This window comes from Castanea sativa, chromosome 4, assembly GCF_040712315.1.
Source record: "Castanea sativa cultivar Marrone di Chiusa Pesio chromosome 4, ASM4071231v1".
In the NCBI taxonomy this organism is placed as follows: Eukaryota; Viridiplantae; Streptophyta; class Magnoliopsida; order Fagales; family Fagaceae; genus Castanea; species Castanea sativa.
In genome coordinates, this window is record NC_134016.1 from 17,715,622 (window position 1) to 17,859,800 (window position 144,179).

Consider the following 144,179-nt stretch of genomic DNA (forward strand, 5'->3'; position numbering starts at 1 on the left):
CCACATGATGCCCCAAGGCCATGGCAAATGAGAGTCATGGTGGGCAGAAACAGATTTTGATGATGGACAGCAGCAAGTGATGCTGACCCTTTGTAATGGTGCATGACATTGGTGGCTTGGCTGATGGTTGCTTTATGTGTGGGCTTGGTGGCTTGAGTTCAAGGTAATGCTGGGCTGCTGTGATGATCATATGTTGTGCAAGGCATTAGGCCAGTTGGTGCTGGCAGAATGCATGGACTTATATGAGTGGGCTGATAGGAGTTACTTGGTGTGTTGCAAATGGGCATGCTGTGTGGGCTGTGTGCTACAATTGTGTGTGGGCTGCTAGAGCATGGGCAGAGGCCCTATGATGATGTGCTGAGACATGGGCTGGCACGTGCAGAGTATGCAGCAGCAGTTATCAGCAGTTACCAAGTAGTTCCTAAACTTGCTGGATATTCAGACATGTTAAGTAGGAGCTGGAAACGTGGAGAGCAGGCCAAGACAGCATCAATTGAAGGTGTCCTAAGTAAGACCACAAGTGACAGCAAGTCTTGGACAAGGGGCAGTTACTTGGCAGTAACTGCCGTGACAGTTATTTATGTGCATTTATCCTAGGCTGTTGGGGCTGTCAACAGCAAAAGTGTATAATTTTGGCCTGGAGAATTTCGTGTGTATTCTCTAGGCTTCCTTTGTACTTGATATTGAGTAATAAAGATTGGGGTTGGTGCCCTATAAATACTATGTGTGTTGTGTATGTGTGTGTGTGTGTGTGAATTCCCTTGATAATTTTGTTCTAAGTGTTGCTATAGTGTGTGTGTGTGGTGTATTGGCTGAGACTAAGTCAAGGGCTTAGTGCCATCACAGGAAGAAAATTTAAAAGAAAAATTTGACCCTGTGACAATTGGTATCAGAGCTTGGATGCCATGTCTTCAGACACCAAAGCAAGGGTGACTATCTTGGAGAACATACTCGAAGTTCCTAAAGAGGGGGAACAACTTTTTGTGTGTGACAGATTGGATGTTGTCTCTGCAAAAACTGCTGTAGTGAGGAATGATCTTGTAGAACGAACGGATATTGTGTTGACTTGTGTTGAAGAGTTGGCTGCTGCACTAGACACCCAAAACCAGGCAGCAAGGGAGACCCAACGTGATGCGAACCTCAATCGACACGCTTTGAGACCCAACAAAAATATTGGAATATTTAACCCAGGAAAGCTAAAAATCAGATTTATGATAGAAACCCTGACCCAACGTTTGACCTTGACCCAATGATTATAAAGAATCACGAACCAAAGGTATAAAGTTTGAACGCCACAAGGAAGAATCCTTGATAAGTTCACAGTTCTTGAAGAACCAAAAGAGAGCAAAGCCTCACCTTTTCTGAATTTTATTCAATAATAATCTATAAAAAACGTTTACAAGCATAAGGCCTATTTAAAGGCTCCATAAAACTTGACAGACAAGAAAATATATTCTAAAATAACTCCTAATTGATACCTTACCATATCTGGAATCAAATTTGACCTAAAAAGCATTAAATGCACCTAAAAACAAGGAATTAAATCACCTAAACCTAAAATAACGTTTTTACATAAAAATACCAAAAATAATAAATTACAATAATTAAACAGTAAATTGTGTCCTCATCAGACCCCTCCACTTGAAACAAACTCGTCCTCGAGTTCATCTTTGAAATCTGAAATCTTCCACTCCAAATAAACAAATACTTCGAATGCTTTAATGACTTGATCCTGTTATGAAACTTGAATCCTTCATAAAGTGTAGCAGAAAATTTCTTCTCATCTACTTTCAATTTATTTGCAACATCAATCAACAAAGGGTTGATAATAAAATTAAAATTTTCTACTCCAAGGAAATCAACAAATTGAATAGTCATCTTCAACAAATCAATTGAGACTAGAGGATTGTGAGTTGTGGACTCATCCTCATAATTAACCTCAATTGAATCTTCCACAATGTTCTCAATAATTACCATCTCTTTTTTTTTTTTTCTTTTTTTTTTCTTTTTGGATGATAACAGGAAATAAAAGATAAAAGGATAGAAAACTGATTTTAGAACCTGTGCTCTGATACCAAATGATGTGAACCTCAATCGACACGCTTTGAGACCCAACAAAAATATTGGAATATTTAACCCAGGAAAGCTAAAAATCAGATTTATGATAGAAACCCTGACCCAACGTTTATAAAAGAAACGCGAACCAAAGGTATAAGTTGACCTTGACCCAATGATTATAAAGAATCACGAACCAAAGGTATAAAGTTTGAACGCCACAAGGAAGAATCCTTGATAAGTTCACAGTTCTTGAAGAACCAAAAGAGAGCAAAGCCTCACCTTTTCTGAATTTTATTCAATAATAATCTATAAAAAAACGTTTACAAGCATAAGGCCTATTTAAAGGCTCCATAAAACTTGACAGACAAGAAAATATATTCTAAAATAACTCCTAATTGATACCTTACCATATCTGGAATCAAATTTGACCTAAAAAGCATTAAATGCACCTAAAAACAAGGAATTAAATCACCTAAACCTAAAATAACGTTTTTACATAAAAATACCAAAAATAATAAATTACAATAATTAAACAGTAAATTGTGTCCTCATCACAACGCCAACTTGAAACAGAAATTGCTCTGTTGAAGAGAGCAATGAGTGGCCTGCCTAGGTAGGGGGAAGTGGCCACCAAAGTGAAGGTGCCTGAACCAAAGCCCTTTAATAGTGCTAGAAATGCCAAGGATTTGGAGAATTTCCTGTGGGATATGGAGCAATATTTCAAGGTTGTCAGGGTGCCTAGTCAAGAGATGGTGACGATTACTAGCATGCATCTTTCAGGGGATGCCAAGTTATGGTGGAGAACCCGTGTGGAAGATGATGCAGATGTTGGTAAAGGGAAAACTAACTCGTGGGAAGCCTTAAAGAAAGAATTGAAGGACTAGTTCTTGCCTACCAACATTGCTTGGGTTGCAAGAAATGCTTTGAAGAAATTGAAACAAACTGGTACAGTGAGAGAATATGTCCCAACGTTTAGCTCTTTGATGCTGGATATCAAGAACATGTCTAAGGAAGACAAACTATTCAATTTCACTGGCTTATAGCCTTGGGCATAGTTGGAGTTAAAGAGGCAGACTGTGCGTGATCTGCCTACTGCTATGTCTGCTACAGATGCCTTCATAGACTACAAGTTCAGTAACCCAGTGGGGAAAAGGAAAAACGTAAGTCGAAGGACAAAGGCAAGGAGAAGCAAAAGAAGGATGGCAAGAAGAAGGATAAGCAAAAGAAAAATTTGGGTAATAAGAGCAAGGGAGAGAGTTCTACCTCTCAACCAAGCAAAGAATAGCCTAAGCTTAATGCTGGCTGCTTCATTTGCAATGGCCCTCATCGTGCAAAAGATTGTCCAAAACGTGAGAAGCTTAATGCCATGGTTGTTAAAGATGGTGGTGGGCAATTCGATGAAGAATTTCCCAGCAGAGTAAACCTCTTGCAATTGATGAATGCACTACGTGCAAGAGGTACTTTTAGGGGTGTGTCTTATGTTCAAGTGGAGATGAATGAGAATGGGGCTGAGGGTATGCTTGATTCTAGTTCTACCCACAATTTTGTTGCTGATCGAATGGTCCAACGGCTTGGTCTGAAAGTGAGCAAGTGTCTAAGTAAGATCAAGGCAGTAAACTTAGAGGAAAAACCTGTGTTGGGAATTGGTTATGGAGTGAAGTTTAAGGTTGGCGAGTGGATAGGAAAAGTGAATTTCCTAGTCGTGGAATTAGATGGCTTTGATGTAATTTTGGGTGATGAGTTCCTAATGGCTGCTAAGGCTGCCTTACTGCCTTTCATTGGAGTGTTGTTAATCCTTAATGAGAAACAACCATGCTATGTTCCTGTTAGGCGTGGGGTAGGAAATAACAAGATTAACAAGGAGAAAGAACCAATGGTTTCAGCCATGCAGGTTAAGCATGGGCCCAAGAAGGGTGAGATGACTTACTTGGCTACATTGATCGAGATGAAGTAGGACAAGTATGTTGAAGTTCCAGATGTTGTAGCTAGATTGTTGGAGGAGTTTGCTGATGTGATGCCTCAAGAATTGCCTAAAACCCTTCTACCAAGGCATGCTGTTAATCATAGGATCGAGTTGATTCTTGGATCAAAGCCTCCTTCAAAAGCCCTATACAGAATGTTCTCAATGGAGTTGGCTGAGATGAGAAAGCAGTTGATAGAATTGCTAGATGCAGGCTACATACAACCCTCTAAGGCTTCTTATGGTGTTCCTGTTCTGTTCCAGAAGAAGCAAGATGGCTTATTGCGGATGTGTGTGGACTATAGAGCCTTGAACAAAGTGACTGTGAAGAACAAGTATCCAGTCCCTTTGATCCAAGACCTCTTTGACAGATTGAGCAAAGCTGTTTACTTCATAAAGCTAGACTTGAGATCAGGTTATTGGCAAGTGAGGACTGTTGAAGGGGATGAGCCTAAGATTACTTGTGTGACTCGGTATGGTTCTCATGAGTTTTTAGTTATGCCTTTTAGTTTAACAAATGCCCCTGTTACATTCTGTAATTTGATGAATGATGTCTTTTATGAGTATGTGGATTGCTTTGTTGTGGTTTACTTAGATGATATAGTGATATATTGTGAATCCTTGAAGGATCACTTGGAACACCTTAGGAAGGTGTTGTCCAAACTGAGAGAACATCAATTGTATGTCAAGAAAGAGAAGTGTGAGTTTGCCCAGTAAGAGATTTTGTTCCTAGGGCATAAGGTCAGCAAAGGTCTAGAGATGGTGGATGAGAGGAAGGTGCAGGCTATTTTTGATAGGCTATTTTTGATTGGCCTCGACCAATTAAGGTTGTTGAGTTGCGGTCTTTCCTTGGATTGGCTAACTATTACAGAAAGTTTATTCAAGGGTATTCGAAGAAGGTGGCTCCTCTCACAAATTTGCTGAAAAAGGACAAGAAATGGGTGTGGACAGATGCATGTCAAGAAGCTTTTGAGAAGCTGAAGGTTGCTGTATTGAGTGAGTCGGTGCTGCGTCTACCAGATTTTGGATTGCCATTTGAAGTCCATACTGATACTTCTGACAAAGCAATTGGTAGTGTGCTAGTATAAGAGAAACATCATATTGTCTATGAGAGCAGGAAGTTAAATAAGGCAGAACAGAATTGTTTAGCTCATGAGAAAGAGATGATCGCAGTGGTGCATTGTTTGCTAGCATGACGTGTTTATCTGCTAGGGCCTAAGTTCAGGGTGAGAACAAACGATGTGGCTAATACCTTCTTTAACACACAAAAGAAGCTGTCACCCAAGCAAGCTAGGTGGCAGGAGTTGCTGCAAGAATATGATTTTGTGTGGGAGCATAAACCAGGCAAGCACAATGATGTGGCAGATGCACATAGCCGCAAACAAGTGCAAGAGTATGTGGCTCCCCTGACTAGAATGGAGTCAAATTTTGTGGACAGGATCAAGGAAAGTGCTAAGCTTGATGCAACCTATCAGAAGCTGGTGCAGGATGTGACTGCAGGCCTTGTGAAGTGTTATTAGCTTGAGGATGGGTTGTTGTGTGCCAAGGGTGGCAAGCTGTTTGTTCCAAATGGGAAGATCTGGAGAGAGTTGCTGAAGGAAACTCATGATCCACAATGGGCAGGACATCCGGGTAAGGATAGAATGTATGCATTACTGTCCAGTTCTTACTATTGGCCTAAGATGGAATTGTATATTGAGTTGTATGTGAAGACTTGTCTAGTTTGCCAGCAAGACAAGGGCTTAACTGAAAAGGAAGCAGGTCTACTACAACCTCTTCCTATACTAGAAAGTCCATGGATTTCGGTGTCAATGGATTTTATTATTGGTATGCCAAAAGTTAAGGGGATAGGTTTAGTATTCGTAGCGGTTGATCAATTCTCAAAGTATGCTGTTTTTATGGCTGCACCAAGCCCATGTACAGCAGAGGTAGCTGTTGATTTGTTCTATAAGAATGTGGTGAAATACTTTGGGCTGCCTGAAGTTATTGTAAGTGATAGGGACTCTCGATTTATTGGTTGATTTTGGACTGTTCTGTTTGGTTTAATGAGTTTAGAGTTGAAGTTTTCTACTGCTAATCACCCACAAACAAATGGAAAAACAGAAAGAATCAATGCTGTGTTAGAGGACTATTTGAGGCATTATGTGACTACCAGCTAGAAGGATTAACTAGACTTGTTGGATTCTGCACAGTTTATCTACAATCTATATAAGTTTTCATCAATTGGGATGAGTCCAATCGAGTTGGCAATGGGGTAGCAGCCTCTCACACCTCATGAGATTGCTAAGCAGCGTTTAGGGGGAAGGTGTCTAGCAGCATACATATTTTCCATCAACAAGCAAGAGTTGATGCAAGAGGCACAAGATAGCTTGTTGAAAGTGCAGAGGAGAATAAAGAAGTATGCTGATAAAGGGAGGAGGCCTCTTGAGTTCTAGGTTGGGGACAAGGTGCTGTTGAAATTGACATCGCAGATTTGAAGAAAATTCAGAAATGAGGCAATTCACAAAGGTTTTATTCCTAAATATGATGGTCTATTCTAGATTGTAAAGAGAGTTGGTGTTGTGGCTTACAAGTTGAAGCTTCCAGAAAGATTGCAAATTCATCCAACAATTCATGTGAGCTTCTTAAAGCCTTATTATAGGGATGCAGAAGATCTTGCAAGGAATGAGGCAAGGCGTGCCCCGCCTACTGTCATGGTTCAGTTTGATCAAGAAGTTGACAAAATTCTTGACAAGAAGGTGAGAGGTAAAAGAAAGGGAGGAAATATGATAACTTACTACTTAGTGAAGTGGAAAGGGGCGGCTGAATTAGAGGCAAGTTGGGAGAAAGCATCTACATTATGGTAGTTTAAGAAAGAGGTGAAGGCATTTGAGGATACCCTACCGACAAAGACGTTGGCTTCTTTTGGTGGGGGTGGTTTGTTAGGAGCTTTACGAGTTGCTGATGATGGCATGAGGAATTGGAGTGCTTGGGCAACATTAGGTCAGTCACTTGGCTATATGTTTTATCAACACACCAATGGCTCCTCATGCCTATCTAGTTAAGCTCCTAACTGCTCTTTGAGGGGGACAAGCCCAATCTTCCTGCTGGATTCAGAATGATGAGCATGGTAAGGGGCAGCATGTGGAGGCACCTTGCTCCACATGATACCCCAAGGCCATGTGGAGCAAGGTACGAGATATAGTGTTCAAGACAACGCTGTTTTGGGTTCAAGTCCATGGTATCCCAGTGCGCTTCATGACGAGGAAGGTAATTGAAGAAATATGTGATGTGCTGTCGCAAGCAACCAAAAATAAAACCTATACTCCTAAAAATATATGTAGTAATGCGAGTAAGGATCGTTCCCACAGAAAGTATCTAGCCTAGTTTTATGCTACGTGAACAAGGATGGGGGGGGGTGTTTGAGTATAATGAAAATTTTTTAAGAAAAACAATTAAGAAACAATTTAAATTAAAATATCGGATTCAATCAAAAAAATAAACCTTGGTCTAAGTCAACATCCACCATCAGAATTTTACAACTAATCATCGATGCAAGTATATATCAATTCACACTTTGAATATTCACTGTTTGAACTATTTTCCTATTTCTCCTTAGTCACAGTTAATTAGAAAACAAGCAATCTAATTAGCCCTAACTACTAAACAACCCAAGACAAGCGCTAAAGGTTTAATCTAGTAGCAGCCTTAAGTATTAGAGAAATCGATGAAACTGAACAGCATAAACACAAGCGGTTGCATTTAATTTAGTCGAGTGTTCTTCCTAAGATCTAATCATTTTTTACGCAGAAAATCATTAAATCTTGGTCACTTCACAAATTAGAGGGATCAAACAATTACGAATTTGATATCTAACCTAGTAGTAGATTGCACCGAATAATAAACTAGTAGGCCTCCTAGTACTTAAATGAGACAATCATGAATATAGGCACAGAAGAACATCAAATATTCAAAGCATAAATTGAACAATAAAAACAAATTAGATTTCACAGTTTTATTAATTCTGAGGCTTCCGTTTCCTTTGACAAAGTATAAAAGTTTTAGCCACACAGAGCCATGACAGAAACTCAAAGGAGAAAATCAGAGAAAAGGGGAGAGAGAGGCGTGTATGTAGTCTGATTTTTTCTCCCCTCTTTTACACGTTAATTCCCCCTTTCCTAAGCCTACAAAATCTCCTAAAAATATTCTAAATAATAATATCCAAATCTGACTAATTAAGGAAAATATTAAAAATAAAACAAAGTCCTAATATAACTAGGAAAGTTGTGTTTTTTCAACTGGAATTTTCGTGCACTAGATATAGAAGCTTCTGAAAATAAACTACATCAAGTATTAGAATTTCGGGCAAAGGAACATTCCAGAACGTCAGCAATGCAGGTGTAGCAACTTCAAGCCTGATTTCAACCTTGATTTAGCCAGTATCTCTCAAAACTCAAAAAATGAAAGTTGTAGAGTTTTTCCTTGTCTTGAATCATCTCAATCGGATCTTTGATGAGAGAGTTATGCCCAAATTACAAAGCATTGTCAAAACTGTCCAGAATCGCCCAATTAGCTTCGTTTTGCACTTTACGCCTCCATTTGCATCCTAAATCAAAATATAAGAATAATGAGTACATTTAGGCACCAAATGAGTGTAGAAGACTAAACATTAAGGGAGAAAAATATGACATTTTGCATTCTCATCAATATGCGACACAATTGGAAAGGTCTAAAAATCGACAGGGGCAGTTGACGAGGAGGGTGGACACTTCATAAGGTCCGAGTCCTTATTGATATTTCCCTCCCACTGCGTTAAGACGAACTAATTACAATGGAGAACGGAGGAAAAATCTGGATTAGTTTCAAATACGAAAGATTACCAAACTTTTGTATCTGGTGTGGATGTCTAAACCACAGTGATAAAAATTGCAAATTGTGGATTGATAGTAAAGGAACTCTTACTCCAGATCAACAACAGTTTAACTTCATTCTGAGGGTAGCCCCTTATACATCAGTAGGGAAGGATGTTATTTTCATTCCAGGTTATTATGAGCATAAGAAACCTAAAGCTCATGTTGCGTTTCCGGGTCTTCACTCACAACCAAGCTCATTAGCAGGGAGAGAAAAGAGTGGCGGTCCAGTGGAGGAGCAACCAACAGAGATGGTAACCGAAAAGTGTATTGATGGTATTGATGGCATTAAAGAGAGTGAGGCGTTGGACAATAATAGCGTGGAAGTGGGGGAAGCGTTACATTCGGACCAGGAAACTCAGCCAATTTCATAATCTATCTCAACAATATCTCCTCCAATTAATGCTCCTAATTTTGAGGAAGTAAATATAGAATTCGAGTCTTTAATTCCAAATTCAGTTTCAATGACAAAGTTATTTGAAATACAAATAAGGGAGATTGATGAGGCAGTAATAACATATGGGAATAACTCAAAATTAAAGGAAATACCAACTATATCAATGAATGCACAGACCCACCTCCCAGCTCAGCAATCCGTTTCAGATGAGAAGGAAAGAACACGACAGTTTGGAAGTAGGGCAACACGGGGGGAAAATAATTAACACAGCCACCACCGAAGGAAAAAAAAAATAGCCTAGGGGTCAAGGGGAGGGCAGCGGATAGGTTGGAAGTGGAAAAAAAATTGTGGGAAGCAAAAAGGGGAGTTTCATCTAGAGTTACCAAGTAAACATAGGCGGGTTTCTAAAGATGAGAGTGAGTCTTTATTCAATGGTGGAGGTTAAGAATTAGCCCCACCAATCACAATGAGTTCCTTAATATGGAACTGTCATGGGCTTGGGAACCCATGTACAAGGAACGAGCTTGTTGAAATTGTGCGGGCAAAAGATCCCTCTGTCATGTTCTTAGCCGCAACATGGGCAGATGAAGCAAGGCTAAAAGATGTGAAAAGGAAAATTCAATTTGAAAATTTGTTTGTATCACCAAAAACTAATAGAGGAGGCGGGTTAGATATGTTGCGGAGGGGGTCAATTGATCTTTCAGTGGAGGGTTTTGATAAGAACCACATCGATACCATCCTCAATAAAAACAAAGAAAATGAGTGGCGATTCACCGGTTTCTATGGTGAACCTGACACACAGAAGCGAATTGAATCTTGGGACCTACTTAGAAGTTTAAACCATAAATTCAGAGTGCCATGGTTATGTGCGGGGGATTTTAATGAGTTGGTTCGAAGTGAAGAAAAATTGGGTGGAAACAGAAGAAGTCATAACCAGATGCAACTCTTCCAGGATGCAATTAATGCATGTGGTTTTATTGATCTTGGGTATTCATGCTCTAAATTCACATAGAGCAAACACTACAATAATGGTTACTCGATATGGGAGAGGCTAGATAGAGCTCTATGCACATCAGAGTGGCTCACTCAATTTGCTGGTATAAAGGTCAGCCACCTTACATGCACTACAGCAGATCATTCTCCTCTCTTGATCACTCTAAGTCATATACCACCCCCTCCCATGTCAAGGCCTTTCCAACTTGAAGAAATGTGGTTGTCAGATAAAGGTATGGACGGGTAGTTGAAGCAGTATGGAGAAATACTTTCTCCAATGAGGCCGAAACTCATGTGATGAAAAAAACTGTAAAGTGTGGAACTAAACTCACCCAAATGAGCCGGAAAAACTTTGGACATGTTAGAAGGGAACTTGTGGAGAAAAGAAAATGGTTGGCTAAGGCAGAATTGGAGGCAAGGCAGATTGGCATTAATTTTCGGGTTAGAGAGCTGAAATTGGAGATAAATGAGTTATTGGTCAAGGAAACTAAAATGTGGAGGCAGTGCGCAAAATCATTCTGGTTGGTGGAGGGAGATATAAACTCAAAATATTTCCATAACCGGGCTACCCAAAGGTATCGACGAAACTGGATTTTGGGAATACAAAACTCTTTAGGGGGATGGGTTAATCACCCTAATGAAATTGCCGAATCTTTCACTAAATTTTATCAACAATTTTTTGCCTCTTCAAATCCAATCTTGGCAGATACAGCCTTGAATCACATGGAAAGGGTGGTTACCGATGATATGAATGCAATGCTGTCACAAGAGTTCATGGAATGGGAGGTAGAAGCAGCACTCAAACAAATGGCTCCTCTAAAAGCTCCTAGCCCCGATGGTATGCTTCCTCTTTTTTATCAAATTTATTGGATTCTTATAGGTGATCATGTCTCTAAAACAATACTGTCCTTGTTAAATTCTGCCACTATATCCCACCCCCTAAATCACACCTTTATAACTCTAATCCCAAACATAAATAACCTTGTTGCAGTCTCTGATTACCGTCCTATTAGCCTTTGCAACGTTCTTTACAAAAAATTGTCAAAGGTACTTGCCAATAGGTTAAAAAAAATTCTACCATCCATTATAACTGAACACCAAAGTGCTTTCACTAAACACTACTTGATTTTGGATAATATTCTCGTTGCTTTTGAAACTTTGCAAAGGATGAATATCCATAAATCTAGCAAATCAGGTTATATGGCGGTAAAATTGGATATGAGTAAGGCCTATGATAGAGTGGAGTGGATTTTTTTGGAGGAAGTGATGAGAAAGATGGACTTTAATGAACAATGGATTGCTCTTATGATGGCTTGTGTCAAAATAGTTTCATATTTGATGCTAGTAAATGGGGAACCAAAGGGATTGATTCATCCTTCAAGGGGAATTCGCCAAGGCGACCCCTTATCCCCCTTTCTATTTTTATTATGCACGGAAAGACTCAATAGTCTTATATTGAAGGCAGAAAATGAAAGCTCTATCCACGGATTTGCCTTAAGCAAAAGAGGTCCAAAACTAATCCATCTGCTCTTTACGGATGATATCTTATTATTTTGCAGGTCTAGCAGAAATGAATGCCAAAAAGTGTTGGACATTTTGGCTTCCTATGAAAGTTTGTCGGGGCAAAAAATAAATTGACGCAAAACTTCCATCTTTTTCAGTAAATCCACCACCGAGGCCATGAGGATAGAAATGAAGGAAGATTTGGGGGTTCCTGAAATTCTGCATTACGACAAATATTTGGGCTTACCCTCACTAGTTGGGAGACACAAAAAGGCGAGTTTTGACTATATTAAAGGGAGGGTTTGGAGAAAGCTACAAGGTTGGGAAGAAAAATTGCTTTCACAAGCAGGGAGAGAATATATAATGTGTTGCTTCAAGCTCCCAATTGGCCTTTGTAATGAAATTGAAAAGCTTATCCGCAATTTTTGGTAGGGACAAAGAGGAGATCATAGGAAAATTCAATGGGTCAAATGGAAGGATATGTGTGAACCAAAATTCAAAGGTGGTATGGGCTTCAAGGAACTAGCTTTGTTCAATGATGCTCTCTTAGCAAAGCAAACTTGGAGGCTGCTACATAACCAAAACTCATTGTTTTATAAAGTGTTTTAATCAAAGTTCTTCCCAAATTGTTCAATTTTAGAAGCCAAGGAAGGACACGGAGGTTCATTCGCTTGGAAGAGTATATTGAAACGAAGGGAGGTTATTCGGTGAGGCTCAAAATGGAGAGTTGGTGATGGAGAAGCAATTAAACTGTGGGGCTACAAATGGCTGCCCTCTCTACATACCCCAACAATCCATCCTCACGGAAGAAATGCAAGGAGCCGCTGTAGGTTCTCTTATAACTCCTGTCACTAGGCAATGGGATATAAGCTTGTTGCAGAACATGTTCAGTGCTGAGGAAGCAAAGTTGATACAAAGAATTCCACTAAGTCGAAACACCTCACAAGATACTCTTTTGTGGCCATTTGTTCAATCCGGTGAGTACACGGTCAGGTATGGGTATTTTTTTTCCTCAAAACTGAAGCACGTTCAGCACTTCCTTTGAGCCAAAACCAAGCGGAGATGCTGAAACCTTTGTGGAAAAAAAATCTAGAAACTGCCCTTGCCGTGTAAAGTTAGAAATTTTCTATGGAGAACTTGCAGGAATGCCATTCCAACGATGACAAACTTGCAGCGTCGCTGTGTGGTTGATGATCCACTATGCTCCCTCTGTTCGCAACACAACGAGAATGTGCTCCATGCACTTTGGTCTTGCCCAAATCTAGCACAAGTATGGGATGAAGACACTCAATGGAGCTTCAAAGACCACATGAACTTTCAAGATTTTCCTCAACTGCTCCTCCATGTCTTTAACTTGGATTGCAGTGTTGAGCTATTTGCAATGCAGGTTTGGACGATTTGGTTTAGAAGAAATAAGGCCAAAACAGCTCCTCCAGGTTTCCCTTTGAATCTTGTATCACAGAGAGCTTATGACACGCTGATGGAGTATAGGTTAGCTCAGCCAAGGTTAACTCCAACAAGCCCCTCGGTCAGACCACGCGCAAGGTGGTTACCTCCTCTTGTGGGCTGGCACAAAGCCAACTTCGATGCCGCAACTTTTCAAGAGGAGGAAAGGGCAGGTATAGGCGTCATACTCCAAGACAGCAAAGGTTTGGTAATGGCGTCTTTATCACAAAACATCCAACTCACAAATTCAGTGGTGGAAAGGAAGCCATGGCAGCCAACCGAACCATTGAACTCTCTTCCGAACTAGGTTTTGATAGGATTATCCTTGAAGGCGACTGCAAGAACGTTATAAGGGCTTTAACGAAGTCCTCACCATCATTAGCAACTTTCAATTTGCTGATTCATGATGCACAAACATTGGCAGATCGGTTTAATGGGGTTAAAATTCCTACATGTTGGTAGGGAAGGTAACAAAGTAGCTCACAACCTTGCTAGACACGCACATCATGTCACAGGTTATTATGTATGGATGGAAGATATTCCAGTCCATTATTTAAATATTTATCAGGCAGACATGCCTTTATCTAAATAAAATTCAAGTCTTCTTTCTCGAAGAAAAAAAAAAAAAAAAAAAAGCAATGTTATACAAATTATATATTTGGGATGGTTCCACTAGTAAATATAATTGATGAGTTTGACCAAAATTAAGATGTATAATAACGGTTATATATGAGTGCACATAGCTCTTATACGGTTAACGTCTACATGCATACTTGGGTCTTGAAAACTTGAACCCATAATCTTATTCTTCAAGTGTTAGTTCACATAGCTTTATGATTCTTATGTGAGTTCCAGCTAGCTCAACTGGTGAAGTCTTTAATGGTTGAATAAGAAATCTGGGGTTCAATCTCCGCCTACACCAAAAACTAATCGATGTCTTGGTCTGATGGTAAAGAACTATCATCAAGAGCAACGCCATAGGTTGAAACTCTCTCTCTCAAAAAAAAAAAGCTTCATGATTCTTCATTTTTTCAAATTCTTGCTTTCTGTTTTAGGACTCATAAATTTCTTGAAACTCTTTTAAGAGTTGCACACTAATTTAAAATCAGTCTTCTCATCCCTCTCCCTGCCTCCATTTTCTTTCCTTATCCACTTTTTCTTTACCTTTGCAAACCAGGTGGCCTACGGTTTGTGAATTGTGAGGGTGAAGTTTGATTTTAAACCAGTGTGAAGCACAGATTAGTGAGAAAAACTAGAGTTAAATTAAAGAAAAAATTTCAATAAATTAATTAAGGTTTGGATGTCTGTAAGGCAAAGATTCAAATAATATTCATTTTATACCGAAATCATGTCTTAAAGAAAAACAATTTCAATTCACATATGAGTTTGGATATCAAATATCCACTTTTAAGGCAAATATTTAATCTTATTCAAGTTATTTAAAAATCTTGTCTTCCAAACAGGATTTCAATTATACATATTGTTGATACCTATTTTGGCGACACATTTTGTACAAGCCCCATTCAACTAAGCCCGACTTCCTTGTGAGTAGGGGTGGCAAAATAAGCCCAAACCCATTTGCCCGCCCAAATCCACCCGCTCTAATTAAACCCAAACCCACCCAATTATTAATTGGGCTAAATGGACATCAACCCAATTAGACCCAGTAATTATTGGGTTTTAACTAAAAACCCATTTAACCCAAAAACAAAACATCCAAATTCAACCCAGCCCTTCCCATAATTTTTATTTAAAAAAAAAAAAAAAAAAAAAACCCAGCCCATTTTAGTGTTTTTTTTCAAACCTAGCGATCATCTTCTTCTCTCTACTCAAACCCTAGCCTCTCTCTTTCCCTCCCTCTCTGTGCTTCTCTTTGAGCACGAAGCTCTTCAATGGAGGCGTTATTCTGTTGGCCGAACTCATCGAAAGAACAAACTGGCGCTGGTAAGAGAAAACCGAAAGCGTCGTCGAGTGGAAAGCTAGGGTTTACGAAATCCACAACATCGTTTTCAGCTTCCGGTCACGGAAAGTCGCTGATGGAGATTTTGACGTGGCAAGTAGCGAGCAAGTGCTTCCTCTAGAGCTAGATGAAGACGACGCCGATTTCTTAGTAGTCGAGAATTCGAGCTTCGGCGATCAGAGAAGACACAGTAGCTTCGTTAGAGAAGAGAGGGAGTGGGTAACGGTGCCAAGAAAAAGCATCGACGTTCTGTCAGTAATGGCCCCGTCGTGAAGGTCGATTTCGACGGTGACTCCGTTTTTTCTTGTATGGCTTTCGTGATTATGGGTTTGGGGTGAAATTTTGTATGGCTTTCGTGATTTTTTAGGGCTTTTATGTTTTTTTTTTTTGGTAGATTTCAACTGTTTGGTAGGTGAGAAAGTGTGGGAAAGTACAAGAAATTTGTTTAATATTTTGGTCATTTTTGAAGATTTTAGAGTACTTTAGTCATTTTCACTTTAATGGCATTTTGGTAATTTTGGTAATTGGGTAATTGGGTGGGTTGGGGTTTACCCATAATAATTGGGTTGGGTTGGATTTGGGTTAGAAGCAATTAGTTAAATGGGTTTTAATGCGTAAATGAGTTTTATATACCCAACCCAATTATGTCCACCCCAAACCCACCCATTTGACACCCCTACTTGTGAGCTCAATTCATGTATCATATTATATTTTATTCTTTTAAACATGGCCCAAGCTCATGTGATTTATTGGAGAAATTGAGGAAGTGTGGTTTGGAAATATGGGTCAGTTCATTTTGAAACTTTTGCATGAGCCTAATGCATGCTTGCTACCAAGTGGACAAGGGATACTAGTAGCACCTTAGACTCATGGAGAAGGTCTTGTACCCGAAATTTCCACCCCAAAAGGAGTAAAGTATGCATTCTTATAATTTATGGGATTTACCTGCATAACACTTACCTTTCTAAACTATAAGAGTACGCCCTTACCCCCATAATCTATTACCCATGTAAGACTTGCCTTCCTAAACTATAAGGGTGCGCCCTTACCCCCATAAACTATTACCCATGTAACACTTGCCCCCATAAACTATGAGAGTGCACAATTACCCTTTCATAGTTTATGGGGTAAGTGTAGAAGTAGTATATTTTAAAGGTGCAAAGTATGCATTCTTATAATTTATGGGACAAGTGTAAAATAAGATATACTTTAAGTGGGTATGTAAGTACGCACTCTCATAATCTGAAGAGGATAAAGGGTAATTTCCTCTATTTTAAACAATAGCAAAATATAAACTAGGAAAGTCAGTTATATTGTGTTCATTGGCTTTTCAAGGAAGGTTATTAACATTGTGTTTTTTGGATTACCAAAACAAGTTGTGTTTTTGAATTTTTTAAGATCACGGTACTTTAAAACATTAAGTATCCTCTCTATTTTAAGTCCTATCCATTTCAAGATTCATATTTTATTTTCTAAATCTAATAGTATACATATTACCATGTAATTTAAAATTTTAAGTGGTGTGACAATATGTAAACCCTTACATTTGGAAAATTTATTTTGAACCATGTAATAGATGAAATGGGCAAGACTTGAAATGGGGGTATCATTTTCTCTTTTAAATATATATCAGGTATGTTTAGTACATAAAAAAAGATCCATGAATAGGATAGTTATTCAATTGTTTGGTTATGTTTCATTAATAGATTATTCTAGCAATAACCTTTTTTTTTAAGAGTAGATATGGATTCAAGGTTATATAATATATATATATATATATATATATATATATATATATATATATATATATATATATATATATATATATATATATATATGAAAACATAGATTCATGTGCTTTCAAAAAATAGCTGAATAAAATTAATTATTTGTTTTTTTAACTTACTGTATTTCTTATAATATCTATTCCTACTCAATGGTAATGTTATTACTTAGGGCATGTTTGATAGACTGTAATAGGCGCTGTAATGTAATAATTATTCATATGTTTTAGTTATTCTTTAGTTTGGTTATATTTTTATTATAAGGAATAATCATTCATTATGAATAGTTATTCTTCAAAATGAGGAATAATTATTCCTCTTTAAAAAGTTGTATTAGCTATTCCTTAGTAAGTGCAATAATTTCAAAACTTAATATATTTCCAAATAAACAAACTTTCCATATACATCTAACAATTATAAAAATAAAAAATCATAAAAAATAACACATATCTCTCTTAAATTTAAAAATAACAATTTTTAAGGAAATATAATTGTATGAGTAAGAAATTTCCTAAAATAAATGTTAAGTTTCATTTTAATGTTATAACTTATAACCAAACTAATGAATATGTTTAGTTATTACATTACAACACATTTTATTCTTAGTAATAAAGATTACAATTCCTATCGTAATTCTCATTCAGTATACCAAACATACCTTTATTACAGTTACCAAACGTTCAAGGGATTGGGAGAGTATTTCACTTTCTTTCTATCTCGTATCCATTTTTCTATTCCCTTTATTTATTGGGAGTAATTATTCAATACACATACAATACACTGACTAGTACTCCACTATTTCATACGAATAGTAAGTTTTACTAATTAAGTTCATAACAGAATCCAAAGTTTATTTGAGAGAAGAGAGTATCACACCATTGTACTATTAAATATTCTTTATTTTATGGATATTGTTTAGTTGTTTTCATATGCTCTCAATATTTTTGTTCTATTTATAAACAGTTTTAAAATACTTTTCATCTGTAAATTTGGTCAAAGTTTGAATATTTTTTCCCAATTACTTTTTGGAAAAAAATTTACACTTTACAAAAAAAAAACATTAAAAAAATTGTCCTTCAATCTCTTTGTCAGTTCACAAGTCAAACTCAAGCTCATCACCCAACAAGATTACATGTTAAAACTTGGTTCAACTTTTCTTCTTCTTTTTTGTTGAACAAGTTCAAGTTTATTCACAAACTAATTGATTAACTTTTTTTCCCATTATTAGTATAGATTTTTTTATCATTCTAAAATCAATACTAATAATTAATAAATAAATTTTAGTTGGAATTTTATTATTTGATTTAATTCGATAGAATGATTTTCATTTTTAATTCCCTAAAAAAAAGAATGGTTTACATTTATGACATTATTAAATAAGGTTCACCAACCTTGTATAGTTAAAACATAAGTAAAATTACCGCACACCCTTAGTGCAGTAGTCACTTCACAAATATAAATGTTTGTGGGGTGTAAGGGGCAAGGGCCAAAGTTCAAGTCTCCAAGAAGAAGTTTCACACACATATACACTTAGATTAAGCTAGAGTAGAAATTCTATCTTGTATAAAAATAAAAAACATAAGTAAATTTTTATTAAGAATGCGCTATTAATATTATCAATAAATTAGAAATTATAATTTGAAATTAAATGAACTTATTTATAAACTTACACAATTTAATATCACATTTATATAAGTTAATTTTGAAATAAGTATACATATAAATGTATAATATTATATACACTTAAATTGAATGTATTCACGAATTTGTTCACGAAAATTTTATTATGTTTGAGCTTGACTCATTAGAGTCTAAATTTAGGCTTAAACATCACTTATTTGCTTTTTTTTTTTATATAGAAAAAACTTATTTTCCAAATAAATGAATATAAACAAGCATTTTCCCAAGTGAAGTTCAAAGTACACACAAACAACTTAATCCATTTACAACATTACATTTGTTCATAAAGCTTAAAACATAAACATGGTTTTGAATAAATTTAATGAAAAGTAGATGGCACAACCCAGCAACAACTACATCTCTGACATGTTTAATATAATTAAGGAGAAATTACACTTTACCACCATAAACTTTCAGAATGTATAGTAAGCAACCTAAACTATAACACATGTTAGACTTTGCTTTCCACCATCAATTTTGCAATTATCTTGGACAACATTATGTGAAAAAACTCAATTGCCCATTTTCCCAACCCCTTAAAAATAAAAGAAAAATTATACTTTACCACTCTAAAATCTACTCTCAATTACAATTTGCACCATAAACTTTGGATTACCATCCAATATGACAACAGAATTGATGGCGGGATGCAAAGTGTAACACATGTTATAGTTTAAGTTGCTAATTGTTCATTTTGAAAGTTTAGAGTGCAAAATGTAATTTGAAAATGTTTGAAAACATATAAAAAAATAGGAATAAAATAGGTTTTTATTTTATTTTTTATTTTGTGGTTAGAACATTATTTTCACTGAGTTTATTACTAACACTATTTTTACAATTATACATCAATCACAATAAATCATGTTAACATGCTCAAACTCTAAGGCCCAAGGCCAATTTAGAGCCCAATCAGATAGGATGTGAAGCAGCCCTATAAAAAAAACTAATGCAACATTTTTATATCTTCAATAAACAAAACTTTTCTACTAAACCTGAAAGAAAGTATAAAGCTTTTAATCACTTGAATATCCATCATCATCATCTTTATGCTCTTTCACAACTTTCTCTATGGGCCTTTTATGCACTCCCGCTTTGGCCATCAAAAAGAATGAGATCTGAATGGCAGAGAACTAATGCAACACCTAATTTCATTTGAACACAGAAGTACATAATAATAAAAATGTTAAGAGTTTCATTTGAATACTTGTGAGTGACAAGCGAGCAGGTTAACCATATACCGAGCTAATCAGCATAGTTATAGGGTATCATAACACAAGGCTGAGAAAAAAAAAAAAAGGTTCAAGAAGAGTATTATCCAAATTAAATAATTCCATATTGTAGACACCATATTTTGTATTCCTTATGAGTCGGACTCCCGTTCCCCAATGATGCTCAAACTCTAATGCCCAAGGCCAATTTAGAGCCCAATCAGATATTAAATTGACTTAAGAGTGTTAAAATAGAAAATATAACCTTTTAAATGAGCAAAAATCTATTTTTGAAAATAAAATGATCAAAGTGACCCTCGGCCTGTTTACATGGGTCTCGACCTGCGTACGCGAGCCAAAGCATGCGTATGCAGGAATGTGCCTGCGTACGCAGCTAGGGTTTCAAAAGCATAAAAAATGCAAGTTCTCTTCAATAATAGCTAAAGTTTAGAATAAACCCCACATCATCTGGGAGCCATTTCAAACCCCATTTTCTCAACTATAAAAAACCTTATATAGTATATTTTCAAAACACACAGAAATCCCACAGGAAAAACCTAAGATTCACTAGAAAATAGTGAATCAAAATGGAGTTTTTCATTAAACATTCTCAAGCCTTTTTTATTTAATTGGGACCTTTTTTGACCCCAATATTTTGAGTTTAAGATTACTAATCACTCTTTCATTGAATTGTAACAGATTTGACTAAGGGGAACGGTATAAAATCAAGCCTAAGAGCTTTTTCTTTGAGGTAGGCCTTAAAGCTTTTCTTTTTTATTTTCTGCTTTAATCCTTGTTTTTAATCTGTTTCTTTATTTATATTATGCTTTATATGCTTGTTTAGGTTAGTTTTAGGTTTTCTTTATGTCTTTAAGCATGCTAGGTTGCTAAGTTTTATGTTTTTGGTCTCTGCTCTATTTCTGTGTTGATTAGGGTTTTTGGGTAAGGATCGGTGTACGCACGATCTAGCTTGCGCGCACAAGCTGGAGTCATGCGTACGCAAACTTGTTCTAGCATGCGTGATGTTGTTACTTAGAAAACCCTAATTTTGTTTGTTTTGTTTCTGCTTTCACATGATTGTCTATGTAGCCTTTTTTTCACATATTTTTAAGCCTCCTAAAATGTTTGCCCATCTTTTAACATGCTTGTTGTTATCCATGTCTAGATTAGGGTTTTGTGTTTGTTTCTTGCTTCGATGCCGTGAACATGTATTCACATGACCATTCATGATGCCATAGGTGTTGTGTTACTGAGAGATAAGTAAAGGGTAAGTCATGTATTAGCAAGCTCATGCATTTATGTTAGGGTTCTTAGATGGTGATTAGGGTTTTTAATGTGTTTTGTTCTTGATACATTTTGATATGCTTGCAGTCATGCTTAAGTTGCTGCTTTGTTAGATGTATGATTAGGGTTTTCTTCAATATGTTTGGCTCTCTTTTTTTTGGATAGATGGATAAGTATATACTTAGGGTTAAAGATGTTGTGTTGTTTGTTAAATGCATGTTAGTGTGTGTGTGTGTGTGTGTGTGTGTGTGTGAGTGTGTGTGTGAGTCTAGAATATAAATATTTAGATAATTTTTAATAGAGTTAAGATATAAGACACAATGATGGGAAGCCAACCTTAAGGTTGGGTGATCTTGGGTGCCTAACACCTTCCCAAGAGCATACCTAAACTCCGAACCCAAACTCTGGTAGTAAGATCAAAAAGCCCCTCCTTGAAAGGACATTATATTCATGGTTCCCAAACCATATAACTAGGTGGTGACTCCATTCATTGCAAACCCTTACTCTTGAACAGTGACGACTCTGCTGGAGATGGTGATTTTAATTCCTATATGTCCTACATCTTAACTTTAATAAAAATTGTTTCAATACTTGTCTTGCACACACATCACTTGTTCTCTTTGTCCCTTAACCTTGGTTGGTGATGAGTGGGAAAATGGAAGGCTCCATTCGAGCACAAATTTTCCGAAGTTCATCCCACCAACTCACAATTGGTGTCATCGCCTATAATGGGTCTTGAGTACATTAAAGATTTGCTACCAATCCACTATGGGGTCCACTTAGGCCCTTGGTTAGAACCATAGCCCACCTAGCTGTGAGTGACCTACTTATCTATCACTTTAGCCTTAGGGAGCCTACCCATACTAGAGAGAACCTAAATCCTACCATGAAGGGTACCTTTTATATATCTCTTGTTTGTCCAACCATATATCATGTGCTCACCTAATCCTAAAGGACAAACAAAGGTATAAAAATGGAAGGGATGACCCTAAAGTTATGGTAAACCCTAAGATGTTGTGGAACAAAAGAAAAGTTCTCACATATAAGAGGCTTGTTTCTAAATCCAAAGGTATATCTTAACTTGAAAGGTTCATAAGACCATAACCTGATTACTATTGTAGGCCCAAGTAGAAAAAGCTCTTTTGAAAAAGAGGATTTTGGGCCTAAGGTAACAAGTATGTTATGGAATTAGCATCCAATATCCTTCAAAGCCAAAATGAAACTCCCAATTTTAGGTCTCTTTGTTGTATGCCTAGGCCCAAAATGATGAGAATTTCATAGAATTTGAAAGGAAGGCCACAAAATATTCTAGTTAGAGGGCTATTTCAAAAAAAATTAATGAATAAAAATGAAAAGCCCAAGGGAGATGAATACATTGTAGGCCCAAGTTTGAGATAGAGGGTGAAAAATTCCTAAAGTACATTCTAATGAAAGCCCCCTCAATCCAAAGCCCAATGAAACAAGGGACAAGGATCCATGAGAGGGAAGGGAGTGATGTTGTAATTGGGCCTCCATTAAAATGAACTTATAGAATTCTCCAAGAACATCTAAAGAGTAAATGGAACTTTTAATTGGGACATGAAGTTAATGAAAATGGGGCTTCTTTTCAGACATCACTCAATCCAAGTCCAATAGAAGGTGAGACAACCAAATTGAAGGCTGCAAGTGAAAAGGTCTTCATGCAAAAAATGCTCAAATGTGTAGAGGCACAAGCTAAGGTCCTCAAAAAGAAAATAGGTCACCTTTCCGAGATTGAAAAGGAGGAAGCTGAGAAGCACAAGGTTGAGCATGAACCAAGTAGGCTAACTCAAGAAGGCATCAATCGCGTGATGACAGAAGGGAAGGTATGCCTGCCTCTACCCAACTTCAAGCCTCAATTAAAGGATGTTTTGAGGCCATGGACTTTCAAGAGGTCCCACATCAACTACTTTGCTGAATTGGGAGACGCGGGATCATGGGAGGATCATAATTGGCCATAACGGACCTCAAAGGTAGGGCCCACCCAAGTCAACCCGGCTCGCTTCATACTTGAACGCAACATAGACCCTTCTTCCGATGACGACCAATACCTCATAAGGAACAAAGAAATGGAAGGAAACGATGAAATGATTAGCTGCTAGAGCTGGGATGATGGTGACTGGTTCCTTGACGAGGCAAGAAGAGACTTCCTCAACAAAGGCAAGGATCTGTATGACATGACCGAAGCTATGCACGTATAGGAACCCTTGAAGAAGGAAGACAGGACGAAGAGGAACAAAAGAAGGAACGGCAAGCCTTAAGGGAGAAAGAAGGAAGGATTCATCATGCCCATCATAGGGCCCATTAATAATTGAACTTGGGTTGGGCTTTCTAAGAACATTGTGAAAAAGTTTTGTAGTGCAAATTCTAGTGTACTTTTCAATATTTTCAATAAGATGAATTCTGATTTGACTTATTTTGATGTGTCCCATAACATTGAAATTTTGCACTTAAATGATTCAAATGAATTTGAAAATGAAATTAATAAACAATTGGAAAAGAAAATTAAACCTATGGAACCAACTCTTGAAACTATTAATTTGAGCAGTGATGAAAATTCACATTTAATTAAAATTGGCTCAACTCTAAATAAAAAAATAAAAGAAAGATCTTCAAGAACTCATCATGGAATTTCAAGAGGTGTTTACATGGTCCTATAAAAAAAATGTCTGGAATTGACCTCGAGATAACTTAACATCACATTGATACCCATGACCACATGGTGACCATCAAGCAAAAATTTTGAAGAATGAGGATGATATGGCTTTTAAAGATCAAAGAAGAAGTCACTAAGCAACTAAAGGTAGGATTCATCAAATCCGTAAACCAAGCCAAATGGATAGCCTATGTCATGCCCGTACCTAAGAAGGACGAAAAAGTAAGGTTGTGTGTGGATTTTAGAGACTTGAATAAGGCATGCCCTAAGGATGACTTTCCCCTCCCCCATATTGATGTCTTAATAGATAACACGGCGAGAAATGCCTTGATGTCCTTCATGTATGGGTTTTCGGGATACAACCACTTTCACTACCGAATGGGGAATCTATTGTTACACGGTAAAGCTGTTTGGCCTTAAAAATGCTGGGGGCAACTTACCAAAGGATGGCTACAGCCTTGCTACTTGCATAATGAGGTGAAGGTGTATGTTGAAGATATGATAGTGAAGTCCAAGGATAGAGGAAACCACACCATAAACTTGAGGAAGTTCTTCGAGAGGATCAAATAATATAGATTAAGGTTAAACCCACAAAAAATACACCTTTGGAGTAACCGCTAGAAAATTGTTAGGGTTCCGAGTGAGTGATAAAGAGATAGAAGCTGACTTATCCAAGATCAAAACCATATTGGAGATGCCCCCACCCAAAAGTAAGAAAGAGATTAGGGTCAACTACAATACATTAGTCAATTCATTGCCAAACTCATATCCACTTGTGAGCCCATCTTTAAACTCCTAAGGAAAAATGAACCACACACATGGAACGATGAGTGTCAAAAAGCCTTTGAACTTATCAAGGAATATCTCCTTCACCCACCTATCCTAGTGCCTCCGCAACATGGGAAACCTTTACTCCAATACCTCTCCATCATAGGGGATGCGGCTAGAAGTATGTTTGCACAAGAAGATGATGAGATTCCATGATTACGAGACTAGGTACACTCCCATAGAAAATTCATGCTTCGCACTTGTTTAGGACGTAAAAAATTGAGGCACATCATTTTACCCTTCCAAATATGGGTGGTGGCAAGAATGAACCCATTAAAATATCTCTTCAAGAAGCCCGCTTTGGTGGAAGATTGTCAAGATGGTTAATCTTATTGATAGAATTCAATTTGAAGTATGTGGCTAGAAAAATTATCAAAAAAAGCGTCGTGTCAAATTTTTGTGCCGAGAATCCCATAAAGGGGGAAGATGGTAAAGAAGATTTGCTAGATGAAGACAGTTTTAATATGGAGTTGAGGACATGGAAGATATAATTTGACGGAGCTGTGAACCAATATGGGAATGAGATAGGAATACTCTTGATCACTCCGAGGGATCTCATATACCTTTGGCAATCAAGTTGAACTTTGAAGCAAATAACAACATGGCTGAATATGAGGCTTGCATCGCCAGAATGGAAGCTCTTGAAGAATTGGGGTTAAAGGCCAAAGCCTTTGGGGATTCAACCTTAGTTATAGCCTAAGCACAAAAGTTGTGGAAAGTGAAGGAAAAACACTTGAAACCATATCAACAATACTTAGAGGACTTGACGAAGACCTTTGACAAGATTGAATACACAATCATCCCTAGGGCTCAAAACCACTTTACAGATGCCTTGGCTACCTTAGCCTCTATGGTTGAAATACCTAAGGGAGTATGGACATAACCCATAGAGATTGAACAAAGTTATGAGGAAGTGCACAGAAAGAAGATCAAAGCTTCAATAATGGCCATAGAAGAAGAGGAAGTTCCGTAGTACCATGACATCATGAAGTTCTTGAAACTAGGGGCATATCCGGATGGTGCCGATAAGAGGGAATGTTGTTCTATTAGAATGATGGCAACTCAATACATCCTATGTCACATTTGATGTTTGAAGAGGGAAGAAGCCTAGAAGGTAATGGAAGAAATTCAACAAGGAATTTTTGGCCCTCATATGAATGGAAGAATGTTAGCCAAGAAGATTCGAAGGATAGGATACTATTGGAATACAATGGAGATTGATTGTATGGACTGTGAAAAGTTGCCATGATTGTTAGACACATGCCAATTTGAACCATGTTCCGCCCAGTGAGTTGTATAGCATGACTTCTCTATGGCCTTTCTCCGTTTGGGGCATAGATGTAATTAGAAGAATAGCTTCAAAGGCTTCAAACGGGCATGAGTACATTTAAGTGGTAGTTGACTATTTCACCAAGTGGGTGAAGGCGGCCTCCTATTCCGTGTTGAAGGCTAAGCATGTGGTTTGATTCTTAGAGAACAACATCATATGTCGATTTGGGGTACCCCAAGAAATCATTTCCGATAATGGTTCCCACTTTGAAGACAAAGTCCGAAGGGTCATGGAAGAATATGGCATTGAAAATCACAAGTCTTCACCATATCGACCACAAGCTAATGGGGTCGTAGAAGAAGCCAATAAGAATGTGAAGAACATCCTAGCCAAGAGGGTAATGACATACAAGGATTGGATCGAGAAGCTCTCATTCTCCTCGTGGGGTTATAGGACTTCTATCCATGCATCGATTGGGGCAACACCTTACTCTTTGGTTTATGGTAGTGAGTCAATACTTCCTATTAAGGTGGAGATACAATCTTTGAGAGTATTGGTGGAAACCAAGGTCCTAGAAGAGGATTGGGCTAAGGCAAGATATGAATAGTTGGCTTTGATAAATGAAAAGAGAATTATGGCACAATACCATGCACAAGGGTACCAAAAAAAGATTGCTAGGGCATTCAACAAAAAAGAGAAACCAAGAAATCTTAAAGAAGGGGATTTGGTCCTAAAGGTGCTTAAAGATGAGACAAGATTAGGGATGAGCTTTGAGATTATCTTAGGTGTCCCTAAAAAGGAAGTAGATCAAATAAACATGTGCTCCCAATGTCTTTTAAAGTTTTGGACCCAATGTTTAATCAACTTTCCTTGTTTACATCAAAATGTGAACTACATGTATGCCCCATTTGTATTCTAATTCTTGTATCATTTTATTATCTAGCACTTAGAAATAGAATGAGCTACATTAATCTTTCAAAATTCATGTTTTCCCCTCTTGCTTAAAGCCCAATTACATCATTCACAGATCTCACACTCTCTCCTTCCCTCATTTGGATCCAAGCCCAACTTCATTTCTTTCTTTTCCTTTTCTTTTTCTTTGATTTTTTTTTTCTTCTTTTTTTCTTTAGGCTTTGAATCCAATTAGATATCACTCATCTCGCCCTCTCATCCTCATTTGGGTTTAAGCATAGGTTGTTTATGAATTTTGCAAGGTTAATCCACATCTTGTGCTCTATTAGACCTTATAAAAATGGTCTCATCAAAGAATTCAATACAAAAATCAATGCTCCATTTATAATGCATGCCTAATATATTTTGGAAAATTTCTTTTCTCATGAAAAACTTATTTGAACTTGTATTTGAAATAAGCCATGACACTTAAAAGTCCACATCTTTTCTTTTCTTTTGTTTTTTTTTTTAATAAAAAAAGTGACCAAGTTTTTATCTCAACACATCAAAGTATTTTATTTGTCTCATTACAAAGCCTATCTTGGGTGTTCACTTTTGAAAGCTCAATTAATGTGAAAACACTAATGCTTGATATTGCTTTTACTCTAACTTATCTAAGTGCGGAACAAAAGTAAAGCACACATAGTAGACCAGAACACTACTCTAAGCCATAAGCAAATATAATAAGCAATAAATATAAAGCTTAAAGAGTAGGGAAGGGAGATGCAAATACAAGATAACACAAAAACGTGTCATCGAAAAGGAAACCAAAGTACTCAACAAAAAAACCTTTCTGCGGCCTTCCAATCCGAAATCGATCCACTAGTGAATAAGTTGGAGTACATGAATATCAAAAGACTCTCCAAGCCTAATCTACCCAATGTACTTTAACTCTCCAAGCTCCTACTACCAACAGACTTCTCGGAGTCTTGTCTTCACTAGTTATTCGGATCCCACTATTCTGCCTGATTGCATCTGCTACACAATGGCTTCTTCCAATACTTTCCAAAGATACCAGAACTTCTCTCAACACTCAAAATGGATGAGGTAAGTGTTTGGGTTAAGAACCTCTCAAGGATGTGTAGATGGAGAGGTGGGAGTAGATGGAAGCTTCAAAGAAATAATGTAGAGGATTGTAGGTAAAACAATCTCTAACTCTCAAGTGTTTGGCTAGGTTTCTCTCTCAAAAGTTTCTTCAGAAAATACTCCTTCTTGTATTTCTTGGGTAATGAAGGTTTATATAGTGTTAGTAAAGAATGGGAAAAGTCACACTCTAAAAAGCAATAGGTTATGGGTTTCGTAGTGTTAGGATATATGCCCTTTAAATCCTATTGTATGTTGCTATATATGACATTATGCTATGATTAATAAAGTTGTTTTATTATTATCTAAAATAATGGAAACATGAATATTTGGACATTATCATATAGTCCATGAGATGCATAGTATGTGATTTAGTCACAGAAGATATAAATCACAAGTTTTTTGTAAACTTAGAATTTTAGTTCGTAGTCGATGATGAAATTGGGTATTTCATCTGCGAAGACTATAACATATCAACTAAGATGATTTGTCCTGATCATGGAAGTGGAGATTTCTAATTGATATGTTGATACGTTTTAAGAGTTAAGACATATTGAATTGGACCGCTATGAGATTTATAATTCTCCTAACGACTGTCAAATGAATAATAAATTTCACGACTTCTATTTACATCAACTCTTAATTCTGAGAGAATAATAAACATGATCATGAAGTGTAGGTTGCTTTGATATATCAAGAGTGAGATCTAAAGTCACGATCAAAACCTTAGTATGTTGGGCAGCCATATTTAATGTTGAAGGAACATATATTCTCAAAATGGAATTCATAATCTCTTAACAGAGATATAAAATATTCCTTTGAGATAAGTTTAATGGGTTTGGTTATTCAGAGTGTTAAGCCTAACCACTTTAGTAAGAAGTTTCTAAAGTATATATTTATGAAATTGGATTTCATAAATATATAATGAACAACTTAAAGGATTAAACCCGGTACTCGAAGATTAAGATGTAGTAATCTTCAAAGTGGCAGTTTACATTCATGACTTTGTATTACTACGAATATTTTAATGAAGAGATTGCATGTATAATAAAGTCTTGGGATATTATTTATTAATAAGGTCCAGAGTGCAATTATATTTATATAGTGGTATTAAATATAATTAAAGGTAACTTTGGGCTTATCAAGAGTTGACAGATAAACCCAAGGCCCATTGAAGCTAGAGTCTTATTGGTTCCATTTTGGTCCCACTCCAAGCCACATACTAAAACCCAATTGGAATGGCCCAAAAGGCTAGTCCAATTAGATAATCAGTTAGATATAAGGAGAGAAATATACAAAATTTTAAGATGAATGAAATGATGTGTATGTGAGTATAAGTCACTCTCTTATTCTCTTTTGAACACATACATATAAACTGATTGAGAGACCACACTTCTTGGGCTTAAGTGGAATTGGAGTAATGATTAAAAGTGTTCCCAAGTACTTCTAATATTTGTTTTTGAATTTCACCACACCAAGGTACGCTCTCATGTTCTTGAATTCTGAAATTTACATAGTACATGTTAACAATTACGAATGAAGTATATCTGTTAATTTTCCGTTGCGTATGTTTTGTATGCAATACAAACATGTGTTTTTCCAACACGTAGGTCACTCGTGACTTGGCCTGAGTCGCAAGTCATTCATGAAAACCAGCCTGTCAATGACTCTTCAAATTCTAACGTGGCTTATTTCGTGAGTCAACAATCACGATTCAGTCGTGAGTCAAGTCGCAAAAACTACTTCTTCACAGAGTCTTTACCAAACTCTCACACACAGCCCTTATATTAAATCCCCCAAAAATACAAGGAAATGATTGAACAGAATTACAATCAAATTTGACACAAAATTAAAGCCAACAAAAAACATAGTTATAAATCACAACTTTACAACTCTCTTCCCTCACGAGGGCCTTGCCCCTAGTTCAAAGGGCTTAGTCAATTAGTTCAAAATTATTTCATCTTTAATCCTCATTGGGCTCTTAGCGGGCCTAAACATGTCTTTAAGGTTTTAGGGTTTCAAAAATTTCCCAAAGAATGGATTGGTTCACAACTTTTCAATAAAATCTATAACATACTCATGATCTTGGGCTCTCTTACTTTTGAAAAAGAATTTTGAATTTTGATCCAAAAGCTAGGGTATGTTATGACTTTATGGCCCAATACCTTTCTCCAAAGTCTATGGTATACTCATGATCTTGAGCTCTCTTGATTTGATTTTTTTTTTCTAAATAGGCCCAAAACTTAGGGTATATCATGGTTTTGTGAATCATCTCTTATCTTCTTTTTGGATTTTTCTTTTTAAAAAATTTTCTTTTTTTCCAAATTTTTCTTTAATTTTTATTTGAAAACTTTTCTCTCTTTTTTTTTTTTTTGAAAATTCCTTTCTTAAAAAAATATTTACAAAAGATTTTTTTTTTTTTGAAAACTTTTCTTCTTTGCAAAAGACTTTCTCCTTTTCTTGAAATTTTTTCTTTTTGAACCTTTTCTTTTTGGTTAAATCAAACAAAGATAAAAAATAAAAATAAAAAACATGCACTTGGGCTTCCATATTAATTGGATCTCGGGCTACACTATGTGTGGGTAAGGTCTTTAATGCTAAATGGATAGATCAATAGATCACTCACAACTAGGTGGGCTATTGTTCCAACCTTGGGCCTAAATGGACCGTAATAGGTTGGTGGCAAACCGTTAATGTACTCAAAGCCTATCATTTGGTGAGATGAACGTCAGAAAGTCTTGGCCTGAATGAAGCCTCAACTTTCCCACTCATCACCAACCATGGCAAAGGGACAAAAGAAATTAAGTGAAACTGTGTACAAAATCATATTGTTGGGTTCTAAGACTTTAGGTTTAAATGTATTAGAACTTCATTTTGTAATGTTGGTAAACCATGATCAAAATGTTTAGTCTTATTTTAGACTTGCTCAAAATATGTTTAAGTTGTAAAGTTGGAATCGAGTGTTCTGCAGGATTTACTGTGTAAATCTGCCTGGCTCGATCGATAGAAAATTAGACTCGATCGATCAAAACCCGTGCAAATTATTTTTCTGCAGAATTTTCCAACTCAGCCCAAGCCCGTTTTACATATAGAGGTTTATGTTTTGCCCTACGTATAAAAGGGAAAACCCTAGCCACACTTTAATGAGGCTTTTTATGCTGTGTGTGTGAATCTTTTGTGAGATCTAGAGGTGTTTGCCTCCACATACACTTAGGGTTATTAAGATCTAGATTTATGTCAAGAGCTTGGTGATCAATTTAGTTACAGATTCAAGATTTTAAAGATATACAAGCGGGAGTGCTTGTGCTTGTTGGGAATTCAAGAAAGAAGTAGTCCGTAGACTCAGAGCTGTCACGTGGTTGTGGTAGCAAGTTTCCTACTCGAGGTAGCAAGTTCCCTACTCGAGGTAGTAATAGGATGTTAGTGGTCTAAGTTGCTATTGTGTAAACTTCAATTCTTTCATAGTGGATTCAGTTTTACCTTGAGGATAGCTAGGTTAAATCCTCCTCAGGTTTTTTATTGGTTTGGTTTTCCTAGGTTATCATATTGTTGTATTCTTTATTTTTCGCACTTTACAATGATATGATTTATATGTGTTAACCTAGATCTGCATAATTTACCTAAGTTAATCACTTGGCTAAATAACTAGGTTAATTTAGTTGTGTTTAAGGGATCTAAAAACGTACACATATTAAGAAAAAACTTTGTTAGGATTAGGAAATGAAACACATTGGAGTCAAACTTTTCTATCTCCAGCGGAATCGCCACTGTGGGCATAAGCGCCCACGACGAGCTTAAGTTTCCCCAAATCCGTGGGAAGTTCTCCTCAGTCTAGGGTGGACCATGGCGAAGGGTATAAATAGAGTTATCACCTAGATTAGGTCTAGGAACCATATATATAGCACTCTTCTGGAAGGACTGATCTTTACCAAAGCATGTGTTCGGAGTTTAGGTATGGGGATGAGAAGGCATTCGGCACCCAACCCCACGCGATCTGTAGGTCAGCCTCCACTCATTATGTTCCAAATCCTAATCTCATCAAAGGGTCCTCTAATATGTTATTCAAAACTCAGACACACACTAACGTGCATCTAACATCTAAACTATTGGGGTTTATACCCTAAAATCCAATTTATTGGCATGTCATAAATAATTAAATTGTTTAATTATATGAGACTATTTATAAATGAACTAATGAGACATTATCTTAGTCTATGAGATACATTGTATGTGATTTATGTGATTTAGTCACAGAAGATGTAAATCACAAGTTCCTTGTAAACTCAAAATGTAGTTCGTAGTAGGTGATGAAATTGGACGTTTCATCTGCGAAGACTATAACATATCAACTAAGATGATTTGTCTTGATCATGGAAATGGAGATTTCTAGTTGGTATATTGATATGTTTTAAGAGTTAAGACATATTGAACTAGATCGCTGTGAGATTTATTATTCTCCTAACGACTGTCAAATGAATAATAGATTTCATGACTTCTATTTACATCAACTCTAAATCCTGAGAGAATAATGGACATGATCATGAGATGTAAGTTGCGTTGATATATCAGGAGTGAGATCTAAAAGTCACGATCAAAACCTCAGTATGTTGGGCAGCCATATTTAGTGTTGATGGAACATATATTTTCAAGATGGAATTCATAATCTCTTAACGGAGATACAAAATATTCTCTTGAGATAAATTTAATGGGTTTGGTTATTCAAAGAGTTGGGCCCAACCACTTAAGTAAGAAGTTACTAAAGTATATATTTATGGAATTAGATTTCATAAATATATGATGAATAACTTAAAGGATTAAACCGGGTATTCAAGGATTAAGATGTAGTAATCTTCAAAGTGGCAGTCTATATTCATGACTTTGTATTACTATGAATATTTTAATGAAGGGGTTACATGTACAATAAAGTCTTGAGATATAATTTATAAATAAGGCCTAGAGTACAACTATATTTATATAGTGGTATTAAATATAGTTAATGGTAACTTTAGACTTGCCAAGAGTTGACAGAAAAGCCCAAGGCCCATTGGAGCTAGTGTCTTATTAGTCTCTTTTAATCCCACTCCAAGCCACACATAAGAGCTCAATTGGATTGGCCTAAAAGGCTAGCCCAATTAGATAATTACTTATATATAAGAAGAGAAACATACAGAATTTCATAAGTCACTTTTCATAAGTGTTTACATTAAGAACATACAAGGAATGAAATAGTTTGTATATGAGTGTTGGACACTCTCCTATTCTCTCCTTGGAAACTGATTGAGAGACCACACTTTTTTGGCATTAAGTAGAATTGGAGTAAAGATTAAAAGTGTTCCCAAGTACTTATAATCTTTGGTTTCGAATTTCACCGCACCAAGGTACGCTTTCTTGTTCTTAAATTCTGAAACTTACATAGTACATGTTATCAATTGCGAGTGAAGTAGATCCGTTAATTTTTCGCTGCGCATATTTTGTATGAGATACAAACACGTATTTTTCATGTGTTTTTCCAACACAAACATGGCAAATGTCCCACACTCATCCATAGCATAAAAATCCTACCATTTATCTAGCAAAATATATATCCAAGGGCAGTAAGCACATCACAAAACAGTAGCATCGACAAGGCATCAACATCAAGCAAATTCCAAACATCTAAGCATAGAATCTTGATATTAACCAAGCATATTCATCATGTTCATCATCCAAATAAAATTCATGTTCATGTAATTATGCATGACTTACCTCGTTGCACCATAACACCCCAACACCTATGCATCAATGCATGTTCAAGTTCTCATGAATGTTCATGTGGTTCATCAAAGCATAAACCCTAATCACCAATTCAACAATCAAAGCATGTGAAACATGTTATTCTACTGACCCGAGACCTAAACATGTGAAAACTAGACTTAACAAAACCTAAACAAGGGATTAAAACAAAGTAAACAAATGAAATTAAAAAGAACCATAAATCTGCATTTCTAGGCACGAGTATGCGTATGCATATATAAAGCATGCACACACATACACACCCAAAAACACAGTTTTAAAGCAAGCAACAAACAACAATCAAACAAAACCCAGGATGCTTCTAATAAATTAATTCAACTCTTCATTCAAAACATGGTGAGACACGACAAATCAAAACCAAGCATGCATAACATATAAATCAATTAAGAATAACAAGAACACAAATTATAAAAATCCAAATTAAGAGCCATGAAGAGAGACTCACCTTGCTAGTGGAACACAACTTGGTTGATATTTAACTGACCCTACAATGCCTACAAAACAAGATTCAATGAGATATCAAGGAAACCAAAGGATTCAATAAATCATAGGTAATCATAACTCAAAATAAAAAGATGTTATTGAAAAGATTTTTGAAGAAATTTTTGAAAAATGTTTCTTGGAATGAGATAGATAGTATCTACCCTAATGAGTAATATAGAGAGGTTTTGAAGAACCATAAATGTGCATAGTGACTATGAGTACAAAAGGTTCAGAGCAAGAAAGAGTTTTGGAAGAGTTTAGGTCAAAAATCAACTTTGTCTAGCTAAGGTTTGAGTTTGGAGGCATAAGGTTATATTTATATGTTAAAACTAGGGTTTTCAGACTCATTTAGAGGGTTTTGGACGTTCCCAAGGGTCTAAAGGTCGGGGCCCATCAAAGAGGGAGGGTTTGAGCCCTAAAAATACATATTCTAAGGTTTTAGAAATGAGTGTGCATACGCATGCTCGGGGCATGCGTACGAATACTTGATTCATGCGTATGCATGCTACCTAAAAAACCCTAATTTTGATTGCTTAGGTTGCCCAACTTCAAATGGTCTTAACTTACTCAATATAAGTCTAAATTAGGTAAAAGTTATATTCAAATTGAAGCCCAAGATGTCTAATTGCCAATGCAATAAACCACACTAAAAAATTATTTGTGTAGCAAAAGTTATGAACAAAACAGTAAGCAAATGTCATTTTTCAGCATCGTTTTCAAAGCGATTTGAGCAATTTTAAGTTATGATTACTTCCAAATTATCAAAATAACTCTAATTACATTTTGTTGACATGTCAAGCTCATCATTAGGACTAAGGACTAAAGTTTATTAATTGGGTACAAAATGGAGATGTCTACAGTAACCCAAACAAGACTACCGCTACTCATATTTTAGTATTAATGCTCAGTTTTTGTTTGTTTAGGTAGAGATTTTTTTCATATGTTTTTTTTTTTTTTGATTTATCAAAAAATGCAAGTCAACACAAAACAAGCCCAAATAAAGTGAAAAAAAGTTTTCCAGCACATTACATATTCAAAGTATTATCACAAATAAACTATACATTTAAAAATAATAATTAAAAAAACTAATTGGTAATTTCTCTCTCTTCACCTCATTTGTCATTAGAGATCAACTGTTGACTTTTTTCTAAAAGACTTTTTTTTCTCAAACTAGTGGCTTTGTTAACTTAATTATTTGCATAAATTTTGAACTTGAGGTTTGTTTTCTCATTTGAAGCTCACAAATGGCCAAAAATAGGGGAAATTTTCCCATTTGAGGTTTATTTATGAATGAAAGTTTTTGTTCATACAATTATTTGAAATTATAAGAATTATTAATGAATTTTCGTATGAATTTTTTTTTTAAAGTTTCATTAGGCATTTTTAAGGTAACAACCAACAACAAAAAACCGACTCATTTTTCTAGGAACACTTTTCGTCAAAACAAACATAACGTATAATAGTGATATGTGAAGCCAATCAATGTGCAGATACAATAACTAAATTAGGAGCTGAACAAATCTATGATTATGTGGTTTTTAATAACCCACCATCTATGGTGAAATTCTGTTGATATTTTATATAATTTAGCTCTTTAGTACTTATCGGTTTGTATATTATATATTTACACCTTGTTTACCAAAAAAAAAAATGTAATTTCCCATTCTAAATTTCTTTTTTAAAAGTTCCATTTTTCTTCTTTGACTCTTCAAACTAAGCCCTTGAAAATAAGTATTGAAACTAGAATTATGTATAAAAAAAAATGCAGGCTTTTTAAGTAATTAAGTAGTTGCTAAGGGATCCAGCTACAATAAACTATTTTACACATCATGTATCAAACTAAATACTTGGCACTCCCACAACGAGGGAAAGAAAGGAGTTAGGTAGAGAGAGAGCGAGAGAGATATTAGAAAACGTGAAAAACTTTCTCTCTCTAAAACTCAAAAGAAAAAAAAAAAAAAAAATTATACACAAAAACCGAAAGAACCGCTCTCTGACTCTCCTCTTCTCTCTTTCTCTCTCTCTCTCTCTCGCTCGCGTCTCTCACGCATTCTCGTTTTCTCACATTCAACAACACAAAGCCAGGCTTTCACTGTAAGTCTCTCTCTTTTAGCTTAATCTTTTTCTACATTATTTACTATGTTTTCTTCAAAAAATTAAAAAGAAAGTCTTCAAGTCCCTTTCGTTTCTGGCGGGAATGAAGGTTTTGCATTGTTTTGTTTGATTTTTTCACTTTTTTTTATTTGATTTTTCTTGTTAATGGGTTTGTGGGTTTGTTTAGTTTAATGGGTATCTTTTGCTTATTGTTAAGTATTGCTAGTGACAGTGCTGTATTGGTTTTGTGCTTGTGTTGTACGTGTGGCCCTTTTGAATGGATCCCCAAAAAATACAACTTTCTAGGGTTTCTGTTTGGTCTTTTGCATATGGGTCTCTTTTTTCTTTCTTGGTTAGCTAAGAAGATTGGTCAAAAACAATGATGATTGGATTTTGAGTACTGGGTTTTGTGTTGTTTCACGTTTTTTATGAGATTTAGAGTACTAGTTTTATGTTGTTGTAGCGAAATTTGACATTATTGGGTTTCTCTGTTTTTTGCTATTGCATTTTCGTAGCTTTTTAGATTGCTTATATTACTGAATTAATGCAATTATGTTTTAAAGTTGTTGTAAAACTCTTTCTGGGTTTGTGTTACTGGAAGTGGTTTAGTTTCTTTCTTTTTTGGTTTTTGAGTTATTCTATTAGCGTAGGCATTACTACATGTGTTTTTTTTAAATCCAACTGACATGAGTCATGGTTGCTTAATGGGTCATAATGAAATTATGTTTTGATGTGTACTATGTAGGAGGTGAAGTTGTCATATTTTGGTTTTTTGTTGAATGCTTTTGGTCTCTTCTTAGTCTTTGCACATGAATAAAAATTGGGGAAAGGAAAATATGATAGGAAATTCAGATCTCATTTAGTATTAATGCTGTTTTCGTTTCTCAAGGTCGTGAGAGAAAAAACTTACCCCAAGTAAATAAACCATGTTTGGTTGGTTTCTGTTTTCTTTTCATACGTTTCGTACGCAACTAAATGCAATGCTTGGATTTATGTGCTGTTACATTTCTTCTAATTGTTAATGTAATTTGAGAATGGTAACAATTATGTTACTTAGGAGGTTGTTCTAAATCTCTATGTATTTGTGATTGACACAGGAATTGAGTATCACACATTCTGGGTCCTTGTGTAGGTTCTTCTTCCTGGTGGTGTACTGAGTTCTCACAATGCCCTTATTGAAAAAGAAGCAATTTTCCTTGGCAGAACCGCCTAAGGATTTAGATCCTTGTGAGCTTGTTTACCAAGTTCGTTTCACAAAAGAGATATTTAGGGATTATCAGTATCCTTTTTTTCCGTAAATCTTGAAATTTATTGCAAGTTTTTTTCCCCCTACACTCCATTTGGTTGTGAACGAAAGCAGCTATAAGAAAAATAATAATAATAACAATTTTGGTTATATTGCTTTCTCCTGATTAGTATTGATTGCATGAAAACCTCAACTCATTGGAGCCTGGTAGTTCTATTAGACTCTGTTGAGAAGAGTTGTTGGGTACTATATTGATAGAAAACTTAAAATAGAAAATTTAAATAATTGCAGCAACCAGATGGTGTCTCAAGGCATTGCCATTTTTTTCTACCTTAACCTATATCAGGGAATATTTGAACCGTATAAATTTGTATCGCCAGAGAGTTTGGGTTTGTAAAGTCACTGGGAAAACTAGCTTGACTTATGAGGAGGCTTTGGTATCAGAAAAGCGGGCAGGGGAGAAGGTTCAACAGTTTCCCAAAGAACTTATGGCACCTGTGCTACGTATCATCCAATACAGTATGTACTTGCTTACCACTGTGATGATTAAAAATTTGTTACCTAAATTGGTGTGTTACCCAGCTTTTTCCTTTTACTGTCATGTTAGTTACTAGTAGTGCCATTTTTTTTTTCAAATAATGTAGCATTTAGTGATTTTCTGTTGTGCTCTAATTGAATGCTTCATAAATCTGGTAACATTTTAAGATTATATATGCTGTGGGTGTATCTATATTAGTTTTTGTGTATGATCTTCAATTGAATTATGAAGTGAATACATATATCATTGCCAACCATAGGGGGCTGTATGTTCACAGAGTTTACGATCTCCATGAAGGATAAAAACACAAGCAACTGATTTTGAGGTCTCTTTACAAGTGGATGACTGTTTTGGGCGGTATCCAATTTTGTTCTTTTCTTCAATTCCTAGACATTTTGAATTTGAGATTGTAATTTTTTAGTAGGACAATGCACATATTGTGTCTTTTGAGTTAAATTATTGTACTGTCTATATGTATATGGTGTGTAGCTGACTGCAATGATGTGCCCTTGTTTAGGTGGCAGCTGGAAATGGGTCTATTGTTAAATTTTTCTATACCAAATAGGGACTCGAGAATATTTTGATTGTTGATGGACAACTTTCATTTATTAAATAAAAAATACAGAAGATTATATATTTCAGACATTTTTTTTATAAATAATAGTGATTTTATTAGGAACTTATAAATACAATCAGTTTAAAAAAAGTACAACTAAAGATTATCTACAAAAATTTAGGAGATGGAAAAACTTTAGAAAGAAGGGACTTGGACACCATCACAAACCAGCCAACGTCCAGTCATACAAATATCTCAATTTTAAAGATTTAAGCTCAAGATTAGAAAGCTCATTATACTATAAATAAATAAATAAGTAGAAAGCTCAAAAACGTTAAAGGTCTGGTTACTCCTCACTCTAAATAATCCACATAAATGTTCTAAAGTTTGGCAATTCATGTCAATTTTCTAAAGTCAGCAAACATAAGGTTTAGTGATCTCTACCTAGAATTTGTATGTTTGAAGGTACATTTATATAACAGTTTTAACAATTTTGTCTTTTTTTTTTTTTTTTTTTGATAAGTAACGATAAAAATATATTAGAGAAGAACACAGCCCCGTACATAGGAAATGTACTAAAGAGGCAAAAACATCAAGAAACCAAATTACAATGATCAAGCAAAATAGGAAGGGAAAGACAAGAAAAAGATGGTAAAACTAAACACCATTCCAGAAGAGTAAAAAAGAAAAAAGACTTAATCTCAAGAATGGACCGATCGCGACCCTCAAAACTTCTAGAATTCCGATCCCGCCAGATACACCACATCAAACAGTGCGGCACCATCCTCCAAATCACTATATTGTGATGATGCCTGAAATTGCAAGCCCAACAATCCAATAGATCCACTACCCTTTGCGGCATCACCCAACAAATACCAAACAAGCAAAAGACCATACTCCACAACTCAAAAGCTATAGGACAGTGAAGGAGGAGATGATCAACAGATTCCCCACACCTTTTACACATATAACACCACTCAAGGACAACAAAGTGCCTTTTCCGAAGATTATCAATAGTAAGAATCTTGCTTAGAGCAGCAGTCAAAAAAAAAAAGCAACCCGGGGGGGAACCTTCGATTGCCATATCATTTTCCAAGGGAAGGGAGTGGCAGTGGGGGGAGGGGAAAGGGAGTGATAATACCCACTCACCACAAAACCACGGCTGCTGGCTAGCTTCCAACAAAACTTGTCAGAACCTACACCCCGCACCTTTGTGGAATAGATTAAAGCCATACACGAATCCAAAGAGTGTGACTCTTGATCATTCACAAAACGGCGAAATTGTAGGTTCCAAAAAATACTCCCATTTGCATAGCACATAACCTCAGAGACTGAAGCATCCCTTGTCCTACTAATATTGTATAAATCTGGAAACGCCTCCTTAAGAGGACTATCCCCACACCACACATCAACCCAAAACTTCACACGAGTACCATCACCCACATCATACCGAAGGAACTTGGAAAAATTCAGCCAACCCCTTCTAATGGACTTCCACAAACAAACACCATAAGCCCCAGACACAGATTTTGTACACCAACCACCCCAATCATTCCCATACTTCGCCCCAATGACCCTTCTCCAAAGGGCATCATTCTCCTCACCATAACGCCACAACCATTTGGCTAGAAGGGTAGAATTAAACCTCCTCAAGCTCCGAATGCCTAGCCCTCCATTCTTCACTGGCCTACAGACCTTAGACCAATTCACTAAATGAAGTTTACGATCGTGTTGAATGTTAATTGTTCATTTTTTTTTTATAGGTAAGATAAACTATCATTTTAAAAAACACTACTTCATGGAAAAAGAACATGAGGTAGCCAAAATATTACTCATTCATCAAACTCAGGAATCTTATTTATTGAGTTTTATTGTGATGGCAAGCTTGATATTTAGTGCTTCTTTTTTTATATGAACTTTCAAGCTTGATGTCTGTTTTCAAATTAATAATTGATTTTCATAACAACTTAAGCTTTTCAATGGATGGAGATGGTACTATTAAGAGAGAAGAATGCAATAAATAGAAATTTTGAGTTGGACATTAGTAGTTCTAGGATGGGTGACCTGGTAAGTCCTTCTATTGCAACCCTTTCTTTTCTTATCAAATAAATATAAAAATTTGGTTCTTTATTTATTCCACAAAATAATATATATATATATATACACTGACACGAGATGTAATTTACCATTCAACAATAACCAAGGTTATTGCTCATTTAACTCTATCACTCATAAAAAATGTAAAATATGTTTGCCTTTATGGTTTGTAGATCTTTTTAAATGGTTCGAATCAATTAATAATTTTACTAAAATATATAAAATTGGTGATGTCTTATCAATCTTGTTCAGGCAGCCACCCTCTCATAATTTATCCCTATTTTATCATGATTTTAAACTCTCGAATTGTCTCAGAGGTTTTCAAAAACATGGATGTATGACTGTAACCCCATTAGTTGAGAAAACTGATTCTTGCACATCTAGCGAGTGAGTTCTAACTTCTAATTGAACGTGTGTTGAACTTTGATATTGCCTATGGTTTGGTCGGTTGAAGTAATTTTTCAATGAGGTTAAATTAAATTGTTTGGTTCGAGGTGTCCAAATATTTGCTTCTAATTGGGTGTCTATGTCTTGATTAAAATCAAAAGTTTTGACGTTCAACAATTTTTTGTAATTTGTAGGAATGTTGCTTCTTTTTTTCTTGCTTGCTTTTCATATATTATAACTGTGAATAATCACATCTAATGAAACATCATCCAATAAGATGTTGATTGTCTGACCATGTTGCTTCATTTCTCTGTGGCAAGAAGAGGAATGGGTTTACTTATCCAAAAAAAAAAAAAAAGAGAGAGGTATGGCTTAGGGAGGTGGTTGATGTATAATTTTTTTTTTTTTGTGGAAAGGTTCTTGTGGAAGAATTAAGAATGGTCTCATTTGGAATGTGGCTTGATGTTTATTTCAAGTTTGTTGTTGGTCATCAGTTAATGTGTTCCTTTCAAGTTGTTGTTTGCCTCATAGAGGCAATTCTGAGGCAGTTCTATATCTCCTGATCTTTTGTTTTTGCAGGTATGCTTTCACTGAAGGATCTAGCCATAACAATAGCTGAAAAGCTGCAGAAACACTTGTTTGTAGGTGCTGAATTGTATGGAAGGAAGGAAAATGATGTATTTGCATGCAAAATAACAAAAGTTCTAGAAGAGGATCCTGAAAAAATCCAATATGAGGTGGCATGGCTTGACAAAAATAAGAAAGTAATGGAACATTCATTAGTAAGTCGAGAAGATTTAATACAGAAGAAGGTGCTCTTTAGTAGAAATGTTTTGAAGTCTTTTATTCGGGACTCTACGTACCGAAGTGCTCCTTGGGTCATTCATGATAAACTGGCACAAAATCATGGAATTTCAACTGACCTTCCAGAGGAGTTAAGAGGCCAAGTTTTCTTCAATGATGGACTACTAGTATGCAATAAGAAGCGAAGAAAAAATGAGGAAGATGGAAAAATTGACAAGGTAATATCTATAACTTGAATTTTTTTTTTTTCTCCTTTTTTTGGATGAAGTTATGAATTGTCATTCTCATATTTATCATATTCACTATTCAGGAAGCTGGAAAAAATAAAAGGAAGAAAATAGAAGGTGAGAGATTTGATGGCTCAACCATACTTTCTCGTGTAACGCTTTTGAGATCACAAAGTCTAACAAAGTTTCATTTTGTCTTGTTTTTACTGCCCTCCTGAATTTGTAGGAAATGATGAGCCAATGAAAGAACCAATTAAGTATCCTATCGATGACCAGTTGGTGCAGCCTGGTGCAGATGATCCAGTTTTTACTGACCGCCCTTCTCCATCAAGGGACTTCAATGTTCCACTTGATTGTGTTGGGGATCTATTAATGGTTTGGGATTTTTGTTCGTCATTTGGTAGGCTGTTGCGCTTGTGGCCATTCTCTCTTGAAGATTTTGAAAATGCAATCTGCCACAAAGACAGAAATGTGATACTCCTTGTGGAAACTCATTCAGCTCTTTTCCGATTGCTCATAAAAGACAATGATGAATATTTATTGGCTGCACGGAAAAGAAATCAAAATCAAAAATTAAGGGTTGGCATCCTATTTATACTTTCATTTTTGTATTTTGCTTTCTTTTCAGCCCCTTTTTTTTGTGTGTCAGGTGGGGTGGGGTTGAACCAAGCTAGAAATTTTTTTTCCCCTTATCTTATCTCGCTATGTGATTGACTTTCCATTTCAGATTACGCTGATCAATTGGACTGAGTATTTGTGTGATTTTTTGGAAATAACCAAACTTCCTGAATCCAATTATAGAGCAACTATTAAGCGGGGGCATTATGGGCTTTTAGATGCTCATGCTAAACTTGGAATCTTAAAAGAATTGGTTAACCTAGCACTTCAAACAGATATTTTTAGGGAGAAGTTGGATAATCTTATTGAAGAGCGGCAGGAAATTGGGGCCACAAAAAGGGGGGAAGCATTAGAAGAAGCCAGAAAGAAAAGGGAGGAAAAGGTACAGTTGAAGGCTGAGGCTGACTCCAATGGAGTAATGGATCAACAATTTTTGGAGAGCGTAGAAAGTGTAGCAGAAAATGATAATCACTGTAATCAGAATGGTCATATGGAAAAGAAAAGAAATGGGAAGATCCTTTCATCTCAGCAGGGCAATGCATCAGAAAATTGGTTTTGATTCTTTCTTATTCTATAAAAAGTATATTTGATAATGACTTCTTTTGATCTGAGGGTCATAATTTTCTTTTTCCTTTTTTCCAGTGAGGACAAGCTTGCCAACACCACATCAAAGAAAAAGGCCAAGAAGCTGAATTTGGATGTGGAAGTCCAAACAGATAATGGCAAGGATTCATCTAGGAAGGAAGGGTTGAAATACCTGAAGGATGATAAAAAGGAAGGAACTGAGAAAAGGGATAAAGAACAGAGGGTTGAATTCATCTCCTTACCCACTTCTTATTGGATACTCCCTTTGCCTCATAGTGTTGGTCCTCTATTCCATTTTGGGATGTCCCAAATATAGTTACACCTTGAAAAGTCAATAGACATAATGCTAATAGTTTTCTAAACTTACCCTTTAATTGATTTGAAAGTCTATATTATTTTTTATTTGAGTTTAAGTTAAAGAAGGAAGTTTTGGAAATCTATACCATTTTATTTGAAAAACAATGCATTAAATGAGGATCTTGTAAAGGTTGGACTCTTTAAACAGGACCAACTATATAGGATGAAGAGAGTATGATTTTTTCTTGTGCTTGTACGTTTTTCTTTGTTCATATTTTCTTGTCATTTTTATGGCAGAGGGAATTTTATGAACGAGAAATGGAGAAACGAGTGATATGCAGAAACCCCTTGGGCAAAGACAGATTTTACAACAGGTATTTGTGGTTTCCTCGTGATGGGAGGATATTTATTGAGAGTTCTGACTCCAAGGAGTGGGGATACTACAGTAGCAAGGAAGAGGTATTAATGCTGTTAAGCTACCTTATATTTATTATTTTCTTCTCTCTCTCTCTCTCTCTCTCTCTCTCTCTCTCTCTCTCTCTCTCTCTCTATTTGGGTAATTACATTCACATTCTTGATCAGCTTGATGCGTTGATGGGTTCGTTGAATATCAAGGGGGAGAGAGAGTGGGCACTTAAAAAACAGCTGGAAAAATTCTATGGCAAAATATGGTCAGTCCTTGACTTCTTCTTGAACAACAAATGGAATCTTAGAATACCTTCTAACTTCATATTTGTAAATCTTCATTTCTTATTTCCTTCTTTACTAAAGATCACTTTGTTTCTTTGTTGTTACTCACTTTTGCATAAGCCGTAGTTATACGCCAACTTATGAATGTGTTTAATTTTTCTTTTTAGTATGCACACTTCCACAGAAATTCCTATGTTGTTGCACATGTTTTCATGCCTATGTGCACACACTTACTCCTGTATATGTCTGTACACGTTGGCCTGTACATAAATACACATGCATCTGTTGGGCTACATCCTTATAATAGACAAGCTTTGTCAAGGGTCCAAACCCAAATTTGACAATGATTTGGGACCAAAGGGCAGTGAAAAAGAGGTTCATGTTGTACATAGGAATACCAAATCTAAGCTTCTATTGCTACATACATGTGAAGGTCCCCAATCAATTGAACTGGTATGGATGGATTAGGCCCATCATATCTAAGATGTTCTGGGGCAGCTCCCCTTCTTAATATGGCTGAAGGCAACTATAGCCTGCTGCTGTATATCTAAATGATTATAAATTCTTCTCTTGAATATTAGACTGGTTGTGATGGAGGGAGGGTCAACTTTTTGTCATTGTTATCAACCTAGAACTGCACTTCTAGTATCATGTTTCCTTGAGGAGGTTTACACGTTTTGCAATATCTTTTTTACTAATACTTCCAAGATTTATCCCTTGCTGCTTTGATTGTTACAATGATTTATATAGTGGTAGAGCAACACATCTGTTGTATATTTTATTACATCTGGTCAAATCTTTGAAGTTCGCCTTCCTATCTGCATTTTCACAGTATGGAACTCCAAAAGAGATCAAAGGAATTGGCTCACAAGATTGCAGCAGAGGAGGCTGTGCTTCGAAGATCTACACGTGTACGGGCTCCACCTAGGGAAAATCCTGCTAATGCTTTCCTTAGGTATGTCAACAAGTGGAAGGAAGATTAATTGGGCTTGAGTTTGGTGTTGGGAAAATTGGTTTCATTTAATTTAGGATAGAAGGTCCTATACTCAGTTACATTACTCATTACAAACAGTAGGATCAATGAGTTAAATTTTTTTAATTACTCCGAGTACATGCTCATTAATTCCTTCAATGGGAATTTGTTAGTAGTACTTACCCCCCAAAAAAGAAGGAAATTTGTTAGTAGGAGGCCAGTGAGTAAGTAGTGGCATAAGGGCATGGAAAGGAAAAGGGATGGAGAAGTTTTTCTTAACCCATTCCTCTGATGAACTAGCATGTAATCATGCTTGACCCTCAAATTTTGTAAATGACTTTTGGGCATTTTTTTATTATAGAGACAGAATGTTATGGAAACATTATTCACTCACTCTTGTGTAATGTTTGCCTTCTTCTTTTAAATGCTCCATTTGGATTTCAAGAAATGACGAATTGGTACACACACACAGATTTTGATTACTTTTTTCAGTCTTACTGGACAAGACATGAAGCTTGATTTTCCACTTTCCTTCAACTTTTTCAAGCCTTTTATTTCCATTGGAAAATAAAACACTATTGTTAAGTTACAGCTAATGACACGAGACCTATTGCATTATCAGTGCAACCTATGTAGCTTGGACGACATAGGTGATAGGACTGACCACGAAGCTGGACCCTGACCCTATGAATATGGCATATGATTATGGACACCTTAGGTTGTGAATGAAATTTTCATTGTAGTAATGCCTTAATAGATTGGTGCCCAATAAAATTGGATAATGTTTGTTCTTTGCATAAGAAAGTTGAGTCCAGCCCTAGATTTCTCATGTTAATACTCAATAGCTTTTAGCTCACTGGTATTTAAATTATGGGTCATGTTAATGGGTGGCATTAGGGCAATGGTTAACAATCTATTTTAGAAAAGTTTTGATACTACTTTTATAGGAAATGAAAAAATCTGTCAAAACATTAATTTTTTTTTTTTTTTTTATCTTTTCTCATAAAACATTTCTTTAAATGTTGTTAACCAATGTTCTAAAAGCATCCGTTAGCATTTCCCTTAAATTATAATTCTCAAAAAAATATCAGGCCACATCAATGTACTTTGGTTTTGATGAAGAACCAACTGCAGCTTGGGCTCATTGCTGGAGTAAAATTGGGTTTTGGAAGTTTGATCAAGCTCAACTATGTATTTTCGCAGTGCTGCCAGGAGTAAACAAAGCTTAATAAACTTAAAAAGGCCAATCCTTTCTATTCTCTGAGTCTGTACTGGTGCCACCAACGCTCTCCCCATGATCACCAAAGTCGTTAAGATTTTACAATGCATGCGTTAGAGCTTGTGAAAATGTTCCTATGTCTCGTGCATGTTGACAATTACACGGAGTAATACTTTTCCCATGTATAGCTTCCAATTGGCCTAGTTAACCAAAACCCCTTGCTCTGCTTTTAAACCTTCTGTTTTCTCAAGTTCAATTGTGGTGTTCTTAATCCGGCTGAAGCTCAGAATCAGAGCAAAATGAAAGAACACCCTGAATATCTGCTACCAAATACCAATCTTGTCAACATATGCATGTCACTTCCATTTTGGATATGATAATCCATGTGTGTGTGTGTGTATATATATATATATATGTATATTTCTCTGTGTGCGTGATCTAACTCAGCCTTACTACTACAAACTAGTTTTGATTTAGCAACAGTAGAATACTAGGAATAAATTTCAAAGTCAAAAGTAGCCCTCTCAATTTGAAATTGATCCATTTCACAGTTGATATTAAATTTTAAAAATTTGAAGGTGTGCGTATTGTCATGTCATTAAAATCTTAAATGAGGTGGTAGTTTGTCACTGTTAATTTAAAAAATAAAATCTTAACCGTAATTTTAGTCATTTATATTAAGCATATTTGATTTACAGTCACGCGAGTTACGTCCATGATAGTCCAATTTCTTTCCAATTGTAAATTAGCTAATGAGGTCCATCACTGCTGATATTCTATAACCGGATAATTTTTTTATGTTAGCACATAACCTTTAGTACAAACATGAGATCAATAACATCCATGACAAAGTTTTTACTTGATAGTTAATACACCTTTTGAGTAAATGGAACCCACCCTGATCTAGTTCTCACTCTTCCTTCGTCTTTTATTCTTTCTTCTTCTTGAATTTTTTTTGCATTTAACATTATTTTTTAAATATTTTAATTAGTTGTCATGTTTGCAAAACTATGTAACAAACTAGCATCTTGAGACTCTAAAACTCGAGTTCAAAGGTTGAACTTGAGTTTCTAAAACTCGAGTTGCATGTGATAGCAGTCTGATGTGGAAAAAAATCCATGTGGAAATTGAGTATTTAAAACTCGAGATCTGAACAGACCACGACCAGACCTAAACCTCTTAGATCTGAACAAACTTGGTCCTCTATTCTTCCTTTCCTCTTCTTCTTCTTCTTCTTCTTCTTCTTCTTCTGGTCCTCTGTTCTGCATTTGATTTGATCTGGTCCTTTGTTCTGGATCTATAGAAATCGAGTCTCATAGACTCGGATATACTTTTTATAAACTCGAGTCTATAAGACTTGAGATCTATGTGGCAAAAAACCTCCAAATCAACAAGTGGAACTCAAGTCTTTGAGACTCAAGTTTTATATTGAACTCGAGCCAATAAAACTTGAGATGCTAATTTACTAAATCGTTTCTAACGCATGCTAACTAACGCTGTCTCCCAAATGCATGCTAGCCTCTTAATTACCTCCTTCTTCTTTTACTAAATTTCTATTTCTTGTATGGTTAAATTTGACATCAACTATATGGACAACTTTATCATTGGCTGGGAGTACTACTTCATGACATCCACATTGTCCTCCATAGGTTTTAATAATTTCCCTTTTTGGTTCTTTTTCTTACTATTATTAATCCCCTACCCTTCCTCCAACCATTCCACTTTGTTTTTTTACTTTTGTTCTCCCCATATTCTTTTCTATAAATTTACTATTACTTTCTTTGCACATTTCTCTTTCATTTAGTTCAAGTTTTGCCAAAAAAAAAAGGTGATCTCTCTCTCTCTCTCTCTCTCTCTCTCTTGTTGCTCTATTTATTTAAATTCTCTTCTTTCTTTCAAAGGACTTTTTTTCTTTCTTTCTTGTAACTTTGCTTTTGGTTGATGAGTATTTGTATTTTATTTTAAACTCCACTTTGAATTGGCAACCCATTTTTGTAGCTAAACTTTGTCCTTTTGCTATTGTGTTTCTTAATTCTCCATCACATATTCCCTCTCTCTCTCTCTCTCTCTCTCTCTCACGACTTTGGCTAAGTGAAATTATAGAGAATAAATTATATTACATTGCAAAATAATTATACATTCTCACACATCGCCTGAGTTTGAGATTAGTTATAGTAAATATAAAAGTAATTTGCTAAACTTATGGACTCAACTTCTCTTTTTTTTTTTCTTTTTTTTTTTTTGAGAAACACACACACACATATAGGGGAAGGGGGATGAGATAAGGGAATAACTCAACTTCTCATTTATGTATGCATCTCAGTATCATTTTCTTGTATTAAACTTCTTTTTTGGCAAGTGTATTAAACAAACAGTTGCTAATATGAATGCTAATGACATTTTAATTAACTCATAGTAATTAACTTCTTATAACAACAAAAGAAGAAGAAGAAGAAGAAGAAGAAGAAGAAGAAGAAGAAAATAATCTATTTTAAGTCATGAACTCAATAAATTGAAGAGTTTAGGCTTAGCTACATAGACGGCCTCAGTAATAGTTGGCCTTACCAGTCAAAGACTCAAGGAATGCAATGAATTCCAATGCTTAACCTTGGAGCCCAACAATACAAGGCCAGTTGTGTATAACACTAGCTACTATGCTATTAATGCTGGCATTGTGATTTGTGAGTAATTCTTAGATACTCTCAGAGCACAAAAAATTGTGCTATTTCCTCTCATATTCATGGTAAGGTTCACTCATTAAATTCATGGTAAAGTTTACCATAAACATGAGAGGAGGGAGCACTATTTATCTATACTCCGAGAGTATTTAATAATCTTCTGTGGCGCAAAGTGCCAAAGTATTAACTAGTACATATCATTGTAGTTGTGGGTAACAAACTTTACAAATTCTTTTTGATAATTCAATTGTTACGATAATTTCAGTGGGAGGATTTGAACCTCTGTTCTCTTCATAAAAGAGGCTGGGCAAAACCATTGAGTTGCAAGCCTCCTGGCAAAGAACTCTACCAATTGATGAAAAAATTGGGTCACACATCAAGATTAACTTTTTCCATAATCTGTAAAGCCAAGATAACATTAAAAAAAATCCATTGCACATTTCAAAAGACTTCAAGTCATGTAACAAGTAATTTGAAGGAAATATGAAAACAAAAAACGAAAAGCTAAAATAAAAAAAAATACAGCAATGTAGCCAAAGCCAGTTATTTGCTATCCACAATCAGAACCTGCTCAAGAGGTGGACCAGGAAGCAAGTAATATAAGTAATCTGGTCCAGTAGCTTGTGGTGTTTATTGATGGAGCTTTCAGGGCATATTATCATATACGTAGCAATGCAGGAAAGGTGCCTAGTACTCTGCCAGCAACGACTGTTACTTGGGGTGAGCCAGAATTACATTATCTCAATCACAGCTCGACCGACAATTTTTCCCTCGTTGAGATCCTGGAATGCTTGGCCTGCCTCCTCAAATTTGTATTTTCTAGAAACAGCATCAGAGAGATTGAAGATACCAGTTTCTGCCAGTCTCACCAACTTGGGGAGATCTTGCCTTGCCCTTCCTCCATAGGAACCAATGACTTGAATCTGTTCTATGAGATCTTCAGTTTTTTTTTTTTTTTTTTGATAAACACACACACACACACACACACATATATATAGGGGAAGGGAGATGAGATAAGAGATCTTCAGTTAGATGTTGGAACATACAAAAATCCCAAATCATGCACGGCATGCAAAGGAAATGTCAATTACTAAAGCTAAAAATTCTTAGTGTATATAGTGCTATAGTTGAACAGAGCTGAACACTTTTTAGTGTTGTTAGGCTCAAGATTGGTGATATGAAAGTTGCATTTACAGTAGCTAGAGGTAAGACGAAGATCTCAAACATGTTCAATATTAGTTGCTGGCTGGGAGTGGATGCTTTGGTTTGGGTCAACTGTCCCCACATGCACAGAGTGAGAGAGGTAGAGAAAAAAATCTAACATTCAAGCCAATTTTGCAATCTTCAAAATGCAAGGAAAATAAATAATTGTGATCATTATTGGGAATTCTGTGAACAACAATTGATAAGGCAAAAAATTTAAAAATGATGCCTGTAAAGAAACACCTCAATTCTTAAAATGACTATGATGCCTTTTCTTCAACCATCAATCAACTCCTTGCCACTTTGTTTCTCTGATTCCTTTATGTTATCTATTGCTGCACTACCCACTCTGAACATGGAGTGAGACGAGGAGTAGAAAAAAAACCGTCATATTAGGATGAGACAAGAAGGGAGTGTCATTTGAATCACCATCCAATGAGCTTCGAACTACAACCATACCATTCAATCCATTATTTTGGAAGGAGTCATTTGAGTTAGAGCTCACTGGCATGTTAACCTTATTATCCTTTTTTTTGTTTCTTTCTCACTCTCTCTTTGATATTCTATCACTATTTGCGGTATTGTCCACATGCATTGTTCACCGTTTGTGGACAAATTCGATTTCCATTTCGTCTTACCTATTTACAACCCTAAATCAACTATTTTTTTCTTCCCCACAAAACCCTGGTCATTCTTGAACCTTAACCCTTCTTTCCAAAGCTTCTAAACCATAAATTCACAAATCCTCCAAGCCCTAAGCCTACCACAAGTACACAAAGACAAATTTCCCAATTTGTCCAATGTCACAACAAGTGTATTGGGACTTCTAGATTTTTTTTTTTCCTTGTTAATCTATGATCTTTTTAGTAAAATTTGCAGCATATTTCCAAATTTAAAATATATTAAGAATATTCCAATAAATATGTCAACAATAGTTTTCTAGAATACCATGTGCTATTGTGGTTTTAGGATTTACCATACGAGGCCCAAGTATTCCTACATATACCTAACATTGGGTTCATTGTAACATTTAGTTCAATATAACAAAGATGTAGTTGGTTGGACTTTCTGTTATGGACTTAAGTCATGCCCAACCACTTAAACTCGCTTACTTTCATTCTCTCTTTCTGAATAATTTTATTTTCTTCTTTATATTTAAGATTGTATCAAAGCTGAGAGTTTTTTCTGTCTAGTTTCCAAAAGATCATCAACTCACACGCCTCACAACATTGTCCTCTATTGATGTCTTCTAGCTCCTTCAACACTTTCTTCTACCAATATCTTTTGGCCAATGTTGTTGCTCTCCTATGGTTGTCAGTATTGTCGTCATGCCACTTTTCATCATCAACAGCTGCTTTCATTGGTGTCTATCTCACGTATGCCACCCTTGAGCCATTTTTCTTCTGCAAAATGCCACCAATGCAGCCATCCTCTAGTCACTGGTGCAACTATCCTCTGGCCACAAGAGCCGTCTTCCAACCTCCATCTGACACCAGCAATTGTCGTTCGCTACTATCTCACACTTTCCAATTCACATCAAGCCCAATCCATTTTACATCCAATTTGGTCATGGTTTCCTACACATTCTTACATTCCAACTCAAGACATCTTCAAGGTTCCACGAAGGGTATATTAGTATATTACCACATATACGCAAACCATGGTTTTGTAGAATATTGTGGCCTGCTGTGGTTTTGTATTACCACGGGCTACTGTGATTTTAGAGTTACCATACTAGGCCTAATGTATTGTCATACATACCTACATTGGCTTCTTTGTAACATAAAATTCAAAATAGAAAAGATGTAGCCATTTGGGGCTTTCCAATGTAGATGTAGGCCATCACGCAAAATCACGTTAATTCTCTCTCTCTCTCTCTCTCTCTCTCTCTCTCTCTCTATATATATATATATACACACACACACCATTTTATTTCTGTCCTATTTTGAGAGAGCAAACTCAAAAAAAGATGGAAACACACTAGAAAGAATTGGTGCACTCAATATTAATTGTACCGTTAGTTCTTGATGCAGTCATTGGTAGCATTATTTTTGGTTTAATTAAGAACTATAATGAACAATAAATAAAATCTATTGGACACAAAGTACGCACCTTTCTACGAACAAGACGGTTTATATCCACCTCCCCTATGGCACCAGATTGTGTTAGTCCTATCATTACAGCTTTTCCTCCATCTCTCACACTATTGAAACACTGGAAAAATGTCTGTGGTTTTCCTAAGGCTTCCACTGCAACGTCCACACCTGCTCCCCCAGTTATTTCCTGTCCAAAACAAGTGAATAAATAAGTTAAAGACCAGCTCATAACTCCAGAAAGAATACAGTGTAACTAAGTTTGGTATGTTTCTATAAATATAGATATGTTTGAATATGTGTACTAATTAAATGGACCATTGAAGGTCTGCATCCATGTTGCAAAGCAATTATAGCACTTTATTATTGACTTAACCCATCGGCCATCACCATGAAGTGGGGAAATTTTCAATTAAAAAATCATAACAATAAATAATGATATTTTGATGGGTCCTAAGGGAGTTTTTCCTTGGAGGAATATATGGTGTGCAAAGGTCCTATGAAAGGCTTCTTTCTTGGTCTGAACAGAAGCTTGGGATAAGATTTTAACGGTGTATAACCTCCAGAAAAGAAACATCTTGATCCTTGATTGGTGTTGCATGTGCAAGAACAATATAGAATCAGTTGATTATCTCCTCCTTCATTCAGTGGCAAGGGATATCTAATCTTTTGTGTTTGCAATATTTGGAGTCGCCTGGGTTATGACAAGGTCAGTATCCCAGATGCTTTCTTGTTAGCAAGGGAACTTCCATACTTATGGTGGCAGCAAAATATGGAAGGTGATTCAGTTATGTGTTATGTGGACAATCTGGCTTGAGCATAATAATGGGACCTTGGATGGGATCAAACATTCTATTCATGTAATTGAAAAGTCTATCCTGAGATGTTTGTTCAAATGCGAATGACTGCTCTTGGCAGTATTCCTTGCCATTTTCTACATAAGACTCCCTAACTATGTGTTTCTAATCCCTTTAGGTGTAGTCTGGTACAGTATATAACAACTACTACCTTTCTTTTTAATGAAATTATTACAATTGTATCAAATAAGCTTTTTACGTCTACAGGTTTATTTTCTGAAACAGTATATAATATCAGAACTTTGATCACACTATCACGACTACTAAGCATTGTTTGTTCTTTATAGTACATGAAACAATAGCACAATTAGTCGTGTAATGCATTGGTTTTAGAATTACAAATTACATGCCAAATAATAATACTCCATATCCAAACTGCTCTCACAATTCAATAGCAATTGGCCCCTAAGGTCATTCATTCAAAGTTTGAAACTGCAAGGAACTCCTATTAAAACAAAATTTTAAAATCTTGTCTTGAACCATAATTGGAGGAACACAAGGGGAAAAAAAAAGCCCACAAGTATTATTACTTAGAAGAAAAAAATCTCTAGGGGGAAAAAGAGGTTTAAAAAAATAAAAGAGAGAGAGCTCCTCCAGCAGAAGAAATTTTATACAGTACCCAAAACTTAAGTTCATGGCTCTCCTCATTCTTGTTGTCATGAGAGACATTAAATAAAGATGAAGATATAAAACTTTCTAGAATGAAAAAACAAATCAACAAGGATATATGGATCTTTCACCGCATTTTCATGACACATGGTAGAAACAAATAGTAACTAGCATTGAAAACATTAGAATTATATTAACAGAAACATTAAACTAGAAGATCTTCCAGTGGCCATTTTCATGTGCAACTCAGCTCATTAAAAAAAAACGTAGTGCAGATATTTACATGAAAAAAATATGAGAGTGCCAGGAAGGGGGGGGGGGGGAGTTGATAAATAATAAAAATACATTTTAGCTGGAACTTTAATCTTTGTAAAAGGTCAAAGAAAAAGATAAAAACACATACCCTTATCTTTTCAATGGCATCTTCTTGTTTTGCATTTATAGTGTGAGTGGCACCAAATAACTTGGCTTTCTGCAGTTTATCATCCTGAACATCCACAGCAATAATATCGGAAGCACCAAAGGCTCTTGCTATCTGCAAACAACTGAAGCAGGTGATCTAGTCATGATAATGTTAAATAGAGCCTGTTCACAAATTTTCAGTTGCAACAGTGCAGTTAATTTTTGATAAGCACCCCAAAGCAGCCATAGAAAAGGGATGCTATTTGCTGTTATGGCATCAATTGACATATGCACTTACTATATTCCCCCCTTCCCCCCCCCCCCCAAAAAAAAAAAAAAGCATCCGTGGTTTACTCCCTAGGGGTGGGTACAAAGGGCCCTTTCTTGGTGAGATTCCACATCATCAAAAAAAAAAATTTATAAAACTGACTGGTCAAACAGGTTATACAAGATACCAAAATGTAATTACCAGGCATTAACATCCCAGAAAAAAAAAAAAAAGGACAGTTTCAGTGGCTTACCTTGAACCAACACCCCCAACTCCAATCACAGCAACAGAATCCCCAGGACGCACCTCAGCTGCGTGAGCCATGGCGCCATAAGCAGTAAAAACTGCACATCCTAAAATTGCAGACTCTGTGTATGGCAATGATTCTGGTAAATTAGTCAATGCATGTACTGGCACAACACAGTATTCGGCAAGGCCTCCCATACTATACATGAAAACTGGTTTCCCTGCAAAATATAGAATTTCTTTTAGTATTCCACAGTGATGCACACATTGCATTAGCATTTGGCAAACAATTTTATCCAAAAGAGGAGATAGATGGAGATATCAGAAGAAACCTTAGATAAGGTTGGAAACTGAAACACCATAGAGAAAGGAAAGAGGAAAAAAAAAAAAAGGGAGTCTCGCCCACAGACTCACGTGTACACACACACACATATATATACACACACTACAGTGATGAAGGTTCCTCATTTGTGCTGGAAATGTGTGTGATAATCAAATAAAGAGGCACCATAGTAAATGGAGAACGACAAACATTAATGTGCCATTAAGTTTAATAATATCAAACATGGGGTTCACTTATTATGACATCTAGAAGTTGAACAAGCCACACAATTTTATGAGTGGATAACAAGACCATTAACATACATATAAAACATATATTTTGTAACTTTACGCATATATATTTAAAAAAAAAAAAACCAAACAAACAAATTAAAGAAGGTTGACATATACCAAAGATGCATGGGCATATAATAATTAAGATATGGTTATTTGAAATTCATGAAATGCACACTTACCACCATCGCGGAGGAACAGCCGAGTTTCACCATCATAAAGAGTTCCTTTAGCTCGGTTATAAGCAAAGAAATCCTCACATAAATCGTCATGGCCCTTTATTCAATTAAGTTGATATTAAATATCAAATTTGTGCTACAAATTTCTCCAGGGGGGATGTTAATAATTAAAGCATTCACAAAAGCAGCTTGGATAGCATCAAAGATTAATAAAATTAAAAATTGGAGAAGGGAAAAATGTAGCATCTCAAAGTAATATATTTGTTACCTTTGAACAATAGGAACAATTACCACAAGGCATGATGAAAGCTCCCACAACGCGGGACCCAATTGGATATCTGAAAGGTCAAGAAGACCAAAATGGGTTTTTTTTTTTTAAAGTGAAGATATTACATTACAATACCACAACACTTCTATACAGAACCAGAAGGCCATTTTAATCCAAAAATATATCTGCACCTTTCTATTAATTTGTGGTCTGTGAGTGGCCCAAGTTCAACAACTTCACCAGTTATCTCATGCCCCACAACACAAGGACTGGAAAATGGAAGTTCACCTTTCATAACATGGAGATCAGAGTGGCAGACTCCACAGGCTGCATTCAAAGATACAATGTCAGATGCCACTGCTGAATCATCATATATAAGTAATTAAATGCATATGCTGGCTTAGACAATAAAACTGAGGATAACCACATCCAATATAAGACGAGCAGAAATCAAAAGGAACTATAAAATATCACACAACAGTCTAGCTTTCAATTTCTGATAACATCACTGAGGGCCTTGGAAATTCTAATTAATAGGACAAGATTCATCAAATTACTAGAGTCTTAGTTCAAGATCTATGGTTAGATGTCTTCTCAAAGTTCAAAAACAATACCAAGCTATATTTCAAAGGAGGCAGCTGGCTTGCAAAAATGTGCTAAATTGTCATCAACTTCATCCATATTGAATTTGAGTGGTCTTAAACAAATAGATGATTCCATTATAATTATATTATTTGCAAATGGTACTTATTAGTATAATCCCCTATAAATGATTTACTTCTTTTCACTCTATAACCAAGCAAAATAATGGAAAAGGGTTTTTATAAAATTAAATTAAATTTAGAAGAACCCTTTTGACCCAGTGGAGCTTCTTGCTTCCTTAGCTCTTTAAATCATTAAATTATTTGACAATTCACTAAATGGTAATCAGTCTCCTTTTCCAACATTTTTTTCAGGAACCAAACAAAGCTAAACAGAAAATCTGATCAATTAACAGAGTGTACACATCATCATTCAATCTAATAAGAAAATATTGATCTTTTTTATAAGAACCTGAAGAATTCATCATAATCGTTCAATTTTACCGTTTGTATCAGTTCAGTAGATCTTTAAAAAAAAAAGTCAAAACTAAAACACTCTTCTTCTTCTTTTTCTTTTTTTGTCAGAGCAACCAAACAACATCACATGCAAAACCCACAAACCAAAAAACTAGCAGAGTTAGGAATATATATATAGGCATCGACCGACCTTTGGTCTTGATGAGAACCTCGCCGGCTTTGGGGCGAGGAATTTGGAACTCTTCAATGGTGAGGGGCTTATTGGGTTCCCGAAACACAGCTGCACGCATGTATGAAGGCAATCCCACTCCTCCAGAACTATAACTACGATTACCATTAACACCAACACTCGTATTTTCGATTGTCTTATCCATGCAGTTTACGTTAGAGATAGTATCTTCAGGGGTCAGGAATCTATTGGCCAAGCACCAACTAGTAGATCTCAGGCTCTTGGTGTGAGAGATGCCTCTGCGGATCATAGTACTTATAAAAGACATTTGGCTTTGCTGGAGAAGCTAAACTTTGTCAAAGCTGATGGTGTTCGGTGCGAACTTCGCGGCCCTTTGAGTTTTGTAAGTGTTGTTGACCTGGTTCTGACTGTATTTTTGTTCTCCTCATCATCATGAAGCTCAAATATCGAGGACTATTATTATTATATTTATAATGCTATGTATCTTCTCTTTCCAATTTTGTCATGTCATGTTACTAATAATATAATACACTAATATTTATCCAAACTAATAATTGGCAATTTAGATAATCATCCGAGTCACATAATTCTTTTTTTTTTTTTTTTGGGCGTCCGTCATTCAAAAATAAAAATAAACAATTTTTGGCCATTTGCGAATGAAAGGAATTCTAATAAACTCTCTCAATGTATATAAAAATATGATAAATATCAAATATGTTTCATATCTTGTAATTAACACTGTATTTGTCTTCTCAAAAAAAAAAAATTTGTGTTTGGTTCAAATGCCCAACCATTGCACACCTTTGGTACAGTAGACCAGGTTCAAGTTTTTAAAATTATTAAGAATATACAATGAGAGAAAAAACCTGAATAGTCTATATATTCTATGTAAATAATAATGTACAATAGAGAGTCTTATATAGGCTATGTATGTGTGCAGTACAAGTAATATGAGTAAACTACAAGTACAGTATACTAGGCTAGGCCCAATGGGCTAATCTAGTCTAAGCTATACACTAACATCCCCCTCAACCTCGAGGTGGCAAGGAGGAAGCCAACTGGAGGGAAATAAGATCTCGAAGACGATCAGGCAGGTGAGTCTTGGTGAAGATATCAGTAGGGTGGTCAGCAAAGGAGATGGAGAACAACTTAAGATTGTCTTTCTTGAGATGCTGGCAAGTGATGTAGTAGTCGATCTTAATGTGCTTGGTGTGTTCATGGAAGACATCATTATAAGCAATGTAGATAGCACTATGATTGTCACAATAAAAAGGAGTGGCAGTGGGCTGTGGAGCATCCATGTCAGCCAAGAGCTAGCGAAGCCAGACAAGCTCGTAGGTGGTGTCGGCAATGGCACGATACTCAGCCTCAGTATTGGAACGAGAAACCACATCCTGCATTTTGCTACGCTACGAGACAAGAGAAGTACCCAATAGGAAACAGAAACTTGTAATAGAGCATCGATCAGTCGGATCACCTGCCCAGTCCACATCTGAATAAGCATGAAGCTCGATAGAAGACCGAGAGGAGTAATGGAGACCATGATAAAGTATGTCCTTGACATATCGAAGAATCTAACGAATGGCAGTATAGTGGACAGAACGAGGGGCGTCCATGAACTTACTAACCATACCCACAGCATGTGAAATATCCGAACGAGTAACAGTGAAATAGATCAGACTACCAACCAATTGACGATAGTGAGTAGCATCAAATATAGTTTCACTATCCAAGGGTGTGAGCTTTGCATTGTATTTCAAGGGAGTGGAAACAGTCTTGTTGTCGGTGATACCGGCTTTGGAAAGAAGATCAAAAGCATATTTAGCTTAGGAAAGATAGTATCCATCAGAGGATGAGGTAACCTTATGGCCAAGAAAATAGCTGAGAGTGTCCAGATCTTTCATCTCAAAATGTTGACTAAGGAAGTGCTAAAAAGAGCGGATACCAGCAGAATCATCTCTAGTAATAATCATATCATCAACATAAAGAAGAATAAGAGTGATACCAGTAGAGGATCTTCGAACAAAGAGAGCAGTGTCATGAGGAATCAAAGTGAAACCTTGTTGAGCAACAACTGAGCTAAACTTTTCAAACCAAGCTCAAGGAGCCTGCTTGAGGCCATAAAGAGCACGGCAAAGGCGACAAGCTTGACTGCCTGAGTGTGGATAGCCAAGGGGTGGTTGCATGTACACTTCTTCTTGGAGGTCTCCATTGAGGAAAGCATTCTTCACATCCATTTGATAAAGAGGCCAACGGTGAACAGCAGCCACAACAATGAGACATCTGACAGATGTAAGGCAAGCAACGGGAGCAAATGTTTCCTCATAGTCAATGTCATACTCCTGAGTAAAGCCCTTGGCAACGAGGCGAGCCTTGTATCGTTCAATAGATCCATTAGCCTAGGTCTTGATCTTGTAAACCCACCTACAACCTACTACAAACTGATCAGGAGGCAAATTAACCATATCCCAAGTGTGATTCTTATGAAGGGCATCTAGTTCTTCGTTCATAGCTTGCTGCCAAAGAGGGTCAATATGGGCCTCACGATATGTGTGACGTTTATAGAGGGTGGCAAGAGCAAAAGAGCAGTGATAATCAATGAGATAAAGGGGAGGAATGCTTACCCAGGTGAAACAACGAAGTTCAGGACCAATGGGAGATTTAGAAGAAGGTGGTGCCACAGGATCCAAGATAAGAGGGTCATATGCTGGGGACAGAACCGGAGATGAGTCTTCTAGAGAGGCAGCCGAAATCGAAGAATCCTCCACAAGTTCAAGATAGAAAGGGAGGAAAAGATCGATAAAAAGGGGAGACTTTGAGGAAGAGGACGCAGAAAACTGCTGAAGACTCGTGAAAGGATGATGTTCCCAAAACTCAACATGACGAGAGACATGAAAACGATAAGAAATGGGATCATAGCAATGAAACCCCTTTTGAGATACACCATAACCAAGAAAATAACAGAGACGAGCACGAGGCTGGAGCTTTGTTCGTTCATGAGGAGGAAGAGAGACAAAGCAAGCACAGCCAAAAACTCGAAGAGAGGAGTAGTCAGGGGCTTGACCATAAAGAAGCTCAAATGGTGATTTGTTGTGTGTAGTTGGTGAAGAATACGATTAATGGTGTACACAACATTGAGTGCTGCCTCACCCTAAAAGTGCTCAGGAAGAGAGGCAGAAATGAGAAAGGTGCGGACAACATCAAGAATGTGACGATGTTTTCATTCTGCACAACCATTTTTTTGAAAAGTGTAAGGACAAAACCGCTGAGGAAGGGTACCATGACTGTCTAAAAAGGATAGGAAAGATTTATCATTATATTCTTGAGCATTATCTAATCGAAAGACTTTGACAGTGCGATTAAACTGTGTTTCAATTATTTTATGAAATGTTTGGTAAATAGACACAAGTTTAAACCTATGGTGAAACAGATAAATCCAACTATATCGAGAAAAATCATTTACAAATATGACAAAATATCTAGATCCCACCTCAGTGGGAATTGGTGTGGGACCCTAAATATTAGAATGTATAAGATCAAAAGGTGCAGAAGAAAATGAGTCACTATTATTAAAGGGTAAATTTGTTTGTTTGCTAAAATGACAGGAAGTACAATCAAATTTTTGAAACTAAACTAAACCTAAATGACCTTGAGAAGCTAACAACTAAAGACGAGATAAGGATGGATGACCAAGACGAGCATGCCATAGATCAAGTTAGGGGGTGGCAATGGTAGCAGCTACAGAAACAATTTGTGAAGGAATCTTCAAGTCATGAACCTCAAACATGCAACCAACCTTACGGCTTGTCCCAAGCACTTGACCTGTCTAGGGATCCTGCACATCCACACCATGATTATTGAATAAAAGATCTATGCCTAATTCACAAAGTTGATCAACAGAAAGCAAATTGAGGGATAACTTTGAAATATGAAAAATGTCACTAAGGGATAAACAAGAAGAAGAGATTGTTCCTTTATGACTAACAAGCATAGGAGTTCCATCAGCAATTTAGGCGATGGGGTGTTCTAAGGGTGCCTTATCAAAAAATTGGGATTCATTAGGAGTCATATGATTACAACATGCAGTATCAAAAAACCAAGGTTGTTTACCTGAGGTGACAGAAAGGGCAGTGGAAGTTTGGGATAAAACCTGTTGAAATACTACCTCAATATCAGCCATAGTAAGTGAGGAAGCCAAAAATGGACATGTAGGAACCGATGGGTCTGAAGGACATACAACAACTGATCGAGGAAAAGAAGCTTTACTCTACTCTTGCATAACTTTCTACAGTTTGCGACAAACTGAGATGTCATGGCTTTGGCACGGTAAAACTCGTAGCGAGTACCTTTGAAAGACTGAGAGGTGGGACGCTCAGAGTTTATTCGTGGAGGAGCAGTGAATGTAGCAATAGGAGGCTGTGGAGATGGTGTAGCCAATACATGATCAGATGATGACATGTGATGAGTAGGCCAACGGTTCTCCTAAAAAATGAGCTTCTTAACTGCAGTATCAAGAGAAGGACTAAGAGACTGGCTAAGTAGAGAAGCCTTAGTAGCCTCAGTAGCCTCAAAATCCTCACGTAAACCCATTATGAAGTGCATAAATTTATGGCGATCCCGATATTTAACAAAGAGCTCAATGCCTTAGAACACACTAGTGGAGGATCTGTAGCAGAGGGTTGTTCCCATATAGTAAAAGGCTGAGAATAAAAATTAGAAATAGACTGACCTGTCTCTTGGCGCATTTGATAAAGCTTTGATTCAATGTGGAACTCTAGGCTTGAATCATTAGTGCAATTATAACAATCAGCCAGAAATTTCCAAGCAGCCTCAGCATTCTCAAAATGAGGAAGAAGATTATGAATGGAGGGAATAGAGGTATTGATAAACCAAGACAAGATCTTACTTTGAATACTCTCCCATTCCTTTAGGCGTTCTTCATAACAACAGTCTTTAAGGCATCTTCAACAGCTGTGGCTTTGGACGTAGGTTTTGGTACTGGCTTAGAAATTGAACCAATCACATATCTCCATAGTTTACGGCCCTTAAGAAAGACAATCATATTCTGAGACCATGCATGATAGCTAGTAGGACCATCCAACATAATGGTGATAGGACGTATGATATCTCGTTCGTTTTGTTGAGCTATAATGAAGAAAATGACCAAAAAAAGGGGATTTAGGGACCTCAAACGAAGAAACTGAACCGAGAAACGGAATCTACGTGAAAAACTGAGCAAGATAGGCAATTTCGAAAAATTTTGACCTCGGTCAACGATAGAGGCAAGGTCAACGGATGTTGACGTCACTAGGGCTGACGTGTGCTAACGTCATTAGGGCTAACGTGGCGAAGCGGTAGTGAAAGGCATGTGATGGCGTGTGAGATTGGGCGGTGGCGCATGGGCGCGTGTTACTGCGAGACCGAACCTTTAGGTGGTGCGTGGAAGCGTTTGCAGTTTCGGATGGATAGAGCTGTAAACGAACCAAAGCGATCATGAACAACTCGGGCTCGGCTTGATAAAAAGCTCGTTCATGTTTGTTTGTTTATAAATAATCCAAGCTTGAGCCTTAGTTTTTAGCTTGTTTGATAAACAAGCCGAGCCGGAGTAAAAAAATTTGTTTGTGAACAAGCTCGTGAACAATCGGGCTCGATACAACACAAGCCAAGCTTAAGCTTGTATATAGCTTGATAAAAGGCTTGATATATATTTACTAAATAAACTAAATATTTTTATATTACACATATTTTAATAATAAAATTTTACACGTGAGATAATTTTTAGTAACCATTACTTTAAGTTTTTTTTCTTTCCTTTTTTTTTTAACATTAATAGCAAAAGAAAAAAAAAAGAAAAGAAAAAAAGACCAGAGACTTCACTTTATAATTCAGGCTTTTGTCAATTTCCACTTCTACCTTCTAGAGTTCTCTAGCTAGTACAATTGTACTTCATGCATACAGCATTACAGCTGAACTTCACTCCACTTCTACCTTCTAGAGTTCACTAAAGACTCTAATACAGTAGTACAGGCCCTATCTTATCCCTTCATATACAGCTGGACTTCACTATCTTATCCCTTTGTTGTCTTTTCATATTATTTTCGTGTGTTTGTTTAGTCATTTAGTTACTCCTTTCAGTTCTCTCTACCGAAACTTCACCATTTAGTCATTTAGTTACTCCTTTCAGTTCTCTCTACCGAAACTTTACCATTTAATTACTCTTTTCAGTTCTTCTCAGCTCTTCTTAATTCTCTCTACTGAAACCCAATTCAATTTTATTCAAACTGAAATTTTCAGCTGTCACTCAATGAGGCCATATCAATCCTATGCAGTCTGCAGCCTAAAACTCTTAGGCTATCTTGGAAAGACCGAAGCTTCTTTGAGAAGCTTCAATCTTTCTCTCTTTTATCATCAGTTTCTTTATTTTCTCATCAGTTTCTTTCTTTTCCCCAAATATTCACAAAGAATTGATCAGCTCTCTCTCTCGGGAGGCCAAGAAATTCCACCAAATCTGCCCTATATCTCTTTGCAACAAATGAATAAGTCCTAGATTTGGAAGAGTTAGATGCTAGCAAAGAGGATTTAGAGTCCGGTGTTTACCGAATCACCATGTAATTTAAGGGTTCTGGTGGGTGTTCAAAGAGCTCCGACAACAGCTCTAGATCTGGTGTAGTATTTGGCATCACTACCATCTTTGCTCTCTACCTCCATCCTCCAAGACGTTCATAGCCTTCTCTCACCATAGGTAAATTTTCATGTTTAAAAATTTTCTATATATTTTTATAGTTGTTTGCACCGCAGTTTGTTTGATATTGCGAAATCGTTTTGATTTTCAAGTTATGGTTGTTTATGAAATTTCTATATTACTTAGAAAAATCTTGTTGGTTGAATTCATTTGATAATAACTTAACTTTGTAATTAGTGGATTGTGATTGTAAAGTCTGGTATGTAGTTTGGAATGGGTCTATGCTTTTCTTTTCCTGAGGTACAGAGTCCTCTGTGGTTAGCTACTAAAAATGTTATAGTTTCTTTGTACTTAGCTTTGTTTTGTGCTATGTGCTGTGTTTTTGGATATTAAATTTGATTTCTTTTTTATTTATATATGTTTTGGAATGTTAATTTATTTAGATTTGTGAAGTGGAGAGTCAACAAATGGATGCTCTTGCTACTGAAAATCTAGATGAAGTAATTAATATTGATGAGAATGAAGAATCTATAAAAAATAAGGATGTCAAACTTGAAGAAAATCCATTTGAACAAAAGAAAAGGAAAAGGACTTCTGTGATTTGGAATGACTTTAATGAAATTATTCTTCTTGATGGAACAAAAAAGGTTCAATGTATTCACTGCCTTAAAAGACTTGCCTACAATAATAATGGTGCAACAACACAATACCATAGGCACTTGAAATGTTGTCTAAGTCGTATATTAGCTGATAAGAAGCAAAAACTGTTAGCTGTAAATGAAGGTGGGGTGGAAAGTGAGGTGGCAATAGCAAATTTTAAGTATGACCATGCCAATGTCAGGGAAAAGGCTTCACATATGATCCTTGTGCATGAATTCCCTTTTAATATGGTGGAGCATGAGGTTTTTAATGTTTTTATGAAAACTACTGCTCCATATTTCCAGAAAATTTCACGCAATACTGCAAGGAATGATTGCATTTCTACTTTTGAGTTGGAGAAGAAAAAATTGAAGACTATGCTTGGTAGTGTCAATAGAGTTAGCCTTACTGCAGATTTTTGGAAATCTGGACAAAAAATTGGGTATATGTGTCTCACCTGTCATTTTATTGACTCTAGTTGAAAATTACAAAAGCGAATTATAAATTTTTGTGATGTACCACCTCCACATTCTGGAGTTGTAATTTTTTATGCTATTTTTAAGTCTTTGCTTGATTGGGGGCTTGAAAACAAGGTGTGTACAATAACCTTGGACAATGCTAACAACAACGATGCAACTGTAAGAATTTTGAAAGATGCTATCAAAAGGAAGCTCATGTTGGGTGGCAAGATCTTTTATGTGTGTTGCTGTGCACATGTCATTAATTTGCTAGTACAAGATGGGTTGAGTGAGATTGAAATGGTGATTGAAAATGTCCGTGAAAGTGTGAAGTATCTAATTGCATCAGAAGCTCGTCTTATAAAGTTTGGTGAGATTGCAAAGCAATTGCAATTACCGTCCAAGAAGTTGATCTTAGATTGTCCCACACGTTCGAATGCAACATATGCAATGTTGGCTGCTGCCTTGGAGTTTAGAGAGGTGTTCCCTAGGTATAAAGATAGAGATGCGGGGTATAATTGCTGCCTAGTAATGAAGATTGGGATAGGACAGAACATGTGTACAATTTTTTATTAGTTTTTGAAGAAGTCACAAATGTCATATCAGGAAGTGAATATCCAACTGCAAATATATTCCTTCCTGAGGTTTGGAAGATAAAAGAAGTTTTAAATGAGAAGTCACTTGATGAAAATGATTACATTAGTGCTATGACATGTAAGATGAAGTTAAAGTTTGACAAATATTGGGGTGAATGCAACTTTGTAATGGCCATAGCTACTGTGTTAGATCCTCGGTTCAAAATGACTTTGATAAACTTTTCCTTTCCAAAGATCTATCAAGGGTTTGAAGTAGCTAGAAACATTGATCGTGTTCATGATGCCTTATATCAACCTTATAATGAATATGTTGTGGACTATTCTTCAAGCAATGCTGGACAAAGTGCATCTAAATCCACTGAAGTTAATAGTAGTTTTGGTGGCAATAATTCCAAGTTTAAAACTAGAGGTAGAATGGAGTTTGATCAATTTGTTAGAAATGCTGATAACATACAACCAGCAAAATCAGATTTGGATGTGTACTACCTAAAATTTCGTATTCTCTCAAAAATGGCATCTGACATACTTTCCATTCCCATCACCACAATAGCTTCAGAATCTGCATTCTCTACAGGAGGTAGAGTAATTGATGTGTATCGAGCTTCTTTATCAACAAAAACTGTACAAGCTTTACTTTGTGGCAGTGATTGGGTTCGACCTCTTTACAAAACTAAGAAATAATCAAAAGTAAGTGTTCATCACATTTATTAATTCTTTTCCGAAAAACAACTTAAATTTGTTTTAATTTTTGTCTTTTGTAACAAAGACTTGGAATCTAAAGCTTCTAATTTTTTTTTGTAGGTTGAACTAGGGTCTACTAGCATCACGGAGATAGTCATACCTTTTCCAAAATGATGCTTGTTAAGTGTATTGTTTAGTATGTCTGTGTCTTTTTTTTTCATTAAATGTTTTTTTATAGTTCTTTTTTTTTTTTATAATGTTCTTGAAAGCTTATATTTGCTTTTACATGCAGTTGGAAGGAGAATGAGTTGAAGGATTTTTTTTTGTGGATGTTAGTTTTTTGTGTTTGCAAGAGGGTGTAAGGTATGTGCTTTGTTATTTGATAATAGTCTTTTATATCTATGATTTTCTTATATTTGCAAAGGGCATGTTATGTTGATATGGTGCATATTGATAATACAACTGTAATAATGTAAAGTTGATTTTCTCTTAATTTTCTAAATATTGACTACAATTATCATCTTCCCCTATAATTTCTAATGTCCTTTTATTATTTTTGGTTGTTTTGTATGCAGGTTGTTGGTATTTTGATCTGGTGCTTATTAAAGACCTTGTGGTGGAATATATTCTGATTTGGTGCAGAAAGTGAAAGACTTAGATTTGTGAATGATAGATGGTCTTTTGTTTTAAAAAAACTAAATATTCTTTTTGTTAATGGCATGTTGCATATGATAACTTATATGGGTGATATGGATACTTTTGAAATGTCATGTCAAGAGGGTCTTTCTTTTTTTGTTTAAAGATTATATATAGCTGCACAGATCACATATGACAAGTATATTTGTGAAGGAAGTATGAAGATTATATTTGTGAATTGTATTTTGAACAAATATTATAGCTAGAGACAAGGAAGTATGAATGGATTGATTTAATTATGTAAAGCTTTAATTTGAGCAATTGCTAATCACAGGTGGGATTAGAAGCATGAACAAATGAGTGTATTATTTTCTTATTTTTGTTTACTTGATTGTTGGAGATTTGAACAGATTTGAGCACTTTGATAGTGCAATTTTGTTAAATACCAAGCAAAAAAGCTTGAGTTTGAGCTTGATGTTAAGCTCGAGCTTGGCTTGATTAATTTATCAAGCCAAGCCAAGCCAAGCTGAGCTCAAGCTTTTGGGTTTTTCCACGAGCTCGAGTTCAAACATTATATTTAGACTTGTCTCGAGCTCGAGCCAAGCTTAAGTATTTTATTTTTACTGATGAGCCAAGCTCAAATAGGCACTACTCACTTGAGCTTGGCTCCTTTACAGCCCTACGGATGGAGATGATTTGGGTTGGGTTTTTTCTCGAAATTGTTCGATCTATCAATCTATGCTCTCAGTTTGGCAGGGTGATGGATAGAAAGACTAGATCTGAGAGTTTTTGATGCTGTGGGTCTGACGGTGGTAACTTACCTCTGACAGTAGGCACTGGACGAAGGCAAGGGTAGCAAAAAGACGCCGGAGAATACCACAAGTGCCAGAAAGTCAGAGCATTGGCTCTGATACCATGTTAAGAATATAAAGTGACAGAGAAAGATTGAATGGTTTGTATATTCTGTGTAAATAATAATGCACAATAGAGAGCCTTATATAGGTTAGGTATGTGTGCAGTACAAGTAATATGAGTAAATTACAAGTACAGTAAACTAGACTAAGCCCAATGGGCTAATCTAGTCTAAGCTATACATTAACAAAAATGAAGTTTCACACATGTATACACTTAAATTAAGTTAGAGTAGAATTTATATCTTATAAAAAAACACTTATACTTGAACTCCGGCCCTTACCCCCCACACCTTTTGGGCACTTGACCCCTATCTTCCCGATCAAGATTTGAGGCCATAAACATGACTCTCGAACATGAACCAACATCGCCCCTGGGTGTGGCAAAAATGACGTTAATTGTGCCCGAGGCTGGCCGAAGAACTCCATCTCTCTAATACCCAACCCCAACTTGTCCAAACTACCCCGCGGGTTGGTGCAAGAACTTCCTCAATTTCTCTGCCTTCACCAACTGATCCAGATGATCACACAAAGTTCTGCAATCCTCTGTTGTATGTCATCTTTCCTGATGGTAATGGCAATAAAGGCTTTGATTCCTTTTGGATGGATCTCCACCCATCTTATTGGGCCATTTAAAGTACGACTCGTTCTTTATCTTTTCTAAGATCTGATAGACTGCCTCCTTAAATACCGAGTTGACCATCTGAATGCCTATTCCTGGCATCAGATTGTGAAAATCTCTTCTAGGTCGATTATTCTGATACCCTCTTGCCCGAGGATCCCTCTTTTCAGGGAAGGCTTTGGCTTTGCCTTTTCCTTGGGTTTGATCATCTTCTACCCGTTTATGTTCATCAATGTGATCCATAAGTTGAAGCATATTACGCGCAGGCTTCATCGTCAATGACTTCCTCAGATCATACTCTATTGGAAGCCCGATCTTAAAAGTCCTTATAGCCACATCCTTAAAATCCCCATCTATCTCATTGAATGTTTCCCAATACCTATCTGAATAGGTCTTAAGAGTTTCTCATTTCCTCATCGCCATAGACAGCAAAGAATCCGGGGGTTTAGGTGTTAGGATTAGTGTCCTTAAATCCTATTGTATAATGTTATGTATGATATTATGTATGACATGATGTATGACTTAATATTGTGATTGATAAAGTTGTTTTATTATAATCTAAAATAATGGTAACATAAATATGAGACATTATCATATAGTCCATGAGATGCATAGTATGTGATTTATGTGAAAAGTCACAGAAGATATAAATCACAAGTTCTTTGTAAACTCAGAATTATAGTTCGTAGTCGATGATGAAATTGGGAATTTCATTTGTGAAGATTATAACATATCAACTAAGATGATTTTTCTTGATCATGGAAGTGAAGATTTCTAGTTGGTATGTTGATATATTTTAAGAGTTAAGACATATTATATTAGACCGCTGTGAGATTTATTATTCTCCTAACGACCGTCAAATGAATAATAAATCTCACGACTTCTATTTACATGAACTCTTAATCCTGAAAGGATAATGGACCTGATCATGAAATGTAGGTTGCTTTGATATATCAAGAGTGAGATCTAAAGTATCGGTTAAAATTTCAATATGTTGGGCAACCACATTTAGTATGGAACATATATTCTCAAGATGGAATTCATAGTCTCTTAATCGAGATATAAAATATTCTCTTGAGATAAGTTTAATGAGTTCAGTTATTTAGAGAGTTAGGCCTAACCACTTTGGTAAGAAGTTACTAAAGTATATATTTATGAAATTGAATTTCATAAATATATATATATATAATGAATAACTTTAAAGGATTAAACCGGGTACTCAAAGATAAGATGTAGTAATTTACAAAGTGGCAGTCTACATTCATGACTTTGTATTACTATGAATATTTTATGAAGGGGTTCATGTATAATAAAGTTTTGAGATATAATTTATAAATAAGGCCTAGAGTGCAACTATTAAATATAGTTAATATAGTTAATGGTAACTTTGGACTTGTCAAGAGTTGACAGAAAAACCCAAGGCCCATTGGAGCTAGTGTCTTATTGGTCCCTTTTGGTCCCACTCCAAGCCACATACTAAAGCCTAATTGGAAAGACCCAAAAGTCTAGCCCAATTAGATAATCAATTATAAGGAGAGAAACATACAAAATTTATGTGTGAAAAAGAGAGACATCATTGTGAAATGGTGTGTAAGTGAGAGTGAGACACTCTATCATTCTTCCTTTATAACTGATTGAGAGACCACACTTCTTAGGTGTAAAGTGGAATTGTAGTGAAGATTAAAAGTATTCCCGAGTACTTCTGATTCTTGTTTTGAATTTCACCACACCAAGGTACGCTCTCTTGTTCTTGAATTCTGAAATTTACATAGTACATGTTATCAATTGCAAATGAAGTAGATCCGTTAGTTTTCTGTTGCATATGTTTTGTATGCGATACAAACATGTATTTTTCCATCATTAGGAACTCTGCTACACGTTACAAATCTAGCCCCAAATGAACGGTTTAACTCCTCAAAAGATCCTATTGATCCCTCTGCCAACGCGTCGAACCATCGTATAGCTACGAGCCTGAGGCTGGACGGGAAAACTTTGCACATAAGAGCCTCATTCCTAGAATGAACAGCCATACTCTTGCTAAAATGGCTCACATGCTCTATGGGATCTGTCCTTCCATTATAAATAGTGAACCTAGGCTATGTAAATCGGTGGGGAAGCATGGCTCTATCAATTCTCCTTACAAAGGTGACTTTGAAATTTGGCAGAGCGTTTTGCTCATTGCATCATTCCCCATGCTTTGATGGGACAAACCTTCTTCATACTTTTTCCCATGGCTTTCTAATTTATCCAAACGAGAGGGGGCAGAAAAAGATTCACTAGAAGGAGTCCTAAATTTGCGGCTATAAGATCGGTCTCTACTTTCCCCACACCCTTCACTTGATGGCAGTATGGAATTTCGCCTATCACATTCCTTTTGGTGCAACTTCTTGAGTAGATGATCAATCTCGAGCTTTAATTTATGCATTTCCTGCTTATGCGAAACATGGCTCTGAGTCTTTGAATGACTTCTTTCCGTATGTTCCGTATGTTGTATTTCTACCATAACATTGGGTGTGGGATTATACTCCTTATCCCTCCTTCGTTCCAAGTTAACAAAGTGGTTCTCCCTCTGAGAACCAACAGATTCCTCCCTGGTGTTCTCTTGGTTAGCCATGACTTAAGGAAACCTCAAGCAAAACTTCCCACAGATGATACCAATTGTAAGAGCTAGAAAATTGGCGGCCCAAGCCCATTGAGAATAGTGAAGCCCTAACCCTCGAATAAAGCCCAAAACAATAAAATTTGTTAGAGAGTGGGAAGAAGTTTCAAAGGTAAGTTTAATTAAGTTTAGGTCTAGGGCCAAAGATCCAAACAAGAATGGAAAAGAATACTGTAAAGAGTAGTTTATATTAATGTTCCCTTGGATCAATCTGAGGATGAGTTCTTATGCAAGAGTTCTACACCAAACCTTAGCTATCTGCTCTATTGCTATTTCAGTCATTATCTCCTAATAATGTTTTCTTAGAAAAATAAAAGGAAAGAGAAAAGCCTCTCACAAATGGGGAGTTCCCCTCTCTTATATACTCTCTTAGCTTGCATCCGAACCCTCCATTTGTATACTTAAAGGCTTTCCTTCTGACACTTGTCCCTTTAAAGTTTTGCTGAAGGTGGTAGAAGAGGCTACTTAGCTGTGAAGTCACTGTTCAGGTGTCATTTCCTCATTAATGCAGCTGATAAGGTTGTCGCTATGCATTCAACGTGGAGGTGGTAGGTAAGTGTTCACAGGAAACTTCTCCCACCTGCCTTGGCCTTATCCTATATGGCCACTTCTTCCACTCGAGCACCCATTAAACATTATGCACCTTCCCATCCTCTTCTTGGGTAAACCAACTTTTCAAGTTCAAGGTGCTTCACAGATGAATTGATGAAGGTCATATTGTTCCTAGTCTTCATCGGTCCTCGGACCCCCACACATCACCTGACCAAAAGAGAATCAAAGCAAAAAAAAAGGAAGAGCATGGAGAATTGAATCAGTTATGTGAACATGTGAATAAAGAGATGGAAACTTACCTGCATAAATGTGTTCCATAAGAAGAGAGTTCTTCATAAATCAAAGAGAAATTTTTTTAAAGATCTAAGTGAGGCTACTTAACAGAAAAGAAATTCCTAAAGCAAAGCTTCCAAAATTTCTTTTACGTAAGGGGAGAGAGAAGTCAGAAAAAGGGTCTTGATTTCTTATTTTAGTTTCCTATTTATAGAGGTTTTGTGCTTAGAAAATAAGCTAGATTGGATCAGATACGAATTAGGTCGAATTCTTATCCCTAAAAATTCGAAATGGATGTGTTTTATCTTGATCAGAATGTTTCCAAAACGTGCCTTAAAGTTGTGCCAATCGGCACTAGGGTAGTGTCGATTGACACTTGCCATGTGCTGATTGGCACTCTCAAGTGCCAAGCTCAATTCCTAACTTTGGTTTAATTTTGACTCTTTTTTAAGGGATTTTTTGAGTCAGGAATTGCACCTGGACATATTTTTAACTCGTATTCCAAAATAAATCCCTTTTATTTTGATAGTCAGGTCTTGAAAATAATAATTAGTTGATAGATAAGTATTCTAAAATGACTTAATTATCAATAATTCCCTTGTTATCTGATTATCCATTTTATTCTTATGTAACCAAGCTTATTTCTGATAAAAACCAACAACCAATCACATAATTATTTAATTAATTTTAATTTTTTAACCATTCAGAATTAATTTAAATTAATCTCACGTGATTGGCTTCACCCTTATACAATGCATGCAGACTGTGAAAACTTGATTTTGTGATATCTTTCAATCCGATGGTCCGATTTGGGAATTGTGCATATCGTTACGATCATTTGAATCTCAAAATCATTTTTATGATATGCAATGAATGATTTGATTCATGAAATGCAATTATGATTTTTGGGTATTTGAAATGGTCATTTTAATCATCTTTCAAAACTATATTATGAGTGCAAAATCGAGTGTTTACAAGTATAATTTTTTCTTTCTAGAAAAAAAGGAAAAGTTGGTTAAAAGGGGACTCATTAACAAATGCCTATTAAATGAAGTAGAGAAAGCTTATGAATACAATTTTTGTGTCATAGTTTTTATTATATAAGTTTAATGTGATCAATGAATGGTAATAGACAATCACTTATATGGGGGGTGAGGATCCCAAAAACAATTTCAACAAGTAGTCAAGGTTACTTCGGAGGAACTAGAATCCGACAACTAATCTAGGGTGATACTCTCACGATTCCAAAAGAGATTGGGGTAGCACACTTGATGAAGGTTCCGAGGACATACCTTAGACCTTGGGGGACGAGCACTAGTTATATGAGGGACAAAAGGTTAAACCATCAAAAAGGAAAGAAAAAAAACTTAACATGAAATACGATAAAGATGAAGAAAGAAGGGTATAAAAGCCATCACCTCCGCATTAAATACAAGACAACCACTCCTCTGGCCGCATTAATGAGGAAGTGACCATAAATAGTAGCGGCACAACTAAGATTTTAGTAAAGTTTGCTGGTATGTTCTGGATGGGACAAGAGTTCTAGGGATGCAATCCCAGCTCTCAAGTGTAAGATCCAAATATATTGTAGCTGAATATAAAATCAAGAAGGAGATCCAGATTGGGGGGGGGGGGGGGACGGAAAAAAAGAGAGTAAAAAACAAAGAAAGAAATAGTTTATCCATTTTGTAACCTCATCCTCGGACTAAATCCGAGGACCAACACTTGTATTTTTTCTTAATCAATTTTCAAATTGTGAATTAATAGAATGAATATCGTTTTTCATTCAATTCTATGACATAAACCTTCTTAATTTTTGTATTGGATATCATAAACAAATTTGACTTCTTTTCTCTAAACAAATTTATTGTGAAAGTAAACAGTAAAATCATCATTTAATACTACAAAGTTGATTTCTCACTTTTTCACCGTTACACCTTAGAAGTTAGATTTGACTATAATAAAATTGTGCCATAAAAATTATAGTCATTGAAAAATGATGCTTAAATCTTAAGCTCAGCATGGCTAAGTATTTTGGTAGGATTGCGTGTGGGAAGTGGTAGGTAACAGTAAGTCAGTAACAACAAGATCTGACTGTACAATGAATGTGAACAAAGCACAAACACAAAGGTCTAAAAAGGTTGTAGAAGAGTAGCAGCCACCCAGCTAGGCCTAGCCATGTTATTAAATATGTCTGCCCAAAAAGAATTAATTAAAAAATTAAAAAGAAAAGAGAAGGAAGCAACAGCAAAGCACAAAAATGAAAAAACCTTAACACGCTGTCCAATCCAGTATCCACCTAGTCCTATTCCTACATTCTTTTCTCAAAGTAGATTAAGATTACATTCATCACCACCCACGCGACTTCACTCTACCTCTAACACTCGCTTACTTTATGCCTTCATACTGAGAAATGATAACGTCCCCCATCAGGGGATCTCGGACTGGGACTGGGACTGGGAGACCTTTTATTTATTTGTTTATGTTTTTATTTTTTATTTTTGGCTTAGAAAAACACAGGTGGAGCTGACAATCCAATGAAACAAGACTAATGCTGAGACCATGGCATTGAACATAACTGTGTGCCACAATTTGCTATATGACTAGTGAGTTGTGATTAATAAAGATTTATCTTCATATGACTCACTGACACACATTTGTCAATTATAACTTGCCATATGACTATGTGTGACACAAAGTTGTGCCCAATTCAGTAGTACTGACATAACTTATGAAACAAAAACTAGATAGCGATAAATAAAACCACATACACTTACGTTCCGTTAGATGGTGTCAACCGTACCTTTGACCTTAGTTCACAGTGCCATTGGGATTTGAGAAAAAAGTTAACTTATTTTACTTTTTAGTGTATTTTTTATCCTAAAATGAGTTTTATTGTACTATTAAGTGGGGTCAATTGCTCCAAAAGTCAACTTTTATCTTTTTTTTTTTTTTCTACGTATCTTCAGCAAATAGTTTTCAATTTTAATAAAATAAGTAGTTTTCAAACGGACTAGAGGTGTACAATTATTTTCATATCTTGTTAAATTGTTATTATAACTATGAGGACAAGGATCTCTAATTTAATTCAATGGGCAGCCAAGATTATTTCTGAGGATACACCTCGGACTTCGAGGACAAGCATTAGCTGTGTCACGTCCCACTCAGTTATAAAAATAAAAATAAAAATAAAAGTAAGTCAGCTTTTTTTTTTGTGTGGACCAAATGGGCCCCCCCCCCCCCCCCACCTAACCCCACTACCCATCATTCTCCACCACTCCTTTTCACCCATCCCTCTCTTCTCTCTTTTCGCCGGGCTCTCTCTTTTCTTTCTTTCACTTTGTTTCTTATCTCTTCACTTAAACGCACCTACCCACCGGCCTCCTCTCCAAACCATACCATCTCACCATCATTTTTCCGGCAAGATCACCGGAAAAATACTTAGGAATTCATAAGCATCTTCATCATTTTATTTGAGGTAAAAATTTCTAATCTTTTGGTGGGTTTTACACTTTTGCTTGAGGATATTTTTTATCTAAGCTTTGATAATGATACCCATGTGATTTATGAGCATTGGAAGTGATATTTATGTGTTTTTATGTACGAGTTTTGTATTGGTGGAATTTTTGATGAGTGAATATATATATTTTGTGCTAAAATGGCTATTCAAGGTTTATGTATGGTGGAAAAATTTAGGAGTTTTAAGATATAATGTATGATGGTTGGTAAATTTAATTTTACCATTGTCATTGGATTTATTTGGAGTTAGTGAAATTCTAAATTTCTTGTCTTGGAGGATATCTTGATTTTTGCTTTCATGAGTCTCTTAATGATGTAGTGTAAATCTTATGAAAGCTAGTCATAATGTTGGAGATATTATGAAATGGGTTAACTTTATAAATTGGAGTTGATACCTTGTGAATAAATTTGTTGAGAAACTTTGGGAATGATATATATTATTATTGATGAGGTTAAATAGTAGACTTGCCTAATTAAGTGTTTATTTGGCAAATCCTAAATTTTGGTTAGATACAATTTCAAGTTCTATACTTATTGTGATAGGTTTACTTGATATTGTTTAGGTTCTAGCTAATCTCCTTGGAGCTTGGAGAGTTAGGCTTTTGTGGTTGCGAGGTAAGTAGCTTCTTAATGGGATATTTTTGGAAAAATAACCATATTTCATAAATGATGTTCTTGGGTCAAACACATTTTGGAAAATTATATATGGATATATGTTTTCTTAAAATTGTTGTGTTGTGACCCTATTACATATTATTATATATGAAAATGCATTATATTTGGTATTGCATTTGGAGAAATGCATAAATTGTTGATATGAAAAAAGATGAGCATCTTTTATTTAATCTTTGATAAGGAAATTATGAATTCTATGGTATGATAAAAAATTTAAAGATGCTTATCTTGTCTTAGTATTTGAGAAATTGATAGAAAATCTTTTTGGCAAGAATGAAGTTGAAAACCTTACAAACTTTGTAGAAGTAGATTATTTAAGGTTTTTCTGAAACTACTTGGATATAAACTATGTGTTTCAAAGTAATGTAACTTGTGAGCATTATGTAGTTTTAACACCATGCCATGTGTGATTTCCCGGTGATCACCCGATTTGGTTTTCGTAGTCTTTGTGACAATAGAATCAAATCCAGATTAGTGCTCTTTCACTTTGGATGACGCGTTCTTCCCTGCTGCCCATGGGGGGAAGAGGTTCCTTAATTGTGTGTGGGTGAGGCTGCTGTCCATGGGGCCAAGAGACCACATGCAAGAGAGGGCCTATTTGACGTGCTCTCTCTACTGCCCATGGGGGGAGAGAAAAACCTTGAGGGTATGGGTGAGGCTACTATCCATGGGGCCAAGAGTCTGCATACCAGAGAGGACAATATCATGTCAGTTGTGAATGGGTGGATTCCCTGACCGGTCTATATGGTAGTGTGGTATATTATTGTGATACTTTATCTTATGTTAGATATTATGGTTTTGGAAATTATATTGTTGATGTTCACAGATTATAGTATATTGTTTCAAGGTAGTTACTTAGAGAAATTTGGTATTTCATTATTTAATCATTCTTGTCATATTATTATTATTGAAGATGAAACTTGCATTTCCCCCACCTCCATTAATTATGCTACTTACTGGGCTCTGTCTCATCCCATTATTTTTATAAACTTTTCAGAGTAGGCAACAATATTTTTGAGACAGCTTTTGGTGGCTAATAGTAGTGAGACTAACTACTGATGGAGGCTGAACTTTTGTAATAGAGTTATTTGATGATGTACATTTTAGAATAGGCTTGACTCATTCTTTTGTATATTATAGTGGTTGTGACTGTATTCCCACTAATGGGACAAGCTGTTGATATGTAATCGTTTATTCAGACCTCTATTCTTTTGTGACCAATGGTCCTTGTAATTAATACTTAGAGCTCTGACTTACTTTAAGAGTATATTCAATAAAATTATTATGATAATTCTTGATGTTGATACTTGATAGGATTTATGTGGATTGAATTGTCAAAAAGGAAAAATTTACAGGTACTTGAGATGTCTTTCTCACGCTTTGAACCCTTTGGGGTTTGGGGCGTGACAAGCTGTGTGAGGCACATGAAGTTAAAACATCACAAAGGGAAGAAAGTAGACTCGGTACAAAATACGAGAAGGATGAAAGAAGAAGGATGAAGAAAGAAGGGTGTGAAAGCCATCCCTCCGTATTAAATATAAGACAACCACTCCCTTGGTCGCATTAATGAGGAAATGTCCATGAATAGTGGTGGCACAACTAATATTGCAAGGTAAAAGCTTACTAGTATGTTTCGGATGAGACAGAAGTCCTAGAAATGCAATCTTAGCCCTCCAAGTGTAGGATTAAGATGATTTGTGTTTAAATATAAAAGAAAAATTAAGATCCATATGTGGGGGGAATTGAGAAAAAGAAGAAGAAAAGACTTCGTAACCAAGAACTGAAATATTTGTATAAGTGAGAAAGAAATACACACATATAAAATAGACATTCCTTGAGCCTCTTTTCTTCATAATTTGTTGCCCTAGTCGTTTCATTTTCTTCTTATCTCATTATGATTAACTTTAACTTATTGAGTGATCAATATCCAACTCATTCTCTAACAAATTTATTGTGGTGGGCTTATTGGGCCACTGTCTAAGTCATTTTTGGGCTGTGGATCAAGTTGTGCCCTTACAATAACCATATCAATTTTATAAATAGGTTTTTTGTTAACAATTTTTATTATGTATTAATTATAATAAACCATTTTAAATAAAGCCAAAAAAGTGCAAATTTTTGTGTCCAAATTTAATTATCATCCTAAATTTTTAAGACACCTTTTACTTTTTTTGTTTACTTCTCTTCTATTTAGTTACTACTATAATTGTCGTTAATTTTATCACCACTATATTTATAATGTGATTGTAGATAATTTAATTTTAAATGAATAATCGTCTCTCTAATCTCTATTATTTAAAACCATTTTTAATCACCATCCTACATTTAAATCTTTTTTTAAAATATAACTTTTACATTAATAATCTTAAACTTATCATATTTTGTGTTTTAAGTTCTATCTTTAAAAAAAAAAAAAAAATTTATTTTCAACTGGAGTATTTAATGAGGATTTGTTATTAATAATTAAAAAGGAGAAACCCTCACATCTCCTACCCTCTTTTATAGTGGTATATGGAATCTATAGATTGGATTTCCTTTTGATAGATCATTAGATGTTGCTTTCAAGTTTCAACCCGTTATTTGTGGGCACTGCACACTTTTATTAATATTTCTTATTTTTCTTTATTATTTTTAGCCTGTACCGAGTCAATCATATGTGCCTACCCAAAAAAACGGTCAATTGATTAGGTAGATACTAACCTCAACCCCAGGACCCAACTATATTTGACTATTTGAGAAGAACATTGATTTGTATTTTTTTTTTGCTGAGAACATTGATTTATATTTCATTCCTATAATTAATAACAAATCTTAGGGGATCAAGAGCTTAAGACAGGAAGGAAGAAAAAGATGTTGAAGCTTAAGACAGAGACATCTATTTCCTCAAAAAGAAAAAAGAAAAAAAAAAGACAGAGACATCTATATATATATATAAATTAGCCATCAATTCTACAAGTATTGGGCCATTGGCTACGTTAAGAAATTCTGGAAGAATAGGCGTTTTATGTATTCTAATACTTGGCAGGAAAAAAAAAAAAAAATCCTTTTCCTTCGTAAAAACATATTCAAGTAAGCCAATTCACGTCGTTTTAAATATTTGAATCCAAAATATATATATAAAAAAGAGTTGAATGTTTAAAAAGTATAATAATTCACGTCTGTTTTTTTTCTTAAAATTAAAAAAAAAAAGAAATGATAGAGACGATTTTCATGCTACTTGGACTCCTGACAAAAATTAAGTATTTTATTATATGCTATCTTGATTTCTTCTATTTCAAAAATATCATTCAAAGTTTCAAACAATTGCCTATATTTTTGAACATATACGCGAGCCAGACAGATAAAAGAAAACAAAGAAACAAATAAAAAGGGATTAGCAATTATCATGCACTTTCGAATTTGATTGGAGCTGAGATCAGGGACCGAACAGGTGTGGGATATCAAAAAGATTCTTATTATTTCCATGTTGATCCATAACGGAATATTAACAAAAAAAATATTAATTAAAATTGGGTTTTAGTGAGTTCAATTGGTATAAAAATTTGTTATCGAACTTTGATCCTGAACTCCTACTATACAAAAATTCAATTGATATTTTAGTCCGATAATAAGAGTAATCATTACAAAATGGACGTTAAAACTATCTTTAAAAAAATAAATTAAATGATATGCAGAAAATAATTGTCTTTAATATATTATTACATTTCAACTAAATCATCTATCCTTGATGAATGGCATTCTTTAAAAATACAAAAATTAATTTATAATTGACTTTGTAATAAATTTAGCTGCAATCTCCCTCTCAACGTAAAGAAAAAGAAAAAGAAAAAGAAAAAGAATTGACTAGAAAATCGTCTTTCATGATGAAAGACTTATTTATTTGATTTTGTTTTAAAAAATAATTGATAATTGATATATTTTTTTTGAGGAACATACGTGTGAAGTGAGAGAGAATCGAAAAGATGTGAAGCCCGGGGTGAGTGTAGAGTAGCCAAAAATTATAATTGTGCTTTAAAAGGAAAGGTGTTAAATAGGTAGCTAGCTTTACCTTTTAGAGAGAGAGAGAGAGAGAGAGAGAGAGACAGACAGACAGGTCCATTTGCCTAATGCGAATGGCGGTGATGCTTGCTTTCTAGTTTCTAATTGCTTCTTCTAATAACTATCCCAACTTATTCGTATTATTCAGTAAAAAAAAAAAAAACAGTAGTAACATAAACATAAACATAAACAAACACAAACCTATTTTATTATAGATTCTTAGATTGATTCCCACACCCACCGTCCTCTTCACACAAAACCCATCAACTTATTTATACTACCAAAAAAGATAAGAGAGAGAAAAAAGAAAAAAAGGAAAGATCTTTAATTTATTTATGAGAGTTTGAGTGATTTGGAAATGCTGAGACTCTCTAGGGTTTACCAGCTCTTCTTCACCTTCCTTCTCATTGTCTCTGTCTTCTTCTCCATCTTCTCTGGTATTCTTGTTTTCTTCAATTTTGTGATTTTTTTTTTTTGATTTTTGAATGAACCCATTTGCATTATGTACATGTTTCTCTTGAGATCTGAGGCTAGCTTTATTAGTTTCTTCACAATTTCTTGCTCCACTTTTTTTTTTTTTTTAATAATCCTTGCTTGCAATTCAATGTTGTTGTTGTTGTTGTTTTTTTATTTTATTTTTAAAGTTTATCTAAAACTAATTATTGTTGTTTTTGTTTTTGTTTAAAGTACTAGCATTTATAACGAATTGAAGTTCTGTTGGGTCTTTTTCTAACCTCATAAAGATCTTGTTTTGATTGATTGCAGAGTAGTATGCTATGCAGTTTTGGATTCGAAGTGGGTTCCAATTATTGAACACTTGTGCTTGATTGAGCTTCCTGCCTTTTGTCAGTGAATTGTATGTTTAAATTTTGCCCTTTTAATCATTTAATGCATTATTATTTTATTATTGATACTCGGGTCCTCGAAGTTAATTACTTTGTTTCATTTCTATGCTGAAATTCAATTGTGGTTCATTTGGATGGAAGCATTTGAAGAGAAAGTTGGATTTCAGCTTCATTTATTTATTTTGATAATTCGATAGTTATAACAATGAGGGAGGGGGGATTTGAACCCTGGTTTTCCTCTAGAATGAGAGCAGGCAATGCCTCTAAAGCTACAAGGCGGTTGGCAGATTTAAGCTTTATTAATATGTGATTTTGAAGTGATCATGTTATTACAATTTGGTAACATTACATGTGTGTTTGTTGAAGCAAAATCCTCTAAACTCAAATTCATTATTTGCTGTTAAAATTCATATCTAGCAAGTTATACTAGCAATTAGTCTTCAAACCTCTGGTTTTAAGTCCTCAAATCCAACTGGTACCATGCTGATTTTCCTTAGGAGTGATAGGCTTAAATTTGAAAATCTAGTGGGGTATGATAGTTGTGGCATGAATGCAAATTTGGGTTTGTGAATTTTAGTGTCAGAGAAATATTGTAATGTAATTTGAGTGACAGTGTACCTATCAAAAAAAAAAAAAGTTTTAGCGAGAGTGAAAAGTCATTAACTAAACTAAACTGTCTGTGTGTTCATATTTTTCAAACTGCAAGTATAGGCTAAGCTAATCCTATAAATAAATATAACTTTTCTATGTGCATTTGATTATATTGGCACCCACATCTACGTGTGGGGCCATATGATCTTTGTTTTGTGGATAAGACACTCCTGAGAGTTACTGCACCTTTTAAATAGTCACGTATGATTTTGAAATAACTGTGTGATGTAGAAACCAATGTGTATTTAATTCTCCTTAATATATGACAACAAAACATGGTCTATCAACAATGAGGAACTGTTGCATGTGCAGAGGTGTCAGTAATTTTATGTGTGTATACACATCTGAGATGTTATCTCAAAAGATGCTGTTTTGCCCACTTTAAAAATTACATCTGAAATAAATCAATTCCTCTATTTTTTTAATTGTAATGTGTTTCCAAATTCTAACATGAACACATTTTGTGATATTTTAATTTGAAGTCCAGAATTAAGCAAAAGATGGCGACTGAGCTTGTCAGTTCTGCGACAAGTGAGAAGTTGGCAGAAACGGATTGGACAAAAAACATTCAAATTTGCGAATTAGTTGCTCATGATCAAAGGTATGATTCATTGAGTCTTTCGGTTTAATTTAATTGAGTAGAAGATTGGAAACTCTATAAGATTTTAGTTTTGATTGTCTGTCTAAGGTTTTTGATCTATTAATGGGTATTTAAGATATGAGAAATGCTATGCCTACAACATTTTCATAACAAATCCTAAGTGGTAGGTTATTATTGGTGGGTAAATAAGTAATTTCAATGGTGGATTTTAATTAGAACCAGTAATAACTTACCATTTAGAATTTGTTGTGAAAATGTTGTGGATTTCTCTTAAGATATTGTATAGTTATAGCGGCAGAAGATGTGCTTGCAGAGTAAGTGCTTGTTATAGAATTTCTATTCATACTAAATCATTATTGTATGATTATCTTTGTCTTTACATATTGGCAATTAAGGCAGTAACTGCAAAGATAAAATGGTTCACGTCTAAAACAGTTCCTGTTTTATCATTGCCTTTGGGTTTATCAAACCAATGAACCTAGCCCCAAAATATAAGTAGGTTTGGAGAAGACAGTTGTAGTTTATTTACATCAAATGTTTGACTAAGATAAGTAGTACTCATTCACTGAGTTTCTGTATATAGGCTTACAACAAATCTATGTTGTGATACTTTGGTAAATAATTGTGGAAGATGTTTCCATACAGATATATGAGGTTTTCAAGTGTGATTGATATGATACTTAGCATAAGTAGCATTTCTAACTTAATGGAGTCCAAAACACTGGGTGGGTTAATTTCCTCCTCACCTTGATCTCTCACAGTTGTGCATTTACTAGTCCACCTGCTTGGGACTTGGTGGCTTCATGCATGCAGGGATGCAAGATGATAGGGCAATGAAGTCTCAATGGCTCTGAAAGTAGTCTAGATAATTTTTATTATTTTTCTTCTCTCCAATTTACATCTTCCAATTTTCTCCAATATATGAAGATTGGACCATTTTTGGGTGTTTGGGAGAAGATCTGTGGTGTATGAAGTAAACTGTTGAGGTGGACAGTATCATCAACTTAGAAAATTTTTAAAGGGGACAGGTTTCTATTAAGTGAGCTTCTTGCATGGTGTTATTTTGGACGAGTGTCGTGTGTGGTTGATTATGGAGTTCTATGAGGCATAAGGTTAAGGAATAACTAGTTTCAGATGAATTAGGCTGCATTTGTTTCGGCTGTAAATGAAATTGGGAAAAAATTTTACACCCTTGAGGGTTTTTGGGTACACATGAAATTATGGTCAAATTGAAAATAAATTTCAACCCATTTCCAGCCTCCCTCACAACTTAGCAACCCAAAGAGAGAGAGAGAGAGAGAGCACCAAAAGATTAGGACCGTTGTGCAAGCTGTCTGCCGTCCCTCTGTCTTCCTCCTCTCGGCGTCTCTCTTCCTCTTCTCTTCCTCCCTCTTTCTCTCTCTTTCCCTTTGACCAACCAAGGCCGACTCTTGAACTACATGTCACTGATCTACAGCCTGCCGCCCACCCACGCCATTGCCGCCTCAAGGATCTCACTGCTCTCTTTGGATTTATTTTTTAGAGTTTTTATTTTTATTTATTTTTATTTTATTGTAAATAATATTTGTTCTTGGGTTTTCGAGGATCGGTGGCTGGGTTTCACTGATCTGATGAGTTAGGGGTGAGTTCTAGCGTTGATGGTGACCGATTGGGGGTGGTGGATCGGTGGCTGGGGTGGGTTTTTTCAGGTTATGTGATGTGTTTGTTGTGGGTTTCAACGTTGGCTGGGGTGGGTTTTTTCAGGTTATGTGATGGGTTTGTTGTGGGTTTCAATGGTGGATCGGTGGAGGGTTTGTTGATTATGATTTTTTCAGGTTAATTGGTTATGTGGTGGTTGATGGTGGCTGCTGGTGGCTGGGTTTATAGTGGCCAGTGGTGGCTGGGTTTATGGTGGTGACTGTGGTGGCTGGGCTAATGGAAATAGGTTTTTACATGCAAAACCAAACACAGAAAATAAATTTTTGGTGTATTTTTCACAACACAGAAAAACAATTGAAAATATTTTACATATTGCCAAACGCAGCCTTAGATGCGTGTTTGGGCTGGAATTTGGTGTAGGTATGATGTTATCTAGTGATTGTATCTTGATTCATGTCAAATAATCAAATGGAAGGGTATTTTTATTAGGGAATCATTTGGGCTTATTTTGGTTAATCATGGATCTTGCTCAATTGACTAGTTGACTTATTTGGATTGCTTTTGAGTCAGCTTTACCCTTCCCCTAAGCTGACAAAAAGCAGGAGATATTGATTTGGACAATCCATTGAAAATGATGCTTGCTGGATATCAGATCCTGAGTATTTTGTATGCATCACTGTGTAATTATATATTGCATGTTGCATAAAGAAAATGGTTTTTGCAGGAAAAAAGTTATATGGAACTTTATAAATGTTAGGAGTTGTCTGTACACTTATAACTAATAATTATGATAGTCTTAGAAGATGAAAAGCATGTACTACCTTTAGGATAGATAAGCATTGATATGCATAGGGTTGGGGAGGGGGGAGTTTGGAGATGGCCTAAGATCTAAGTGCTTTGCTTGGCTATAACGAAGCTTGTTTAAGGAATCACTTCTTAGGTATGCTTTTCTAGTGCTTTTTTGCAGAAGCACAAAGCATTCTACCAAACAGAAGACAACTATTAAATTAAATGCATCTCAAGCATTCTTTTTAAAGAATTCTTGGTTCTTGTCGATGGTTATGACTTTGGGAGAATAAGATTTAGCACCCTTTTGTTTATCACTGCAAATTTTGCAACAAATTCTAATTTGGGATATCTCATACATACGAATATCTGTATGTAGTCTCAAGCAAGTATGCATGCATGTAGACTTATAATATTAAATTAAAGATTTACTAACATGCATACAATTATCTGCCCAAACTGGTAATTTCCAATAGCCAGCTTGAGTGTGCCTTTGAGATGTTCAAGCTAGACTTGTTCACGTAGATCAAATTGACCAAGTTTGAGTTTGTCTCAGCTTGCTTGTCTATATTCAAGCTGGATGTGGAAAACTTTCGACTTTTGAATACCATAGAAAAATGATCAGCTTACAGTAATCTGGCTTTATATATTCAGAAGCAGAAATGATATTAGCATTTTCTAGGGCAATGAAACTTGGCTTGTGGTGCTCCTCTTGGGTATTTTCTTGATGGAGCTCAACCATATCCTTTTTTTTGATAGGTGAGAATTCAAATTTATTGATAAAGAAAGAAAACCTCGTGCTCACAATGATGAACACAGGATCATAAGAATACAAGTAAATCAAATGTTGGAGCTAAAGGAATCTAGAAACACAGAAATAACAGAACAGTGTGTAAAACCCCACGCCCTGGACCAATAAAAAAGAGTATGAACAAACAAAGATTTTATGGTTTTGGAGCTCAATCTGTTGACAAGCATGAATGCCACTTGACTTATCCGATGTTGGCATGCGGTCAAGATTTAATTGATTTTTTTAATTAAAGTGAAACCATTCTAATTGATTAATGGCAACTCTCTTCTGAGTTCTGACCTAATTTCATCATTCATCTTTTTTTTTTTTTTTTAAACGTATTAGCTGTTCGTAAATAATGTTTCTCTTAAATTTTCAAGTGGATTTCTCACTAGTGCTGCATGATTCCTAACCCTGCTGTATACTGATGTAATCATGTCTAGATTCACATTGCCCCATCATGGCCTTTTAAACTCTTTGGCTTGAAATTCAAGCCTGTTTTGGTTTTGGCTTGACTCTGGCACAAATTACTTCATCGACAAGTGAAGCTCACTTATAAAATTTCTCATTTGATCTGCTTCCATCGTCTTTTTCTCAACATGGTTTGTTGGTTCTAAATATGCAGGCAAGCTAAAGATGTTATTAAAGCTATCAAAAAACGACTGGGGAGTAAACACCCAAATACTCAGCTCTATGCTGTTATGGTGAGTTGGATGTTGGTTTTGAAAATGCTTTCTTGGTTTTAACTAATTATCACTTGCATTTTATTAATGTTTCCCAAATCCGCGCCCCCCCCCCCCCCCCTTTATCTTAATAACATAAGATATGGTCATCAGAACTTGGGTCTATTTCTGTAATGCTCTGTTGTTTTGTGGCTTGCTATTCAACCATGCATTTATCTTTTGATTTTGCAGCTGTTGGAGATGTTGATGAACAATATTGGAGAACATATTCATAAGCAGGTGATTGATACAGGGATTCTCCCTATTCTTGTGAAGATAGTGAAGAAAAAGGTGCTCCCATGTAGACAGTTTTTGAATATTGGGCGATCTTATATATTTGTTACTTGATTATCTTACCTTTCATTCAACCCTTTTTGTTGACTGCAGTCAGACTTGCCTGTACGAGAACGGATATTTCTTCTTCTAGATGCCACACAGACATCCCTTGGTGGTGCTTCTGGAAAGTTCCCCCAGTATTATGATGCATATTATGACTTGGTGGTAGGTATAGAACTTCAGCATCTGTAATACTTTAGAGTCATAGCATATGGTTGGGTCAAAATCATGGCATGTTTAGATAAAAATGAGAGTGGATCTTATAAAGTGTGTTGTATGAAGTTGAAAGTACAGAGAGAATACATATCTTTGCCTTTTCTTCCTCACAATTACTAGTATGTTTACAGTAAGTATCAATCTAATAAAATTTAAATGAATATGAGATAAATATGAATGATCACTAGCTTATTTTGGTGAGATAAAAATAAGTTGGGTTTGAGTAAGCTGTGCCTGAGAAAATAAGCTGAATTGATTTATAAATTAAGCCATAACAAATGGCACCTTTGTAATCTTTGTCACTTTTATGAGAATTTCAAGACATTTAATTGATTAGTATAGCATATGGACTTGATAGAGTTTGTTTTATAACATATAAATATTTGGAACATAAATGCATTGTTTCTGTGGATATTTATAACCAATTGATCAAGTACACCAATTGTGTGTTCCAATGATAACGGTAGTGGCCATCAAGCTATGTTACAAGTGGTGATGGTACAGGTTGTAGTGGCGATGAAGGTTTCTATGTAGTTTTACTGAACTTAGTCTATGGCCCATAAAAAAGGTGATGTAGGGTTTTGGGCAGGGGATAGCAATATCAATGTCAAATGGTGTTAGTAGTGATACTAGTGATAGGGTTTCTTACAATTTAAGATTTTACTTATTTTTTTATTATAAAAAGATGCTAATGATAAGGATCCACTAAAATAATTATTTTAATGAAAATTTATTATGGAATACAACTAAATCATAGCAATCCTTCTTAGTTGTTAATTAAGAAATAGATATTATGGCATCTAAAGAGGGGTTAAGTGGAATGGAACTTGGACAACCTAGTTTTTTTTTTTTTTTTTTGATAAGTAATAAGAATTTATTAATATCAAAATAGAGTCACCCAAGTGTATACAAAGTATACGACTAGGGACAATACAATCAACCACGAAAATTATGTCAGTCTATCAAATCACTAACTGAACATAGAGATTGACTGCGTAAAATAGACATCCAATCTAACATAGTTCTAAAGAAACACAGTTTTAGCTCAGTCATAGTTCTCTCTATATCTTCAAAGCATTAGTTATTTCTCTCCCTCTAAAGACACCACATCATGCAATGCAGGGTAGCCATCCATATATAGCCATCTATTGATTCCCTGTTACATTTGCACGTATAACACTATTCCAAAATCCAAACTTGTCTTCCTCTTTTTTTGATAAGTAAGAAGTTTATTGATATCAAAAAAGGAATTGCCCTAGTACACCAGCCACCCCATCCACAGCCATATTTCACCTTTATCACTTGCCTCCAAAGGGCATCCATCTCCATCCCAAATCTCCATAGCCACTTCCCAAGTAAAGTTTCATTAAAAAGTTTTACCTTCCTTATTCCTAAGCCACCTGAAGAAATGGGAGTACAAATAGTAGCCCAAATGAAATTTTGGTTCATCACTAATGCCACCTCATAAGAAATTCCGTTGAAGTTTCTCAATTCAATTAGCCATTGCAGCAGGTATAGGAAATAAAGATATAGATAGAATGCTTTTAATTAAAGTGACTCTACCTTCCTTGGATAAGTAAAAATGTTTCCATCCTGCTAATCTCCATTCAATCTACTCCAAAATTGGGTTCCATATTGTCTTATCCTTTTATTTAGCTCCCAAAGGAAGACCTAGGTATTTCATTGGAAAAGTACCTTGTTTACAGCCAAGGACATTCACCAATAAGTCAAAATTATGCACCAAACCAACAGGAACCAACTCTAACTTGCCCAAATTTATCTTTAGACTAGAGACTGCCTCAAACCAAATAAGGATCATGCGGAGAAACAAAATCTGATCCAGATCAGCTTCACAAAAAATTAGAGTGTCGTCCGCAAATAGAAGATGAGACATTGCCTGGGATCTTCCCTCTAAATTACCCACACCAAAGCTTGACACGTGACCATCATGGACAGTTTTATCCAACATTCTTCCAAGGGCTTCTATAACCAAGACAAACAGCAAAGGAGACAATGGGTCACCTTGTCTCAACCCCCTGGAACTCTCAAAAAACCCACAAGGAGAGCCATTAATCAGAATAGAGAAGCAAATTGTAGATATACAAAAGAAAATCCATCGCCTCCATTTAGTGGAGAACCCACCCCGTTCTAGTAACTGCATAAGAAATCCCCAATTTACAAGATCAAAAGCCTTCTCAACATCTAGTTTGCAAAGTAGCCCTAGCAAACCAGTTTTCAATCTATAGTCAAGGCATTCATTAGCGATAAGTATAGGGTCAAGAATTTGTCTATTCCTCACAAAAGCATTCTGTGAACCTGAAATTATATCTTCCATGATCGTGTGAAGTCTGGTGGATAAGACCTTAGCAATGATTTTAAAACACCCCCCCCCCCCAAACAAGACTAATGGGACGAAAATCCTTGACTTCAATTGCTGCATTCTTTTTAGGGATGAGAGTGATGAATGTTGCATTCAAACTTTTCTCAAACTTACCTTTATTAGCAAAAAAGTGACGAAACACAGCCATAAGATCAGGTTTGAGAATCCCCCAGCAAGCTTGGAAGAAAGCCCTTGGAAACCCATCTGGTCTAGGCGATTTATCACTATTAAAATTCTGTATGACAAAAAAAATTTCTGCCGCCTCAAAGGGTCTATCTAGCTAGTCTGCATTATCGCCAGATATCAATGGAAATACCAAGACTTTTGGAAATGGTTGATCAACTTGCTGCTCAAGAGTATAAATTCATGAAGAATTGGGTAATACAATCAGCAATCATACCTTGATCGGAAGACAAGCTGTCATCAACCATAAGGCTCTCAATACCGTTATTTCTTCTATTGGAATTAGCCATTTTGTGAAAAAATCTGGTTTTGGCGTCCCCCTCCCTTGAGTGCAGCACCCTTGGCTTTGGTTTTCATATGCTTTTCCAAGGAAAAGATTGGACACTAGTATGAAGCAAGACTCAATAGAAACCACTAACCTGAAAGCCTCTTTGCTTATCTGGTGCCCAACACATCTTTCTATCCTCCCCACTTCCCCTCACCGAGGCACCATAAATAGTATCCATGAAGTTCGACAAGGACTCCAATTCTTAATCTTGCATAGCCCTTATAAAATTGACATCCCAGTGGAGAATCCCATTAGTAAACTTCAATAAATCAGCTACACTCACCTCCTTCTCATGGCTAATTGTGAGTAAATCAGGAAAGCATATTGCAGGAGAAGTCTCCCCACCCCACCTTGCTTTTATTGTGTCATCCATTTTTTCAAATCATTTTTATAGGAGAGAAATTATCATTTGTGACAATTTTCTCCCCTTGAAATGATATACATGGTTTATGAAGTGTGCATTCGGCAATATGTTATCTAATGCTTTAGTTAATCTTTCCCACATTTCCAAGTCATGATAGAGATCGTATCCAGTGAAAAAAAGATCCCACTTCTGTGGGATTTGGGAGAGGTGAATCCTAGGTAGCCTTACCCCCAATTTTCAAGACACAATAATATCGCTAATATATACAAAAGTCTAGCTCTTCCTCATTGTATCTATTCATGAGCAGTACTTTCAAGGAGTTTTCAAGGACAAAATTTAGGGGGATAGAAAGCATATGCCTCTTAAGTCATGAGTAAATGATAATTTCACTCTTCTCTTCTTTGTCCACTTAGAAATTCAAAGTTCGTTTGGAGAAGATGATGATCTAAACAGTTATAAAGCTAAAAAATTTCCCTTCAGTTCTCACTCTCTATCGGCTTCTTTGTAATATTAGTTATGTTAACTTTCATGGTTGGAACATCTGCCTCAGTTGTGGATAGTATACTATATGAGCTTTATGTATTAAAGCAAAGGCAAGTATCAGTCTTGGACAGGGTCTTCACATAATCTGTGTTCTTGGCAATAATCCAGAAATCTTAAGTGGATGGCTCTATCTTTGTGTTGATTCAGAACTCTTAATTATATATTTTGGATATGTTATTTTTTAGGGCTTTTTGTTTTTTGATTTTTTTAATCTTTGTGTGTCTTTCAGAATGCAGGAGTACAGTTTCCTCAAAGGCCCCGCGCTGTCCAATCAAGTCATCCTACGTCACAAGAAAATAAGAATGATTTACCTAATGGGGAACTAGCCTCCTCTAGAAATGAAGGGGTTGCTCACCAAGCAGAGCCTCAGATTGTTCCTGAGTCTAGGTGTGTTTTGCTTATTTATTTATTTATTAATTTTTTTTAGTAAGTAATAAATTTTATTGATAAAGAGGAAGTACCTCATGTACACCGGCCATGTACTAAGATAGCCTAAAACATTACAGAAAAGGGAAATTACAATCGAAATGAGAGAAAATCAATGATTTTCTGAATTAATCTATTAATGAACTTTTGGCCTATTTTATGAGCTTTGCACTGTGTGTGATTTCTATCATGTATGACCTTGAGGATGACCAATTTGTAATCCATTTTGAACTATTTGCTACACTTAAATTATAACCAAAACTGGTATACAAACTTCTGTTGTAATATTAACTTATGATCCTTTTGTTAGGCCTTGTTTTGGGTAAGTAGTCATTCTGTGCTCCCTGCTACTGATGTTGAATGTCCTCATGGTCAAATCTAGACTCTTGATTTTGGCCCACCTTTAGATTGGTTTTTTAAATTAATGATGGGTAATGCTTTAATAAATGGTAGGCAGTCATTATGTTGCCAATTCAGGAGTCATCAATATTGCTATGCGCATATTTTGCATGGTTTATGATATTCATATATGTTCCTCAAAACACATACCTCTGTCTCTCTCTCTCTCTCTAACTATGTTAATATGTTCTGCCTGCAAAATCATACAAATTTCTGTTTCTATTCCATACAGTATAATTCAGAAGGCAAGTAATGCATTGGAGGTTTTAACGGAAGTCCTTGATGCTGTTGATACTCAGCATCCTGAGGTATGATGGTGGACTATGGTCCTTTTTTTGAATTTGAAGGCCTGATAGAAAACTGAGCGGCATTGATATGTTTTATTGCACTAGATAATTTTGTTGTATTAATATCTTTCTTTATAACATGTCTTTGATATCTCTCATTATAATGTTTCTCTGTTCTGTTTTCCTTGATGATTCAGTAGTCGGGGGAGGGGGGATTTAAACCTGTATGTTAGAAACACCAAGAGTTGCCATTTGAGTTACATGGCTCTTGGCAATGCTTCTTCAATTTGAAGTTGTTTAGATCTCATATATGGTTCTCTTATTTTGGGTGTGAGATTTGTGATGTCTAGCAAGGAATCTTATACCAATTTAATTGAAGCTCCCAACAACTTGAAAGACAGAAAGTGATTGGTAGTTTTAGTGTTGACGATTACCCTTTTATTATAATGTTCTCCAATTTGGGTGATGCCAGAGTCAGTAGTTGATCTTATAAATTGCTGGAAAGGGAATTTTGGTGAGCATACTAGTACAGAAACTTGGAGCTCAATTACTTTGTGCTTAACGTGGGCCTTATGGAGAGAACTGAATATATGCACTTTTAAAGGGCAGGAGCTATTGTCAGTGCAGTTGAAATTGTTATTCTTTAAATCCCTGTATGAGTGGATGTCAATGTCTACTTCCTTTTCCATCTGGAACCTGGTGGATTTTCTAGCAGATATGAAAAAATTTAGATAATACTATTGTACCTTTTCATTCTTTTGTATACTTTCTGTGTACTAGGGTTGTGCCCCTTTCTGGCTGCTTAATGGAATACTTATTAAAAAAATGTTCTGATGCCTTCTACTTGAAGAAGATAATAAGTGTGAGCCTCCCAACTTTTTGTGCTAGTAAAAACTCTGGCATCATTTGCTAATTTCTTGGTTTGAATATATTATTATTTTAAAAAGTTTCTGAAACCTTGTGTTGAACTTTTCTTGTTGCATTCAAATTTTTTCATGTAGCTTTATTTTTGGGGTTGATTATGTATAAAGGCACTGTTGGTTTTGAGGCCGCTTTCCAAATATGCTCATCAGTATGTGTACCTTATATTAAGTTGAGGCAAATGATTATGACATATTTGAATTGTATTTCACTTTGTTTACCTCATATTCAATTGAATCAATAATCAGCATATATTTGAATTGCAGGTTAGTTAGTTTGATCAATGTGTTGTCTTGAAATATCTCTATGAAATCATAAATTTTGCATCTCATGTTGACTGTTATGATATTGTTTTCTCAGGTGGCAAAGGATGAATTTACACTTGATCTTGTGGAACAGTGTTCGTTCCAAAAGCAGAGAGTTATGCATCTTGTGATGACTTCTCGGTAAGGCTTTCTGGGTTCACCTTGCCATTAAGTAATCAATAGCCATTTTGCTTATTCCCTGTAGCTATTGTGCACACAGTCCTTTCTGAATTTTATTTTAACCATAAGCTGAGAATGCTTTGATTAAGCTCTTGGACAAAGCAAGGAATCATTATATTCAAAAGTATATATATGTGCATCTCATGCTAATAGATATAACCATCATAAAGGTTCTATTAGCCAAGTTTAGGTCAACTGCTGATGCGGGACAATCCAATCTAACTATGTTGTTCATGCTGGTTACCATGGTTCATATTTATAGCAATATCCAATGTCTTAGGTTGATTACCCAGCATACTTTCCTCCTTGACATGGCCGTTGTTCTGAAAATAAACTTAGCGGGTGTCCTTGATATAAGCTATGCCTGTGTAAAATATTATGTCAACTAGGAGGTGGTTTCACAGTGTCAACAGACCGAGTCAAATTGAAGTTGCGTCAATATATGTCGGTAATGTGGGAAACGTGAAGTCAGGTATTAGTATTTTATTTAAAATTTTCTAGAGTCAGGTATTTTTGTAAGTCAATAATTAGCCTTTCCTAAATCAATTAGATCTAGGATTAAGTCACAGTAGGTAATCTATATAAGCACACTGTTGTACTCTAATGAGACAGTCTACAGTTTGCTTGATTAATGAAATTTCCCAATGGCTTGTTACTAATTCTAGCCATTCCTAGCTTTTGTTTCACTTACTATTAAGACCTCTAAAATTCCTAGGTTTTGATTCCTAGTTTACAGTCTTACATCAGTATGTACTAGGTGCACCTCTGGGTCATGACAGAGGGTATTATATCATGAGCAGAGCCTCCAGGGTGGGGGGTGGGTTGGGGAGGAAAGATCCCCAAAACCTTTTTTTTTAAAATATTAATCCATTCTCAAAATTTCTTCATAAAAAATATTTTCAAACTCCTAATCTGGTCAAGAAATAAAAATTCTCCTATAAAATGTCATAGTCTCACTGTTATTGCAACATCCCCTAACTTATGTGCCCAATAATGTTTTGGCTATTTTTAATTCTTCTACAATGCTATAATACATTAACATTTCAAGGGTTTATCTAATATACCCTCATTTTGATAGTTGGAAATGGTTACTAAGTCTCAACAACACTGGACACAAAAAAATAAATTGATGCCAAGCATGATGATATAAATTATAATTTTGATTTACATTTTATTTTCTATATCAATCAGTTTTTTTTTATTTAATTAATTATGTACTTTTTATTTACATTTTATTTGTCTTCAGAGATTTTAGTAGGGAAATTGTAATAAAATAATATTGTATGGATTTAAAGTGAGAGTATTGTGTGTGTGTGTGTGTGTTGAATTCCATATTGAGTGTATACTAGGTCGGTCTTGCTTATATGCCCAACTACAGTTAGCTTCATTTATCACTAGTCCTTTTGGAGTAAAGGATAGATATGACCAGTAAATCCTAGGGACATGAAATATATGCTCATGTGTTTAATGCATCATATACATGTAGATTTATATATAAATATCATGTGCTTTCATACATACGTGTTTTACATGCAGATTTGTAGTTTTAGTTAACTCCCATCTTATTTACTTAGGGATGAGAAGGTGGTTTCTCGAGCAATTGAATTAAATGACCAACTCCAGAAAGTTCTTGCAAGGCATGATGCCCTCATTTCAGGTCGGTCTACATCAACTGCGAATCACATCAGTCATGAAGAAACAGAGGACGAAGAGGAGGCTGAACAGCTTTTCCGCAGGTATGTCCATCTACATTGTGCTTAGGCCTTTTTTTTTTTGAGTACCTGTCCTGGCTTTTATGGGCTTCTGAATTCTGATATCGATTATAAAAATCCGTGTATTGTTTGTGCTCTAACCTGGCCATTTTCCTTTGATTTTTGGGAGGTACAGTGCTCGAATTTTTAAAGAAAAGTCCTCAAATTTCCTGATTTGAACTCTTATTTCTTGATTGCAAAACTTGACAGATTACGAAAAGGAAAAGCTTGTGTAAGACCTGAAGATGAAAAGCAGTCTGAAGACCGCCCCCACTTGGGCTTGCTTGGAACATCCATTCCAGCAGAAAGGCTAAACCGTCCACTTATACGACCAGTGAATTTGGATTCATCATGCGAAGGGAATGCATATCCTCTGCGTGTAGCAGTTTCACCGTCACCAAGACACATTGAGAGGGAGCCTCCCCCTAGTGCCATTCCACCTCCACCAAAACAGACCGAGAGGGATCCTCCACATGTTGCAATTCCTCCTCCACCTGCAAAACACACGGAGAGGGAGAGATTCTTTCAGGAAAACAAGATGGATGGTTCTGGTTTGGCTGGCCATGTGAGAGGTCTCTCGTTACACAGTCGCAACACCAGTAGCTCCCGCAGTGGAAGCACAGACTTTAGTGAGTGATTACACACTAGAGGACCTTTCTTCTATTTGTTGTTCTCTGAGTTTTGTATTTCTAGTTTATTTATTATGATTTCTGATTTGCTAGAGGTGGTGGTGGGTGTTGTAGAGAGATGAAGGATAAAAGTACTGAAATTTTCATGATACAATTAACATAAAAGAGTTTTTTATTTTTTATTTTTATTTTAATTATCTCGTGCTTTTACCTCGAGTGTGCAACTTGGAACAAATTAGGCAAGGTGGTGGAGACTTCTGTAAAGAAGGTTGTTGATAGATCTTTTTTGGCATCGTTTGAGAACTTTTAGTTGGTTGAAGATGCATTCTTACACAAACCAGAAAGCAAAATGCTAAAAGCAAAATTATCTTGTAGGCATTAACATGCTACCTGTTCAGTTGTGAGGGCAATAGGAGAAAGTAAAACGTTTAGCATGGTATCATTTGTTTATCTAGTAAGGACTGAGCTTGCAATGGGTTCAAAATTCAAAAGCTATTAGGTCGAAATCTTTCGGTCGGGTTGCGTAATGACTAGACTAGAACAAACTAAACAAAAAGCAACTGTTACTAGTCAGTAAATGCTAAATACTAATGCACACGTTACATACAATCGCATGTGCACACTTTGTACAGAAAAAATCTAGTTGTTACATACAATTGAACACACTTTTTACACTAAAAACATGACTTCAAGTTACCATTTTAGTTCAAAAAGTATTTGATGTCAAATTACGTTGTGTAACAAGTTGTTACACAACTTGACGTGAAATAAACATTGTTAAACATTTCCCTATAGATATATGCTTTCTATAAGTGATATGAATATTGTATGCACAATCGGCTTTTTTCATACAAGTTTGGGATTACTAATTAATATATATATATTAATAAAAAAATTATTATTATTATTTAGTTAAGTAATGATATTGACTAATGAATTTAATATAGAGGTTTGATAAAATTCCTAATTAACTTATCAGATTAGTTACTTTGGGCATTGTAAAATAGGAAGGTTACATGAAATGATGGAGAAAATATTCCATGCTGGGTCTATTGCACGTGAGACGGGGATACATGCATGTGATGTAATACCAGTTTTTCAATTTCGGGTTCCTAACTCCCAACTTTTTATACCATCTTATTTCACCTTTATTACTTGCTTGGATTGGATTGTGTGGTCTACAGAGCATCTCAGCAGGGTTCTAGTTGAGTCTTTGCAAAGACATGGTTTTTGCAGGTAAAATAAGTACGTATCTCATACTCAACCTTTTCAAAATAACCCAACATCGATCCCTATATTCTCCGCTCACCCTAGCATAGCAATTTCCTCGTGATAAAGCACGTCTAGGAAGAGGCATCCATAAATCTCATCACCGTAAGCTTTTCTTCATTTTTTTTCTTCTCATCTTCTTCTTCTTCTTTTTTTTCCTCTAGGAATTGCTAACCCTCTCTTGCACAGAAGAAGAAAGGAAAAAAATAAAATAAAATGAAAGAAACCATAGTGTTGCATCCAGTTCCTGGCTTCCACCACATGGTCTCCTTAGTAGAACTAGGAAAGCTAATCCTACAACATCATCCCCACTTCTCCATAACAATCTTAGTTCCAACCATGCCTTTAGATACATCCACCACCACTTCCTCATACATCAGCCATATCTCCAAAACCCATCTTCCAATCACTTTCTTCTCCCTTCCATCAATCCCACCCCACCAAGAAACCCAAGACCATGCCATGATTTTGGAGTACATGCGCCTCAACGCCTCATACGTTGTTGATGCACTACAAACCATGCGTCTCTCCTCCTCCGTCCTTGCTCTTATAACCTCTTCTGTCTATATCTATGATGGCCTTGATAACCTCCACATCCCAACTTACTACTACTTCACTTCTTGTGCCTCTACTCTTGCAATCCTTCTCCACTTGCCAACACTACACAACCAAACCACCAAAAGTTTCAAGGACCTCAACGACACTCTCTTGCACGTTCCTGGAATACCACCCATCAAAGCCTCTTACATGCCTCAACCTTTGCTTGACCGGGATGGCCCTGCTTATCATTACTTCTTTAACTATGCCTCTTGTATGTCCAAATCAAAAGGGGTCATAGTAAACACATTTGACATACTTGAGCCACAAGCAATCAATGCCATAGCAAGTGGTTCATGTATTTCAAATGGAGCAACACCGCCTATTTACTCCATTGGGCCATTGATCACAGATGCTAAAGATCAATCCGGCAATTCAACATCAGAAGCTTTGGCGTGGTTAGATGCACAGCCGAGCAGAAGCGTTTTGTTCTTGTGCTTTGGTAGTAAAGGTACTTTTTCTGAGGCACAACATGAAAAGATTGCACATGGGTTGGAGAGGAGCAACCAGAGGTTCTTGTGGGTGGTGAAGAGTCCTAAGGGTTCTACTAGTGATCAACCACAGTTAGAGATCCTATTGCCAGAAGGGTTTTTGGAAAGGACAAAAGGAAGGGGTTTGGTAGTTAAGTGTTGGGCTCCCCAGAATGCTATTCTGAGACATGACTCGGTAGGTGGGTTTGTGACACACTGTGGGTGGAACTCGCTGCTAGAAGCAGTGAGCTATGGTGTGCCCATCGTGTCATGGCCTTTGTACGCTGAACAGCACTTGAATGCTGTAGTTTTGGTGGAGGAAATGAAGCTGGCAATACCCATTGACACATCAACATCAATGGTATTTTGTAAGGAAGGAGAGGAAGAAGGGTTGGTGAGTGCAGAGGAGGTGGAAAAGAAGGTGAGACAGTTGATGGAATTTGAGGAAGGGAAAGTTCTGAGACAGCGAAGTCTAGAGACGAGAGCAATGGCTATGGCGGCTTGGACTAGTGGTGGGTCATCCTTCACTGCCTTCTCCACTTTGGTGGCTTCTTGGAAGCAAGGATGATAGTGCACTTTACCTACTCATCTCATGTTTGATTGAGGGCTTGTTTGTTGACTTTGGTTGTATTATGTATGAGAACTTTTGTGGGACTAATATCAGGATGTAATGTAATTTGTCGAGTGTGTCTGTCAAGTTTTTTTTTTAGTAAAAGATATAGCACACCACTGCATTAAATTAGGAGAAGAAAGGACACCACATTTTTTTGAAGTTTCTTATTTTTAGATAACTAGATAAGGTCGGGCGTGATGCTCGCCCTTGCATTTGAAAATAATTTTTATTTTTTTAAGCCTCATTTTATACTATTAATTAAAGGATTTTTTTTGTTTAATTTTCAATATTTTGTATACTAAAATATTCTCATATAAATTCTTAAATTCTTTAAAGCACCACTATTTTTTAGTTGAATAATTTTAAATTAAAAAATACAAACCGGTCAAAAAAGTAATTTACTACTTTTAAAAGAATTCCAAACTTTTAGGCTTTCAAACTTTTATCAAAATCCTAAAAATTAAGACATTATCTCTATCTCACTTTTAAATATTATTTCACTAAATTTAAAATAAAAAATACAAAAGAGTCTTATTGTACACGCAAAACGCGTTTAATGAGTCTAGTATACCATACTTATATTGTTATATAACATTTATGGTGTTTGTTTCTCAAATATATATATATATGATGTTTTCTCAAAATATTGCCTAATAATTTTAAACTTAATCTTCTTAATTCATATATATATATATATATATATATATATATAAAATTCACCACCAAATCCCAAGACCCCAATCTCAAACACCTTGTTCATAATCTAAACAAAACAATATCATTTGTGTACTAACATAAAGAGAACGTAATCAAAAAAAAGAAAAAGAAAAAAGGCTAAATATACTTCCATTTATTAGTATTTAATTGTCTCTAATAGGGCCTCTATATCTTAAAACAGAAAACGAAAAAAAAAAAACAAAACAAAGAGAATGCTAAAATTCAAGAAAAGTCTAAGTTGAAATTGAGAAAACTAATCTTGTATTAATAATTTTACTCAGGAACTTTGTCTTTATATAGAAAAGTAGAGCAAACTAATTAACTTATAATTGTATATCTATACCGTAACAACAAATTAAATAATTTGAAACTAATCCTAACAAATCGCAACAACTATAATTAATAGCACTAATAACTAAGTAATAAAAAAAAATACAAGTGGAGAAGTATTACACGTGAAAGACACATGAGAAAGAATATAAAATTTATGTGAAGAACTACTTAATTATAGCTTTGCTAGAGATAACTAACAATACAACTGTAGTATGTACACATTTTGCACACTATTCTTGAATAGTTGCAACTAAATTTGAAGTTGCAACTAAAGCTGAGGTAATCTTGATATACAAAAAAAAAAAAAAATCCAAAATAATCATTATTTTTTACTTTTTTGATTGAGGCTTGTACCAACACCATTCTATACTAAATAGTAGATAAAAATTACAAAAGAAACCAATAAATTATGAGGGCTAGCTAAAACAAAATATAACCTATGACATGAAGATGAAAAGCTATGGGCAAGTATATATAAAGTAGCAAAAGTGCAAAATGTGAAAATGATAAGTGGAAACAAAAAAACATTGTGCAATGTAAGATAGAGGAAAGTCTTGAAATGGTAAATCCAAGAAAATAAAAGTCATTATCTTTTAAATTTTAACAGATGACATTATCTATTAAAAAAATCATGTGACTAAAATTATACTATAGGATAGCCTATTCAAATTTCAATTATAGTGGACCGAAAGAAAATAACTCTAAATCAATCAAAGTCAAACTTTTTCTTTGACTTGAATTATTATCAAAGTTTATAATGAACATGTCAAAAAACGACGCATGTCAATAATCCATTCAAATGCACGCATCACTTGCACCTATTGAAATAAATTCTATGTGCTTTTTTTAATACTATTTATTTACAGTTATTAATTATATACTAACTTGTAATTCTATACATATGCATGAATATACTTAAAAGATACACATTAAAATGCATAGTATAAGTCTTACATATATAATTTAAATATTATTGATAGTCATTCTTATATATATTTTATTTTAACTCTTTAGAAAGTCTTGTAAGAATGTTATTAGATAAAAAATGTAAATTGTCAATATTTTAAATTCTTTTATGTTCATTAATTCTGGACTCTTTGGTTTTTTTACACAATAACTCACTTGAATGAAGATTTATGATATGGTTCTGTGTGGGGCAAAAAGATCCTGGTGGGAACGTGGGCCTTTTGGGCCGTGTTAAGGAAGGCCGACCTGACCCTGGGGTTAGAAATTGTTGGTGCTATGGGTCGGCCCATACGCCGAGGATCCGAGGATCCAGCCGAGGATGTTCTTCCCCTCGGACTGACACCAGAGAACTCGGGATTTCATGGTAAAGGTTAGGGAATGACACGGTCAAGACCAATGGTTAAAGGGGGTGAACCCTTGAATGTCCTAGAAGCACCAATGTTGGAAGAATGTCAAAGGTAAAGGCTGCTACCTCCACATTAAAGACCCTGCACCTACCACCCTGGCCGCATTAATGGGGAAGTGACACCGAGCAGCAGTGGAAGAGAAACTTACGGGTCACTATTCAAAGGCAGCGAGAAAAGAAATATCTAGTTTAAGGGGGAGATGAGGCAACACGTGTACAAAGCATTCAAAAGAGTAGTATTTAAAGAGCAATTTAAGACAGAAAAAGGGGGACGGAACTTTTTGTAACCTAAAAAGAAAAAAAGACAAAGAGAGAGAAATATAATATAAGAACAACTTTTGGCTTATGTCCGAGGAGGCAGATTTACTATACTCCTTGTTATTTACAAGCACTTGCAATCTTTAGTTTGTCCTTTAACCCCCACACACACTTCTAACCTAGGTTTCAAGCCCACACTCTACAAATCGTATTGTTTAAGGCTCATTGGGCCTGAGCCCATAACTGTTCTTGGGTCCAGGTGCAATTGTGCACTTACAATTGGCGCCGTCTGTGGGAATCTAGTCTAGAAGAGGTAGGGATATTATGGCAGGCTTAGGCTCTCACCATGCAGAGTCACAAGGATCACAACCGGAAGATCATTTCGAACGTCTTGAACAACGTAGGGATCGTGAGGAAGCGTCCATACGAGAATACCCGGGCGCTAGCCATACTCATGGAGGGTAGCACTACCCACGATGAGGGTTCTAAATCCATGCGAAGGAAATCAATCGTTTAAAGAGGAAGTTACGCCGTGCTAAACGTGGTTTCCCCGTCCTCGTCTAGTTCTTCCTCGGAGAAAGATAGGGGACTCGGCTACGGTTCAAGGTCATATTCCCCCAGGTGCAACATCCTGCGGTGAGGAGAACGACCGACCAACCCGCGAGACGTAAGAAGCTTCGTTCTAGGGGCTTAGGCAACGATACCATGAGTAGGGCGTTGCACCAACTCTCTAAATCTCCGTTTTCACGGAGGATTGAGAGGGGAGGCTTCCCGGGAGGTTCACCCGGCCCACGTTTACCATCTATAATGGCCGGATGATCCGGTGGAGCACGTGAGTCACTTCAACCAAGGATGGCGGTCTGCACTCTCACAACGAGACTCGATGTGTAAAGTCTTCCCCTCCCGGCTTGGGACTGTGGCTATGAGATGGTTTAACGGTCTCGAAATCGGGGTACGTAGGCTCGTTTGGGGAACTAACTAGGGCATTTGCTTCGCGGTTCATTACGTGTAGCGAGTCCCTCGGCCATTGGACTCGTTGCTATCCATGGTCATGAAGGAAGGGGAGACAACGAAAGCATACTCCGACGAATGCGGGAGATGTTTAATGAAATAGACGGCGACTTTGATGAGGTGGCGCTTAATACCTTTAAGGTGGGCCTCCCTGCGATCACTACCTAAGAAAGTCTTTGACGAAAAAGCCCGTCCGCAGCGTACGCCGTCTTATGGATCGTATTGATGAATATAAAAGGGTAGAGGAAGACCGGCGGCGGGGAAAAGGAAAGGAGAAGGTCATCCCGCGGGGAGAGAAGGGATTTCGGGTCGGACGGATATCCACAACAACAAGCCGAGGAGGGATTACTTTGGACAATCCGGCTCGGCGGCACCTCGAGTGTAAATGCGTATTCGAGAACCGGTGCATCGGTTGTTAGAAAAAGTGCGTAAAGAGCCCTTCTTCGGATGGCCGGCAAGATGGCGGGGGACCTGCGAGGAGAAATCAAAACCTTTTCGTCGGTACCATCGGGATGTGGGCCACACTGCGGGGCGTCGGACCTGTGGAATCATTTAGAGCGGCTCGTCGGTGAGGGAAAGTTAAAGCGGCACTTGTGTCGGCCAGGGCGAGGTCGGTCAAGTTGGTTCAAACAACCGGAGGAGCAGTTCATCTCGGCCAGCATTGGGAACGATTAATGTCATCTTCGGCTGCTGGTAGGACCGGCTCGGAGTCCCACTGGGGTTATGGCGGTTTCCCATGCGGGCCGAGGATGTGGGTAGCGAGGCCGAAGAGATTAAAGGGCACTTTTACGTCTTGGGTTTCTCCGAGGAGGATAAAGTAGGGACTATCCGGCCCATGACGATGCTCTTGTGGTTACCCTCGGGATAGGGAATTATGATGTGAGAAGAGTGATGATAGATCGGGCGGCGGTGCGGATATCATGTACACGATCTATTTAAAGGGCTGAGGTTGGAGTTGGAAGATTTAACTCCTTACGACTCCCCACTTATAAGCTTCGAAGGAAGGGCCGTTGTGCCGAAGGGACGGATCCGTTTACCCGTTCAATCGGCAGAGAAACGGTTGAGGTAGATTTCATCGTGGTTGACGCGTATTCTCCATATACTGACCATCCTCGCCGGGCCATGGTTGCACGCCTTGGGAATTTGTCTCCTCTACTTTACATGTTAAGGTGAAATTCCCCTCGGGGGAGCATGTTGAGGAAATCCTCGGCGGCCCGGGTAGTGGCTAGGCAATGCATATCGAGTTGCGGTGCTTCGTCGATCGAAATTGAGTCGTCAACCTTGCCTATCCGGGAGTCATAGCAATTGCGGCTCCGGAGGCACCTGGAGCGATGACAGAAGATGAGGCTGTTTGTGAGGAGTTAGAGAAGTTTGTAATAACAGATGATCCAGAGAGGTTCTTCCAAGTTGGCATACGATTGCCACACCAAGAGAAGATGGAGTTGTTGAAATTTCTGAAGGATAATTTAGATGTCTTTGCGTGGGACCACTATGAGGCTCCGGGCGTAGATCCGAACTTTATTTGTCATTATTTAAACGTCAATCCGGCCATTGTTCCGAGGAGGCAACCACCTCGGCGATCTTCCCGAGAGCATTCTGAAGCTGTGAAAGAGGAGGTTCTTAAACTCAAAAGGGCGGGGGCTATCAAAGAAGTTTTTTACCCTGAGTGGTTGGCTCATACTGTTGTTGTTAAAAAGAAGAACGGCAGGTGGAGAGTGTGTGTAGATTTTACTGATCTGAACAAAGCCTGTCCCAAAGATTCGTTCCCAATGCCACGGATTGATCAATTGGTAGATGCTACTGTTGGACATCCTCGGATGAGTTTCTTGGACGCCTTCCAGGGTTACCACCAAATTCCCTTGGCGTTAGAGGATCAGGAGAAGACTGCTTTCATTACTCCAACCGGAAACTATCATTATAAGGTCATGCCATTTGGGTTAAAAAATGCTGGGGCTACTTACCAAAGAATGATGACCCGAATGTTTGAACGGCAGCGGGAAAACCATAGAAGTATATGTGGATGATATGGTGGTGAAGAGTAAGACGAGTACCTTCGCACATGACGATTTGGCCGACACCTTCCGAGATTCTAAGGAAGTATAAGTTGCGCCTTAACGCCTCCAAGTGTTCTTTTGGCGTGGGATACGGGAAAGTTCTTGGGATATATGATCACTCATAGGGGCATAGAGGTAAACCCAATGCGAGGTTAAGGCTATTCGAGAATTTGCGGCCGCCTCGGAACCCAAAAGAGATTCGAGAAATTGACCGGAATGATTCTTTGCGCTAAATAGATTTATTTCTCGGTCGGCTGGCCGGTGCCGTCCTTTCTTTCGAGTTTGTTGAACAAGTGGAAAGGGTTTCGAGTGGAGCGAGGACTGCGATGTAGCTTTCCAACGACTTAAGCAATATCTTTCTCGCCCACCCATCTTATCTCGCCACGCGAGGTGGACGAGGTTTTATTCGCTTATTTGGCCGTGGCTATTCATGCGGTGAGTTTAGTCCTTATAAGGAATGAAAATGGAGTGCGAGAGACCGATTTACTACGTTAGTAAGTCCTTGAATGAGGCCGAGGGTGCGCTATTTGCCCTTGGAAAAAGCGCTTCGCGGCGGTAGTCCACGCCACGCGCAAGCTTCCTCACTATTTCCGGTCTCATACGCTGTGGTTGTTTTGACCCGAGTTGCCTCTCGAAGTTTGTGTTGCGCGATGTTGATTATTCTGGCAGAGTGGCAAAATGGGGAACCATTTTAGGAGCCTTTGATGTTAAATACAAGCCTCGCACCTCGGTGAAGGGTCAGGTCCTCGCTGATTTGGTGGCAGAGTTTGCTGAACCATTGTTAGAAGAAACTTCAAAGGAAGCACACATGGGTGAAAAATCAGTTGGTGTGATCACGGCCGTATCGCCCTCGACTTGGAAAGTTTATGTGGATGGGGCTGCTAATCACAAAGGGTCTGGTGTTGGACTTGTTCTAATGTCCCCTGAAGGAATTGTCTTTGAAAAATCTTTGAGATTGGCCTTCTCGGCTACTAATAATGAGGACGAGTATGAAGCAGTCCTGATAGGCATGCAAATGGTACGAAAGATGGGTGGCAAGGAAATCCATGTGTTCTCGGACTCTCTGTTAGTGGTCGGTCAAGTCATGGGAACCATGGAGGCTAGAGATCCCAGAATGCAGGACTATTTGGCCCAGGTTAAACGTCAGCAAGCTGAATTCGATTCCTTTGCCTTAGCTCATGTCTCTAGGAGTGGAAACACTCATGCAGATTCTTTGGCTACATTGGCCACATCCTCGGCTCAAGGTCTACCAAGGGTTATTCTCGTTGAGGATCTGGTAGAACCTTCTCTTATGCTGCTAATGCACCTCGCATCCATCTAATAAGGCACTGGTCCTAGGCGGATGGATTCGATCATATCTTTTCTTAAAAATGACATCCTTCACGAAGATAAGGTCGAAGCGAGAAAAGGTACGTCGAAAGGCGACGCGTTTACGGTTGTCAGAGGACAGAAGTTATACAAACGATCCTTTTCGGGACCGTATTTGTTGTGTGTACACACTGAATCAACGGAATCATTGCGGAGGAATTGCATGAAGGAATTTGTGGGAGTCACCTTTGGGGAAGGTCCTTAGCCCATAGAGCCACGACTCGGGGTTATTGGTGACGATATGCGAGAGGGAGGCTCGGGACTATGCCAGAAAATGTGATCAATGTCAGAGGTTCGCCCCTAATATCCACCAACCGGGAGGGGTTCTTAACCCTCTCTCCAGCCCTTGGCCTTTCGTACAATGGGGTCTGGACATTGTAGGGCCATTTCCGAGAGCGGCTGGCAACAAAAGATGGCTGCTCGTAGGGACAGACTACTTCACTAAATGGGTTGAAGCTGAGCCCTTAGCTAATATCCGAGATGTTGATTCAAAGAAATTTATATGGAAAAATATTGTTACTAGATTTGGTATACCGCATACACTTGTCTCAGACAATGGCGTTCAATTTGACAGCAACGCCTTTAGGCAGTACTGTGGTGACATGGGCATCACAAATAGATACTCTACCCCAGCTTATCCTCGAGGAAATGGGCAGGCCGAGGCCGTTAACAAGGTCATAGTCAACGGGCTCAAAAAGAGGTTGGATGATGCGAAAGGCAAATGGGTAGAAGAGCTCCCTCGTAATCACGTGGATATACCGGACCACACCGCGCAGGTCCACTGGAGAAACACCATTCTCTATGACTTATGGAGCCGAGGCGGTGATACCACTAGAATCTGGTTTTCCTACTCTAAAGACAAGTTCTTTTAGCCCAGAGAATAACCAGGGACTTCTAGAGAAAGATCTTGATTTACTTGAAGAACGGCGTGAGGCAGCTATGGTCCAATTGGCTTATTATCAGCAGAAGCTAAAGCGAGGATATGATGCCCACGTGAAGCTAAGGCCACTTGCCCCTGGTGATCTTGTATTAAGGAAAGTTGTAGGCACTTCTAAGAACCCAGCATGGGGTAAGCTAGGACCTAACTGGGAAGGCCCCTATCGCATTGTTTCAATAGCAGGCATAGGGTCGTATAGGCTAGCTGACCTAGACGAACGAATTGTACCACGTCCATGGAATGTAAATAATCTTAGAAGGTATTATTATTAATCAAATAAGCTTTTGTCAATTAATATTTCAAAGTTATGGCTAGCTCTAATATTTGAAGTTACAATATTTAAGAATCAAACAGAAACTTGGTTAAGTGCAGTCCTCGGACCACAAATCTTGTGGAAATTGATGTCTTGTCATTTGTTAAACAGAACCTTAGTTATGCCGGGTCTTCGGACCTCCTACTTTGGGAAAATTAACATTTGAAGTTACAATTTTTAAGAATCAAACAGAAACTTGGTTAAGTGCAGTCCTCGGACCACAAACCTTGTGGAAATTGATGTCTTGTCATTTGTTAAACAGAACCTTAGTTATGCCGGGTCTTCGGACCTCCTACTTTGGGAAAATTAACATTTGAAGTTAGAATTTTTAAGAATCAAACAGAAACTTGGTTAAGTGCAGTCCTCGGACCACGAAACCTTGTGGAAATTGATGTCTTGTCATTTGTTAAACGAGAACCTTAGTTATGCGGGTCTTCGGACCTCCTACTTTGGAAAAATTAACATTTGAAGTTAGAATTTTTAATAATCAAACAGAAAATTGGTTAAGTGCAGTCCTCGGACCACAAACCTTGTGGAAATTGATGTCTTGTCATTTGTTAAAGCAGAACCTTAGTTATGCGGGTCTTCGGACCTCCTACTTTGGGAAAATTAACATTTGAAGTTACAATTTTTAAGAATCAAACAGAAACTTGGTTAAGTGCAGTCCTCGGACCACAAACCTTGTGGAAATTGATGTCTTGTCATTTGTTAAACAAAACCTTAGTTATGCCGGGTCTTCGGACCTCCTACTTTGGGAAAATTAACATTTGAAGTTACAATTTTTAAGAATCAAACAGAAACTTGGTTAAGTGCAGTCCTCGGACCACAAACCTTGTGGAAATTGATGTCTTGTCATTTGTTAAACAGAACCTTAGTTATGCCGGGTCTTCGGACCTCCTACTTTGGGAAAATTAACATTTGAAGTTACAACATTTAAGAATCAAACAGAAACTTGGTTAAGTGCAGTCCTCGGACCACAAACCTTGTGGAAATTGATGTCTAGTCATTTGTTAAACAGAACCTTAGTTATGCCGAGTCTTCGGACCTCCTACTTTGGAAAAATTAACATTTGAAGCTATAATTTTTAAGAATTAAACGTAAAATTGGTTAAGTCATATCTTCGGACCACCATATTGATCAAGGTTATCTCCTTATCATGTCTGGATGTTAATGCGTTACTGTTTATTAAACTCGGACCATAAGTTTCATATCTTTAAGTATTAAGCAATTTTTTGTGTAAGGAATGGTCCTCGGATCTTACATCCTACTAGAAACAGTGTTATGCATTATAAGGGTTTAATCGTTATATGAATTCCTCTTCTCTTTTTAATCAAGGTATTGTTTAAATATATTAATCATGTCACTTTTTATTAAATCTTTAATGATGTGTATAAGATTATGTGAAAGTTATGATTGTGCAATCCTTGGAGGTAGATTTGTTTACTCTGAGAAATTTTGGTTATGTGCTAATGGCAATCTTTATAACAAATACAAAAAAAAGTAAGGTAAATTATAACAGATATAACCCAAGTGAAAAGCAAATGAAATTGTTCTTCATTAATCAGTTAAATATGCATTACATAGATAGTTCAAAAATAGAAAAAGAGAAACCCTAAGCTAAGTCCTAAGCTGTTGGAGGAGGATCCTGCTGAAAGGTACTAGAGCCCTCGGTCTTTCTCAACTCCAGCTCAAAAGGAGTCATGACCTGCTTTCCTTTATCTGCTGTCTTTGTTGGAAGGACGTTGGGTTCCACTGTTTGGCTTAAATCTTTCTCTGCATCCCCTCCTCCTTCCTTTTCTTTGTTGGAACCAGAAGGTTCTGTAGGATCGAGGGAATTTCTTTGTGGGACCCTTTGGAGGTAAAGCGGGGAAGAGTTGTCTCGGGGGTAGGAGCAGCAACGGGAGTCTCTTCAATCTCTGTATTTCTAGGGAAGCCAAACTTTCTCGGACTTCCTCAAATCCGAAGTTTGGGTAACTCCTGCTGGTTTTAAAGATTCCCCCAATAATTTTTGACTGTTTTCGCGGCATAAAGCCGCGAACTCCTCTGTCAGTTGCTCCTCGGTGGTTGCTACCCCTTCATCGAAACTTGCTTGCTTGGCAGCTTGAAGAGAGAGTTGGAAGGAGGCGCTTAACTTCCTTCATCGGCGCCGGTACTTCTTCGAATCCGAGCACTCCCTTTGAGTTTGGGAGAGCTCTTCATCTCTTTCACGAAGGAGCTTACGCTTGTCCTTCTATACGGGTCTTCATAGTCTTCAAGTTTGACTCGACCCCGTTTTCTCTCTCCTCAGATCTGCTACCTCCGAGGTCAGCTTTTCGTTCTCGGCAAGGGCTGTACCCAAGGACTTCTCAGTCTCCATCCTAATTTCGAGTTCAGTTCTGGCTACTTTCCGAGCGTCTTCAATAAACTTTTCAGCTACAAAGACCTCCTGAATAGCCTGTAACAAAGTATGATGGAGTTAGGAATAATAAAAAATAAACTTACCTATAAATATTATTAAAAGTGAAATCTACCTAAAAAGGAGAAAAACTTACCAGCGCTAAGTCTCTTTTCAGTGAGAGAAATAGTTGTGGTTGGCCCATCTTTTCCAAAGTCTCCATGTCTTTGGGCAGCAGAAGAGGGCGTTCCAAGACCTCGGCCAGGTGATGGGCATGGCCTTGTTGAACCGCCCTTATACTGGACTGGCAGGAGATGGGTACGCCGTCCAGCCTTAGGTCGGGGGACCAGGTGGTCGGTGTTCGGCGCACTACAGCCTCATCCCTGATTTCCCCGAGTTCAACTGAACGAGCTCTACCCTTGCCCTTGTCCAGCTTCTGCTGCTGGACCGGTGGGAGTTGTTGGCGTGGTTTCTTGGGGTCTTTATTAATTGTCCCCTCATTATCCCCTTTTCTCTTCTTCTTGGGATCCTCGAGTTGGGAGTTTGGCTCGAGTTTGGAGGAGGAGGAGGAGGTAAGGTTTGGGGGAACTTGGGATGTCCCCGTTTTCTTCTTCTCTGCAACCTTAGCAGCCCTATTGGTTAGGAGACCCTCCATTCTTCCCATGTCTTCTTCAGATTCGTCCTCGGGAAGGGCAACTACAAACCCTGCGATTCCAGAGGCCTCGGTGGCTTCTTCCTCCTCGTCGGAAAGTACTACAAACTGGTTTCCGCGAGGTCTCTCGGTGTCTTCGAGATGGAATTGATCTATCTCGTCGTCGAGTGTGTGTGAAGAAGACACCTGTTCTTCTGGAATGACAGCTGTTTGTGAATGCACGGCAAGGGGGATTGCTGCTATAGGCTGGTTGTACAAAACGGTGTTGGGAGCGTCGGGGAGGTCGCGGTCGTCCAGAAAGTGGGGCCGAGCTACGTTTATCCTTTTTCGTCTTCGGTCGCCCGCAATTATGGCGTCCTCTATCTCCTGGAAGTCTTTGGAAAGGGGAGTGTACCCTAGAATAAGGTGAGCAGCTCGGAGTTGTAGGTCTTCACTAACGAACACCTCAGAGCGAAGTACCCGGTTTAAATCTGCGATATTACAGTGACTTAGACGAGGACGCACGTGTTGCTTATCTGCAAAAAAGACATCGAAACAAACAAGTTGGTCAGATTTATATAGAAGTTTAACAAATTTAAGCAAGTGCGAATACGCATTTCTGTGTGTGTGTTAAGAAAAGTTGAGTTGTGGGGAGATTAATCCTACGGCGTCGCACCTGGATCCCCCCACTCAACTGGGCAGTGGAAGCCGTCGTGCCAGTTCCCGGACACAATCAGGTAGTCGTCCTTCATGCCTTTGTTTGATTTGGGCAGGCAGGAGATTAGTCTAACGGTGCTGGACCGAGATTTAATATAATAACCTACCTTAGAAAGTTTGTGGGACTCATATAGGAACACGACATCGTGCCATGTGAGATTTAAACCCATTTGCTCGTTTAGAGCATCTACACTACCTAGAACTCTAAAAACGTTTGGGAGGCATTGATCGGGACACAACCGATGGTTGCGGAGGTACTCCCTAGTTACAGGTTTCATTGGTAGGGTCATCCCACCCTCTATAAAGGCTATCATAGGAATGATAACCTCTCCCTCTTTCCTAGACGGCCACGAAATTTGTTGCCGAAGCGGTATTTTAACTCTACGTCGCTGGGAATATGGTATTTGGCTCTAAAGCCTTCCATCCCAGCGGCGGTATCAACTAGACACTTGAATTTTCCCATTACAGAGAGACGATAGACTAGACTTTAGAAGGGAGAGTGTTTGTAGTGATAGCCGAGGACAAATATCGAGGAGAAAAGGTTAAGAATAGGAACAAGAACTTACAAGGTTGAAGGTGTGCAAATCTTCACGTTTTTCTGCAAAGTAAGGTATGATGGCTGATGTCTTGATGGGATTACCCCCTGAAGAATTAAATGAAGGCGCCGGTTCCCGAAGCGTCACGACGTGCGAAAAGGCGGCCTAAAAATTATGTTTGTCCCGCCTAAAATTTCGTGGAGTAATGAGGGCCGTTGGATGTCCATCTCACCGTTGAACGTGAGGATCAAAGTGTAACTGGCAGTAATAAATACGCGCGTTGTTCAAAATAAAACCGCCAAATGGCATTTTCTGGGACGCGAAACGATTTCCACACGTGCCATTACTCGCAAAGTGAGTAGAGTAGGTTCTCGTCGGATCAAAACCCTATTTTTCTCCTCGGACGTTGAAAATTAGAGTTTTTAGGGGCTATTGTGTGGGGCAAAAAGATCCTGGTGGGAACGTGGGCCTTTTGGGCCGTGTTAAGGAAGGCCGACCTGACCCTGGGGTTAGAAATTGTTGGTGCTATGGGTCGGCCCATACGCCGAGGATTCGAGGATCCAGCCGAGGATGTTCTTCCCCTCGGACTGACACCAGAGAACTCGGGATTTCATGGTAAAGGTTAGGGAATGACACGGTCAAGACCAATGGTTAAAGGGGGTGAACCCTTGAATGTCCTAGAAGCACCAATGTTGGAAGAATGTCAAAGGTAAAGGCTGCTACCTCCACATTAAAGACCCTGCACCTACCACCCTGGCCGCATTAATGGGGAAGTGACACCTGAACAGTGGAAGAGAAACTTCTGGTCACTATTCAAAGGCACTGAGAAAAGAAATATCTAGTTTAAGGGGGAGATGAGGCAACACGTGTACAAAGCATTCAAAAGAGTAGTATTTAAAGAGCAATTTAAGACAGAAAAAGGGGGACGGAACTTTTTGTAACCTAAAAAGAAAAAAAGACAAAGAGAGAGAAATATAATATAAGAACAACTTTTGGCTTATGTCCGAGGAGGCAGATTTACTATACTCCTTGTTATTTACAAGCACTTGCAATCTTTAGTTTGTCCTTTAACCCCCACACACACTTCTAACCTAGGTTTCAAGCCCACACTCTACAAATCGTATTGTTTAAGGCTCATTGGGCCTGAGCCCATAACTGTTCTTGGGTCCAGGTGCAATTGTGCACTTACAGGTTCCACATTTGATTCCAAAATTAAAAATAAAACCCTCTCTAAAGATAAATAATTTAGGACCCATGAAGAAAAATTGGACTTCAATTGTAGAATCTAATTAGATTTTCTCTAAACTTTACCTATTAATATATATATATATATATATATATATATATTTGACTTATAAATTTGAATTTTTTTTAGTTATACGAAAAAAAAGGCTCATAAATATAAAATCATTCAAACTCTCTCTTCCTCTAATTTTATATATAGTGTTAGATATATGATTATTTCTTTTTATGATTTATTTATATTGGACACCTTGTTTTCTACACTAAATTAAAAAAAAAAATTAAAATTTTGATTAGATGGGACATATATATATATATACACACACACACACACATATATAGATGAATTATAAACTTGAATTGTTTTTAGTTCTATAAAAAAGCTCATAAATATAAAATCATTCAAAAATTATATTTTTTATGGTTTACTTATATTGGATCTCTCGTTTTTTACACTAAATTAATTTATTTGGCACAAAAATTAAAAAACTTAAATCAAATGGGACACATGTTGGAAAATCAAACTCTAATTGAAATATAATTTTTTACATTGAATTAACTCACTTGGCACAAAAATTTAAAAGTTTAGATTAGATAGGACATGTGGCGCAAAATTAGATTCTAATTGAATTTCAATTTGAAATCTAATTGAATTTTCTCTCAGTTTTACCTATTATTATATATATAGATATTTAAAATATTTTAAAAATAATAAATACTACAAAATAAATGGCATCTTAACTTTTTTAAGAGAGTTTTCAACTTATGACGTATGCTCCTAATAATAACTCTTTATTATTAGACTAAGACATCAATTAATTTTTATTACAGGCGGGGGATTCAACCATCAAAGATTTTACTAATTAAGCTAACTGGAACTCATAAAATACATTTTTAACTTATACTTTAAGGCACTTGAACATTGATATTTTATCAGTTTATGTACTTGGAAGATTCTGTATATCGATTTCCTCTCAATTGGGTATTAATTTTTATATTGAATTAAATATATATTGGTTTTTGTTGAAAATAATTTATATTCACCTAATACCGTATTGATTTCTCCTTCATATGATTTTTTTTTTTTTAAAATTTCTTTTGGGCCTGTGTGCTTTCTTATAGCATATGCAAGCTGCATGTTCATTTTGAGCCTTAGCTTAAGCAAATTATATTTCCTTTCTTTCATTTTTTAATTGTATCTTTGTTTGATGCAAGAAAATTCATGAAAAACAAAAATTAATATGCATACATGTTCGCTGCGCTTTCCTCAAAAAAAGAAAAAAAAAGTTCACTGCGCGTGCAAAACCTATCCATCAATTTTTAACAGCAAAACTATAAGTCCTAAAGAAAAGTAGTACCTTTCAGAACCAACACGGGTAAAGTCTCCTTCATGCCAAATCATGGATCAATAAAATATAATTTTGCATAGTTTTTGTTATACTTCTAAATTCGATTATGCATTATATAATCCTCTTGTACATATAGACTTCAAAAGCACTGCACGTTATCCTCTTATGCTCAAAAACTATTTCCATTCAAATCAAAATAGGAGTAATTAAGGGGCTACTTGGTTTTTTATTTTTATTTATTTTTTTTTTTCATCACTCATCCCTGCTTACTCAATTTTCGTCACTCATCACTTAAAATACCTCAATTTCCTATACCCAGCCGTTTGGCACATGTTTTCAGCTTTTCATCACTCAATTTTTCTACTTTTTGTGAGACCCATACTTGAGCACCATGTCAGGCATTTCTGTTAGCCTACCCTCCTCGCACCATTTTTTTTTCCTTCAACCCAATACCCAGAACAACCACTTCAATTCTGAGCTTGAAGCACAAACCTTGAAAATTCGTTAGCATCCTTGAAGCACCTAGAAAATTCACAAACCCACAACAAGCAATTCATTGCCCCAATCGTTGATTTTTTTATGGGTCTGAGATGACAAAGGCGAAAAGGAAGAAAAAGAAAAGAAAAGAAAGAACGAACTGATGTAGCAACGATCAGACCTGCGACGATCTCCACCGTCACCAGCGGCGTGGCACTATTTATGACTTGGTGCAGCTCGGACTTGCGACGATCTCCCAAAACCAGACATTCCTTCTTCTTTTTTTTTTTTTTCCCCTTCAACCCCTAATATCCATAACAACCATTTCGGTTTTGAGCTTGAAGCACAAATCCAGAACTGATGCAGCGACGATCGGACCTGCGACGATCGGACCTACATAAACGACGAACTGATGCAACAACAATTGGACCTGCGACGATCTCCACCGTCACCACTGGCGGCGAAGACCAAATGGGTTCTGTGATGAAGAACAAAAAAAAAAGGAGAAAGAACTGCATCGAAGACCAAATGGGTTCTGTGATTAAGAAAAAAAGAAGAAGAAGAAAGAAAGAAAGACTTGAATGGAGTGCAGCGAAAACTAGAGAAAGAAGAGAGAAAAAAAGAAAGAAAAGTAGAGAAGAAAGCTGTTGAAGAGACCATCAAAAGTAGCGCCTCACATGTGTTGCTCTGACAGTGGGTCCAGGTATGTGGGTTTAATTACCAAAATGCCATTGGAAACTAAGTTTTGGAAACCGAAAACACTTAAAATGTGTTTTCAGTTTCCATAACTCATCACTTAAAAATCAAAGAATTGAGTGATGGAAAAAAATCCAAACAAAGTTTTTTTTTTTCATTGGATCCACATATTTTGAGTTTTGAGTGATGAAAACAGAGTTATGAGTTATGAAAACAGCAAATCCAAACAGCCCCTTAGCCTTTATGTTATTATATTTCACGATTCTTATGAGTAAAATACAAATTTAAACTAAGGATGATAGTGCACTTTACCTACTGATAAGGATATTTTTGTCCAACAGGGAATTTCGTTACACATCCATCCTAAGCGATCTCGACGGACCCAAGATCCTCTCTATCTGTCTAGCCAAGTAATCTCAGGAGCTGACAGTCCCATCCACGCTGTCCCAGTAGATAGGGCTACGAATCCTCCTAACCATGGGTCCGTCGTCACATGGTGTCTCTCGGATCCGTTACGGTAATGGATGGGTGAAGGCCCAACAAATGGAAACTGGCGAACAAATTAATCCTCGTCTCCTCATCTGCATATTGATGGATGGATGGTTGAGCTGACGGACAGAGGTAATGGGTCCCACCATTCTTTACGCAGTCTCCACGCATAGTCCCCCACATGGAAATATTCTTTACTACACGTTCATATCTTCTCTATATGAAAAGACACCCTAAAATCTCGGAAACCCTAATTCCAGATCTACTCTATAAGGAAAGATCCTACATCCAAGGGATCTTGATTCGCTGTTCACCACTATATAAGCATCAGACCTCCTCTTCTCTTAGGCATGCAAAAAATCTCTAGCTCTCTCACTACTTTTAAGACAAACAGTTGCATGGTCTAGATGCGATCAATGGCTACCATTAACCAGGAGATGGGGAACCCCTTCAATGCATTTGAAAGGCAGCTGCAAACCCTGGCGGCAGCAGTTGCGCGACTCACCCAATGCAACCAGGAGTTAGAGCAACAACTGAACTAAAGGAAGGAATGACGTCCTGAGGATCAGCACGATGATTGGGACAACGAAGAACAAAACGACAGTCATCTCTTGATAGGAGATCGGCGGAAGAGGGAAGACCAAGAAGAAAGCAATATCCCTAGCAAGCAAGACGAGCCAAATGACACCGACCGTCTGTCGGAACTGGAGAATAGTACAACGCATATGGCATAAGACATGCATATGATGAAGGAAAAGATGGACATGATGATAAATGACATGAGGGGATGGGTATCCACCAACCTAGACGAGCTAGTCCAATGGACTGACTCACACTTCATAGTGCAGGTAATTTCTTTCCCCCTTCCAGCCAAGTTTCGAATACCAACAGGTGGAAGCATATGATGGGTCGTGGGACCTGCTCGATTATCGGGAGTCATTCAAGACTTTTATGCACCTACAAGGAGTTTTGAATGAGATCATGTGTAGGGCATTCCCACCACGCTTAAGGGACCAGCAAGGGTGTAGTTTAGCAAACTAGCCCTCAACACCATCTCTACCTTCAAGGAATTGAGCGGAAACTTCGTCACCTACTTCATCGGAGGCCAAAGGTACAAAAGGTCCTCAGCAGGCTTGTTGAACATCAAGCAATGGCACGATGAGAGCTTGAGATCATACATGACTCGTTTCAACAAGGAGGCCCTTTTGATCGACGAGGTCGACGACAAAGTCTTAGTCACCGCATTCACCAATGGGCTCCAATCAAGAGAATTCCTTTTCTCCATCTACAAGAATGAAACGAAGACAATGGCCGACATGTAATACAAAGCTACTAAGTACATGAATGCTGAGAATGCCATGATTGCCCGAGGGGGCAGGCTGAAGAAGAGGGAAAGGAAAGAGGATCACTGTCAGGACAGAGGAAGGAAGTTAGTCTAGAGGAATGACACAAGGGACAATAGGAGGTCAAAACCTCCACCCAGGAGGACTGTCAACTTCATGCCACTGAACACCCTGCTTGACCAAGTCCTCATGCAGATAAAGGACGACGCGGCGCTAACTTGACCGAATAAGCTGAAGGATAATCCAAACAGAAGGGCTAGAAACAAGTATTGCCATTTCCACCGAGAACATAGTCACGAAACTTTTGAGTGTTGTGAACTAAAGCAGCAGATAAAAGCCCTCATCAAGTAAGGGATGTTACAGCGATTCGTCAAAGGCAGAGAGTACCTACCAAGGGACCCTAAACCCAATCGGCAGATCGAGGAGCGGCTGAGGGCCCCATTTGGAGAGATATGGGTGATTGTAGGAGGAAGCACAATGGTCGACTCCTCTAAGAAGGCAAGAAAGACATACTTACGAATGGTGCAAAGCGTCTAGATTTTCGGCCGACTGCCTAAAATAACTAAGGTCTACGACCCAACCATCAGCTTCATGGAAGAGGACGCTTGATGACTCCACCACCCTCATGACCATGCTCTAGTCATCAACCTGTTAATTGCGGATTTCAATACCCAGCAGGGGCTAGTGGATAATGGAAGTTCTACTGACATCCTTTACTACCCCGTTTCCAGCAAATGAGGATCAACAGAGAACATCTCCTGCCTTCGGACACACCATTAGTAGGATTTAGTGGTACCAAAGTTTTTGTTGTTGGGATCATCACCCTGCCAGTGACCACCGGACGTACCCTTAACAAATCACTAAGAAGTTCAGTTTCTTAATCGTTGGTTGATCCTCTACCTACAACGTCATCATTGGGCGACCTATGCTCAACACATGGAGAGTAGCCACGTCTACGTACCACTTGTTGGTGAAGTTCCCAGCGGAGTATGGGATAGGAGAAGCACACGGAGAACAGATGGCGGCTTGAGAGTGCTATGTAGCTATGTGAGAGATGGACAATCACTTGAAGGCGTTAAACATTAAGGATTGGTGGGTGACGATGGAACCAACGGAAGACCTGAAAGTGATCTCCTTGGACAACAATTTCCCAGGTCGGATCATTTGCATTGGTGGTGCACAGGCCGACCCTTTAGATCGCAAGGAGCTCACCTTCTTCCTAAAGGACAATCAGGACATCTTCGCTTGGAGTCATGAGGACATGACACAATCAATCCAAACATCATGGTTCACAAGCTCTATGTATCCCCATACTTCCTTCTCATCCGATAGAAGAAGAGTGTTTTTGCCCAAAAGAGGGACAAGGCCATAGCGGAAGAAGTCTGCAAGTTACTGGAGGTAGACTTTATTAGAGAAGTGTATTACCCAGAATAGTTGGCCAACGTAGTGATGGTAAAGAAGGAAAATGGAAAATGGAGGATGTATGTAGACTTCACCGACCTAAATAGGGCCTACTCGAAGGATAGTTACCCACTCTCGCATATTGATCTCCTTGTGGACTCAATGGCTGGGCACAAACTACTAAGTTTCATGGACGTTTTCTCCAACTACAACCAAATCAGATTGGATGAAGTTGACCAAGAAAAGACTTCGTTCGTCATGAGCCAAGGGCTCTTTTGCTATAAGTTCATGTCGTTTGGGTTAAAGAATGCGGGGGCAACGTATTAGAGGCTTGTGAATAGGATGTTCGTCCAACAAATTGGGCGGAATGTTGAGGTGTACGTGGATGACAAGCTTGTAAAGAGCGCAAAGGTGGACCATCACTTGGACAATCTAAGAGAGATGTTCGAAACCCTACGTCTCTACGATATGAAACTCAATCCTAGAAAATGTGTGTTCAGGAATCATCGAGAAAATTTCTGGGCTTTATGGTGTCACAGAGGGGCGTGGAGGCCAACCCCGAAAAAATTTAGTCCATATTGGAAATGGCACCTCCAAGGAATGTCGAAGAAGTACAAAACATAAATGGTGGAGTTGAGCTTTCAACAGGTTCGTCTCTAGGGCGGCGAACAAATGCTTACCATTCTTCAAGACTCTAAAGAAAGCCTTTGAATGGACCAATGAATGCCAGAAGGCCTTCAAAGAGCTGAAGACATACCTTGCATTCCTACCATTACTTAGTCCATCTAAACCTGGCAAAGAGCTCTCCCTATACTTGGCCGTATCTCCAACGACTGTTAGTTCAACTCTTATTCGGGAAGAGGACCGAGTACAACTACTAGTCTACTATACTAGTCGAGAGCTTCGAGGAGCGGAAGGAAGGTACCCCCTATGGAAAAGTTAGCTTTTGCCTTGGTCACGGCCTCCCAAAAGCTCAAGGCATACTTCCAAGCACACACCATAGTGGTCCAGACAGACAAGCCATTACAAAGGGCGATGAACAATCCAAAGGCAGTCGGTCGGTTGGTCTTATGAGCAATAGAGCTCGGTGAGTTCGACATACTATACAGACTGAAAACTAGGATCAAGGCCCAGACCTTGGTTGACTTTCTTGCTGAATTCACAACGAAAGAAGATGAGGACAAAAGACTAACAAACATGGACGATATGGACGGACGGTTCATCCAACCAATGCGCTGGGGGAGTCGGGGTCATCCTGCAGTCACCCGAAGGAGATTTGATAGAGTGTGCGGTCCATCTCCAGTTTCCTACAACCAACAACGGGGCCGAATATGAGGCAATCATCACAAGTTTTGACCTGTCTAAAGCGGCAAGGGCTTTGTTAGTAGTCATACACAGCGTCTCGCAAGTTATCTTCGGACATACCAACAGATACTACAAGGCCAAAGGGGGACAGATGAGGGAATACTTGAGCATGGTCAAAGAAAGGGTAAGTCAAAAGTTCTTGGCTAAATTCATGCAAATCTCAAGAGAAGAGAATGAGCAAGCCTATCATCTTGCCAAAGCAGCATTTGTGGAGCACATGGTCGTCGCTAGTCAGGTACTGTCCTTCATTCAATACTCACTTGACATTAACAAAATAGATGTACAAGTGATCCCTATAGGAGCCAATTGGCCGACACCAATCATTTCCTACCTCAGGAACGGGATGCTTCCAGAAGACCACAATGCTTCTCCAAGGCTAAAGGTGCAGTCGTCACGCTTCGTACTATTCGGGGATGCCTTTTACAAAAGGGGTTTCTCTCGACTGTACCTAAGATGCTTAATCCTAGACGAAGCAAACTATGTCATGAGGGAAATCCATGAGGGAGTATGTGGAATCCATTCGGGGGCACGCTCACTAGTTCACAAACTCATACAAGTAGGATACTATTGGCATGCTATGCAGAACGACACCCATTCCTATGTAAAGGCGTGTGACAAATGCCAAAGTTTTAGCAACATCATATGGTAGCCATCAGAATAGCTAATCCCAATGAATGCTCCTTGGCCATTTTCTTAATGGAGGCTCAACATAATGGGGCCCTTTTCCATGGCAATGCGGCAACTCAAGTTCCTCGTCGTAGGGATTGACTACATCACTAAATAGGTCGATGTAGAACCTTTGGCCATCATCACTGAGAAGAATAACCAAGACTTCATTTGGAAAAGCATCATTTTCTGCTTCGGCATCCCTAGAATCTTCATCTCTGATAATGGAAAGCAATTCGATAATGACGCATTTAGGGATTTTTGCCAATAGTTGGGAATAAAAAACCACCATTCATCTCTTGCCCACCTGCAGGCCAACGGTCAAGTTGAGGTTACAAACTGATCCTTACTCAAGATGATCAAGACTTGGCTCAAGGGGGCAAAGGGTATATGCTCGAACGAACTACCAAGAGTGCTATCGGCATACCAAACGATAGCTCGCATGCCTACGGGAGAAACACCCTTCCGCTTTGCGTTTAAGAATGAAGCCATCATCCCGATAGAATTTGGACTAACCAGCTACAGGGTATCCCACCATGACAAAAGAAGGAACAAAAAGGGAATGCACCTACAACTGGACCTTCTAGATGAAGTTAGTGCGATGGTTGAGCAACAGATCGTGTGTTATCAGGATCTGATGGCAAAGCACTACAATGCCAAGGTCAAACCTTGGCTTTTTCTTTTTCAATGTGGTTAAAGTAGGATGTTAACCTTTTCAATTATTTAAATGAGACTCGTAAGGATTATCAGACACATTATCTACATTTTTCTACACATTTTGTCCAGGGCCTACTTTTTAAGAAATTGTCTACAAAAGTATTAAGTCCTACCCACGGGATGGACGGATCACCAAGGACACTAATGGGTGCCTTGTTCTTGAAAACTTACTAAGTCCTACCTACAGGGTGGACGGATCATTAAGGACACCAACGGGTGCCTTGGTCTTAAAAATTTACCAAATCTTACCTACGGGGTGGACAGATCACTAAGAACATCGACAGGTGTCTTGGTCTTAAAGATTTACCAAGTCCTACATATGGGGTGGACAGATCACCAAGGACACAGATGGGTGCCTGGGTCCAAAAATTTACTAAGCCTTACCCATTGGGCGGATGGGCCATAAGACACCAACAGTTGTTTTAAGAAAAGAGAATTTTACATAAAGTGAACGATAATAGTGAAAGCATTCATGAAACTATATGTTAAAATAAAATTGACGGTTGTTTTAGATAAAATTAAGATGTCATATGTGCCAAAACAGGGCACCCAAATTGTTCTTAAATTGAAATAAAAATTACGAAAAAAGAAAAAGAAAATAAAAGCTTTCTAAACGATGGGGGCATTCTCGGCTCTATCTTCCGTCAGCTTCTCGGGCTGGGGCGGACCATCGTCTTGGACTTCCTGGGGAGCTACAGTCTTTTCAGGCGCATCCTCATCCTCATCTTCAACATCCACAACCTCCTCCTCCCCTTTCAGAGTCATCGGGATCATGGTGTCAATCTGGACAAAGGAAAAATCCAAGTCTTGGAAGAGGACAGTAGCTTGCTTCCTAAAGTTCTCAAAACCTTCGTTGTACTGGGACCCTAGCAGGTTGACGAATGGCTGGGAGTCCTTAAATTGCTCAATAGCATCGGCTTTTGGACTTGTCAATGCTCTTTCGAAGGGAAGTCATTTCAGCCGTCAGGATGGAGTTTGCCTCTGCCAGTTCCTCAGCCAGACGGGAAGCTCCATCAAGCTTCTTCACTTGCTTCGTCAGGGTATTGACTTCTCCTTTGAGGGAATGAAGCCTGTCCTTATACTTCTTTAGCTAATCTGTCTCCTCCTCCAAACGGCTCCTCAAGCATTTAACGATGGCCTTCTGGGCAGCACAATGATCTGGAGTGTTCGCATCTTCATCAACGGTTGACAAAAATAGACGGTTAGTACGCATACACTATGTGATGGAGTATAATTATGACTTAAATAGAAAAACTCACCCTCATCGAATCAAAGAGCCTAAAGTCCCCCAAGGCATCCGTCTCATGATCGGAACACTCATAAAGGTTGGCATCCTTAACGATGGATTGAGCCGTCTGGATGGCATGTTGCTTGTCTCTCACCAGAAGAGGGGGCCTACAAAAGGACTGGTTCGTTAATAACGGGCTATGGGATGACATTAAACCTTTACCCACGCCATGACGGGAAGGGTTAAAAGTGCCCTAGGAGCCCGTCAGGTCAGAGATGATTGATTGGTTAATGGTTTTCTTCGTTGGACGTCCCCCATCAGCCTAATTCTTCCTCTTTAAGCTCATCTTAGCAGTGGGGGCTGATGAAATACTAGCCTTTGTTTGAAGGGCCGCAACCTTCTTCACTGCCGGAGCCTTCTTCAACCTTAACTCCATCTCTACAACAAAAATAACAATGAGATAAGAACGGATGGATCAGAAATTAGGACAAATTAGAGCTAGGCGACGGATAAGATACTTACGTCGGCGGGATTGAGCTTCCAACCTTCTAGCTTTAGCCGTTGGCACCAATCCTCCACAATATACATGGAGAGTGTCAAGCGTCATTAGCTTTTTCCAACTCCTTTCTATTAAGGGGATCTATAAGATCCATCCCAAAAATCCCTCTGCTCCTCACTGATTACTGTTGGTGCTTGAGCTGACAAGCAAAAAAAAAAAAAAAGTAAGAGTTAGCAATGAGATAAACAGGGATATACAAAGCAAGAAAGATGGTGTTTAACTTTACAACAGACGGTTGATTATTCTACAGACGACTCACTAGTAGTATCTAAAACTCCCCAAGTATTATCAAACTCAATTACATCTACCCATTCCTCAAGTCTACACACCCAATCCATCTCCTAAACAAAATAAGTATCTACTTTTCCAATCCTTATTTGAATTAGGCATGTCCGTCACCAATTTCAAGGTCGCCTTTCACGTTATAAAATTGTAAAAACCCTTCAAACCTGATATCTGCTGGAGTTTATAGCAATAAAAGAACTCGTCCAAAGTAAGCAAACGGTGGCCCTCACTCATCTATCCCTACAGCATTTCAGCACCAATAAAAATTCTCCAGGTGTTGGGATAGATCTGGCTGACAGATGTGCCAAGGTAGCCTGAATGCTAACAGTGCAACATAGTAAGAGGCAACCTTAGCCCCGCGATGAAAACTGACTCATAAAAATCGATGTCGGGAGTAGCACTTCTCTTATTTACCCGACAACCTTAAAGGTATGTTGCTGGGTATTTGGAATCGGTCATGAAGTTTATTGAAGACCTTCTCCGATAGTTTGGGGAGAAAGTTGTTCACAGACTAGGTCATAGGAAGAATAAAAGGCCTGAAATCATTGCTCGACAATTTAGAGCCCTCTCCGTCTCCTCCACCATCTTTCTCACCATCCCCCTCTTCTTCGTCCTCCTTTCCATATTCTTCTTCTCCGCCTCCCTCATCTTCCTCTCCCTCCCCCTTTACCTCTTCTTCTAACTCCACCTCTTCATCTCCCTCCATTTCTTCTTTTGAAAGGTGAGTTGACCGCTCCCTCTCCGGAAAGTCTGTCTAATCTCCCACCATAAGGTCATTGCACGACGGACCAATGTCTTCGTCATCTAAATGAATCAACGGAACATGACCGCTCATCGCTCTACTATCACTTGACATCCTCTCATCTACAAGCAACGAATGAAAGCTACGCGGTCACTCACACGTAAGCTAAAAACTAGATCGATGACCACGGAGGGATGGTTGAAATAAAAACGAGAAAGGAAAAGGAGTTACCTCAAAAAAGACGATGGTAGAGAATGAGCTCGACGAACCAGCAAAGTGTATGGATGAACGACGAGCGACGAATGGGCGAGATTATTTTTAGAGTTCTGGTTGAATTTCTTAGTAAAATAAAAAAGTGAACCTAAAAAGGGGGTAGACATATTTATAAAGCGAAGCACGAAAAGCAAAGCAATGTGACACTAAATTAAAAGATGCCATGTGTTACCCCACGAAGTCTAAAAGACCCTTTTGCCCCTTATTTATGGCATAGATTACCGGGATGAAGAACATTAAATGATAGGAATATTCTATGTACTCTGCGACCCCTCAGCTAACCCAACGGGTCACAGAGTAAGGGGTAGCTGATGAGGGTATTTTCGTCCAGTAGGAAATTTCGTTACTCATCCGACCTAAATGATCTCGACGGACCCAAGTAATCTCAGGAGCCAACGGTCCCATCCTTGCCATCCCGGTGGATAAGGCTACGAATCCTTCTAACCATGCGTTTGTCGCCAATCGGTGTCCCTCTGATCCGTCTCTGTAATGGACAGGAGAAGGCCCGACGAATGGAAACTGATGAATAGATGAATCCTCGTCTCCTCATCTGCATATCGACAGATGGATGGCTGAGCCAACAGATAGAGGTAATGGGTCCCACCATTCTTTATGTAGTCTCCACGCATAGTCCCCCACATGGAAATATCTTGCACATTAGGTCCAAAGACCCTACTACATGCCCATATCTTCTCCATATGGAAAGACATCCTAAAATCTCGAAAACCCTAATTTCAGATCTTCTCTACAAGGAAAGATCCTACATCCAAGGGATCTTGATTCGCCATTCATCACTATACAAGTATTAGACCTCCTCTTCTCCCAGGTGTAGAAAATCCCTCACTCTTTCATTGTAAAGTTCCTAGAGATTTCTCACTCATTGACTTAACGTTCAGAGGGTCTTTGGCTGACACCCCACCGATACTCTCTGTTAGGTTCTTGGTTTCTTGTTCTTCAGATACCCATTAGAGCGATCGAGGACAATTAGCTACACTAATGATTTTTGTGCATCATCACCTACTCATCTCATACATGTTTTATTTTTTTTTTTTTTTTTTTGAGAAGACATCTCATGTTTTTTGTGACTTGTTGTTTGTTAACTTTGGTTGTACGGAAACTTTTATTTATGTGACCAATACCATGGCTGTCATTTAATGGTTGAGTGTGTACATCAAATTTGTAAAAGATATAACATGTTTTTATTTATTTATTTTCTTTTTTTCATTTTTTATAGAAAGATATATTAGCATTTTTAGAGCACTGGATAAAAATAATTCACATTTTAGCAACCAAGTAAAAAATTCATCCACATTAAACCATGTAAAGTTGTGTAAACATACATGATACATGGTTACTACAGTAATCATGTATATTGACACTGATACTATTAATTTTGCATTTATTCTTTATTCTTTCTCTACCTTTACATATCATGAAGTTGAAGGAAGAGAGTTGATGATAGTTGTGTATGAAGAAAGAGAAACAATTACAAAAAAAGTAAGAAAAATTGATATTATGAGAGGCCAGACTTTTGGGGGGCTCTCAATCAAAAGAGAAAGTATTGGCACCTCTCTTTTTGGGAATTGATTATTATGGAGTTGCCACTTATATTTTTTAAGATTACAAAAAAAAAAAAAACTAAAAATGAATACAAATTACATGAATGACATCTAGTTCTCATTTATTTGAACAATTAGAACTGATAGAAAAGAACTTTACACAACTTTGGTCCTAGTTACAGTCTAAGTAAAAAAAGAATACAAAGCCTTTTGTCCTAGTTACAATCTACCAATAAAACTACTCTACGAACCTAAGATATTTGGTTTGGGGACTAGGTTACAAGATGGGAAGATATTAGGCACTCACCTTGCCTGGAAAAAATCCAGTCTTCTAGACTGTAATGATCATTTAAGATAAATTTATGAATCTACCCTCTTCAAAACAAGAGGAAATTTTGAAAAATGTATTCAAGATTTGTTTTTATTTAATAGAACATAAGAGATATATGGCAAAAAATTCAGATCTGTTTTATTTAGAAGAAAATGACAGTAGACTTTAAGAAAAAAAATTTAGATATGTTTTTATTTATTAAGAAAAACGGTAATTTTAAGAAGAAAATTCAGATATGTTTTTATTTGTTAAGAAAAAAAATAATTTTTAAGAAGAAAATGCATATCTGCTTTTTATTTATTAAGAAAAAAAAAAGATTTAATAGAGGAATTCAAATCTATTTTTTATTTGTTAAGAAAAACAGTAATTTGAAGAAGAAAATTCAGATTTGTTTTTATTTGTTGAGAAAACATGAGATTTGATAGAAGAATTCAAAGATTCATAAAGGGAACTTCGTAAATCATTTTAGATCTATTATGCATGAATCATGTGAACATATGAGCATATGAATATATTAATCATAAAGCATGAAAGAAAAGCATGAATTATCATGGACATATATGCAAACAAACATGTGAATCATGAAAGTATAGAAAGAAAAGGACTTACCGACTAAGTACTTACTTGCATGAATTAACTCTATGAGAAGGGATTACTTCAAAGATCAGAGAGAATGAATCTCTTTGAGATCTAAAGTATGGTCGCTTAATAGAAAATAAAATCCTAAAGCAAGGCTTCCAAAATTTCTTTAACGTTAAGGGAGAAGAGGGGTGCTAAATTTTGGGGTTTTCTCTTCTATTTATAAGGGTGTGTAGCATAAAAAATAAACTAGGGTTGCTTTAGAAGTTATCAGACACGAATTAGGTCAAACTTTATCCCTAAAAAACCGAATCTAATGAGTTTTGACTTGAGCAAAACGTATCTAGGCGCATTTTGCAGTTTGGGCCAATCGACATTGTTGAAGTGTCGATCGACACCGTTGAAGAGCCGATTGGCACTCCTAACAGCTTCACTTGATTATGTCTTCTTGCATGTTTTGGACTCTTTTTTGGGCATTTTTCTGAACTAGGAACTACACTTGGATGTGTCTTGGACTCATATTTTTGAAAAAAATTCACCATAACTTGATAATTAAATCTTTTAAATAATTGTTCCAAAGATAATTATCCTAAAAACTTAATTATCAATTCAATTTTAACATTATTAGATTATTCTTTTTATTCCCATGCAATTAGACCTATTTTAATTAAAATAAACTACCAGTCACAGAAATTCATTTAATTAATTTCAATTGTTGACCAAATAAAATTAATTTCAATTAATTACGTGTAATCAGTTCCATCCAAATGAATACACACAGACCGTGAAAACTTGATCTTATGATATCTTTCAATCTGATGGTCCGATTTGGAAACCGTGCATATCATCGCGATCGTTAGAACATCAAGATCATTTTTATTATATGTGATGAATGACTTAATACATGAAATGCAATCATGATTTTTGGGTACTTAGAATGATTATTTTGGCCATCACCCAATGATAAAGGTTGTAATATGTTACTAGACTGCAAGAGAAATAGAGTTGGAAATTGGCAGTTATTTTCCAATTTATGTAAACTCCAAAGAAAGCATTTTCTTTTTCTATTTTTTGGGTAGGAAATGAAATTACTTATCAAGAGAAAATTAGCATTATAAAAGTCAACTTCAAGAGCCCTTCAGGGTGTGCTTGGAGAGGTGGGAAGAACTAAAGGACCTAATAAAAAAAATGAACCGTCTATTGACTCAATGCATGAAGGGCAAAGTTAAATAATATCTCAATCTTTCTAAAAGCATCAAACATCAAACAAGCATCATCAACCATAGGTGTTTACAAAACTCAATGTAGATGACATTAGAGATGCTTACAAAACCAAAGGAGACATTAAAAAAAGGGTCATTGTCCGGTGTTGGTCTAGCCAAAGTAGGATTTTGGAAGGTGTGTTTTAGATACTGTCCATTGTTGGTCTTCCCTCCTCATGTGAGAGGAAGGAGCATTGCTCGTGGAGCATGTAAGAATTACCCATCTTACACATGGCTTAATAGCCTATGACTTTTACATAGGAAAGCTAAGAATATAGAGAATCATTGCCTGTTAGATCATGAAGATTGAGTTCCATCATTTCAACCACTTCCACATTGTCCAAAAAATAATAATCTCACAATGGGGAGCATTGTAGAGATATTGTGGGGAAATGCAATACAAAGATGATCATTTGGAAAGAAATATAACATGAATTACTTTTGCCTCAATTTGGTGTAATGCAGCATGCCTAGGCCTAATACACTCATACAAGTGCTTTGTAGCCTACAAGAATGGATTGGATTACATATCGAAAAGAGTCAATCCAATAAAAAAGAAAGAACACTCAGGGAAAGGGATTACAGCAACCTTGTTTACATGGCGAAGGAAGCAGGGTTTACAGTCCTGTATATCATCAATGAAAGTAAGTTGTTGTGGTGGGCCTTTTTGTGATTTCGGGTTGGACTGCCTCTTACTGTACTGGGCCCAAGTATTCTGGATAAGAAAGTCGGGACCGGCTCAACTGCAACTCACTTTGGTCCGGCTTTTGCACAAACTATACCCCGTTTGCCAAAACTCTAGTCACATACCCATGGCAGGCGAAATTGCCGCAGAAAAAATTATGGCAGATGGGTGCAACAAAACAATGATAAGCGGGATACATTACTGTTAGGCAAACTAAGTAAAAAATCTTTCATTAAAGTAAGAGAAAAGAACACATTAAGACAGGAGGAGAAACGGTAGCAATAATTGGTAAAGTCAAAGAAGAAGATGATTGGTTTGCCATATTCAGTTTTGTCACGGGACTATGGCCAAGGAGGGAACCATTTTCTCAATGTGGGTAACCTCACAGGAGGATCCTACCGTGGAAATTACTCACTTTGAGGGAATGGACTTGAATGGTTTGCGCCCAAACGAATTCTTTTTCTTTAGCAGAAAGTAGGCTTTAGGAGGGAGAGAAGGAAAGAAAACCTATTGGTGTATGCCTGTCATTCTACTCTCTCTTGCTCTTTTCCTAAGTCTCTATTTCTTTTCCTCCGTTTTACTATTTCAATTCTTTCCTTTGTTTTCTGTCTTTTTTTTGTGTTTTCTTGTGCGATGTGATAGTGATCACTCTTGTGGTGATTGATACTATTGCGATCCCCCCTACTGTGCACAGCAAAGACCCTTATGTATTGCTTGCTGTGACTATTTTTTACCATTTTACCCCTCAACTAGTCGCTAACCCGTGGATGCACGAGATAGTTAAATAGAAATTAAATATATTTATTTTGCTCAAGGTACTGACTTGAAAATATATGAAAATAAAAAAAATTTGTTCAAAATAAAAATTCACATAAAAAGAAAAATAAACCCAGAACTTGTAGAAACCTAAAACAACATAATTTCAGAAGATCACAAAAGTAATACATGTAAAATTTCATAAACTTAGAAGAGTAGGTGTTATCAATGCTAGTTGAACGTTACTTTTATGAACACCACCACAAGTTGAATATTTCTTCTATGAACACTGCTTAGCAAATCTATCATTGTACATGGACATTTGTCCATTTGCATATTCCATATTCCTATGATTTATGAACTGGTTCTGCAACTGTGTATGTGAAACTCATGAGATGTTTTTCTTCTTGTCCTCATTTTTCCATGAAAGCAGGATCATAATTGAATTGAGTTATCTACTTTTTGTCAATGCTAAATCAAACCTTTCATACCTCTAGGAAATATCAACAACCCCTTGTTAAAAAAACATTTATATTCAATACATTTTTAATTGATAAATACTAATAAGAATCAAACACAGCTCACCTTGATTAGATCAACAATAGAGCATCACATTTCTTACCTATCTTCCTCCTTACTACTCTCCATGTATTATGGCTTCTAGAACTCATAAGAAATTTCATCAAACACCTTGTGTACATGTAAAAGAAACAACACTTAATGAAAGCGAACATTATTAAAAATGTCCATACTGAACTTTAAAATAGTAGCATAATTGTCACAAATCAATGCAAAACTATGAATGTAATAGGAAAAATCATTGTTCAATTCAAAGATTCAACTTAAATTAATCAAGGACAACCCAAGAAAAATCACAAAATTAACACTAAATGTATTATGACTTTGAGAAAAAAAAAATAGTAATGAATTGCTAATGGTGACGATTTGGGAAAAAAAAACTTTGTAGGAAAAAAATAATATGAAGAATTAAACAAACTTCACAACTTTGCAGATAATTCTTGTCATCTTTAGAGATCTTAAACCAACTATTCTCGTTGTAGAAATCAAAATACACACTCAGTTGTTCCACCACCATAAACTATACAACAAACTGAGCCGTAGCAAATGTTGGTAACACAAAATCTCATAAAGGATGTAAAAGCATATTCCAAAAGGTAAAAAACAACAAATTTTTAATAGATGTTTTCTTAAAGAATACAATCATATGAAACTTGAAAGCAAGTTCTAAGAATAGGTGTAGAATATAAAAGTCAATCATTCGCTTTAAGTTGGAGAAACAAAATCCATCCTGGTTCAATTGAAAAAGCATAAGAAAAATGAGTGGAGTTCTTTACACTATTTATATAAACCATTCATGCTATCCCTCATCCAAAATCATATATGGACCTTTTATATATCATACCTACATATTGGATCATAACAATTTTGTAACTAAGGGCCTATTATAACATTCAATACTTTACCATCAAATCTGAAGCAAAAACCACAGCAGCCAAAACAGAGTCAAAATACTTTGGAAGCTTTATAGCAAGCAGATGGTGTGCGTCTATGAAAAGTGAAACTATTTTGATTCTAGGAAAGTTAACTAACCTGGGTTGGAGGAGAAAGATGAAGAAGAAGAGCATGATTTATCAGCTTTGAAATCAGAGAAAGAAATCAAATTAAAAAAAATTAATTTAACAAATTCTTAGGTGTAAATTAATTGAAATCAACACTAATCAAACTGAAAACAATTCAAACATTAATGAATTAGTAAAATTGAATAAAAGTTAAAACGTTTCACAAATATCTGATGCGATTCGTACTAACAGATTTAATCGTAAAGAGAGAAAAGAGTTACCTTCTTTGGAAGAGTCGGCAGTTTGGGCTAATACCTTGGAGAGAATGATAGAAAGGATTAAACCCAGATTTTCAAGCCAGTTTGGGCTTATGATTTTTTTTATATTGTGCTGACATGGAAAAATGTGGAGCAAGTAGAGCTTTGGTTTATATATATAGATAGACAACCTTTGTCTGGTCTGGGCGTCCTTGCCGACCACCACTGGCTTATCAGCTCCCAGCCACCACCACTTACCTGTGCTGGCTGTGCCACTCTAGACAAAGAAGGCTATTTTGTTTGTTTGCTCACCGTGGCATTCTAATCTGCCACAATGTGGGCGTTCTCTCTTCCTATCCCTTATGGCATGCACCTAGTGGTTCCAGCTCATCCTCCTTCTTTTGAGTGATATGTCATCCCAGCAGGACATTTCCCCCAAAAGAGCTTGAGTGGGAACCCCAAAATAGGCTTCCCTTTCTCCCTACCGTCATACCATACCATCTCTTACCTCTGACCCATGACCCACCACTCTTGGGTCTTGTGCGTGCTCCACTTCCTATGTACGTCCAAAACCTATTTGCTGCTCATGCGTTTGCTGTGGTCTGAGGCTCGTCTGTGCACTTTGCCTCCCATTCTTGACCTCTTATGGCGTGAACTATTTTCTGGTCTTTCATACTTCATTGGCCTGCTTCTTTTCAAGGGCTGGGTCTTGCTTGGGTTTTTCTCCTTTTAGTCCATTCCTTACTCCACCCATAATCTTGTTGCCATTCTTGTCATACTACTCCGCTATTCTTGCCACGGTGTTATTTGACCTGTGTTTGTTGGGCCCTTTTTTGGGTCTGCTGCCCATCCTTCTTTCAGTGACTCTGTATGGTTATTCATTCTACTTTTGAGGTTTCTCAGTCCGTTACATTGCTTGTGAGCTCTTTTGTCCCATATATTTCTCCTTGGGCATCCTTGGCCCATTTCCTAATTCTGCATTCCCATGGGCACTTTGCTAACTCTTTTGGGCTTCCTTGGCCCAATTACTTTATCCTTCATCCTTGGGGCTCACGGGCTTTCCATCAACCATTTTCTTTCTTACTTTATTACTTCGGGCTTGCTTTGGCCCATTCTTGCTCTTTTTCATTACATAATGCCCATGGGTTTACTATTTCCTCATTTGGGCTCTTCTGTGCCCATTTGCTTTTCTCAAGACTCATTTATTTATTTTATGAGCCTATGATCTATTATTCCTACCATTAATGGTTCCTTCCTATCAATCCATTAACTCTCTTCTTGCCCATATTGTTGGGCTTCTTTCTGCTGCTGGACTTTCAAATATGAGCATCCACAGTTGTCATTATCTCCTTCAAAGTTTTTGTCATGCATATAGTACAGGGGCCCTAAGCCTTTAAAAAAAACATCATATAGTGAAATGGGATACATATAAAATGATTTTAAAAAAAAGAAACTAAAGTAAAGATGATAAGTAAGCTATAATATATAAATACTTTATAACCAAAGCCTTCAACTTTTTTTTGACCATTTGAGAGTGTGCCACTTCAACTTTGAAGCCTCCACAAATTTACACCTCATTATTATTATTTTTTTGATTAAATTAAATTTTTAGCTTAAGTTTTTGACTTTCCACCCATAAACTCTCTCTCTCCTCCCGATAAACCCTGTCCTTTATCTCTTGCCTTTTCTCTCATTTTGACAATGTTGAAGAAGCACGAAGAGGAACTAGCTAGCAGCACTTTCAAGCTCTCACCATGATCTTTAATAGACATGCATGAGAGGTACGTACTTTACACACTCATGGAACAAGAGAACCTCAAAGACTAGACCAATCAAGGTCGCCATCTCGCCCATTGATGAGACCTCGCAGCAGTTCATGGATACAATCAATTTCTTATAAGAATAGGCCAACTTACAAGTATATACTAATTTCTTTTGCCCATATCTGATTGCCCTTTGAGCTTTCTTCATCTCAGCTAGTGTTTTTTTAGCCTCAATACCGTATTTCCCATGAGCCATTGATTGTATTTGGGGATTTTGGCCGAGTTTACAATGGGGCTGAGCTGAACATTGCCTCTATTATATCCACAACCTAAAACACTAATGCAATGTGGGCCATGGACTACGATGTCTATAAGGCCCAATAAGTTTGAGCTTTTGCTCTATAATTTTCAACACTAGATTCTTCTTAATAAATCCATTTTTTATACATAATGAAAATGTAATTGATTAGCAAGTTTATGTGAGTTGTTGCAATAACATTTGTGTCATTGCAATAGTTGATGCGAGTTATTGCAATAGAATTTGAGGTCATAGATTTATACAACAAAAATTTTTGTTGCAATAAACTCCAGATATTTTAATAACAATTTGATCCAATAATATATATGTTGTTGTAATTAATAATAAATTGTTTCGAATATCTTGTATTAATAAACTATTACTAAATAAATCTTATTGCAATAGAATAAAAATAATTGACAAAAATTATTCAGGTTAAATTATTGCAACAATATATTCATTTTAATAGATAATTATTTTATATTTTTCATTGTAATAGATTGTAAAATAATTAATATTAGGTTATTGTAATGATATCTTAATATTTATCATTGCAATAGATTGTATAATAATTTATATCAAGTTATTGCAATGATAACTTCATTGCAACAAACTATTATACAACTTCTAATAGTAAATGTGATATTGTGTTTAATAACAATATACCGATTTTTTTTGTTTTAGCATTTGATGTAACAAACTTATTTTGTATAATGAGTAGTAGCCAACAAACAAGAAGACCAAAGAAGTGAAAGAAGACAACAATGAGTTCTGGATCGAGTTTGAGTTCATCAACAATACCTACAAACAAGAAGAAAAAAGAAGCCATGACAACATCAAATTTTTGTGCCACTTACATGGCAAAAATCAAAGAAGTGAAAGAGCTTTCGGTCATGATTGATGCAAATGAAGACATAGAAAAAACTTAATTAGCCTGATACAAAGAATGCAAAAGGATTGAGGCTGAGTTGAAGAACCAACTTTTGAGCATAAAGCATGTTGCTATTTTCTTATTTGAAAATGTAGAAGAACTCCAGGAGCTCATCAATGTCCCAAATAATATTATCTCCAAAATTATACAAATTTTATCAACCAAGCTCTGATACCACTCAATGGAGAGATAAACACCTTGGGGAGACTCCTTGAGTAATAAATAGGCGAAAATGCACTTTTGATCCCTACATTTTGGGTCAATTCCCATTTTGGTCCCAAAATTGATTTCTTTGCTAATGTCATCCCTAAAAAAAGAAAATCGTTTTTAAAATGGTCCTTTCCATCAGGCTAGAAACGGAAAAATCCTACGTGGCTAACGGAATACCCTATTTGTTGACGTGGCGCTGACGTGGCTATTAAAATATTATTAAAAAAGATTATTTGGCATATTTTAAATGCCATGTCAGCATTTTAATTTTTTAAAATAAAGCCACGTCAGAAATTTTATATAAAAAAGAAATTAAATTTTAAAAAAAACCTTAAATCTAATTTAATTGAAAAAACTTGTTTCTCAAAAAAAAAAAAAAAAAAAAAGTGTTCTTCCCCATCAAACCCAACAACAAACACAACCCAACCTTAAATCTAATTATCTCTCCTCTCTCACTTCTTTTCTTTGCTCTCTCTTCTCTCCCTCTGTTCTCTGTTCTCGCCGCACCCAACGTCGCGGCGGCTTCTTCTTCTCTCCCTCTGTTCTCTGTTCTCGCTGAGACCCAAACCCACCAACCCAGCACCCAACGTCGCGGCGGCTTCTTCTTCTCTCCCTCTTTTCTCTGTTCTCGCCGAGACGCAAACCCACCAACCCAGCACCCAACGTCGCGGAGGCTTCTTCTTCTCTCCCTCTTTTCTCTGTTCTCGCCGAGACCCAAACCCACCAACCCAGAACCCAACGTCGCGGAGGCTTCTTCTTCTCTCCCTCTTTCTCTGTTCTTTGTTCTCTCTTCGTGGGTCTGCGTGGATCGAAGGAGTCGTGAGCGTGGATCGAATGGTGGATCAAAGCGTGGGTCTGATTGTTCATGGGTCGGAGCGTGGATCATAGGAGTCGTGGTCCGATTTGGTTGATTTGGTTTGTGGGTTCTTTTTTTTCTTTTTTTCTTGCTGTGGATGGTGGTGATTTCTTGAGAAGTTGTGGAGGAGGAAGTGGTGATTTCTTGTTGTGGTTGATTTTTTTCTTTTTCTTTTTTTTTCTGTTGCTGTGATTTGGGGTTATGGCTGGTGGGTGACGGTGGAAGTGGTGGTCAAATTTGTGGGTTTGGCCGTGTGATGTGCTGTTGGTTTGGGTTTTTGTTTCTGTTGTGGTGTGCTGTTGTGGTTCCGCCGATCTGGGTATGTGTTTGTTGTTTGGTTGCTGGGTTTCTTTTTTGGGAATGTGGGTTTGAGTTCTTCCTGGGTTTGATGGGGAAGAACACTTTTTTTTTTTTTTTGAGAAACAAGTTTTTTTAATTAAATTAGATTTAAGGTTTTTTTTAAAATTTAATTTCTTTTTTATATAAAATTTCTGACGTGGTTTTATTTTAAAAAATTAAAATGCTGACATGGCATTTAAAATATGCCAAATAATCTTTTTTAATAATATTTTAATAGCCACGTCAGCGCCACGTCAGCAAATAGGGTATTCTGTTAGCCACGTAGGATTTTTCCGTTTCTAGTCTGACGGAAAGGACCATTTTAAAAACAATTTTCTTTTTTTAGGGATGACATTAGCAAAGAAATCAATTTTGGGACCAAAATGAGAATTGACCCAAAATGTAGGGATCAAAAGTGCATTTTCGCCTAATAAATATAACATATAGAAACACAGTTAACCCAAAAGGCCTAAGCCCTATGTGTATGTGCTCAATTATATGTTATATTAACGACTCATTCTTCTCATCATTATTCAATGTGGGACTTTACTCATATGTGTACACCGAGCAAGTCGCTGCCTCAAGGGAAAAACATTTTGAAGTGATCATTGCTGGTAATGTCAGGTTAAGGGATTGCAGCAACCATGTTTACATGGTAAAGGAAGCAGGGTTTACAGTCCTATAGATCATCAATGTTAGTAAGTGGTCATTATCTTCTTTAAAGCTTTTGCCATGCATATAGTACAGGGGCCCTAAGCCTTAAAAAAAAAAAATCATATAGTGAAATGAGATACATAAAAAATTATTAAAAAAAAACTAAAGTAAAGGTGATAAGTAATCTATAATCTATAAATACTATATAACCCAAGCCTTCAACTTTTTTTTAGACCCTTTGAGAGTATGCCACTTCAGCTTTGCAACCTCCACAAATTTACATCTCATTATCATTATTTTTTTATTAAATTAAATTTTTAGCTTAAGTTTTTTACTTTCCACCCATAAACTCTCTCTCTCTATCCAATAAACCCTGTCCTTCTTCATCTCTTGCCTTTCTCTCACTTTGACAACGTTGACGAAGCACAGAGAGGAATTAGCTAGCAGCACTTTCAAGCTTTCACCATGATCTTTAATAGACAGCTTTGCAGCCTCCACAAATTTACATCTCATTATTATTATTATTTTATTAAATTAAATTTTTAGCTTAAGTTTTTGACTTTCCACCCATAAACTCTCTCTCTCCTCCCAATAAACCCCAAGAAAGTCAATACCGTGCCGGAGGCTGTACCGGTTTGGCTACCGGTACGATATATTTCAGATACCGATCAATACCGGTGTACCGTTTCGGGTTTACCGCTATTTTATATATTTAATATACACATATACACACACACACACACAATCTCTTTTTACACACACATACACACACAAACTCTCCAACTTTTAGTCTCATAAATACCTTCCATTTCAACTATTGTATACTGATTGATACAACAACCTAAAGATCAAATGGAGATTAGAATTAATGCAGGTAAAACAGTTAAAAAAGAAGAAAATGGAACTCTTAATTCAAACACCAAATCCAAATTAAGTAAAAGAATTGGAGAGGTTAAAGGTTAGGTGAAATAATGAAATTATCTACAAAATACTTTCATTATTGATTATTTTAGAGACAAAAACTGCCACAATTACCAAAAAAAAAAAAAGCATTTTGTGTTTCGGTCTAGTATGATCAGTATTTTTTCCGATACAAAATAGGAGTGTACATGTACCAGTGCACTGGCAGGTACGGGCCGGTATGGTACGGTATCAGTAACACTGATAAACCCTGTCCTTCTTCATCTCTTGCCTTTCTCTCATTTGGACAACGTTGAAGAAGCACAAAGAGGAATTAGCTAGCAGCACTTTCAAGCTCTCACCATGATCTTTAATAGACATACATGAGAGGTACATACTTTACACTTCATGGAACAAGAGAACCTCAAAGAGAGAGAGAGAGAGAGAGAGAGAGAGATATATATGTATATATATGTGTGTGTGTGTGTGTGTATGTGTGTTAACTATTTTTAATTTTGGATTGTAGACTCTAACTGGAGACCATGGAGGCAGCCTGCAGGAAGGAAGCATTTAGGATTTATTTGGGAGTTCATAAGAGAATGTATGGAATTGAAAGAAATAATATTTTAATTTTGGATTGTAGACTCTAATTGGAGACCACGGAGGCAGCTTGCAAGAAGGTAGCATTTAGGATTTATTTGGGAGTTCATAAGAGAATGTAATGGAATTGAAAGAAATAATCATAAAGGAATATAATGTATTTAAGTAAGGGAAAAAGAATGGAAAATAAAGGAATGCAATAGAATCAAGTAAGATGTTTTATAATAAAGGAATAGAATGTAAGTAATTTTATTTGAGAGTAATATCTCATGTTACAACAATATTACTATTAGACTCATATTTTAAAATATATAACTGAATATATAAGGGTTTTTGGGAATTTTAGTAAAAAAGTTCATTAAATATAGTTCCAATTCCTTCTTATCCATTTCATTATCCCCACTTAAACTCTCAAACAATGGAATGAACTTTCCATTCCCTCCCTTAAAACTCTCAAATAAGGAAATAAAAGAATATTATAAAATTATTTGTTTCATTTATTTTCATTACATTCCATTCACTCCTCTCAAACGAGGGCTTAATGAAGCACCACCAACAAATTGATGAATCGCATTGTTTATTAGTTGTTTATTTTATTTATCTGTTTTTCTTTTATTTTTATATATTTAAGTTTGAAACTCCGACTTAATTATTATTATTATTATGGCATACTTGCTTAACTTCTCTTTAATTTGTACTTTTAATTTTACTCTGTGGCGGCTTGGTCTTTGCTACTTTTCCAGTTTAGAAATTGGATATCCATTTATTTTCCCTTATATTTTTAGTATGTTACAATTTTTTTTTTTTGGCCGAATTTAGTTTGTTACAATTATACAACTGGTTTCCTACTCTTATATATATATATATATATATATATATATATATATATATATATATAAAAGCAGTTTCTGTCATTATTTTTGGGGGTACTTAAATGCTGTTACTGCCGCCTCATAATAATGTTTATGTCATTTCTCTTTTAATGATACAGTTATCACACATTCTTGTACATACTTCTTGGGAAAACACAATTTCATTTAAAATTATGAAACGATGAAATCTTGTTTTTATTTCACAATTTTAATTAAAGTGATGTTTTGACACAATTTCAAACTATATATATATATATACACACACGCGCGCACACTGTGTGTGGGTGATAATCATTACCAAAATGGAATGCAGCCACACATTTTTAGTTACCACCAATCTTGTCAATAGATGAACGACAGTTTCCTTTTAGTATGGTAAAACTTTGAGTTGAAAAAGGTGGAGGTGGAGCTATGAATCGGATCTTATATTATCACCGCTGTCGTCATCTTCATCGGCAATGGCCAGCGACCCCATCACCATAGCCAGAACCAAGCAAAAGAGGCGTTTAGGAGGTGAGAAAATAAGAGGAAAACCTAAGAGAATAAAAAAAAAAAACACACACACACACACACACAAAAAAAATAAAAATAAAAATAAAAGGAGAAGGGAGAGGAGGTCATGCAGCTAGGTAAACCGTAAACTTAGAGCATCCACGTCAGTGGATGCAAAATCATGTAAAATAGAAAAATAAACCACTTTTACACATTTTGCTTCAAAAATACTCCACATCAGTGCTTCTAAAAGGATGTAAAAATGTCTATATCCCTACACGAGCTACAATAACCGTGTAAATATACACGGTTACTGTAGCTCGTTTATTTATTATTTTATTAATATCACGTTCGCACCTTTTTTTCTCTCTCTTCTCCGTGCTCAACAAACTCAGTAACTTCTCTCCTCATCTTTTTCTTTTTCCTCAGATGCACACAAACACATCCACACAGACAAATCAACACAGAGATACACTTGCTCAAAAAAAAAAAAAAACACAGAAATACACAAACACAGATCGGTGTTTGACTGGATCAGAGCTCGTGGGTCTTGCCTATGGATTGGAGCTCGTGGCTCGGAGCTTGTGGATTGGAGCTAGGGAGAGTTGATCGAGAGGGAGAGTTGATTTGAAAAATGGGTAGAGATGGGTAGAGAGATGGGTATAGAGAGAGAGCAACAAATCAGAAAAAATGGGTAGAGAGAGAGAGAGAGAGAGAGAGAGAGAGAGAGAGAGCGTGCGTATGTATATCCGGGTAGTTGAAAGAAATAATAAAAAATTTGAGGAAATTGATTATTTAATTAAAAGAGGTGATAGAATAAATGAACTGATGTGGGTGTTTTGTAAAAATAGATGTGTAAAATAAAAAAAGTAGTTTTTTAGTGTAAAAATGGATATGTAAAATAGAGGAACTGATGTAGTTGCTCTTAGTTATGTTGGGGTTTTGATTTTGATTTTGATTTTTTATGGTGTTCTTTTAATGTAAATAGGTAACCATTGGACTCAATAGGTTTACCCATTAGGACTCATTTAACTATATTACCTAATAGGCCTTTATCCATTTAACCCAAATATTTTATTGGATTAGTTCAAGACTTATCCAAATTAGATGGGTTATACACGGTTTAATAAGTTCGGATAAAAATTATCATCTCTACATAAAACCATACATTTTTAATGTGGATGTAGTGGCGATTGTAGAACATGTTGGTGTTGTTGACTCTGCATAATGAAGATACCCAAACATTTTGTGAATAGCCACTTGGCGCTTCATCAAGTTCACCGCATTTTGAGAAATAGCTACAATATTGGAGCTTTTAACTTGAGTGTACAATTGTATAATTTAGCCATAGCCCACAGAAACACAACAAAAAACCTGAATATATACATTTCATTGGGTAATAATTCTCTTTTCCAAACAATTACATAAATCAGACTAAATTTACGATTTATCATACAGACACGATCGCCTAATCCCCCTAGTACATCACAAGAAAAAACAAAAAGGTAAAAAGTAACATACAAAGAACATGAGAAAATTTTAGAGATAATAGTGGCTGTATGATGCTAGCATATTACAAACCAAATAATCATATTACTCAAAATTATTAATACCTGATTAAAGAGCTGTTCACCAACTTGCTCCTTGATATTAAGATTTTGTCTGGAGGAAAATCCAGTAACATATACATACCTGGCTTTAATGGAATCAGACGAATATTCAGTAATTAGTATGCTACTATCAACATGTCTGGCCACATTTTTGTTTGGTGCATAACTGACATAAAACCTTACATATTAACAGAACTCTGGAGAATGATCCTACCAAAGACTACGAGCCAACAGAAGTGATAATCACATCATTGTCAAAGACTTGCTGTCTTGAAAAGCAAATTACTAGCAATAGCACGAGAACCAACCAGTTCATTAGTAAACTGGTTATTACATGTTCATGTTGGAGATGCAGGTAAAGCAATTCACATGCATTCCAGGTTCAATCAATATTGAAAGGGTTTAATCTCCTTCCTGATCTAAATCTCTCTAGTTCATGGATCACCAATTATATTGAGCCACATGGCAGCATTGGGTAGCTCTTCATTCTTTCACAAAATTGCGAATGAGGTGAATGGGTAAGCTACCTAGTTCCATTTGAAAATTGATTTCAGGCCTTATTTCATCTCAACTGAAACACAAATGCCATTGGTGGCCTAAGTGATTTGTGATATAAGAAGCTAAAGATTGTGGTTACCAAGCCTCAGTGAATATTCTACAAACATTTCAACTTAGTAAATATTCTACAAACACCTTTGCCAATTTATCTACAATTTTCAAAATCATGAAATCCATGTGACATGTATTTCCTTTGTGGTACATACAACTGCAGTGAGTGGCAGGATCAGTGGTACTTGTTTGCCAAAACATATATACAAACATCAAAGGTGTTCAAAAGCTTTAAGACCGTATGCCACTACAGTGAAGAGAAGCAGGGCCAAAGGAATTTTGAGGTCTCATCACAAGTGGATGATCCGATAGCTGAGCTGCAGTAGGCCGATTATACAAGGTAAGAATGAAAGGGACTTATGTTGCACCACCAAATGAGGTAGATAATAATAATATCAAAATAAAATCTGATGTCTCTAAATTCACCAACTTTATTTATTTAGGCATTCACACAAAAAAGATATCATGCCCTACTGCTACGAGCACTAAAGCCTGAGATGCTAATCTTCACCAAAATCTTCTCTAAGCAGGGTTAGCAACAGTTTTGATCTGCCCAAACCTGCATGTTTCGTCAAACATGCGGACAATCTAATATCAATTAACACAGATATTTAATGCCAAAACAGACAGTCTAATATCATAATGAGGATACATATACAAATTCCACTATCCAGAGCATTACATGGAATGTTCAATACAAAATTTACAAAATTTACATGAGGTGGTTTCCCAACTAATTTCCCAGTATATACTATCCCAGGATATAAAGTATTATCACACTAGAGAATAGCTGTTGTTTTGTACAATTCCTTCATCTGATTCGTCATGCAATACACTCACTAAGAAACGCAAAAATCACTTCATATAGTCCACAACACTTCATCTACCACATACTTTATTGAAAGGGAAATAATTATAGCCCCAGAGACCTGCAGGCAGAGCTCTTCAATTAGTCAGCCATTCACATAAACATTCTTGAGCATGGGCTGTGCATCAAGTTGAAGATTTGGCAAATTTTTATAGGAATGAAAAGTAACCTGTACACCTAGCAAAAAGTTAAAGAAAATTAATAAAAAACTATATGTAAAAATAGTTCAGTAAACTAAAAACTTTTGTTAATCAGCCACCAACTGAAATGTAAAAACTACAGCAGAGCTCCAGGTAAATCGGTAATTGCTTACCAGTTATTCTGGATCAGGGAAAATCTTATAATCACTCGTGAAACTGTTTGTTCTTTCTATTAGAAGATATCTGAGAATGATAAAGTTCCAGAGTAAAAAGACTCCAACAGAGAGATCTGCTCAAGGCTTACTCACTTTATCAACATAATCCCTCCCATGAGGCTGAACCAATTACATCTTCCAACCAAAATCTAGTCACCATTTACCTTTTTCAGTCTTTCTAGTGTGTTTTTACTGAATTTAATAAGCAATCAAGTCTAGTTTGTTATTTCAACAAGTCTGTTGCCTTCCTCTTTTACCACAACTGGCACATTCAGCTTCTAACAGATCAGTCCTTTCAAGAGCAGTCATCTATATCTATTACACAAGAAAATAAAATGTAGAAAAATCTTCTCTGATCTAGCTCCCAGTTAGTGCCAATTCACGAACTTCTCATGAATATTACCGTTTCAAATTCAGTCCTTTCTTGTCTTGCCAGTCCCATCTCAACACTCCCAGTTTGACTGCTTTCATATTATGGACAAATTCTTTCTTGATGAAAGAAAATTAATTGGCACATAATGAATTTAGCCATCTAGTCAGATAGCTCTCATGTCTGATTGTGTGCAGTAGACCAATGTGATGAAGATGGAGGATGACCCATGACGATTTCAAGAGGACCTCCTAGCCAACTTTCCATTATGCTTAGTTTCGAAATTTTTAAATTTACCTCTCTAATCCCATAACAGAATTCATTCACAGTACCCCATCCACCTTCCCCGAATCACAGTTTGTTTTGCTTTCATCATTGGACAGACGGTTCCAAATTCCGAGTGTTTTATAGTCCCACACAATGTCAGATATCTCATCTTGAGGCAAGCTTAAACCTTGTCGCTTTATTGACCTATGCAAGTTACAGAAATATTTTGGGTCTTGCAGTCTAATATACTCAAGCAACACCTTCTCATAATCAGGGATCCAGTTCCTTGGAAATGGAGTGTAATCACAAGAGGGAATCATAGACATGTGAGAAAACTGAACGCCTTCAATAGCATCTACAAGTCCCATCCTCAAAAGATCTGAATATTCAGGTGCTGAATTGTTACTGCTCTCCCTCAATGGATGGCTAAGATCACGTGAAGCTATTTTATACACCTTGGCACGAGACTTTAGTCTATACCTCGAAGCATAAAGTTTAGCCAGAGAGCTCCTAATCACATAAGCACAAAACCCAATAATTTTCTTGCGATTATCAGCATATCTGTACCAATCAGCCATGGTCTCAAGGAACTTATTCATCTGGGAATTTGTATGAGCTTGACTTGAATACAACATTGGATTGCAGGGCAGTGGCTCAGGATCCCTATCACCCTTAACTAACTCAAGCTGCCTGAATTGGCTAATACATTGTTGTAAGCTAGCAGTAACCGAAAGCAAAGTGCCTACACCCTTTTCACTCACAATATTACCTCCACTGGCTGTGTAACGTAGTGTTGGGTGTATCACCCTCCGAGATATTATATGGTCCAAGAACTGAATACCCCTAGTAATGTGTTCTATCTCCACCTTTGAATTATCCAACCTTAACCCAAATTTAGTCTCACAAAACTCAATAATTTCCTTTCTAACTTCCACTGCATCCTCCCTAGGCCCTCGTACCCCAATCAAGAAATGGCCCCCATATCGTATATAATCCATTTTTCTAGTTTTCTCTCTCCCACTTGACGGAACAAACTCCGGCCAAGCTGGGTTATGACACCCATCATTAATTGAATCTTTCCATATCGAATCAAGCTTCGAAGGCCTAAAAAACTCAATTCTTTTCTCTTCCATCCAATGATCCAATTCATTAAGACACACATTAGCAAGTAAAGGACTAAGAATTCCACAATAACCATAAGAGGGTACCTTTGCAGCCTCTTTGGGTGCAAACTTGAAGAAACTTCTCAACCAATAGGGGTCTGGCTTCGGCTCATTTGCATTGAGAATCTTCTTCTTCTTCTTAGGCCCC

The 144,179-nt window shown here is 36.9% G+C and overlaps 7 protein-coding genes and 1 long non-coding RNA gene across 15 annotated transcripts in view; 6 read left to right on the plus strand and 2 right to left on the minus strand.

Moving 5' to 3' along the window:
• The first annotated feature begins 9,770 nt into the window (after positions 1-9,770).
• LOC142632542 (uncharacterized) lies at positions 9,771-10,316 on the plus strand. Its single transcript, XM_075806924.1, has one exon. The coding sequence runs from the start codon at positions 9,771-9,773 to the stop codon at positions 10,314-10,316; it is 546 nt and encodes a 181-aa protein (XP_075663039.1).
• Positions 10,317-36,093: 25,777 nt separating this feature from the next.
• LOC142631864 (uncharacterized) lies at positions 36,094-45,804 on the plus strand. Of its 2 annotated transcripts, none has more exons than XM_075806187.1 (11): positions 36,094-36,338; positions 37,436-37,617; positions 37,931-38,103; positions 41,742-42,184; positions 42,277-42,310; positions 42,420-42,772; positions 42,921-43,363; positions 43,454-43,619; positions 43,991-44,152; positions 44,276-44,364; positions 45,216-45,804. In XM_075806187.1, exons 2-11 carry the CDS (start codon positions 37,505-37,507, stop codon positions 45,364-45,366), a joined length of 2,127 nt encoding a protein of 708 aa, XP_075662302.1. In that variant the 5' UTR covers positions 36,094-36,338; positions 37,436-37,504; the 3' UTR covers positions 45,367-45,804. The 2 variants fall into 2 exon arrangements, with proteins under 2 accessions (XP_075662302.1, XP_075662303.1); XM_075806188.1 differs by having other exon boundaries at positions 36,178-36,338; positions 37,471-37,617.
• A 3,836-nt stretch (positions 45,805-49,640) lies between these two features.
• LOC142631317 (uncharacterized) lies at positions 49,641-57,679 on the minus strand. Its single transcript, XM_075805465.1, has 8 exons — positions 57,242-57,679; positions 56,185-56,320; positions 55,994-56,063; positions 55,729-55,822; positions 54,939-55,152; positions 54,419-54,560; positions 52,569-52,739; positions 49,641-50,176 (listed from the first exon to the last, which is right to left on the minus strand). Exons 1-8 carry the CDS (start codon positions 57,546-57,548, stop codon positions 49,985-49,987), a joined length of 1,326 nt encoding a protein of 441 aa, XP_075661580.1. The 5' UTR covers positions 57,549-57,679; the 3' UTR covers positions 49,641-49,984.
• Positions 57,680-64,390: 6,711 nt separating this feature from the next.
• On the plus strand, positions 64,391-66,297 carry LOC142632543 (zinc finger BED domain-containing protein RICESLEEPER 2-like). Its single transcript, XM_075806925.1, has 4 exons — positions 64,391-64,423; positions 64,571-64,960; positions 65,126-65,548; positions 65,674-66,297. Exons 1-4 carry the CDS (start codon positions 64,391-64,393, stop codon positions 66,295-66,297), a joined length of 1,470 nt encoding a protein of 489 aa, XP_075663040.1.
• An 8,936-nt stretch (positions 66,298-75,233) lies between these two features.
• On the plus strand, positions 75,234-77,435 carry LOC142630868 (uncharacterized). The gene is made up of 3 exons (XR_012843462.1): positions 75,234-75,428; positions 76,033-76,084; positions 77,142-77,435. It is a non-coding gene; the product is annotated as an uncharacterized LOC142630868 (long non-coding RNA).
• Positions 77,436-80,227: 2,792 nt separating this feature from the next.
• On the plus strand, positions 80,228-95,675 carry LOC142632006 (TOM1-like protein 5). 5 transcript variants are annotated; one of them, XM_075806425.1, is made up of 11 exons: positions 80,228-80,619; positions 80,948-81,038; positions 82,166-82,279; positions 86,119-86,197; positions 86,408-86,506; positions 86,603-86,716; positions 90,795-90,952; positions 91,623-91,698; positions 92,959-93,044; positions 94,658-94,819; positions 95,045-95,675. In XM_075806425.1, the coding sequence occupies exons 3-11, from the start codon at positions 82,179-82,181 to the stop codon at positions 95,469-95,471; spliced, it is 1,302 nt and encodes a 433-aa protein (XP_075662540.1). In that variant the 5' UTR covers positions 80,228-80,619; positions 80,948-81,038; positions 82,166-82,178; the 3' UTR covers positions 95,472-95,675. The 5 variants fall into 5 exon arrangements, with proteins under 5 accessions (XP_075662540.1, XP_075662539.1, XP_075662544.1 ...); XM_075806424.1 differs by having other exon boundaries at positions 80,478-80,619; positions 82,161-82,279; XM_075806429.1 differs by having other exon boundaries at positions 80,478-80,619; positions 82,161-82,279; positions 86,408-86,455.
• A 987-nt stretch (positions 95,676-96,662) lies between these two features.
• LOC142630802 (anthocyanidin 5,3-O-glucosyltransferase-like) lies at positions 96,663-98,496 on the plus strand. The gene has a single exon (XM_075804854.1). It carries the CDS (start codon positions 96,949-96,951, stop codon positions 98,365-98,367), a length of 1,419 nt encoding a protein of 472 aa, XP_075660969.1. The 5' UTR covers positions 96,663-96,948; the 3' UTR covers positions 98,368-98,496.
• Positions 98,497-141,643: 43,147 nt separating this feature from the next.
• The window catches only part of LOC142630712 (nuclear intron maturase 1, mitochondrial), a 3,431-nt gene continuing 895 nt past the window's right edge, over positions 141,644-144,179 (minus strand). Inside the window, exons 1-2 of one of the 3 annotated variants that reach the window (XM_075804742.1) lie at positions 142,190-144,179; positions 141,644-141,937 (exon numbers count right to left, since the gene is read on the minus strand). The exon at positions 142,190-144,179 is cut by the window's right edge and continues 895 nt beyond it. In XM_075804742.1, coding sequence (XP_075660857.1) covers positions 142,925-144,179 — 1,255 coding nt within the window. In that variant the 3' untranslated portion in view covers positions 141,644-141,937; positions 142,190-142,924. Of the gene's footprint in view, positions 142,054-142,189 lie in introns of all 3 variants that reach the window. The other 2 variants (XM_075804741.1, XM_075804739.1) reach the window with 2 other exon arrangements.

Excerpts from the sequence above, each read along its gene's own strand:
- LOC142632542 (XM_075806924.1), top strand. The coding sequence starts at position 9,771 with ATGAGTTCCTTAATATGGAACTGTCATGGGCTTGGGAACCCATGTACA.
- LOC142632006 (XM_075806425.1), top strand. The coding sequence starts at position 82,179 with ATGGCGACTGAGCTTGTCAGTTCTGCGACAAGTGAGAAGTTGGCAGAA. Across the intron at positions 90,953-91,622 it reads CAGATTGTTCCTGAGTCTAG|TATAATTCAGAAGGCAAGTA; the intron begins GTGTGTTTTGCT and ends TATTCCATACAG. Across the intron at positions 93,045-94,657 it reads CATCTTGTGATGACTTCTCG|GGATGAGAAGGTGGTTTCTC; the intron begins GTAAGGCTTTCT and ends TTATTTACTTAG.
- LOC142632543 (XM_075806925.1), top strand. The coding sequence starts at position 64,391 with ATGGATGCTCTTGCTACTGAAAATCTAGATGAA. Across the intron at positions 64,961-65,125 it reads TGCTTGGTAGTGTCAATAGA|TCTTTGCTTGATTGGGGGCT; the intron begins GTTAGCCTTACT and ends GCTATTTTTAAG. Across the intron at positions 65,549-65,673 it reads CGGGGTATAATTGCTGCCTA|ATAAAAGAAGTTTTAAATGA; the intron begins GTAATGAAGATT and ends GAGGTTTGGAAG.
- LOC142631317 (XM_075805465.1), bottom strand. The coding sequence starts at position 57,548 with ATGTCTTTTATAAGTACTATGATCCGCAGAGGCATCTCTCACACCAAG. Across the intron at positions 55,823-55,993 it reads ATTGTTCCTATTGTTCAAAG|GGCCATGACGATTTATGTGA; the intron begins GTAACAAATATA and ends AATTGAATAAAG. Across the intron at positions 54,561-54,938 it reads GTTGGGGGTGTTGGTTCAAG|TTGTTTGCAGATAGCAAGAG; the intron begins GTAAGCCACTGA and ends CACCTGCTTCAG.
- LOC142630802 (XM_075804854.1), top strand. The coding sequence starts at position 96,949 with ATGAAAGAAACCATAGTGTTGCATCCAGTTCCTGGCTTCCACCACATG.
- LOC142631864 (XM_075806187.1), top strand. The coding sequence starts at position 37,505 with ATGCCCTTATTGAAAAAGAAGCAATTTTCCTTGGCAGAACCGCCTAAG. Across the intron at positions 38,104-41,741 it reads GCTACGTATCATCCAATACA|GTATGCTTTCACTGAAGGAT; the intron begins GTATGTACTTGC and ends TTGTTTTTGCAG. Across the intron at positions 44,153-44,275 it reads ACTACAGTAGCAAGGAAGAG|CTTGATGCGTTGATGGGTTC; the intron begins GTATTAATGCTG and ends ATTCTTGATCAG.